At 47.8% G+C, this 124,040-nt stretch overlaps 1 protein-coding gene across 2 annotated transcripts; it reads left to right on the forward strand.

The window, feature by feature from the left end:
- Window positions 1-62,682: 62,682 nt before the first annotated feature.
- On the forward strand, window positions 62,683-119,538 carry DYNC2I2 (dynein 2 intermediate chain 2). 2 transcript variants are annotated; one of them, XM_063936453.1, is made up of 9 exons: window positions 62,683-62,779; window positions 70,945-71,202; window positions 80,369-80,478; window positions 87,012-87,169; window positions 88,756-88,865; window positions 89,176-89,343; window positions 91,389-91,621; window positions 116,661-116,818; window positions 119,190-119,538. In XM_063936453.1, the coding sequence occupies exons 1-9, from the start codon at window positions 62,714-62,716 to the stop codon at window positions 119,426-119,428; spliced, it is 1,500 nt and encodes a 499-aa protein (XP_063792523.1). In that variant the 5' UTR covers window positions 62,683-62,713; the 3' UTR covers window positions 119,429-119,538. The 2 variants fall into 2 exon arrangements, with proteins under 2 accessions (XP_063792523.1, XP_063792522.1); XM_063936452.1 differs by lacking the exon at window positions 62,683-62,779 and adding an exon at window positions 63,184-63,404.
- The last annotated feature ends 4,502 nt before the right edge of the window (window positions 119,539-124,040 follow it).

The following is a 124,040-nucleotide window of genomic DNA, read 5'->3' on the forward strand; positions in this document are numbered from 1 at the left end:
GCTGGGCCTGATCTATATTTGTAAGTAAAGCAAAAAGCACACAACTGGGCAAAACCATGTTGCACTGTAGGTGGGGCAGATGTAACATGTGCAGAGAGATTAGTGGGTAGGGTGTGTTCTAAATTGCAGTGTAAAAATAAAGCTACCATTTGCGGGCTGCATACAAAAGCAGCTAGTATTTACCACGTACAGAAACAATATACATGTATTTGCTCCCCTTGCGCTGCAACATGGTTTATTCCAAACACAAAGTTAATTGCATATTTTGCTTTACTTACAAACATGAATCAGGCCCTTTATTCTGCTGGAAAAATCCATGGTTTAATTATTTTAATTTCTTATATATATATATATATATATATATATATATATATATATATATGAAATATATATATACAGCATCCGGTAAGTAACCAAAATCCTATTTTATATATATATATATATATATATATATATATATATATATATATTTATGTTAAACGAATACCAAACTAATACCAGTCTTATTTGTGATTTTAATTTTGTGGAGCCGTACCTAAAAATTGCACAGAAATTCTGATTAAGGGCCTAATTCAGGTTAGATCGCAGTAAGCGATCCAGCCGCAATTTTTGAGAAAAAGATGCGGGTGGAGGGGGCGCATAAAATGCAATCTCTGCCTGTCGATCAGACATAGGCGGTCGCGGGGCCGGCATTGCTCCGTTTATAGGGAGGAGACTGAGCGTTGCTGGGGCGGTGCGGCATGAACGGGGGCGGAGGTGGGCAAGCGGGGGCGTGATAACAGCGGCTGCGTGACGTCACACGCAGCCGCCGCAATCATGGCGGCGGGACTCCTGCGTGCGCAGCTTCCATGAAGCGTTTGCAATTTCTGCTTGTTGAACTGGGGGAGGTGGCGGTCAGCATGCTGGGCGGCCTTGGCCTGCGATGGGCGGCCCCCAGCATGTGATCCAAAGGATAGTAAATTCTGCTAATTAGCCAAATTTGCTATCCTTACTGAATTACTCTTTGAGGAAGCACCCAGGTTAGAGGGAAAATTTGCTGATCATTCTACAAATTCCTACAACTATTGGTGATCTGGTCCATAAGCTGGGAACCAAGGACGGCCAAACGTGACTCCTTACATCAGAAACCGCCGGCTGGGTCTTCTGCAACGAGGACGTGGCCAACCAGCTGACGGGGAGAGTCAGATCTGCACAGCTGTCCTCATACAAGCGGCTCCAGCTTCCCGTGCGCTGTTGAGCGGACATAGACGGGTGAGAGACAGCACCACACACCGCTGAGCGCAGCGCAAGATCCCGCAAAACAGCCAGTTGGGCTGCAATGGTAAGCTACCATACACGGCACATAAGCAGCAATCACATTACGGGACAAGTGCTCTCAGGATCGTTTGCACATAACGTGGGACACCATACATAGTGCCACTGCTTATGTATACAAGAGACTGCACCTTAAAACTGAAAAGCATATGAGTGTGCAAAAGTTTTCATACCATTTTAAGAAACATATATATCATGGAACAATAAGCTGTGTGCATACAGCATATGAGTGGTAACCACAATTTGGGACAGCATCTTTAAACACAGTTGTTTCTACCAGTAGCGGATCTTGCCATGGGCAAGCAGGACTCTTGCCCGGGGCGCCGCCATCCGGAGGGCGCCGCACCAGGACAAGATCCGCTGCTGCTGTGCCTACCGCTGCCCGCTGCCCCCCGCTGTGAAGGGAATCTAGACGCGTACGCATCTAGTTTCCCTTCGTGGAGAGGTCCTTTACTGTGCGGTGCGCGATGACGTCATCATGCACCGCACATTTCCGTCTGTACAGGGGGCGTAAATGACCACGCCCCCTATACGAAGCCACGCCCCCTATTGCTGCCCGGGGCGCACAGAGCTCCAGAACCGGCCCTGCTTTCTACAATATATGGATAACATTTTAAAGATAAATTGCACTTTTTTATGAAAGATGTATACTTAGATTGGATACTATCTAGAGTGTTCATAAGTATTCATACTACATGTGGTAATATATATCAGGTGTTTTTCATTGTTATAGCAATTAGGAAAAGTATTTGATGACTTGTACACATGAATTCTATATAGTAAAAGCAGAACGTTACCCAATCTTTTTATATATATTTTTTTTATTGAATAAATAAATCAGGTGGTTATATATTATACAGGAGTTTTCATTCATATATGCACCATTTAGTATTTTAGCGCAAAACAGTCATTTTTTGGTTCTTTGCCTTATGAATTAGGCCCTAAGTTGGCTAAATACTATGGAGTACATTTACTAAAGCTTCTAAAAATGACCAGTGGTGTATCTGCCCATTGCAACCATTCCAGCTATCATTTTTCTATTACATTCTAGAAAATTATAGCATCTACCCCAAAGTATACTACCCCTAACTATTTGGTCGAAACCATTTGTTAAGTTATTCAAACAATGAACAACAGCGTTTTAATACAAATGTTTCAGGCCATAGATAAATTGTGTGCGATTCTTGTGTCCGTATTATTGTATAGTATATGTTTGCAAGCGGTTTCGTGCATGCAGCTATTGTACTAAAGTTATGCAGGAGTCTTGCAGAATCTATTCACATGTAACAAGTAGGTGCGACTTGTAACTAAAATACTGCACAGACAATAGACTATTATATTGCTTTTCAGATCCAGTGTTGACAAAATGGAGTTTCCTGGGCAAGTTGTTGTAATTATACACTAGAGAAGATTACACTGTGTGTAAGAACTGGCTACAGATTAACATGTTGGTTTTATTGCAGCGTGAAGCATATATCTATCATGCAGCGTCTATACGCATGGTTTGCAATCTCCATCTGGCACAACTGCTGAAGGGATGAGGCTTAGTAGTGAGAACAGCAATCCGCATGGATGGCCTACATTAAAATGGCTGCATCCACTGTCTCCTAATCCCATTATCAACATCAAACTGTTGTCTTGTTTTAAAAAATAAACATTTCGCTTTGACCTATGCTTCGGAGCCACAAAGATCGATGTAGAGGGAAAAAGGAATGTCTTGGGTGATGAAGACGCAGCGCTGGAAGTACAGGGTCGGTTCCTTATTGCTGAGGATTTTTGCATAATGTATATGACAGTGCTAAAGACGCTTGTAGGCTCTGAAAAGGCTTTGCACTTCAAAAGTTTACTCCCACCCCCCATTTTATGTCATTCAGCCAATGCTGCAGTGTATCTATTGTTAGTAGACTTAGAAAATGGGCCCCTTGTTGCAGGGACAGCAGGGGGCTGTGGAATACTGTGTGGTTTGTTGTACAGTCCTCAAACCAAACATCGGTGTTCATCATTTCATGGCTGCACTTAAATTGTCCATATTACTTTATACTTGCTGAGCCGATGTTAGATGTAGTATTAATGTAAAAATTAGTGTAAAGGACACGGTTGTATTGTCAAAATACATTTGTTTATATATATATATATATATATATATATATATATATATATATATACACACACACACACACACACACACACACACACACACACACACACACACACACATATATATGCATTTTTATGTGATTATTATAAATATAAATACATTGCTCAAAAAAAATATAGGGAACACTAAAATAACACATCCTAGATCTGAATGAATGAAATATTCTTATTAAATACTTTGTTCTTTACATAGTTGAATGTGCCGACAACAAAATCACACAAAAATTATCAATGGAAATCTAATTTATTAACCCATGGAGGTCTGGATTTGGAGTCACACTCAAAATTAAAGTGGAAAAACACACTACAGGCTGATCCAACTTTGATGTAATGTCCTTAAAACAAGTCAAAATGAGGCCCAATAGTGTGTGTGGCCTCCACATGCCTGTATGACCTCCATACAACGCCTGGGCATGCTCCTGGACAGTCTGTGGTGCAACATGGTGTTGGTGGATGGAGCGAGACATGATGTCCCAGATGTGCTCAATTGGATTCAGGTCTGGGGAACAGGCGGGCCAGTCCCTAGCATCAATGCCTTCGTCTGACACACTCCAGCCACATGAGGTCTAGCATTGTCTTGCATTAGGAGGAACCCAGGGCCAACCGCACCAGCATATGGTCTCACAAGGGGTCTGAGGATCTCATCTCGGTACCTAATGGCAGTCAGGCTACCTCTGGCGAGCACATGGAGGGCTGTGCGGCCCCCCAAAGAAATGCTACCCCACACCATTACTGATCCACTGCCAAACCGGTCATGCTGGAGGATGTTGCAGGCAGCAGAACGTTCTCCTTGGCGTCTCCAGACTCTGTCACATGTGCTCAGTGAGAACCTGCTTTCATCTGTGAAGAGCACAGGGCGCCAGTGGCGAATTTGCCAATCTTGGTGTTCTCTGGCAAATGCAAAACGTCCTGCACGGTGTTGGGCTGTAAGCACAACTCCCACCTGTGGACGTCGGGCCCTCATACCACCCTCATGGAGTCTGTTTCTGATCGTTTGAGTAGACACATGCACATCTGTGGCTTGCTGGAGGTCATTTTGCAGGGCTCTGGCAGTGCTCCTCCTGTTCCTCCTTGCACCAAGGCGGATGTGGCGGTCCTGCTGCTGGGTTGTTGCCCTCCTACGGCCTCCTCCACGTCTCCTGATGTACTGGCCTGTCTCCTGGTAGCGCCTCCATGCTCTGGACACTACGCTGACAGACACAGCAAACCTTCTTGCCACAGCTCGCATTGATGTGCCATCCTGGATGAGCTGCACTACCTGAGCCACTTGTGTGGGTTGTAGACTCCGTCTCATGCTACCACTAGAGTGAAATCACCGCCAGCTTTCAAAAGTGACCAAAACATCAGCCAGAAAGCATAGGAGCTGAGAAGTGGTCTGTGGTCACCACCTGCAGAACAACTCCTTTATTGGGGGTGTCTTGCTAATTGCCTATAATTTCCACCTGTTGTCTATTCCATTTGCACAACAGCATGTGAAATTGATTGTCAATCAGTGTTGCTTCCTAAGTGGACAGTTTGATTTCACAGAAGTGTGATTGACTTGGAGTTACATTGTGTTGTTTAAGTGTTCCCTTTATTTTTTTGAGCAGTGTATATGTAGTAATAATAATAATGTTTATATAGTGCTTTCCTCCAGCAGGACTCAAAGGGGGTCATTCCGACCCGATCGCATGCTGCGCTTCTACACAGCCGTGCGATCGGGTCGGAACTGCGCATGCACGGCGGTTGAATTGCGCAGGCACGTTTTTGCACTGACGCCTCCAACTAAGAAAGCGGTCGCAGCGGCGACCACAAGAAGATTGACAGGAGGAAGGTTGATCCAGGCATCAACTCACCGTTTTTCGGGGTGTGGAGATCCAAACGCAGGCGGGTTGAAACATTTGGAGGGAGGATGTCTGACGTCAATTCTGGGACCTGCAATGCTGAAGTGATCGCACATGGTAAGTAAGTCTTACCCTAGTGTAGTTCTGCACAAAACTTTTTTTGCATAACCGGGCTGCACAAGCGATTGCAGCCTTGCTATGCAAAAATACACTCCCCCATAGGCGGTGTCTAGTTGATCGCACGGGCTGCAAAAAGTGGCAGCATGCGATCAACTCGGAATGAGGGCCAAAGACACTTTACAAGCATCAAAAACATAGCAGAAAGGTTTTAGTATTGCAGCGCAAATAAAACAAACTGAAGAACAGGGAATATAACTGGCACAATGAGTTTAGTGCTGGGTTATTTCTGCCATTTTGATTAGTAAGGCTCCCATGCCACATAAACCACCCATGAAAGGTATCAGGCAAGGCAGCCATTTTGGCTGCACGACATAGGTAACCCTGGGTGGAATAGCTAGGCAAAGTCTAGAAGATACCGCATAAAATGGGGAAGTTGCAGTGTACTCATGCGAGAGGCAGAGCCCTTACATAACAATCAGTTCCAAGTATTTTTCATCCCACCAGGCGAGGCAGCCATCTTAGGTGCACCAGAATGGTTACAATATTTAATGTAAGCCATACAAGGAAATAAGACATATACGGGTGACTTAAACGTGTTTAATATGCTATACACTGCATGACTAGATCCACGTGTTGTTCACCCCGCCCAAGGAAGAACCATCCGAGGCAGCCATCTGACAGGATGTGCAATTAGCACAGACGTATAACATCCTTTCTTAAATTAGAACTATACAGTACTTTACAGTGTTAAATATTTGCATCTTATTCCGCAAATATTTCAAATCACCAGCATGCTGCGATCCCACCATTCCCAATTAGCGCAGTTAATCCCCATTAAATGCGCTAATTCATTTAATACATGTGTCTTGATTGTTATATCTGCCATGCCAATACCTTTGGGGTTTCGTGAGCGCAGTGCCTTGTTTTGATATACAGTATATTGTATTTCCTTCTTTATTGAAAGTTCCAGTGAGCATCCACAGGGGCACATAGGGGGTCATTCCGAGTTGTTCGCTCGGTATTTTTTTCTCGCAACGGAGCGATTAGTCGCTAATGCGCATGCGCAATGCCCGCAGTGCGACTGCGCCAAGTAAATTTACTATGCAGTTAGGTATTTTACTCACGGCATTACGAGGTTTTTTCTTCGTTCTGGTGATCGTAATGTGATTGACAGGAAGTGGGTGTTTCTGGGCGGAAACTGGCCGTTTTATGGGTGTGTGCGAAAAAACGCTACCGTTTCTGGGGAAAACGCGGGAGTGGCTGGAGAAACGGAGGAGTGTCTGGGCGAACGCTGGGTGTGTTTGTGACGTCAAACCAGGAACGACAAGCACTGAACTGATCGCAGATGCCGAGTAAGTCTGGAGCTACTCAGAAACTGCTAAGAAGTGTCTATTCGCAAATTTGCTAATCTTTCGTTCGCAATTTTGATAAGCTAAGATTCACTCCCAGTAGGCGGCGGCTTAGCGTGTGCAAAGCTGCTAAAAGCAGCTAGCGAGCGAACAACTCGGAATGAGGGCCATAGCCTGCTGCTGCGCTGCAGCTGTTATTATTTCAGTACCATCAATACTTTACTTGTCCACCATATTACCACCTCAATTATGTTTTTGTTTTTTTTACTAATATAATGAAACTTTATAACACCAAGCATGTGTTATGTCATCTTATTTCAAAAGACAATATGATGACCTCTGGGCCACAGGAATATTGTTATTGTCTTTCATTTTTAGGGTGCCACATAGGTTCTGCAGCGCCGTGTAATGACTATTGTGATGAGAATCGGTCCATGACGGGGTTCCTGGCTGTGTTAATGTCATCAAATAGAACAGTTTTTTCCTATATGATCTGCTGTATATTTGAATTAAAAAAATATATTGTGGCCATTGAGAGTGACGCAAAGCATATTTTTGTGGCCAGCTATCAGTGCCGGACTGGCTATTTGGCACTTCTGCCAAATGCCAGAAGGGCCAATGGCAAGTTGGGCTGGTCCGAACACACAGAGAGCCGGGATGCCACAAGTCCACGCCCCCTGACTCGCGACACACCCCTGTGAGCAGTGTTCACACCTGCCCAACGTGCTTGTTGCCTAGAAACATGAGGGCATGCCACAAGTCCACACCCCCTGACTCGCGACACGCCCCCTTGAGCAGTGTCCGCGCCTGCCCAACGTGCTTGTTGCCTAGAAACATGAGGGCATGCCACAAGTCCACGCCCCCTGACTCGCGACATGCCCCGTAAGCAGTGTTCGCACCTGCCCAACGTGCTTGTTGCCTAGAAACAGGAGAGCGTGCCCCCCCACCCCCGTGAGCAATGTCTGCGCCCCCTGTGACGTACATGCGCCCCCACACAGAATGCCGGGGCTGAAAAGTAGCCCCAGTCTGTCCCTTCCTGTTCTTTGGCAGCCTGGAAAATATGTTCTTTGTTAGATGCTGCAGACTTTGGTTCAGGGCCATTTGTTTATGGGATATTTCGGACCCTGTTCATGTGCTTAAAAATAAAGGGGCTCATACATCAGGGGAGTGTCAGGCTAATTCGCTGTTCTATCGATGCCTGCTTTGGGGTGTCAGGGAAATAAATCAATCATCAATTTGCCGATTCTGGCCAAAAAATGGGTTGGGAAAGGTGAGTAAGGGACAAATTCCCGGAATTATTTTGCGATCATCAATGTCCGACAATCAGCTCGCCGTTCGTTGTATCAGTATAGCTTTGGAGAATTGCCCGCCTGATGTATGGCCCGCAGAAGACATCTCTGGCTATATCTTTTGATATAACCTCAATAGGAAGTCCTCTAGACTGTAAGGGTACGACATAGAGACCTATTTTCAGTGTATTTGTTTATTTCGGTCTTTTAGCTCATATATCCTACACATCATTGTATTGTCAGTTTAGAAGAGGGAAACATATTGGTGCACTTAAGAGTATGTATTATCCCTAGTGTATTAATCCAAGGGAGCAGAGGTGGTGATGGTGCAGAGGTACAAATGATCCAGGCCCAGGCTTCGGTAGAGGACCGAGAGGCGTTACCCCCATGATACCACAACCAGGCCATCCATTGTGCCATCTGCAAAAAATATGACAACATGAGGCCACATTCCCTCCTGCAGGCAAGCCTCCTCATCACCCGCACCCGCTTGATGTGTTGCAGTCTGTTTTAGTCTTCATAGGGTTGCCACAGACATTTTAAGGTATCGATGAGATTGCTGTCCTCATGTGGTCGTAATTAAAAACTGGGAGTCCTGCATAGACTAATTAAGACCCCATGGCACTCTGGGCAATATACTGGTTTTGGCCTCCTTGCCACCCTCATCTGTCAAGGAAGACAAAAGCCCACAAGGCCCTATTAAGGAGACTAGGTTACCTAATGGATGATCCGGTTATGGAGTTTTGAAAGACACCTGATTGCACGTTTTGTCTCCATGTCTCACTGAACAGAATGGTTCTAGGATGGTAACCTGATAAGGTAAAGACTTGTAAATATCAGTGCTCCTCAACATATTTCAATCTTACTAACGACCTAATGATATGTTGTATGGTTAGGTCGCTAGCGATTTATTGCTGCTACTATACACACTAGAACAATCTTCGTGCCAATCCATTCTAGGGATTTGGTCCAACATATCGCTTGGTCGTCCAGACAGGCGTACACACTGTACGATAGGTACCAGGTTTCTTACGAGGATGCTTGGCTTGATGTACAGCACATCAAACCAAGCATCTGTCGCATGCGACCGCGGGAGCGCGCAATCCTGGGTACACACTCAGCGATGTAAGCGATATGTCGCACCAAAACAGCATTTTGCTGCGACATTGCTCCAGTGTGTACCCAGCTATAGATGCAGTTTACTAGGGAAACTTGATATTTTTTTCCTTAAAATCATAATTTGCATTATTTCAGATTTTTTTCAAACAAATGTCTTAATTATAGCCAGCATTGATGATTGCGTTTAGCCAGTGGTGCAAGTAGAATTTTTTTCTTAGTGGTACTGATAGTGAAACAGGGGGTGGTCACGTATCATGAGGGAGCATGGTCATACGTAACTAGGGGAGTGGCTGCATGACAATAGCCGCATGGCCACATTATGCCACACAGCGTAATGCCCCTTACACATGCCAAACACTGTAATGCCCATTACACATTATGCCACACACGCTAATGCCCATTACACATTATGTCAGACACCGTAACGCCCATTGCACATTATGCCACACACCATGATGCCCATTACACATTATGCCACACACTGTAATGCCTTACATATTATACCACACACCGTAATGCCTATGACATATTATGCCACACACAGTTATGCCACTGACACCATTTTAAGTCCCACACACAAAAATGCCCCTTATAAATTATGTCCCAGTGGTGGTACCGAGTACCACCACCATATTTTCTTAATGGAACGCCGTACCACCCTACATTCAGCACTGCGTGTAGCTCCAAAATAGTTTCCAAGTCCAATGAAAATCCAATTGGACGGGATTTTGCAATTGCAGTTTGTGATGATAACACCAGTCTTTCTCAGACAAGTTTCTCCAAACCAGTTCAACGTTAAAGCAAAAAGATCTGTACAACTGTGCTGAATGCAAAATAGTCATTGTATTTTTAATGCTTTATATTGCAGTATTCAAACTGACCACAGGTGTGAACAACTCAATGTCTAAACTATATGTGGGTACTAATAAACCAAATGTGTGTTTCTTGTAGCTTCTCAACCCTCTTACATAAAATGTAGTGACTGATGTGGACGTTACACCCACTGCGCACCCACTGTGGTCTGACCAATGGGCCTGTTTCAGGTTCCGACAGTACCGAACATCACTGCACATGTGAAGTACGGGTCTGCGACGTTGGACGCAGATTGGCAGCAAACCGTGCCACCGCTGTGGGGGAGTGACGAGTCCAGGGTCTCCGTTGGAAGACTGAGATTTCCTGTCCTCTTTGTTGTATCTGCGGCAGACAGCTTGCACATGCATGAGCAGTGAATGCGAGTCCCACAGCGGGTGTCAATGCACAAAACAGCGGCTGGGTCAGATATATCTATGGACAGATCGGGCAGTGTGCTGTGCACTTGCGATCTGTCGGGGAATGACGGCATGAACTGGGTGGGCGTGTACACATGCCTGCCCAGTTCAGCTGTCAATCACCGCTGGCTGCCGCGGCTTGTATACGGGCGGGAGGCTGGTCGCCCGTACACACACAGTGATGCGCCAATATATCAGTAGATATACTGGCCGTCGCCTGTGATGCAGGGCCGACGCGATACCTCTGTGAACGATGGAGTTCACAGACATATCTCCCGTACACACTGGCCGACGGACCCGCGATATATCGGCCGTTCAATAGAACGGCCGATATATCGGCCAGTGTGTACGGGCCTTAAGTCAGTTTACTGCATGAAGCACATTACTGCCACTCTCCAAGACACTCCAGATCTTTCTGATAAAATCTGCTCTCTGCGGATTGATAATTTTGAGTCTGAACCACCTTGACAAATCGTTTCAGACTAGCTTAAAATAAGATTTTACTCACCGGTAAATCTATTTCTCGTAGTCCGTAGTGGATGCTGGGAACTCCGTAAGGACCATGGGGAATAGCGGCTCCGCAGGAGACTGGGCACAACTAAAAGAAAGCTTTTAGACTACCTGGTGTGCACTGGCTCCTCCCACTATGACCCTCCTCCAAGCCTCAGTTAGGATACTGTGCCCGGAAGAGCTGACACAATAAGGAAGGATTTTGAATCCCGGGTAAGACTCATACCAGCCACACCAATCACACCGTATAACTTGTGATACTATACCCAGTTAACAGTATGAAATATAACTGAGCCTCTCAACAGATAGCTCAACAATAACCCTAAGTTAGGCAATAACTACATACAAGTATTGCAGACAATCCGCACTTGGGATGGGCGCCCAGCATCCACTACGGACTACGAGAAATAGATTTACCGGTGAGTAAAATCTTATTTTCTCTGACGTCCTAGTGGATGCTGGGAACTCCGTAAGGACCATGGGGATTATACCAAAGCTCCCAAACAGGCGGGAGAGTACGGATGACTCTGCAGCACCGAATGAGAGAACTCAAGGTCCTCCTCAGCCAGGGTATCAAATTTGTAGAATTTTGCAAACGTGTTTGCCCCTGACCAAGTTGCAGCTCGGCAAAGTTATAAAGCCGAGACCCCTCGGGCAGCCGCCCAAGATGAGCCCACTTTCCTCGTGAAATGGGCTTTTACTGATTTAGGATGCGGCAATCCAGCCGCAGAATGCTCCAGCTGATTTTTGCTACAAATTCAGCGAGCAATAGTCTGCTTAGAAGCAGGAGCACCTATTTTGTTGGGTGCCTACAGGATAAAAAGCGAGTCAGTTTTCCTGACTCCAGCCATCCTGGAAATATACATTTTTAAGGCCCTGACTACGTCCAGTAACGTGGAATCTTCCAAGTCCCTAGTAGCCGCAGGCACTACAATAGGTTGGTTTAAGTGAAAAGCTGATACCACCTTAGGGAGAAACTGGGGATGAGTCCTCAATTCTGCCCTATCCATATGGAAAATCAGATAAGGGCTTTTACATGACAAAGCCGCCAATTCTGACACACGCCTGGCCGAAGCCAAGGCCAATAACATGACCACTTTCCACGTGAGATATTTCAAATCCACAGTTTTAAGTGGCTCAAACCAATGTGATTTTAGGAAACTCAACACCACGTTGAGATCCCAAGGTGCCACAGGAGGCACAAAAGGGGGCTGAATATGTAGCACTCCCTTTACAAATGTCTGAACTCCAGGCAGTGAAGCCAGTTCTTTCTGGAAGAAAATCGACAGAGCCGAAATCTGGACCTTAATGGAACCCAAGTTTAGGCCCATAGTCACTCCTGACTGTAGGAAGTGCAGAAAACGACCCAGCTGAAATTCCTCTGTTGGGGCCTTCCTGGCCTCACACCACGCAACATATTTTCGCCAAATACGGTGATAATGGTTTGCGGTTACTTATTTCCTGGCTTTTATCAGCGTAGCAATGAATTCCTCCGGAATGCCTTTTTCCTTTAGGATCCGGAATTCAACCGTCATGCCGTCAAACGCAGCCGCGGTAAGTCTTGGAACAGACAGGGCCCCTGCTGTAGCAGATCCTGTCTGAGCGGTAGAGGCCATGGGTCCTCTGATATCATTTCTTGAAGTTCTGGGTACCAAGCTCTTCTTGGCCCATCCGGAACCACGAGTATCGTTCTTACTCCTCGTTTTCTTATTATTCTCAGTACCTTTGATATGAGAGGCAGAGGAGGGAATACATAAACCGACTGGTACACCCACGGTGTCACTAGAGCGTCCACAGCTATTGCCTGAGGGTCCCTTGACCTGGCGCAATATCTAGTTTTTTGTTTAGGCGGGACGCCATCATGTCCACCTGTGGCCTTTCCCAACGGTTTACCAACAGTTGGCAGACTTCTGGATGAAGTCCCCACTCTCCCGGGTGTAGGTCGTGTCTGCTGAGGAAGTCTGCTTCCCAGTTGTCCACTCCCGGAATGAACACTGCTGACAGTGCTAAGACGTGATTTTCCGCCCATCGGAGAATCCTTGTGGCTTCTGCCATCGCCATCCTGCTTCTTGTGCCGCCCTGTCGGTTTACATGGGCGACTGCCGTGATGTTGTCTGATTGGATCAGTACCGGCTGGTTTTGAAGCAGAGGCCTTGCCAGACTTAGGGCATTGTAATTGGCCCTCAGTTCCAGAATATTTATGTGTAGGGATGACTCCTAACTTGACCAAAGTCCTTGGAAATTTCTTCCCTGTGCGACTGCCCCCCAGCCTCGAAGGCTGGCATCCGTGGTTACCAGGACCCAGTCCTGTATGCCTAATCTGCGGCCCTCTTGAAGATGAGCACTCTGCAGCCACCACAGTAGAGATACCCTGATCCTTGGAGACAGGGTTATCAGCCTATGCATCTGAAGATGCGATCCCGACCACTTGTCCAAGAGGTCCCACTGAAAGGTTCTTGCATGGAACCTGCCGAATGGAATTTTGCTTCGTAAGAAGCTACCATTTTTCCCAGGACTCGTGTGCAGTGATGCACCGATACCTGTTTTGGTTTCAGGAGGTCTCTGACTAGAGATGACAGCTCCTTGGCTTTCTCCTGCGGGAGAAACACTTTTTTCTGTTCTGTGTCCAGAACCATCCCCAGGAACAGTAGGCGTGTGGTAGGAACCAGCTGTGACTTTGGAATGTATAGAATCCATCCGTGCTGTTGTAGCACTTCCCGAGATAGTGCTACTCCGACCAACAACTGCTCCTTGGACCTTGCCTTTATAAGGAGATCATCCAAGTACGGGATAATTAAAACTCCCTTTTTTCGAAGGAGTATCATCATTTCTGCCATTACCTTGGTAAAGACCCTCGGTGCCGTGGACAGTCCAAACGGCAGTGTTTGGAATTGGTAATGGCAATCCTGTACCACAAATCTGAGGTACTCCTGGTGAGGATGGTAAATGGGGACATGTAGGTAAGCATCCTTGATGTCCAGGGATACCATGTAATCCCCCTCCTCCAGGCTTGCAATAACCGCCCTGAGCGATTCCATCTTGAACTTGAATTTTTTTATGTATGTGTTTAAGGATTTCAAACTTAAAATGGGTCTCACCGAACCGTCCGGTTTCGGTACCACAAACAGTGTGGAATAGTAACCCCGTCCTTGTTGAAGTAGGGGCACCTTGACTATCACCTGCTGGGAATACAGCTTGTGAATTGCCTCTAGCACAGCCTCCCTGCCTGAGGGAGTTGTCGGCAAGGCAGATTTGAGGAAACGGCGGGGGGGAGACGCCTCGAATTCCAGCTTGTACCCCTGAGATACTACTTGAAGGATCCAGGGATCCACTTGTGAGCGATCCCACTGATCGCTGAAATTTTTGAGGCGGCCCCCCACCGTACCTGGCTACGCCTGTGGAGCCCCCGCGTCATGCGGTGGACTCAGAGGAAGCGGGGGAAGAATTTTGATTCTGGGAACTGGCTGACTGGTGCAGCTTTTTCCCTCTTCCCTCGTCTCTGTGCAGAAAGGAAGCGCCTTTGACCCGCTTGCTTTTCTGAAGCCGAAAGGACTGTACCTGATAATACAGTGCTTTCTTAGGCTGTGAGGAAACCTGAGGTAAAAAATTTTCTTCAGCTGTTGCTGTGGATACGAGGTCCCAGAGACCATCCCCAAACAATTCCTCACCCTTATAAGGCTCTATGTGCCTTTTAAAGTCAGCATCACCTGTCCAGTGTCGGGTCTCTAATACCCTCCTGACAGAATGGACATTGCATTAATTCTGGATGCCAGCCGGCAAAATATCCCTCTGTGCATCCCTCATATATAAGACGACGTCTTATCTTCGCAAAATAGTATCCCTGTTTGACAGGGTTACAGACCACGCTGCAGCAGCACTATCTGCAGGTCTCAGTCTAGTACCTGAGTGTGTAAATACAGACTTCAGGATAGCCTCCTGCTTTTTATCAGCAGGTACCTTCAAAGTGGCCGTATCCTAAGACGGCAGTGCCACCTTTTTTGACAAACGTGTGAGCGCCTTATCCACCCTAGGTGATATCTCCCAGCGTAACTTATCCTCTGGCGGGAAAGGGTACGCCATCAGTAACTTTTTCACACTTCATTCACTAATTTGATGGGGGAACAAAACACTGCCTGCTTTTTCTCCCCAAACATAAAACCCTTTTTTAGTGGTACTTGGGTTAATGTCAGAAATGTGTAACACATTTTTTATTGCCGGGATCATGTAACGGATGTTCCTAGTGGATTGTGTATATGTCTCAACCTCGTCGACACTGGAGTCAGACTCCGTGTCGACATCTGTGTCTGCCATCTGAGGGAGCGGGCGTTTTTGAGCCCCTGATGGCCTTTGAGACGCCTGGGCAGGCGCGGGCTGAGAAGCCGGCTGTCCCATAGCTGTTACGTCATCCAGCCTTTTATGTAAGGAGTTGACACTGTCGGTTTATACCTTCCACCTATCCATCCACTCTGGTGTCGGCCCCACAGGGGACGACATCACATTTATCGGCATCTGCTCTGCCATCACATAAGCCTCCTCATCAAACGTGTCGACACAGCCGTACCGACACACCGCACACACACAGGGAATGCTCTGACTGAGGACAGGACCCCACACAGCCCTTTGGGGAGACAGAGAGAGAGTATGCCAGCACACACCAGAGCGCTATATAATTTAGGGATTAACACTATATTGAGTGAATTTTTCCCAATAGCTGCTTGTATATACAATATTGCGCCTAAATTTAGTGCCCCCCCTCTCTTTTTAACCCTTTGAGCCTGCAAACTACAGGGGAGATCCTGGGGAGCTGTCTTCCAGCTATACTGTGAAGAGAAAATGGCGCCAGTGTGCTGAGAGATAGCTCCGCCCCTTTTTCGTGGACTTTTCTCCCGCTTTTTTATGGATTCTGGCAGGGGTATTTATCACATATATAGCCTCTGGGGCTATATATTGTGATATATTTGCCAGCCAAGGTGTTTTTATTGCTGCTCAGGGCGCCCCCCCCCCAGCGCCCTGCACCCTCAGTGACCGGAGTGTGAAGTGTGCATGAGGAGCAATGGCGCACAGCTGCAGTGCTGTGCGCTACCTTGGTGAAGACTGATGTCTTCTGCCGCCGATTTTCCGGACCTCTTCTTGCTTCTGGCTCTGTAAGGGGGACGGCGGCGCGGCTCTGGGAACGAACACCAAGGCCAGTTCCATGCGGTCGATCCCTCTGGAGCTAATGGTGTCCAGTAGCCTAAGAAGCCCAAGCTAGCTGCAAGCAGGTAGGTTCGCTTCTTCTCCCCTTAGTCCCTCGATGCAGTGAGCCTGTTGCCAGCAGGTCTCACTGTAAAATAAAAAACCTAAAATAAACTTTCTTTCTAGCAGCTCAGGAGAGCCCCTAGTGTGCATCCAGCTCGGCCGGGCACAGAAATCTAACTGAGGCTTGGAGGAGGGTCATAGTGGGAGGAGCCAGTGCACACCAGGTAGTCTAAAAGCTTTCTTTTAGTTGTGCCCAGTCTCCTGCGGAGCCGCTATTCCCCATGGTCCTTACGGAGTTCCCAGCATCCACTAGGACGTCAGAGAAATCTACATTCCTATATTAAGGTGTATCGGCACCCTTCACCTCCCTCTTCTCCCCCCGCCCTCATCTTTTCTTTCCTACTTTTCCCTTACACAACAGAGCACCTCCTCCCCTCACGTTTCTCCATTTGTATTATTTCATGTTCTACGCACCTGTATATTCTTCCTTCTCCGTGAACACGCTGTATCAAATGTCTTAATGTACAATGTTTCCTGATTACTGTGGACTTATGCCTGCTTCTAATTTGACTCTGTACTATATAACTGTGTTACTTTCCTCTCTTCTATGTATCCACGTTTAAAATCTTTTATAAAAAAAATATTATTTAAAAAAAAAATAGTGGCATGCTGGTATTTTAGATTTGGTAGACATTTAAATAGGAGTATCTTGATGTCTACATGACAGCTTTACTATAATGGGGATACCTAAAAGATAAGTGTAACTAAAGTACTTACATACCACATCGCGGTCACGGTTTCCTGTCTATAACACTACTTCCTCTTTTGTTCAGCTTTGTATCTCCTCCTGTTGCGTGACACAGAATTGTAAATGGTCCTGTTTCTTACATGATATCATGGAATAGAAAACAGTATGTGTATAATATAATAATATAGTAAATATGACAAGATGTGTTGTTTTTTTTAGAATGTGATAACTTGTATGTTAGGTGTAGCCAAGGATTTTTTGCTTTTTCCATTGTAGAGGTCCATATTGGATAGTAGGTCGGATTGGGGCATGAAAGCCCCAGAGAATGCAGTGGTAGAGGTCCAAGCTTAAGGGGTGCGGACAGCCACCAGAAGGGGCATGGCTAGTCTTTTTTTTAGCAAAAAACATACATAAACATTACACACATAAGTACGGTGTCGCAGCACAGCTAAAACACAATACAGATGCATACCTCCCAACTGTCCCAATTTTCGTGGGACAGTCCCATTTTTTTGGGACTGTCCTGTTGTCCCACCCGCGGGCCGCAGTGTCTCGTGGTGGTGGTGGTTGGGGGGGGCGGAGTTGGGAGGCTCCTGCGCTAAGCAGAGCAGCGGTGAATAGACGAATATTCAGTGGAGACAGGAGGAGGGAGGGCATACCAGTAGCTCACGGAGCGCTGGGCATGCCCCCTCACTGACAAAAATAGGGGCGTGGCTCGCGATCACGGGTCCTCCCGCGAAGCCACACATGTGTCCCTCTTTCAGTAAGAAGAAGTTGGGAGGTATACAGATGCAGACGGTATAGTCATACTTGCCTACCTGACCCTCTCCATGAGGGAGAAAATGCTCTGTTCCTGGACTTTTCTGGTAATGTATGATTGCCATCACCTGTGGTGAGATAGTTAATTGATAAGAAAGGTGTTTCACCACAGGTGATGGCAATCATACATTACCAGGAAAGTCCAGGAGCAGAGCATTTTCTCCCTCATGGAGAGGGACAGGTAGGCAAGTATGGGTATAGTACATTTCAAGAACTACAGCATAAGGCCAGCCTACACTATAAATCATGTCGTGCACTATGCATTTAAACATTAAACATATACAACAGGTAATAAGGCTATGGGTGAGGAGGGTAAGAGGGAGGGGGAATCACATGCCCGAAGCTTTATTGAAAGACAGACACATATAAGGGGAGGGTCAATAAATAAAAAGACATTAATAAAACAGACATTGTGAATGGGGGAAAGGGGCCACGGTCCCGAGTCTTATTAAGCCATAGGTCTGCAAACTCGGTCCTCATTACCCACGCAGTGCATGATTTGCAGGTCTCCTCACAGAATCACAAGTGAAATAATTAACTCCACCTGTGGACCTTTTAAAATGTGTCTGTGAGTAATTAATACACCTGTGCACCTGCTGGGTTACCTGCAAAACATGCACTGTGTGGGGTAATGAGGACCGAGTTTGCAGACCTAGGTATTAAGCAGTTCAAACAAGGGGAGAGGGGCAAAAGAAGGGGGGTTTAGTCCTCTTCTTCCTCAGGGCTGTCCATGATGGAATAGTTTCTTAGCAGGCTGGACATCCTCTCCCTTCTCAATATGAGGTGATTCCTGGCAAGCCACAAAGCGTCCTTAACACAGTTTATAAGGCGCCAGGCCTCCTGGATTGCCCCATAAGTATGGGTGCAAGGAAATAGTCCAGTACCGAATGGTACTTAAGACATTTCCTTGGCACACAGTCTCTGAGTTCGTTTTCCAGGGCATCTAACAGTCTCTGTGCATATGTACAGACCCAAAATAGGTACATAGATGTTTCCTCATGAATGAGGCACCAGGGGCAATGTCTGTACCTGCACAAATTTCGGGAGTACATGAATGACCGGTGGGGCAAGCCCCCTTGGTCTTTGTGTCTGTTTGTAAGCCATTTGGAGGCCACATACTCCCATACACACTTGCCATGGCCAGTCACCGCAGATGAACTTGGTCAAACATTAGAGGGCATGCAAAGAATGAGTTCCCTTTATAAAGGAGGGGGCAGAGGTGTGTCAGGACCACCCACTTTGAGTTATAGGAGATATAATCTTGGTGTAGTTTCCATAGAAATAAACCATGCACACAAGTTCATCCATGGTCCTGCTCCACCAAGTTACTGACCCCTAAAGGAGGGTGTGGGGCCGTCAGGCAGATGTGCCGACTGGGTATTTCCCCTGTAGTCCTGTGGGTCAGTCCAACCCTGTGTGCCAAGCAATTCTGGGTCTGTGTATGTATGCTGATGGTTTGTTACGGGGCCAGCAACTACTAGTTCTACACTCCTGCTGCTTCCCACCCACCTCCGCATAACTGCCAATTGCGCCATTGTACAGCGAGGGGTGGAGCCATGATGATGCATATTGCATACGTACGTCCCCTGCACTTGCCTCTTGGACCTACTTGTTGACTCTTTGAGGTCCCATAAGTAGGCGAAAAGTAAGTTACGCATGTCAGTAAGGGGCTATAGGCCCTCTTTCCGAGTTAATCGCTCGCTAGCTGTTTTTAGCAGCTGTGCAAACGCATAGTCGCCGCCCATGGAGGAGTGTATTTTCGCTTTGCAAGTGTGCGAATGCATGTGCAGCTGAGCTCTGCTTCTGCTGACAGGACACCATTAGCTCCTGAAGGGTACTGAAGACTAGCTGCTGCTATGCGCTCACTCCCACAGCACGTCGTAACCACCCTAACAGAGCCAGAAGTCAGAAGACACGTGAGTAGTATTACCGGAGAAATGCCAGAGGGACCTCCGGTCATCGTGATGGCTCAAGGTACCGCGCAGCGAGCGGGAACGCTGCGCAAACATGCTATCCATAACACAGTGCTCAGCTGGGTGCAGGGCGCGGGGGGGGGGGGGGGGCGCCCTGGGCAGCATGAAACCTACTCTCACTGGCAAAAGGTGGCATATGATGCTGTGGCACAGTCCTACACCCCCGCCAGTATAAATATCTAGTTCAATAGCTGAGGAAAAAATGTGCCATTGCAGGGGGCGGGGCTTCTTCCTCAGGCAGCCAGCACACTGCTCAGCGCCATTTTCTTCCACCATAAAGCAGGGGAAGAAACGCTGATCCTACTCTCCACTTGTGATTTTAGTATCAAGGTGCAAAAAGGGGGGGGGGGGGGGGGAGTGTATATTGTGGTACTATAACCTATTATTGGCAATATATATAGCGCGGAAAGTCTCTGTGTACAAAGTACGCGACACAGGGATTTTTGTCTGTGTGCAAAGTACACAACACAGGGATTTTTTATTTAGGCACTGAGTTGTAGACTGGCAATTCCTTTCTGTGTCCCTCTGACAGATTTTACTGTGGGTCTGTCCCCTATAAGCCCCGGAGTGTCTGTGGTGTGATTGTGCACGTGTGTGACATGTCTGAGGCAGGGAGCTCTTCCCCTGTGGGAGCCATTTTAGGGACACAGAGTTGTAATGTGGTGGCGCTGCCGTCACACCAAGAGCCTGACTGGGTGAAAGAATTACGTGATACTGTGAATCATATCAGTAAGAGATTGGATAAGTCTGACTCTCATGCAGAAACCTGGAGAAAATCCATGGAAGATGTGATTTTTAATAGTTCTGCCTTTTCATCCATAGGGGACCCCTCTGGGTCACATAAAAGGTCATTTGCACAAGTAGTACAAACTGATACCGACACGGACTCTGATTCCTGTGTCGACACTAGTGATTCCAGAGGAATAGATCCAAAGTTAGCGAATACATGATTGTTGCTATAAAGGAGGTGTTAGAAGTTACGGAGCCCCCTCCTTTACCACAGGAGAAGGCTTGCTTTAATAAAGAAATGAATGTAACTATCCCTCCATCTCATGAGCTGAACAGTCTCTTTGAGGGAGTCTGGTTTAACACGAAAAGAAATTTCAGATTCCCAAAAGAATTCAGGCAGCTTACCCTTTCCCTGCAGTGGACAGGAAAGGGTGGGAGCCACCCCCCATTTTAGACAGTGCCCTGTCACGGTTAACTAAAAAGGTGATTTTCCCTGCGACTGGGACGGCTTCACTTAAGGAGCCGGCAGAACGCAAGTTAGAGAATACGTTGTAATCTATTTATGTGGCCAATAGGACACTACTCAGGCCTACCATTGCCTGTGCGTGGGTGAGTAGTGCTATTGAAAAGTGGTCAGAAAACTTGTCATCAGACGTTGACACAATAGATAGAGACGAGATACTCCTAACGTTAGGTCATATCAAAGACGCGGCTGCGTACATGCTAGAAGCCATGAATGGATTCGCCAATGGAATGCTGACGCAGATTCCAAAAGGAATATGGAGGCTCTCCCGTATGAAGGTGAGGCCTTGTTTAGAGATGGGCTGGATACGTTAGTTTCTGCGGCTACCGCAGGTAAGTCGACATTCTTGCCTAATGCTCCTGCGCCGGCGAAAAAGACATCACTCTCAGATGCAGTCCTTTCGACCCAATAATTACAAAGGGTAAAGGTTCTCCTTTCTTTGTGGGTAAAGGAAGGGGAAAAGGGAAAAAAGTCCACAGCGTCTCCAGGACCACAGGAGCAGAAATCAACCTATGCCTCTACCAAATCTTCAGCGTGACGCTGGGGCTCTCTTGCGGGAGTCCGCTCAGGTGGGGGCTAGTCTAAAACTCTTCAGTCAGTTCTGGGTTCAATCTGGCCTGGACCCGTGGGTCTTACAAAGTGTCCCACGGGTACAAACTGGAGTTTCAAGACATTCCCCCATGACGATTTTTCAAATCAACCTTTCCAGCTTCTGTCCCAGACAGGGAAGTGGTAGCAGCAACAATACAAAAATTGTGTCAGGATCAAGTCATTGTCCTGGTTCCCTTGTTACAACAAGGAGAAGGGTTTTACTCAAACCTATTCCCAGTTCCGAAGCGGGATGGCTCGGTCAGACAGATTCTAAACCTGAAAGCTCAGAATCTCTACCTGTAAAGGTTCAAGTTCAAGATGGAATCTCTGAGTGCAGTTATTTCCAGTCTGGAGGAAGGGGACTTCATGGTGTTGGTGGACTTAAGAGATGCCTACTTACATGTTCCCATTTATCCTCCACATCAAGCTTATCTGAGATTCGCAATACAGGGTTGTCATTACCAATTTCAGACGTTGCCGTTTGGACTGTCCACGGCATCGAGGGTGTTCACCAAGGTGATGGCGGAGATGATGGTCCCCCTTCGACAGCAAGGAGTCAATATAATTCCTTACCTGGACGATCTCCTGATAAAAGCGAGGTCCAGGGAAAGGTTGGTGCAGGACATTGAACTCTCCCTGACAGTACTTCAACATCACGGTTGGATCATACATTTTCCAAAGTCACAGTTGGAACCGACGACAAGATTGTCCTTTCTGGGGATCATACTGGACACAGAAGTACAGAGGGTATTTCTTCCAGCAGAAAAGGCTCTGGAAATCCAGAGAATGGTCAAACGAATTCTGAAACCAACAAGAGTGTCGATTCATCAATGCACTCGGTTGTTGGGAAACATGGTAGCGGCCTACGAGGCCATACAGTTTGGCCGATTCCTTGCCAGAGTATTAACGTGGGACCTGTTGGACAAGTGGTCCGGATCCCATCTCCACATGCGTCAGAGGATAATCCTGTAATTAAAAGCTAGAATTTCACTCCTGTGGTGGCTACACAGTTCTCACCTACTAGAGGGACGCAGGTTAAGGATTCAGGACTGGGTCCTAGTAACAACAGATGCAAGTCTCCGAGGCTGGGGAGCAGTCACACATGGCAAAAGCTTCCAAGCAAGATGGTCAAGTCAAGAAAACTTGTCTTCATATAAACGTTCTGGAGTTGAGAGCCATTTACAACGGCCTTCTACAAGCGGGGCATCTTCTTCAAGATCAACCCGTACAGATCCAGTCGGACAATGTAACAGCAATTGCGTACATAAACCGTCAGGGCAGAACGAAAAGCAGTGCGGTGATGGCAGAGGTGACAAAGATTCTCCTCTGGGCAGAAAGACATGCAAGAGCTCTGTCGGCAATTTTCATTCCGGGAGTGGACAACTGGGAAGTAGACTTCCTCAGCAGACATGATCTCCGTCCAGGAGAATGGGGCCTCCACAAAGAAGTCTTCGCAGAGGTGACATGTCTTTGGGGGGGTTCCTCAAGTAGACATGATGGCATCTCGTCTTAACAAGAAGCTTCAGAGATATTGTTCCAGGTCGAGAGACCCTCAAGCAATAGCAGTGGAAGCACTAGTGACCCAGTGGGTGTTTCGGTCCGTATATGTCTTCCCTCCACTTCCACTCATACCGAAAGTTCTCAAAATCAAGACTTACAGTGGTTATGTTTGACGGCATGGCAGTTAAGCGCCGGATCCTAGCCCAAAAGGGTATTCCTAAAGAAGTCATTCCCACTCTTATTCGGGCCAGGAAAGGAGTAACGTATAGACATTACCACCATATTTAGAGAAAATATGTGTCTTGGTGTGCAACCAAGAGGGCTCCAACGGAAGGTTGTCAGTTAGGATGTTTTCTCCATTTTCTGCAGGCGGGTGTGGATGCGGGCCTACGATTGGGTTCAATCAAGATCCAGTTTTTGGCCTTGTCCGTTTTCTTTCAGAAACAATTGGCCTCCCTTCCAGAAGTTCAGACGTTCGTGAAAGGGGTTCTGCTCATCCAACCTCCATTTGTGCCTCCTGTGGCACCATGGGATCTTAACGTGGAGTTGCAGTTCCTTCAATCGGATTAGTTTGAACCTCTCCAGGAGATAGAGTTGAAGTTCTCACTTGGAAAGTGGTCATGCTGTTGGCCGTGGCATCCGCAAGAAGGGTGTCTGAGTTAGGGGCCTTGTCTCACAAGAGCCCTTACTTGATCTTCCATGGAGATAGGGCTGAGTTCAGAACTCGTCAGAATTTTCTTCCAAAGGTGGTTTCTTCTGTCCGTATAAACCAACCTATTGTGGTGCCAGTGGCTACTGACACCTTCGCTGGTTCGAAGTCTCTGGAGGTGGTCAGAGCTTTGAGTATTTATATCGCAAGAACAGCTCGGATACGGAAAACAGAGGCTCTGTTTGTCCTGTATGTTCCCAACAAGTTTGGGTGTCCTGCTTCTAAGCAGATTATTGCGTGCTGGATCAGAGGTACGATTCAGCACGCACATTCCACGGCAGGATTGCCGGTACCGAATTCGGTGAATGCCCATTCTACTAGAAAGGTGGGCTCATCCTGGGCGGCTGCCCGGCAGATCTCGGTATTACAACTTTGCCGAGAAGCTACTTGGTCAGGGACAAACACGTTTGATAAGTTTTACAAGTTTGACACCTTGGCCGATGAGGACCTAAAATTTGGTCAATCGGTACTACAGGGACATCTGCAATCTCCCGCCCGTACTGGAGTTTTGGTATAACCCCATGGTACTGAAGTGGACCCCAGCATCCTCTAGGACGTATGAGAAAACAGGATTTTAATACCTACCGGTAAATCCTTTTCTCCTCGTCCGTAGAGGATGCTGGGCACCCAGCCCAGTGCGTACTTTACCTGCAGTTGTTAATTTGTTGAAAAAAGGTTTTCAGCACGTTTGCTGTAATGTTCATGCCTGTTGGCATGTGTTTTGTTGAATGCCATGTTGTGCGGCATGGCTGAAGTGTGAGCTGGTATTAATCTCACCATTAACTTAAAAGTAAATCCTTTTTCTCGAAATGGCCGTCTCCCTGGGCACAGTTCCTATACTGAGGTCTGGAGGAGGGGCATAGAGGGAGGTGCCAGTTCACACTCTGAAAAAGTCTTAAAGTGCCCATGGCTCCTGTGGAACCGTCTATACCCCCCATAGTACTGAAGTGGACCCCAGCATCCTCTACGGACCAGGAGAAAATAAGAATTTACTCACCGGTAATTCTATTTCTCGTAGTCCGTAGTGGATGCTGGGTACTCCGTAAGGACCATGGGGAATAGACGGGCTCCGCAGGAGACTGGGCACTCTAAAAGAAAGATTAGGTACTATCTGGTGTGCACTGGCTCCTCCCTCTATGCCCCTCCTCCAGACCTCAGTTAGGGAAACTGTGCCCGGAAGAGCTGACACTACAAGGAAAGGATTTGGAATCCAGGGTAAGACTCATACCAGCCACACCAATCACACCGTACAACTCGTGATAACTATACCCAGTTAACAGTATGAATAACAACTGAGCCTCACTGAACAGATGGCTCATAACAATAACCCTTTAGTTAAGCAATAACTATATACAAGTATTGCAGAAAATCCGCACTTGGGACGGGCTCCCAGCATCTACTACGGACTACGAGAAATAGAATTACCGGTGAGTAAATTCTTATTTTCTCTGACGTCCTAGTGGATGCTGGGTACTCCGTAAGGACCATGGGGATTATACCAAAGCTCCCAAACGGGCGGGAGAGTGCGGATGACTCTGCAGCACCGCATGAGCAAACTCAAGGTCCTCCTCAGCCAGGGTATCAAACTTGTAGAATTTTGCAAACGTGTTTGACCCCGACCAGGTAGCAGCTCGGCAAAGTTGTAATGCCGAGACCCCTTGGGCAGCCGCCCAAGAAGAGCCCCCTTCCTCGTGGAATGGGCTTTTACTGATTTAGGATGCGGCAGTCCAGCCGCAGAATGTGCAAGTTGAATCGTGCTATTTCAGATCCAGCGAGCAATAGACTGCTTAGAAGCAGGAGCACCCAGCTTGTTGGGTGCATGCAGGATAAACAGCGAGTCAGTATTTCTGACTCTAGCCGTCCTGTAAACATAGATTTTCAGGGCCCGGACTGCATCCAGCAACTTGGAGGCCTCCAAGTCCCGAGTAGCCGCAGGCACCACAATAGGTTGGTTCAAATGAAACGCTGATACCACCTTAGGGAGAAATTGGGGACGAATCCTCAATTCTGCCCTGTCCCTATGGAAGATCAGATAAGGGCTTTCACATGACAAAGCCGCCAATTCTGACACACGCCTAGCCGAAGCCAAGGCCAAATATATATGACCACTGTCCACGTGAGATACTTCAACTCCACGTTCTGAAGTGGCTCAAAACAATGTGATTTTATGAAATCCAACACTACGTTGAGATCCCAAGGTGCCACTGGAGGCACAAAAGGGGGCTGAATATGCAGCACTCCCTTAACAACGTCTGAACTTCAGGCAGCGTCTTTCCTAGCGTTTAACAGCGTAGGAATCACTTCATCTGGAACGCCCTTTTCCGTTAGGATCCGGCGTTCAACCGCCAAGCCTTCAAACGCAGCCGCGGTAAGTCTTGGAACAGACAGGGCCCCTGCAGTAACAGGTCCTGTCTGAGAGACAGAGGCCATGGGTCCTCCGAGATCATTTCTTGTAGTTCTGGGTACCAAGTTCTTCTTGGCCAATCCGGAACTACGAGTATAGTTCTTACTCCTCTCTTACTTACTATCCTCAGTACCTTGGGTATGAGAGGAAGAGGAGGGAACACATAAACCGACTGGTACACCCACGGTGTCACTAGTGCGTCCACAGCTATCGCCTGAGGGTCTCTTGACCTGGCGCAATACTTTTTTAGCTTTTTGTTGAGGCGGGACGCCATCATGTCCACCTGTGGCCGCTCCCAACGGTTCACAATCTGCGTGAAGACTTCTGGATGAAGTCCCCACTCTCCCGGGTGGAGGCCTCCTAGTTTTCCACACCCGGAATGAACACTGCTGACAGTGTTAGCACGTGATACTCCGCCCATCGGAGAATCCTTGTGGCTTCTGCCAACGCCATCCTGCTTCTTGTGCCGCCTTGTCGGTTTACATGGGCGACAGCCGTGATGTTGTCTGACTGAATCAGCACCGGCTGGTTTTGAAGCAGGGGTTCTGCTTGCCTTAGGGCATTGTAAATGGCCCTTAGGTCCAGAATATTTATGTGTAGGGAAGTCTCCTGACTCGACCATTGTCCTTGGAAGTTTCTTCCCTGAGTGACTGCTCACCAACCTCGGAGGCTTGCATCCTTGGTCACCAGGACCCAGTCCTGAATGCCGAATCTGCGGCCCTCGAGAAGATGAGCACTCTGCAGCCACCACAGCAGAGACACCCTGGCCCTCGGGGACAGGGTGATCAGCCGATGCATCTGAAGATGCGATCCTCATTTGACTAACAGGTCCCACTGAAAGTTCCTTGCATGGAACCTGCCGAAGGGAATTGCTTCGTAAGAAGCTACCATCTTTTCCAGGACTCGCGTGCAATGATGCACCGACACCTGTTTTGGTTTCAGGAGGTCTCTGACCAGAGATGACAACTCCTTGGCCTTCTCCTCCGGGAGAAACACCTTCTTCTGTTCTGTGTCCAGAAACATGCCCAATATCAGCAGACGCGTCGTAGGAACCAGCTGCGACTTTGGGATATTCAGAATCCAGCCGTGCTGTTGTAGCGCTTCCTGAGATAGTGCTACTCCGATCAACGACTGCTCCTTGGACTTCGCTTTTATAAGGAGATCGTCCAAGTACGGGATAATTATAACTCCCTTCTTTCGAAGGAGTATCATCATTTTGGCCATTACCTTGGAACACACCCTCGGTGCCGTGGACAGACCAAACGGCAACGTCTGGAATTGGTAATGGCAGTTCTGTACCACAACCCTGAGGTACTCCTGGTGAGGTGGGTAAATGGGGACATGTAGGTAAGCATCCATGATGTCCAGTGACACCATAATATCCCCCTCTTCCAGGCTTGCAATAACCGCCCTGAGCGATTCTATTTTGAACTTGAACTTCCTTATATAAGTGTTCAAGGATTTCAAATTTAGAATGGGTCTCACCGAACCGTCTGGTTTCGGTATCACAAACATTGTGGAATAGTAACCTCGTCCCTGTTGAAGGAGAGGAACTTTGATTATCACCTGCTGGAGGTACAGCTTGTGAATTGCCGCCAGTACTACCTCCCTTTCCTTGGGAGTAGCAGGCAAGGCTGATTTGAGGTAACGGCGAGGGGGAGACGTCTCGAACTCCAGCTTGTATCCCTGAGATACCTGTAGAACCCAGAGATCCACCTGTGAGCGAACCCACTGGTCGCTGAAGTTCCGGAGACGGGCCCCCACCGCACCTGGCTCCACCTGTGAAGACCCAGCGTCACGCGGTGGACTTAGTGGAAGCAGGGGAGGATATTAGTTCCTGGGAACTGGCTGTCTGGTGCAGCTTTTTCCCTCTACCCCTGCCTCTGGGCAGAAAGGACGCGCCTCTGACCCGCTTGCCTTTCTGAGGCCGAAAGGACTGTACTTGATAATACGGTGCTTTCTTAGGCTGTGAGGGGACCTGAGGTAAAAAAGTCGACTTCCCAGCTGTTGCTGTGGACACGAGGTCCGAGAGACCGTCCCCAAACAATTCCTCACCCTTATAAGGCAAAACTTCCATGTGCCTTTTAGAATCAGCATCACCTGTCCACTGCCGAGTCCATAATACTCTCCTGGCAGAAATGGACATTGCATTAATTCTAGATGCCAGCCGGCAAATGTCCCTCTGTGCATCTCTCATATATAAGACTACGTCTTTAATATGCTCTATAGTTAGCAAAATAGTATCCCTGTCAAGGGTATCAATGTTATCTGACAGGGAATCAGACCACGCTGCTGCAGCACTACACATCCATGCTGAAGCAATAGCAGGTCTCAGTATAGTACCTGAGTGTGTATACACAGACTTCAGGATAGCCTCCTGCTTTCTATCTGCAGGCTCCTTTAAGGCGGCCGTATCCTGAGACGGCAGTGCCACCTTTTTTGATAAGCATGTGAGCGCTTTGTCCACCTTAGGGGATGTCTCCCAGCGTAACCTATCCGTTGGCGGGAAAGGGTACGCCATTAGTAACCGCTTAGATTACTAGTTTCTAATCTGGGGAACCCCACGCTTCTTCACACAATTCGTTTAACTCATCAGATGGGGGAAAAGTCACTGGCTGCTTTTTCTCCCCAAACATAATACCCTTTTTTGTGGTAACCGGGTTAATGTCAGAAATGTGCAACACATTTTTCATTGCCGTAATCATACATCGGATGGCCCTAGTGGATTGTATATTTGTCTCATCCTCGTCGACACTGGAGTCAGACTGCGTGTCGACATCTGTGTCAGCCATCTGAGGTAGCGGGCATTTTTGAGCCCCTGACAGCCTCTGAGATGCCTGGGCAGGCGCGGGCTGAGATGCCGGCTGTCCCAAAGCTGCATCATCGAACCTTTTATGTAAGGAGTTGACACTGTCGGTTAATACCTTCCACATATCCATCTACTCAGGTGTCGGCCCCGCAGGGGGCGACATCACACTTATCGGCACCTGCTCCGCCTCCACGTAAGCGTCCTCATCAAACATGTCGACACAGCCGTACCGACACATTGCACACACACACAGGGAATGCTCTGACTGAGGACAGGACCCCACAAAGTCCTTTGGGGAGACAGAGAGAGAGTATGCCAGCACACACCACAGCGCTATATAATCAGGGATGTACACTAACACAAAGTGATTTTTCCCTATAGCTGCTTTACATATACAATTTGCGCCTAAATTTAGTGCCCCCCCCCTCTCTTTTTTACCCTTTGAGCCTGGAAACTGCAGGGGAGAGCCTGGGGAGCTGTCTTCCAGCGGAGCTGTGAAGAGGAAATGGCGCCAGTGTGCTGAGGGAGATAGCCCCGCCCCCTTCTCGGCGGACTTCTCCCGCTCTTATATTTATATTATGGCGGGGGATTTTGCACATATACAGTTTATTGGACTATATTATGTGCTTTTTGCCATAGAAGGTACTCTAATTGCAGCCCAGGGCGCCCCCCCCCCCCCCCCCAGCGCCCTGCACCCATCAGTGACCGGAGTGTGTGGTGTGCATAGGGAGCAATGGCGCACAGCTGCAGTGCTCTGCGCTACCTTAATGAAGACTGAAGTCTTCAGCCGCCGATTTTCAGGATGTTCTTCTTGCTTCTGGCTCTGCAAGGGGGACGGCGGCGCGGCTTCGGGACCGGACGATCGTGGACGGGCCCAGTGTTCGATCCCTCTGGAGCTAATGGTGTCCAGTAGCCTTAGAAGCCCAAGCTAGCTGCAAGCAGGTAGGTTCGCTTCTCTCCCCTCAGTCCCTCGTAGCAGTGAGTCTGTTGCCAGCAGATCTCACTGAAAATAAAAAACCTAACAAATACTTTCTTTACTAGAAGCTCAGGAGAGCCCCTAGTGTGCAACCAGCTCGGGCCGGGCACAGATTCTAACTGAGGTCTGGAGGAGGGGCATAGAGGGAGGAGTCAGTGCACACCAGATAGTACCTAATCTTTCTTTTAGAGTGCCCAGTCTCCTGCGGAGCCCGTCTAGTCCCCATGGTCCTTACGGAGTACCCAGCATCCACTAGGACGTCAGAGAAAAGGATTTACCGGTAGGTATTAAAATCCTGTTTTTGTGCAGTTTCAGAGTAGGTCTGAACTTACTCAGCCCTTGCGATCACTTCAGTCTTTTTGGTGCCGGAATTGACGTCACACACCCGCCCTCCAAACGCCCGGACACGCCTGCGTTTTCCCTACCACTCCCAGAAAACGGTCAGTTGACACCCATAAACGCCCTCTTTCTGTCAATCTTCTTGCGATCGGCTGTGCGAATGGATTCTTCATTAAATCCGGTGCTGAGCAATGATCCGCATTGTACCTGTACGATGCGCGTGCGCATTGCGGTGCATACACATGCGCAGTAGAGACCTGATCGCAACGCAGCGAAAATCGGCAGCGTGCGATCAATTCGGAATGACCCCCATTGAGTCTTTACATCAGGTGTAGCAATTTTACATTTTTGGTTTAAATGTACAGATGAAAGTTCTTCGCTATGATGTGATATATGCACCTATATGATTTTCCCTCTGAAATCAGTGGTAAGATGCAATTACTGCCACTTCCAAGGTGGTGTCGTACTAATATGACAGATAAAGTGAAACATCAAAATCCTGGAAGCCTATTGGAATATCTTCTCCTACAAAATCCTTACTGTGGCTCTACCGCAACACAACTATAACAGGATTTTGATACCTACCGGTTAATCCTTTTCTCCTAGTCCGTAGAGGATGCTGGGGTCCACTTCATGACCATGGGGTATAGACGGTTCCGCAGGAGCCATGGGCACTCTTAAGACTTTTCAATGGGTGTGAACTAGCTCCTCCCTCTATGCCCCTCCTCCAGACCTCAGTTATAGGAACTGTGCCCAGGCAGATGGACATTTCGAGGAAAGGATTTACTTTAATACTAGTGGTGAGATTCATACCCGCTCACACCTCAGCCATGCCGCACAACATGGCATTCAACATAACACACGCCAACAGGCATGAACGAATTGCAGCAACATGCTGAACTAAGATAACACAACATGTGTAACTAACAAATAAACTGCAGGTAAAGTACACACTGGGACGGGCGCCCAGCATCCTCTACGGACTAGGAGAAAAGGATTTACCGGTAGGTATCAAAATCCTGTTTTCTCATACGTCCTAGAGGATGCTAGGGTCCACTTCATGACCATGGGGTTTATACCAAAGCTCCAGTACGGGCCGGAGAGTGCGGATGACCCTGCAGCACCGATTGACCGAACTTGAAGTCTTCATCGGCCAAGGTGTCAAACTTGCAGAATTTTGCAAATGTGTTTGACCCCGACCAAGTAGCTGCTCGGCAAAGTTGCAATGCCGAGACCTCCCCGGGCAGCCGCCCAGGATGAGCACACCTTCCTAGTGGAATGGGCCTTCACCGACGTCGGTAACGGCAATCCAGCCGTAGTATGAGCGTGCTGAATCATACTTCTGATCCAACGCGCAATAGTCTGCTTGGAAGCAGGACACCCAATCTTGTTGTGAGCCTACAGGACAAACAACGACTCTGTTTTCCGTATACGAGCTGTTCTAGTGACATCAATTTTCAAAGCCCTAACCACGTCTAGAGACTTTGACTCGGTGAACGTGTCAGTAACTACTGCCACCACAATAGGCTGGTTTATGTGGAAAGAAGAAACCACATTTGGAAGAAAATGTTGACGAGTTCGAAACTCTGCCCTATCTTCATGGAAGATTAGGTAAGGGCTCTTGTGAGACAAGGCCCCCAACTCAGACACCCGCCGTGCGGATGCCAATGCCAAAAGCACCACCACTTTCCAAGTGAGAAACTTCAACTCTATCTCTTGTAGAGGCTCAAATCAGTCCGATTGGAGGAACTGCAACAACACCTTAAGGTCCCATGGTGCCACCGGAGGCACAAATGGAGGCTGGATGTGCAGAATCCCTTTCACGAAGGTCTGAACCTCTGGAAGAGAGGCCAATTGTTTCTGGGAGAACACCGACAAGGCCGAAATCTGGACCTTGATTGATCCCAATCTGAGGCCCGCCTCCACACCAGCCTGTAGAAAATGGAGAAAACGTCCCAAGTGAAACTCTTCCGTAGGAGCCTTCTTGGATTCACACCAAGATACATACTTTCTCCAAATACGGTGGTAATGTTTCGACGTTACTCCCTTCCTGGCCTGAATGAGAGTGGGGATGACTTCCTTGGGAATACCCTTTCGGGCTAGGATCCGGCGCTCAACAGCCATGCCGTCAAACGTAGCCGCGGTAAGTCTTGATACACGCACGGCCCCTGCTGTAGCAGGTCCTCGCGAAGAGGAAGAGGCCGAGGATTTTCTAGGAGCAACTCCTGAAGATCTGGGTACCAAGCCCTCCTTGGCCAGTCTGGGGCAATGAAGATTGCTCGAACTCTTGTTCTTCTTATGATCCTGAGCACTTTTGGGATCAGCGGAAGTGGAGGGAAGACATACACTGACTGGAAAACCCACTGGGCCACTAGCGCATCCACCGCTATCGCTTGAGGGTCTCTCGACCTGGAACAGTATCTTTGAAGCTTCTTGTTGAGACGAGATGCCATCATGTCTACTTGAGGAACTCCCTAAAGACTTGTCACCTCTTTGAAGACTTCTTGGTGGAGGCCCCACTCTCCTGGATGGAGGTCGTGTCTGCTGAGGAAGTCTGCTTCCCAGTTGTCTACTCCCGGAATGAATATTGCCGACAGAGCTTTTAGATGTCTTTCTGCCCAGAGGAGGATCTTTGTCACCTCTGCCATTGCCGCTGTGCTTTTCGTTCCGCCCTGCATGTTTATGTACGCGACTGCTGTTACATTGTCCGACTGGATCTGCACGGGATGATCTTGAAGAAGATGTACCGCTTGTTGAAGGCCGTTGTAAATAGCTCTCAGTTCCAGCACGTTTATGTGAAGGCAGGCTTCCTGACTTGACCATCATCCTTGGAAGCTTTCTCCTTGAGTGACAGCTCCCCAGCCTCGGAGACTTGCATCCGTGGTTACCAGGAGCCAGTCTTGGATCCCGAACCTGCATCCCTCTAGTAGGTGAGAGTTGTGTAGCCACCACAGAAGCGAAATCCTGGTTTTTGTCGACAGGATTATCTTTCGGTGCATGTGTAGGTGGGAACCCGACCACTTGTCCAAAAGCTCCCACTGGAATACTCTGGCATGGAAGCTGCCAAACTGTATGGCCTCGTAGGCCGCCACCATCTTCCCCAACAACCGAATGCACTGATGGATCGACACCCTGGATGGTTTCAATATCTGTTTTACCAGTTTCTGGATTTCCAGAGCCTTTTCCACCGGAAGAAATACTCTCTGAACTTCTGTGTCCAGGATCATCCCGAGAAAAGACAACCTTGTCGTCGGTTTCAACTGTGACTTCGGATAATTTATGATCCAACCGTGTTGTTGGAGTATCGACAGGGAGAGTGTGATGTTTTGTAACAACTGCTCCCTGGATCTTGCCTTTATCAGGAGATCGTCCAGATAAGGAATTATATTGACTCCTTTTTGATGCAGGAGAACCATCATCTCCACCATCACCTTGGTGAATACCCTCGGCGCCGTGGAGAGACCGAAAGGTAACGTCTGGGATTGGTAGTGGCAATCCTGAACCGCGAATCTCAGATAGGCCTGGTGAGGAGGGTAAATGGGAACATGCAGGTAAGCATCCTTTATGTCTACAGACACCATGTAGTTCCCCTCCTCCAGACTGGAAATCACTGCTCTCAGTGATTCCATTTTGAACTTGAAACGTTTCAAGTAGAAATTCTGATTTTTCAGGTTTAGGATCGATCTGACCGAGCCGTCCGGCTTCGGAACTACAAAAAAGCTTGAATAAAACCCCTCCCCTTGTTGTGACAAAGGTACCAGGACTATGACCTGATCCTGATATAATTTTTGTATTGCCGCTGTTACTGCTTCTCTGTCTGGAGGAGAAGCTGGCAAGGTCGATTTGAAAAATCGGCATGGGGGAACGTCTTGAAACTCCAGCTTGTATCCCTGGGATACGATTTGCAACACCCAGGGATCCAGGCCAGACAGAATCCAACCTTGGCTGAACAGCTTGAGACGTGCCCCCACCCGAGCGGCCTCCCGCAAGGGAGCCCCAGCGTCATGCTGAAGATTTGGCAGAAGTAGGGGTAGACTTCTGCTCCTGGGAACTTGAAGCCGCTGTGGACTTCTTTCCCTTTCCCCTTCCCCTACCAGCAAAGAAGGGGGAACCTCTCGCTTTTTTTGTATTTATTGGGCCGTAAGGACTGCATGTGCGGGTGATATGTCTTTTTTGCCGGTGCAGGCGCAGAGGGCAAAAAATGTTGTTTTACCTGCGGTAGCCGCTGAGACTAACGCATCCAGTCCATTGCCAAATAAGGCCTCACCTTTATATGGGAGAGCCTCCATGTTTCTTTTGGAATATGCGTCCGTGTTCCGCTGGTGAATCCACAACGCCAGCCGAGCCGATACTGCCATGGTAGCAGCTTGTGAACTCAAGAATCTTTCATTGCTTCTAGCATGTATGCGGCAGCGTCTTTGATATTCCCTAACTTAAGGAGTATCTCATCTTTATCAATCGTGTCAATTTTTGATGACACACTTTCCAACCATTTTTCAATAGCGCGACTCACCCACGCCTGAGCAGCGTACCATTGGCAACATAAATGGATTTTAATGTAGTCTCCATTTTGCGGTCTGCTGGCTCCTTTAGCAAAGCCGTGCCAGGTGCAGGGAGAATTACCTTCTTTGTCAACCTGGACAGTGCACTGTCTAACACGGGGTGACTCCCATGTTTTCCTGGCCTCTGCTGGGGAAGGATAAGCTATTTGAATCCTCTTGGGAATACAAAATTTCTTATCAAGATTCACCCACATCCCTTCAAAGAGAGTGTTTAGCTCGTGGGAAGGAGGGAAAGTGACTTTGGATTTCTTTTCTTTATAGAAATAAGCCTTCTCCTGAGGTACAGGAGTGGCCTCCGTGACTTCCAAAACATCCCTTATAGCTATAATCATATATTGTATATTTTTTGCCAATTTATGATCTATTTCTCTGGAGTCACTATCGTCGACACAAGAATCAGTGTCTGTGTCGATATCAGTATTCACAATATTCGCAAATGGTCTCTTATGTGACCCAGAGGGGTCGCCTGCAGATGGAAGAACAGAGCCCTGAAAAATCACATCTTCCACAGATTTTCTCCAGCACTCAGCATGAGATTCAGACTTATTTAATCTCCTATTGATATGATGCATACTATCACGTATTTCTTTCACCCGTGCAGGCTCTTGGTATGTCGGCAGCGCCACCACATTACCACTCTGTGTCCCTAAAATGGCTTCCGCCGGGGAGGAACTCCCTGCCTCAGACATGTCACACACACGTGTACAACACCCACACAGACACACTGGAACTTATAGGGGACAGACCCACAGTAAAATCTGTCAGAGGGACACAGTTTAGGAGCAGCCAGTTCACAACCCCAGCGCCAGTATCTAATGCCTGTGAACACAGAATGCCCACAGACAAGGAGCACTTTTTACACAGTAATTCACACTTGTAATGCACCAAAAACGCATGTGCCCCCCCCTTATTTTTTTACCCTGATACTTGTAGTCAGAACTGGAGGAAAGGACCAGCGTTGTCTCTGCTGCCTGAGGAGAGAGAGGAAATGGCGCTGAGCAGTGTGCTGGCTGCCTGAGGAAGAAGCTCCGCCCCCGCAATAGCGCGTTTTTCACTCAGTAATCTTTTATAATATTTATACTGGCGGGGGTAGGGCTGTGCCAGAGGCATCTTATGCCCCCTTTTTGTCCGTTTATAGAGGTGTTTTTGCTGCCCAGGCCCCCCCCCTGCAGTGCCTGTGTGTGTGGGCAGCAATGGCGCGCTGCGCTCCCGCCAGCCGCGCTGTACCTCAGCCATCACTTTTCTTGATAGAAGATCTGTCTTCTTCTACTGACCTGTCTTCTGACTTCTGGCCCTGCGAGGGGGGTGACGGCGTGCTGTGGGAGTGAGCATCTAGACACGGCTAGCGTTCAGTACCCTTCAGGAGCTAATGGTGTCCTGTCAGCCAGAAGCAGAAACTCTTCAGGAAGTTGGTTCCTACTTCTGCCCCCTCAGTCCCACGAAGCAGGGAGTCTGTTGCCAGCAGTTCTCCCTGAAATAAAAAACCTAACATAAGTCTTTTCAGAGAAACTCAGTAGAGCTCCTCAGAGTGCATCCAGTCTGCCTGGGCACATTTCTAAAACTGAGGTCTGGAGGAGGGGCATAGAGGGAGGAGCCAGTTCACACCCATTGAAAAGTCTTAAGAGTGCCCATGGCTCCTGCGGAACCGTCTATACCCCATGGTCATGAAGTGGACCCCAGCATCCTCTAGGACGTATGATAAAATCTAATACCCTGTCCATCCACATCTGGCCAACTCTACCCACCATAATCAGAAAGCCCAGTCAGTGATGTCCTACAGCACGTGGGTGGGTTATATTGTTTCTGTGCAGGGTAAATACTGGCTGCTTTATTGATACACTGCAATTTAGATTTCCGTTTGAACACACCGCACCCAAATCTAACTCTCTCTGCACATGTTACACCTGCGCTACCTGCAGTGCACATGGTTTTGCCCATTAGAGAAAGATTTTGCTTTTGCGATCAACTCTGAATTAGGGCCAAAGTCACAAAAGGCTGGCCAAAAAGGGGTGTGTCTTACAGAAAATGGGGCATGGCTTTGCGGGAGTGCTGAAATCGCGAGCCACGTCCCTGTTTTCCATCACTATGGGGGCATGGCCATTACTCTGAGATGCTGGCATAACCCCCAGTCCCTCTGTCTCCTGTGAATAGACGATGTGTGCATGCGCACAGCGTCTATTCACTGCTGTTCTGCTAGGCAGAGCAGTGACGGCCAGGAGACTCCCAACTGCCCCCCACCGTGGGACACTGAGGCCCCCAAGTGGGACAGCGGGACAGTCCCAAAAGACGGGACAGTTGGGAGGTATGCATTCTTTCTGCCTATACTGTATGTATAATGATGAAATTTCTATAGATTGTAAGCTTGCGAGCAGGGCCTTCCTACCTCTATATCTGTTTGTTTTTACCCAGTTTTGTTCTATTACCGTTGTTCTAATTGTAAAGCGCAACGGAATATGCTGCGATATATAAGAAACTGTTAATAAATAAAATAAATAAATAAATTCACCGCAGCCCACCTAGTGGCAACCTGCATCTCCCCTCCAAGAGGTGGTGGTGGTTGGGTTTGCTGGTTAGGGAGCGCTAGGCTAAAGCTTCGCCAAGAGTGCAGAGAGACCTTGAACCGGCCCTGTGTATAATGGTTAATGTAAATCATGCCTATTATATGATAATCCTCTACAATGCAGGTAACAGGAGCTCAGTATCCTTCTTGTATACCTTTACAGTAACAATGAGGTACTGCCCCATACACAACATGCAATGGGTTTATGTCATTGACTCCTCTTTTCCTTGCACTGCAGGAGTTTAAACATCTATGACAAAAAAAAACCTCATACAAAGAGGACATGAAAAGGAGGACAAATAGCTATTAACATACCAATCAGAATACGCCCACTCACAAGGACGCATACTAGCTGCAATGCCGTACATCCATATGAATACACAACAAAAGATAAGTGCCCTTTGTGCATTGATATTACACAACAAGTGTGATTGGTGGCCCAATATATATTCATCAGAACTGAAAATCATGGTAAATCAGCGATGGATGCTGGGACAGTGTACCAGCATTTCTACAGCTGTGACAAAGACTAAGCATTTCTATCTGTAAGCAATAAAAAAAGGTGTTAAACAATTGTTGCATCTGCCCCCATTTGACACAATGGGGCCGATTCTGAGCTTGGATGGAGCAAAGCAAAAAAAAAAAAAAAAAAGCAAATAACTCCACCTGAACCAAACCATGCTGCAAATATGTGTTATGGATCAAAGGGTCGGCAGGCAGAAGTTTGACAATGTCTACCTCAATACTAAACAGACATGGCCAAAATGGTTGACACAGAAATGTTTGAAACATGAAAAGATCAACGTTTTTTTATGTTTTTTTGGTGTCAAAATTTCCCTTCCAGCACGTGGACCCCCCGACGTGGTATGTATAAATGATATAGAATCAACTCCGCGGTCCTGCAATGGGGCAGCAGCAAGAATCTATTGCCGGTAACGTGTGAGATACAGATTGGGAGGGGAGGGTTTAACTGACCTGTTGGTTTTGTACTGATAATTAACCCATGCACACCCACATGTTGTTATTCATATCCAGGTGGCTTATGGGCCCTACACACTGGGACATAATACTGCAAGATATGAACGATCTCGTTCATTAATGAACGAGATACCGTTCATATCTTTCAGTGTGGAGGCACCAGCGATGAACGATGCGCGGCCCCGCGCTCGTTCATCGCTGGTGCCCCGTCGCTTGTGCATGCAGGCCAATATGGACGATCTCTATGTACATTGGAATTCCGACTGGGTCAGGATACTGACACCGGAACTCCGACAGCTGAGATCTCGACCGTTGCAAGTATAGTCGCCGATCTCTCATTACTGCAAGGTGTGTGGTAAGTTTAGCCAATACCGGTGGGAAGGGGGTTAGGGTTAGACTGTTGCCAGGGGGGGGGGGGGGGGGGGATTGGGGGTTAGGCACCACCGGGGGAGATTAGGTTTAGGCACTAAGGAGGGAGGGTTGGGTTTAGGCACCACTGATGGGAGATTAGGGTTAGACACAAAGGGGGAGGTTAGGATTAAACACTAAGGGGGAGATTAGGGCTAGACACTAAGGGGGAGGTTAGGATTAAGCACTAAGGGGGAGGTTAGGGTTAGGCACTAAGGGGGGAGGTTAGGGTTAGGCTGCGGGAAGGGAGGGTTAGGGAGTAGGGGACAGGGAATACATACCTCGGGATGCAGGTGTCGGTATTTTGACAGCTGGCATCCCGTCCGGCGGTCATTCATACTGAACACTACCTGACACCCACATAAAACATCATGTGCAAGTTTTTGGTGCAGATTTACATTTGCACAGGCTAAACGGCCCCATTAAGAAGAACACTGTAATCCCATATCCGCATGTTGCAATCACATTCTATCTGCCACTGGCTGGCTCTTTTATACTGGCATTAGCAGTAGCACATCTAGAAATATTAACTACTACGCAATTAATTAAGCGCAGTGGTGCAAGTAAGCGGGTACGCTCGGGTACGGAGTACCCTTAAGAAATTCCTCCTCTGGCGGCTGTGGCTGGCGTGAAGAGAGGTGCCTGGGTGTACTTTCCCGCAGCCTCCCTTGCTGGGAGCAGCAGCGCAGCTGTTTCCATTCGCTAGCTCGTGTGGCGCACCTGCACTGAGCGGCTTTTAAGTTACTGGGCATGTCTCTGGCGTCATTGTGTGGGGTCATTAATTTGTAATATAATGTGGACACTAATATATAAAGTATGTATATAATTATGAGGGCAATACTATATATTTCTATTATACCAGGGGGCACTACTACAGTATATATTCCTGTTATAATGTAGGCATTACTATATATTGTTATTAAATTGGGGTATTACTATATATTTCTATTATACTGGGGGGCAGTACTATATATTTCTAGCCCTGCCTCTAGATTGCAAAGCTAAGGGGCTGTGTCATGTTGCCACACCGCTAGTGTCATGTAGCCACTCCCACTAGTGGCATGTGACCACGCCCCCTGCCAACGCACGACCACGCCCGTTTTTCTGTACTCAGTACCACTAAGAAAATATTTCTACTTGCACCACTGATTAAGAGCTGCCACGTTAGCTGATATTTGTGTACCGTATATTGTGCCTTCTATATTTATACCTACTCAATTTATCATCCTCTCGTTATATTTCTCAATATAAAACAGTATTTCCAACAGTTCAAGCATTTCACCCATCAATCATGTAAAATATGTAATGTTCTTTGTGACTTTTTCTAAGGTATATGTACAACATAAATCTAAACTAATAATTTGCATATTTTCTGTTTTGTTTTATTATTATTTATTGACAAGTCTTCTTGAAGGGCTTTTTAGTGTTTAACAACTAAAAAATAAGTACATATAGCATAAAGCAATTGACTGAAGAAATTTCTCATACGTCCTAGAGGATGCTGGGGACATTTCAAGAACCATGGGGTATAGACGGGATCCGCGGGAGACATGGGCACTTTAAGGACTTTTAAGGGGTATGAACTGGCTCCTCCCTCTATGCCCCTCCTCCAGACTCCAGTTTAGAATCTGTGCCCAGGCAGACTGGATGCACACTGAGGAGCTCTCCTGAGTTTCTCGGAAAATACTTTATGTTAGTTTTTTTATTTTCAGGGAGATTGCTGGCAACAATCTCCCTGCATCGTGGGATTTAGGGGAGAGAAGTCAGCCCTACTTCTAGTGAGTTTAAAGGCTCTGCTTCTTGGCTACAGGACACCATTAGCTACTGAGGGTTTGGACCACTAGGTACGCCTAGGGGTTCACTCCCAGAGCCCGCCGTCACCCCTCTTGCAGAGCCAGAAGTCAGAAGACAGGTGAGTAGAAGAAGATAGAAGACTTCAGTGATTGCTTCTGAGGTACCGCACAGCGATCGCGCTGCGCGCTGCGCGCCATGCTCCCACACACACAGCGGCACTGCAGGGTGCAGGGTGCGGGGGGGGGGGGGGGGGGGGCGCCCTAGGCAGCATTAAATCCTCTTTTCTGGCTGGCAATGTGCCAGCAATTTTAGTTGAAAAAAAAAAAGCGGGCTGAAGCGCGCCATGTAGGGGGCGTGGCTTAGCCCTCACAGCTCTCCTCAGCGCCATTTTCTCTCCGGAGCTGCAGAGATGCTGGTCCTTCCTCACCACTGCTATGGACAAGTAACAGGGTGCAAAATGGGGGGGGGGGGGGGGGGAGCACATTTTGTGCTAAATTGAGTGTTTATAAAGCGCTGCAGGGTCTGAGGCATTATATATTAGGGCTTCAGAACTGGGACAGGCGCTGGGTTGTGAGCTGGCAATCTCCCTCTGTGTTTCTCTGACAGGCTTTACTGTGGGTCTGTCCCCCTTTTGGCCCAGTGTGTCTGTGGGTGTCGGTATAGGTGTGTCGGCATGTCTGAAGCGGAGTGCTCTTCCCAGGAGGAGACTGTGTTAGGGGCAGAAACGGCTGTGGGAGTGACCCTGTCGGCAACGCCGACCCCTGACTGGGTAAATGTGTTGAATGCTAATGTGGCTCTTATTAATAAGAGATTAGATAAATCTGAGTCTCAGAACCAGGTATGGAAAAAGTCTGTGGAGGATGTGTTGTCACAGGTCCAGACCCCCTCGGGGGCACAAAAATCTTTGTTTGCTCAATTAGCGGACACAGATACCGACACGGACACTGACTCCAGTGTCGACTATAGTGATACCAGATTAGACCCAAAATTGGCAAAGAGCATTCAGTACATGATTGTCGGCAGTCTTCATTCCAGGAGTGGACAACTGGGAAGCAGACTTCCTCAGCAGACACAATCTCCATCCAGGAGAGTGGAGTCTTCATCAAGAGGTCTTCACAGAAGTGACAAGTCTTTGGGGAATTCCTCAAATAGACATGATGGCGTCTCGCATCAACAAGAAACTTCAGAGATATTGTTCCAGGTCGAGGGACCCTCAAGCAATAGCGGTGCACGCGCTGGTAACACCATGGGTGTTTCAGTCGGTGTACGTGTTTCCTCCGCTTCCACTCATTCCAAAGGTGCTAAAGATCATAAGAAGAACAAAGGTTCAAGTGATCCTCATTGCTCCGGACTGGCCAAGGAGGACTTGGTATCCAGATCTTCAGGAATTGCTCATAAGAGATCCCTGGCCTCTTCCTCTTCGAGAGGATCTGTTACAACAGGGGCCGTGCGTTTACCACGACTTACCGCGGCTACGTTTGACGGCTTGGTGGTTGAACGCCGGATCCTAGCCTGAAAGGGTATTCCCAATGAAGTTATTCCCACACTTCTTCAGGCTAGGAAAGGAGTGACGTCTAAACATTATCACCGTATTTGAAGGAAATATGTGTCTTGGTGTGAATCCAAGAAGGCTCCTACGGAAGAATTTTAGCTAGGGCGTTTTCTCCATTTCCTGCAAGCAGGTGTGGATGCGGGCCTAAAGTTAGGCTCGATTAAAGTACAAATTTCGGCCTTATCGGTTTTCTTTCAAAAACAATTGGCCTCCCTTCCAGAAGTCCAGACTTTCGTGAAAGGAGTTTTGCACATACAAATTCCATTTGTGCCCCCAGTGGCACCATGGGATCTTAATGTGGTGTTGTATTTTCTTCAATCACACTGGTTTGAACCTTTACAGAAGGTTGAGTTGAAATTTCTCACGTGGAAAGTGGTCATGCTGTTAGCCTTGGCATCCGCAAGGCGGGAGTCTGAATTAGCGGCTTTGTCACACAAGAGTCCTTATTTAATCTTCCATGAAGATAGAGCGGAGTTGAGGACTCGCCAGCAATTTCTGCCGAAGGTGGTTTCATCGTTCCACATGAACCAGCCTATTGTGGTACCAGTGGCTACTGACGCCTTAGCGGAGTCAAAATCCCTTGATGTTGTCAGGGCCTTGAAGATTTATGTCCCCAGAATGGCTCAACTTAGGAAAACAGAGGCTCTGTTTATCCTGTATGCTGCCAACAAGATTGGAACGCCTGCTTCCAAGCAGACTATTGCACGCTGGATCTGTAATACGATTCAGCATGCTCATTCTACGGCTGGATTGCCGTTACCGAAATCGGTAAAGGCCCACTCTACCAGGAAAGTGGGCTCTTCCTGGGCGGCTGCCTGTGGAGTCTCGGCATTACAACTCTGCCGAGCAGCTCCTTGGTCGGGTTCAAACACTTTTGAGAAATTTTACAAGTTTGATACCCTGGCTGATGAGGACCTCATGTTTGGTCATTCGGTGCTGCAGAGTCATCTGCACCCTCCCGCCCGTTCTAGAGCTTTGGTATAAACCCCATGGTTCTTGAAGTGTCCCCAGCATCCTCTAGGACGTATGAGAAAATAGGATTTTAATACCTACTTGTAAATTCTTTTCTCTTAGTCCGTAGAGGATGCTGGGCGCCCGTCCCAGTGCGGACTCTATCTGCAGTTATTCGTTATGTTTACACACTGGTTGTGTTATGTTGTAGTCAGCCTGTTGCTGACGTTGTTCATGCCGTTGACTGGAGTTTTGTTAAATGCCATGTTGTACGGCGTGTTTGAGGTGTAAGCTGGTATGTGTCCCACCTTAGTTATCTATAAATCCTTTCCTCGAAATATCCGTCTCCCTGGGCACAGTTCCTATAACTGGAGTCTGGAGGAGAGGCATAGAGGGAGGAGCCAGTTCACACCCCTTAAAAGTCTTAAAGTGCCCATGTCTCCTGCGGATCCCGTCTATACCCCATGGTTCTTGAAGTGTCCCCAGCATCCTCTACGGACTAAGAGAAAAGGATTTACCGGTAGGTATTAAAATCCTATTTTCTCTTGCAAGATGCTGTGTGATCATGTTGTGTTCTTCATGGGGGAGGGGGGGGGGTATTTAATTGGGAGCGAGGTTTAGCGAGGTTAAAAAGCTTGCGGACCTCATGTCCAATTTTGGATTACAGCGGGTATGGCTACCCACGGTATCCAATAAAAAATAGAGAGAGAAAATTTGATACTTACCTGTCCAATCGTCTCCCCTCCATCTTTACATTGGGGAGGTAGCTGCTGGGAGGGGAGGTGGCTGATGGGAGGTGAAGTTCTCCCAGCTGCTGCCTCTGGTGGATCACACACACACTTAAGGCCCATACACACTGGGCGATTTTGAGCTGAGAGCAGGTCACTTTTGGTGTGTTGAGCTGCTTTCAGCACAAAGCCGCCCAGTGTGTATGCCCAAACGATGAGCGGTGAGCGCTGATGCGCGCTCCTGCTTCATCGCTGGCGGCCGCCGCTTATCTACTGGTATTACCAGTAGATGAACGGCGGGGTGAGCGGCTTTCCATAGAGTCCTACTATGAAAAGCTGCTCACCCCCGCTGACATCGCTGGGCAGCGGGGAAAAGCGCTCAGTGTGTATGCACTGAACGCTTTTCAGCCCAGCGATGTCAGCGATCATCGCTGTTCATAGACGCCGGGCAAAAACGCCCAGAGTGTATGGACCTTTACTCTTACACAACACTCACATACTTACCGCTACTGCATGAGTCTGGATCCCGTTGCTGGTGGAGAAGACTCCGCTTTGCAAGGTGAGTAATGACTGACTACTTAAGCTAATTGGAAACTTTCAAAGGCTTAATTAGTCCTCAAGGAGGGGGTGCCGCCAGGGTGCCAGAGCAAGTTCCGGTGATTTTTCCTAAAAGTAACAATTTTAGGAAAAATGAGACGCGCTCTGGATTTGCAATAAAAAATAAATCACAGAGTCTCATTTTCTCTGGAAAAACCCAGTGCCACTTTAAACCCCCCCCCATATCTGAGAAGTAGGAGCTGCCATGATGTCTGGCACTGCAGACAGTTGAATAGTGCACTAGATTAATGCCTTTTGTTTATAAAAATGTTTGTGGACACAATCGGAGGACGGACTAGGGGACTGTGTAAATGTGCATTAAAGTGAACTGTAAATTGAAAATAAAGGATCTTTTTTTTTTATTTAATCTGTTTTTATTGAAGCTGTAGATATATCGATAGTACAACATTTTCAGACAATAATATCCAGAAATAAAAACAACATAAAACATCTCTAGTCGTACACTCTTATTAACTTTGTTTTAAGCATGTAAGGCAACATAGAAAAGGTTGTCTGTTCAACATTCAAAGATATATCTTGAATATAGACATTATAAAGAATTAGCTAAGAAAAATGTAGAAAAATAATAGAGAATAGAAAAGGAAAAAGTGTGAGAAATAGAAAGAGAAAAAGAGTCCTAAAGGAGTAAGATGGGATGGGTTACGTATCTGGAGGTGTACAAGGGGTCGAGGAATTGTCAGGATGAATACTGGGAAGACAACTAGGTCACTACACAGGACCGATATATCGGTGACTCCATAAAGTCATACCAGGGGAACCAAATAGCGGTAAAGTCGGTGGTTCTTCCCATCGAGAAGGAGACAAGGGTCTTCCATGTCTAAGAAGTAGGTGATTTTATTAAACCATTGTTTGATCGAGGGCGGGGAGGTGGACCTCCAAAGAGCCGGTATCACGGCCCTTGCAGCATTGCTGAGGTGCCTCAAAAGTGAACCTTTATAAGAATGCACACTTGCTGAGGTAAGATTAAAAAGCCAAAACTCCGGCCCTCTGGGTACCGCATCCGCCACTATCAACTCAGAGCATCTAAAAACGTCATTCCAGAAAGGGGTTATTAGAGGGCAATCCCACCAAATGTGTAAAAAGCTCCCTGAGGCCCCTTTGCATCTCCAACAGAGATTCGAAAGGGTAGGAAACATTTTATTAAGGACACGAGGAGTCCTGTACCATCTATATATGAGCTTATATAGTGTTTCCTTCGTTGACAGACATAGAGAGCTTGCCTGGGCATTACGAAATATAGTGTCCCAATTGGCCTGTATAGCTAACCCAGGTATATCTTTCTCCCAGGAAGTCATGAAGGCAGGGGGCTGAGAAAATAGATCCTCCACAATAAGTGTGTAAATTTGGGAGATGGTATGTGTAGGAGAACGAGTGGAAACGCATAATTTTTCGAAATTAGTGAGATCTCTAGTGATGTCGGAGAGATTCTTAGAGTAAGTTAGGAAATGATGGACCTGAATGAACTTCCAATAATCAATGCTTGAGATATTCCAATGAGATTGAATATCTGAAAATGACCGCACCCCACCTGAACTCACCAGCTGACCGACCCTAAAAAGCCCAGTTTCGGCCCATGGAGCAAAAGCCAAACCATGGAGTCCTGGAACAAATTCGGGGTTGTAAAGAAAAGAGGTTAGGGGCGACCACTTAGAGCAGATATGGCTCCTCGACCTGAGCTTGTTCCATAATTTAAGCGTGGGGGAGACCGTGGGGTGGGTGACTTTCGGGAGGGTGGGTAACCATGGAGCGATTTCTATATGATGTGGGAGACAGCCCTCCTCCAAAAGCACCCACTGTTTACAGTCTTTGGCCCTTGTCCATTCTAAAACTCTATTTAACTGTACAGCATGGTAGTAGCTGGGAATATGTGGGAGCTGTTGTCCCCCTTGGTGTTTTCTCCGGAATAGGATGTCATGTTTAAATCTAGGTGTTTTACCGCCCCAGACGAACGTTCGAATGAGATTCTGAACGTCTCTGAACCATAGAGGAGGGATGTGTATGGGGAGGGTCTGGAGAAAAAATAAGATCCTGGGGAGAGCGTTCATTTTGACTATATTAATCCTGCCAAACCAGGATATATGCAATTTCTTCCACCTCTGGAAGTCTATACGAAGCTTTTTCAGTAAGGGGCTAAAATTTAAGGAAAATATTTTAGATAAATCGTTAGATAGCATAACCCCTAAATATTTAACTTTATGGTCATGCCAGGTAAAAGGGAAGGAACCCTTCAGACCCTCTATTACATCAGGGGAAGTAGTTAGATTCATTGCGATAGATTTGGAATAGTTTATCTTAAAATTAGAAAGGGCTCCAAACTTATCAAATTCTTGCATCAGATTCGGGAGAGAAGTAACCGGGTTTGAAATCAGAGCCAACAAATCATCGGCATAAAGAGCCAATTTGTATTCGCTTCCTCTCATTAACAAACCGGAGATATTTTGGTTAGCCCTAATGCTTCTCGCCAGAGCTTCCATGCATAATACAAAAAGTAGAGGGGATAATGGGCATCCCTGTCGTGTGCCATTGGAAATGGTAAAGGGGTCTGATAAGGAACCATTAATCTTAATTTTAGCGGACGGGGTAGAGTAGAGAGATAAAATTCTATGGAGACAGGCGTTGCCCAGCCCCAGGTGTCTTAGAATGCCGGACAGGAAGTCCCAGTCCACCCTATCAAACGCCTTTTCAGCATCAGTTGACAATATAATCGAGGGGTGTGTGGCCTGGTTGGCATAGTAAATCATATTAAGCACCTTGGAGGTATTATCCCTGGCTTCCCGACCCAGGACAAAACCCGCCTGGTCTCCATGAATCAAATCTGGCAACAGCAATTTAAGGCGGTTTGCAATCAGTGTTGCAAAGAGTTTTATATCTATATTTAACAACGAGATCGTCCGATAACTGGAACAGAGGCTGGGGTCTTTACCCTCCTTAGGTAAGACTGTAACATGTGCCTCTAGGGATTGAGAAGAGAACTGTGATTTTTCGGAAATTGTGTTAAATGCTCTTGTAAGAAGAGGGGTTAATTTCTCCTTAAAGGCTTTATAGTAGGCAATGGTATACCCGTCGGGGCCCGGACTTTTGCCATTGGGGGAGGATTCAATAACTTTCAAAACCTCCTCCGGGGAGAAGGGGGCATCCAAACCCTCTGCGTCTTCTCTGGACAAACTAGGGAAACCTATGAGTTTTAAGTAGTCTGCTATGGCCGTTTGGTGTGTTATCCTATCCGCCCTCCCCGATGGCCCAGAAAGGTTGTACAAGGCTGAATAATAGGCCCGAAAGGCTCCAGCTATGTGAGGTGTCTCGTGGTGGGGTTTCCCCCGACCATCTTTGATGCAATGGATAAAAGTAATAGCTCGTTGTTCACGAAGAGCCCTGGCTAATAATTTCCCCGGTTTATTGCCCCATTGATAGTACCTGCTCCGACACTTCCGATAGGAGAACTTGACTCTATCAGAGAGCAGTCTATTCAGGTCCGCCCTAGCCGCCTCGAGATCTGTATAATGTTGTGGAGTGTGGAATTTCTTATGTAGAAGTTCTAAGGTTTTTATCTTAAGTAACAAGTCATCCCTAAGCTGTTCCCTCTGTTTTTTGCGAAGAGAGCCTATCTGAATGCAGACCCCCCTTAAGACACATTTGTGTGCCTCCCATACCGAAAGTTTAGATATATCATCTAAGTCATTGGTGTTAATATAGGAGTCAATGGCAGATTCTATTTGAGAGCGACACACCACATCTTGTAAAAGTGTGTCGTTGAAGCGCCACGACCATTGGCGCTTTGGGCTTGAGGGGAGGCGTATCGTGAGATTAACAGGGGCATGATCGGACCATACAATTTGTCCTATGGAAGTGTCAGACATTAAGTGCAGGTGTCGGTGGCTTAAAAACAAGTAATCAATTCTAGAATATGTCTGATGGGGATGAGAAAAGAAAGAATAGTCTACCTCCGAGGGGTGTGTCAGTCTCCACGTGTCGATCAGCTGGTGGTCGAGCAGAGCGCGCCTCACCCTCCTATACTCCTTCTCTGGCTTAAGAGAAACCTTTTTAGAGGTGTCATGGAGAGGGTCAAGGGTCCAGTTCAGGTCGCCTCCCATCACCACCACTCCTTCCAAAAGAGGCTCGGCGAGTTCCAAGACCGAGGTCAGGAAGGAAGGCTGCTTCGTATTGGGAGCATAGACAGTCAAAAAGGAAAAACGTTGATTATGGATATCACATTTAATCAGCAACCCCCTGCCTTCAACTACTCTGTGAGATGTGACATTTTGGACAGGTAGGTGACGGGCAAATAGGATGGCCACACCCAATGTCTTACCAGAAGGGTTATTGGTCATAAAGACATGAGGGTAATAATGACACTTAAGTGACAGTACATGGCCAATCTTGAAATGAGTTTCCTGAATAAAGGCCACGTCTACTTTCTCATCCCTGAGCCATTTGAGAAGTTTAGACCTTTTCTCGGGGATATTTAAGCCCTTCACATTAAGGGAAGTAATATGCAGATCACCCTGACCCATTATAGCTTAAGCCCAGCAGATTTATATTAGACATCCCAACCGTAATAGAAGAAAGAGAAGAAGATAGGACAGCAGAGGAAAGAAAGAAAGTCAAAATGTGACCAAGATAAAGAAGAAAGGGGAGCGTAGTGTGGGTATCCACACCACAAATTGCCATAATAACAAACATAGCTAACCGCAGTATTAGAAAAAGGGCCGCTGCAATAGGGACAGGAGCGGAATCCTGCCAGCTCCCAACCCGAAGAGACAGGGGATGCAGCATAATGGGGGTCCTACGGGGGGCTACGGACAGCGACCCCCCGCGGTTCGAAAGGCTATTCTATGTAGAGAGAATTACCAAGGAATGAGGAAAGTATTAACATCTTTAGCAAAAGTATGGCCTAGATATAATTGAAACACATCCTAATGAAAACTTTTTGCTTATTTTAGAAAAAACCATTACAGAACCGATTGTAAATATCAATGACGTATTGCACCACAGAGGAGTAAAAGAAACCAATTATGCAACTGCGATAACAAAAACAATTACATCACCATAGAGCAAGGTGTCTAAGTCATGGAGGCTCAGCAGATTGTGTGCTGGTAGGGCAGGTTCCCCGCGGCCGCGGGGATCGTACTTGTTGCCACACGTCATCCGGAGGGGTCACGGCTGGTATTTCAGGTTGGTAGTGAAAAGAGTCCCAGTCAGGTAACAATACCGGCTGCAGACCTAAAGTCGTAAGAAAGGCCGGTAACTCTGAAGGTCTGGATAGGATAACTGCTCTGCCATTGAGGGAAACCTGGAGGGAAAAAGGGAAGCCCCATCTATATTTCAGCTCCTGTTTCCGTAGGGAATCGGTGAGAGGCCGTAGGGCACGGCGTTGTTGCAGTGTTGACCATGCGAGATCTGGAAATAGCTGAATCTTTTCCCCTTGGAAGTCGATGTCATTCAGCTGACGGGCCCTTCTCATTATCTCCTCCTTTTGGGCATAATAGTGGAGCCTGCAAATCACATCCCGCGGCTTGTCTGACGATATACCACGAGGGCGGAGAGCTCGGTGTGCTCTATCAAACGTGATTGCCTCTTTCGGGTCTAGTTTAATAAGCTCTCCAAATATTGTAGTAAGGGCCGTCGTTAGGTCAGCCTGTTGGACACTTTCGGGGAGACCTCTGACCCTAATATTATTCCGCCTCCCGCGGTTATCCATATCCTCAATACGTGCCCTGAGAAAGGCAATATCACCCCTCTGATGAGTAAGCACCTCTTGAATTTTAGTTAGAGTGTCTACGCTAGACGTCTCATGGCGTTCCAATATATCAACACGAGCCGCTACTTGAGATATATCCTGTTGGAGTGCAGCCACCTCCTGTTTAATAGTAGAGCGCAAGCGAGTCTCTAATGCAGAGAAATCTTGTTTGGTGGGAAGCGTTTTGACGTGAGATAGAATTTCACTAATTTCTGCAGACGAAGAGGAGGCCAACGGGGAATATGTGTCCTTGGAGACCGACATGCCGCTTTTCGGAGTTTGAGGAGTCGGGGAATCCGGTGCCGCTGAGATGAAAGTAGGGCCTGAGGTCGGCGTAGTTAAGAACTGACGCAGGTCCGACGAATGACGTGTCGCGGGTTTTGTAGTCTCGTCCGGCTTGGTTTTGGCCTTTTTCTTCCTCGTGCCTCTCACCATGAGATCGGTCTGTAAGGAAAGTGTTGCGGTATTACACTTTCACATAGCCCCAGCAATATAAGAATGCGCGGGTCGTCGCCATGCCGTAGCCCCCCACGTGGCTTTAAGGCGACATCAGGCAAGCAGACACATCTTCCAGAGAATAGCTAGGGGTCTTCCCATAGTAACATGTGAATCCGTGGTCAGAGTTAGAGATCCACCAAGATGGCCGCCGGGCTCCACGCGGCTCCGTCCGGTCACCGCGGGTCCCGACACCTCCGGGGAGAAGAAGCAAGCAGGGGGCGGCAGGGGATGTCGTCCCGTCGCGTCAGCTGCAGCACAGGCACCAGGAGGCGGCCGTGGGACCAGCGGCTCAGTTCCGAAGCCCCGAGCACCTCCGTCAGCCTAGGTAAATTGAGGCCCCGGCTTTGGGGATTCCTGTAGGCCACAATCCGCAGGAGCTTTAGGTGCCGCTCCCCGATTCCGCAGCACCACCAGGGACACCCCAGAGGAACAGAGGGAGACAAGGGAGCCAACAGGAACAAAAAGAGTGTTGAGAGGGGATAAATAAGGGATTTAGGAATCCCAGCTACAGGAGCTCACTCAGAGTATGTCAGTAACCAGGCCACGCCGTCACCAGCTTTATTAATCTGCTGGAAAACCTTTTTAGTGGGGGCCGCTCTCATCCGCCGGCTCCCACTACTGAACGGCACTTGCAGGGCCGGGTATTGCGGGCCGGGGAGCAGTGCACCAAGGGCGTCAGCCAGCCACCGCCGCGCACCAGCGAGCCTCACCTCCCGCCGCCGGGTCTCCCGTCCACCACGCGATCCCCCGTCAGGCTGCAGAGGGCAGGTGAGACGCCGGGTGCTCCGACCTGCAAAGCCGCCGCTCTGTCTCTACGCGGCAGGAAGCACCGCTCCGGGAGCCGTCTCAGGGGGTGACGGAGGGTGGCGGGAGTTAGCCCGGTCCGGGGAGACGAGCAGTTGTGGCAGCCGCAGAGAGCCAAGGCGGAAGGTAGAGAGGACTGCGCCCGCCGCGGTAAGTGTAAGAGGGGTCGGGCCGGGTCTCGGAAGGGATCAGGAGGGCCGGCGGTATCCCGCGGTCCGTCAGCTGGGCAGACTTGAAACTCCAGGTCCCGGTCCGTGCAGGGGGAGCAGGCCGCAACCCGCAGAGAGGCCTAGAGCCTCTCCCGGCTCCGCGAGCACTGTCCCCTGATAGGTAAGGCAAAGGGGGAATAAAACTCAGGGATCTGGAGCGTGCCTGGGGGAAGTATGAGTGATTATATCCACTAGTGAGTAGGAGCCCAAGGAGAACACGTCCGCTCTGAATGGCTTCTAGGCCACGCCCCGAAAATAAAGGATCTTAGTGTAAAGGGGTATGGGTCATAGGGTCAACAGTCATTAGGTCGACCACTATTGGTCGATAGTGACAAGATCGACAGCTGAAATAGGTTGACACCGTAATTCGGTCGACATGGAAAAAGGTCGACATGAGGTTTTTTTTACTTTTTTTGGTGTCGTTTTCATCATAAAGTGACGAGGAACCCCAATTAGTGCACTGTGTCCTCTAGCATGGCTCCCTTTGCACACCATGCTTCGGGCAACGTTACTATTCCCAATCGTAGTCCACATAGATCATAAAGGGTTCCGGTATGAATGGTCGACCATGTTATGGTCGACGGTCATTAGGGTCGGCACATGAAATATCGACACATGAAAAGGACGACATGAGGGTTTTGAAAACTTTTTTTGGGTGTCGTTTTCTGCGTAAAGTGACGGGGAACCTCAATTAGTGCACCGCGTCCCCTCGCATGGTTCGCTTCGCTCGCCATGCTTCGGGCAAGGTGCCTCGCTCCACTACCACTGCGCTCGGTACAGGTTACCGTTCCCAATCGTAGTCCACGTGGATCGGAAAATATGGAAAAGTTCCACATAAGAATAAAAAATAAAAAAATCATGTCGACCTTTTCACGTGTCGACCGTTCACGTGGCTACCATTTTCATGTGTCGACCATGTGTCCATGTCGACCAATAGTGGTCGACCATAACATGGTCGACCACTCAAACGGATACCTCATAAAGTATGAAAAAGTTAAAAAAAAAAGAAAAGAATTAGAAAAATGCATGTCGACCTAGTACCAAGTCGACCTAGTGACCATGTCGACCAATAGTGATCGACCTAATGACCGTATCCCATGTAAATTGTCTTCCAATGATAGGAAATGCATTGTGTGAAGAGAGGATATGTGAGCCGTTCAAATCTTGTAGTTTCTAATATATATTTTTATTATGTTTTACTGACTTATATTATATGTTTCTATGGGAATTGTTTACAAAGTAGAACTGTCTATATGTGATATTATAACTATGCTTATGCAGACGTTTATACTGTACAGAAAAATTATATATATATATATATATATATATAAATGTTTTTCTCTTTCATTTTCTAGTAAAGTGTTTTATTATTTAGCCAGTTCTCTGAGTTTTTAAATTACGCCACTTGCTGAATGTTTTTGTATAGTTATTTGTCCCACATTAGAATTTGATTGATTTAATGCTGTTCCATGGTTCTCATACAGTTAAAGGAATGGTTACAAGTAAGAAATCCCAGTTCAATACCATTAAGATGATGCTCTTAACATCCAGGACACATCAGCTGTAGAAGACACTTGGCGGTTTATTTACTAAGAGTTGGGTTCTAAAACCTGGTTTTTGTGATCGTGTCATGCTGAAATGTAAAAGGACAATGCTCTTACTAGCCCTGTTTTGCTAGTATAATCATTTGCCTTTTAAATTTCAGGCTTAAACACAAAAGGAAACACCGGGTTTTAGAACATGGGGTTAATTTTTTGTAAATTAACCCTACAATGTTCTTTCAAAGCCCACTGATAAGATTTTCAACCCAACACTCTATTATAGGACATTAGATTATATGTATTTTCTGTATGTACCAGTAGATGGCAGCATCACTGCATCTTATTTCACTATAACAATTCAATGCTATTGCTATCTCCTCTCACGGTCTTAAGGGCCCCATACACTTATCTGACCGCATGTCGGAGGCGATCGCAGGCGATCACCCCGGCAGCCTCCCGGGGGGCAGGATCGCCCAAGATATATCGGATGCTGTCCTTTTGCATCCGATGTATCTTGGGCGGTCCCAGCCATGTCCCCAGGTCAGACCTGATTAAATGTGCAGCACATTCAATCTGGAGGATCCGATCCGATGCTCATGGGAACGCGCATCGGATCGGAAACACCTAAAAAATGCCCGATTTCATCCGCTATAACGGGCCGAATGCCCGAAATCGGATGAAATCAGGCATTATCGCTCTAGTGTATGGGGCCCTTAAGAGGTACACAAGGATACTGTACATACATTTCATGAGTCACAGCAAAATATTGTCTTCGCAATGCTTCCATGGTCTGTGAAAAGCAATGAGTAATATACCAAAAAAGCACCACAATATACAATTCCTGATAGGCAACATGGAAGGGCAGTGTCGGACTGGGGCGTGAAGGGCCCACCGGGGGAATGCAGTTATGGGGGCCCATGCTTAGGGGTGTGGCCAGCCTACAAAGGGGGTGTGGCCAGCCTCCACAGTGGCTTGAAATACACAATAGTTTAGTGCAGTGTAATCAACATATCTACCACGTATAATACAAGTGTTCAGTCTGGAACCTGACCCCTAGAGGAAGGAGTGGGCACTCAGGCAGTGGGGCCTACCGGTGGTTTCCCTGGTACCCCTGTGGGCCAGTCCGACCCTGTGGAAGGGCATAGTCCTGGATATTTGTTAAAACTATAAATCATACCGCACACAGGTTTTCATTTATTTTCTGTTATAGCTGTTGTAGAACTAGACATCCTTTCATGGTTGATTCTATATCGGTGTGGGAGAAGGGACCTTCTGACGTACCTAGGGGAGGAGACGCGTCACCAGGGGCAGGAGCTACGGCCAAACAGGGTACCCGAAAAGTACCCTCGCGGGCTCACTTCGCTCGCCACGCTTCGGGTTCGGTGGCTCGCTCCGCTCACCACCTGATTACTAAAGGTAACAGTTGGTGGCGTGGATAGTAGAGGAACTATCCCGCTGTCCTAGCACCTCCCCTTGTTCCGTGGCTCCTCCCCCTGATGGAAAAGGTCCCTTAGCCCACTTGGATCTAGCATCAACCATCCTTTCATGGCCAAGGAGGGCTGGACTGCCCATCAACCAGAAGGGCCAATAGCCTGATGAGGCGGTCTTGCCATACAGAGAAACCGGGGTCCGGGGCTGATCGAGCACTCTGCTTGGCTGCCAGGATCACATACACAGGGGCTGGCCAAGCAGCTCCTCCCGGCAGTGATGTGCTTGGCCACTTACCATAGTCACGGGTGCATGCCGCTAGGCCAGGCCCCCGTGACTCACAGCATGCCCCCCATGAGCCATGACCACACCCTCTTTTCACAGTACAATGCCAGGGCTGTTAACCAGCCCCAGTCCCTGTGCCCAAGGTTGACGTAGCATACTGGGACTTGCAGTTTCAGAGCAGCACAAGCAAATGTTTCTGTTGCTATAGTGATGTTGGCCATTAAATACAAATAATACAATAAGTAATACAATCACAGAACTATGGCATCACCCTAGTTCAGTGTTTCCATGTGCCTCTGTTCCGCAAATCTCTCAACAGTCCTGGGTTTAAGGATATCCATATTTGAGCACAGATTGTTTAATTTGTACTTCAAAACATACACACCTATATTTGAAGTTTTCCAGAGAGGAGGGCCATGCTAGGCCTTTCGCGCCATCAAGCCCCATCCCCACATGGTAAAATGCCATGATTCGCTCATGTTTGTTTAGGGGGCAGGGCTAAAATGAAATGATTAGCATTGAATCACATCATCAGGCCCCACCCCCTCTTCAGGATCGCAGATTCACTGTATCTGCCCACTTCATTAGGGGATGTGCGGGATGAGTGAGGGGTGCCCACTCTTCCAGGGGTGCAGGGGACTTCCTGAAAAATAGGGCATCTCGCACAGGATCCGGAAAAATAGGCAAGTATACCGCACTCATACTTGCCTTCTCTCCTGGAATGGCCAGTGGGCTTCCACCTGCAGCTGCCCACATACCGAGCTACAGTGGCCTGTCCGGGCAGTCGATGAGACAATTTGCACTGAATAGCGTCACTGTGACCCCATGCCCGCTTCACAAAGCTAGTAATTTCAGCATTGTGTAGCGGGATGGGGGGCTGGGCCATGATTACACAATCATGTCATCACGCCCACCAGCCTGCAACATGTCCACTCTCGCCCTGCAGAGCGGACATGACAACCAGGAAGTCGCTTACCTCCCAACATGACCCTCTCCAGGAGGGACACAATGCTCTGCTTCTGGACTTTTCTCTTAATTTGTGATTGCCGTCACCTGTTTTGAACAGGGTAATGGACAAGAAATGTGTTTCAGCACAGGTGTTGGCAATCTTAAATTAAGAGAGAAGTCCAGGAGCAGAGCATTGTGTCCCTCCTGGAGAGGGTCATGTTGGGAGGTATGAAGTCGTCAAATATGACCTCATTAAGTTTGATGTAACTATCTGTGCTCAAGCATGCATATTATCCTTACACATACTTGCCTACCTGACCCACTCCATGAGGGAGAAAATGCTCTGTTCCTGGACTCTCCTGGTAATGTATAATTGCCATCACCTGTGGTGAAACACCTTTCTTATCAATTAACTAGCTCACCACAGGTGATGGCAATCATACATTACCAGGAAAGTCCAGGAACAGAGCATTTTCTCCCTCATGGAGAGGGTCAGGTAGGCAAGTATGTACCTTACAACTTTGACTGTTAGGGTGCATGAAGACCGTGGTTTGGAAAACAGTAACTGCCTCACCGCTCTAGCTTCTCTCTACTTCTGTGTTACACATACTTGCCTACCCTCCCGGAATGGCCGGGAGGCTCCCGAAAAACGGGTGACCCTCCCGGCCCCCCGGAAGAGCAGGCAAGTCTCCCGATATCCGCGGGTCACCCCCTGCCCGCCGCCCACTTAACGAGTAAAGTGGGCGGTCTGGGCAGGCGATAACGCGATTCTTGTTGAATCGCGTCATCGTAACCACGCCCCCTGCTGTATAATGCCGGTAATCGCGGCATTACACAGCAGGGGCGTGGCTTAAATGATGCGGTACAGAAGCCACGCCCCGTTTCCGCCTCTGGCCCGCCCCCTGTCACGTCACCTCACTGCCCGCCCCCCCTGCTGAGCCGACGGGCTGCTCTCTCCCGGAGAGAGCAGCCCAGAAGTCGGCAACTATGGTGTTACACCATACTTGCCTACCTGACCCTCTCCATGAGGGAGAAAATGCTCTGTTCCTGGATTTTCCTGGTAATGTATGATTGCCATCACCTGTGGTGAGCTAGTTAATTGATAAGAAAATAAGAATTTACTTACCGATAATTCTATTTCTCGGAGTCCGTAGTGGATGCTGGGGTTCCTGAAAGGACCATGGGGAATAGCGGCTCCGCAGGAGACAGGGCACAAAAAAGTAAAGCTTTACTAGGTCAGGTGGTGTGCACTGGCTCCTCCCCCTATGACCCTCCTCCAGACTCCAGTTAGGTACTGTGCCCGGACGAGCATACACAATAAGGGAGGCATTTTGAATCCCGGGTAAGACTCATACCAGCCACACCAATCACACCGTACAACTTGTGATCTAAACCCAGTTAACAGTATGACAACAGAAAGGGCCTCTTAAAGATGGCTCCTTAACAATAACCCGAATTAGTTAACAATAACTATGTACAAGTATTGCAGATAATCCGCACTTGGGATGGGCGCCCAGCATCCACTACGGACTCCGAGAAATAGAATTATCGGTAAGTAAATTCTTATTTTCTCTATCGTCCTAAGTGGATGCTGGGGTTCCTGAAAGGACCATGGGGATTATACCAAAGCTCCCAAACGGGCGGGAGAGTGCGGATGACTCTGCAGCACCGAATGAGAGAACTCCAGGTCCTCCTTTGCCAGGGTATCAAATTTGTAAAATTTTACAAACGTGTTCTCCCCCGACCACGTAGCTGCTCGGCAGAGTTGTAATGCCGAGACCCCTCGGGCAGCCGCCCAAGATGAGCCCACCTTCCTTGTGGAGTGGGCTTTTACAGTTTTAGGCTGTGGCAGGCCTGCCACAGAATGTGCAAGTTGAATTGTGTTACAAATCCAACGAGCAATCGACTGCTTAGAAGCAGGTGCGCCCAACTTGTTGGGTGCATACAATATAAACAGCGAGTCAGATTTTCTGACTCCAGCCGTCCTTGCAATGTATATTTTTAAGGCTCTGACAACGTCCAACAACTTGGAGTCCTCCAAGTCGCTAGTGGCCGCAGGCACCACAATAGGTTGGTTCAGATGAAATGCTGATACCACTTTAGGGAGAAAATGCGGACGAGTCCGCAGTTCTGCCCTATCCGAATGGAAGATTAGATAAGGACTTTTATAAGATAAAGCCGCCAATTCAGATACTCTCCTGGCAGAGGCCAGGGCTAGTAACATAGTCACTTTCAATGTGAGATATTTCAAATCCACCTTTTTCAATGGTTCAAACCAATGGGATTTGAGGAAATCTAAAACTACATTTAGATCCCACGGTGCCACCGGAGGCACCACAGGAGGCTGTATATGCAGTACTCCCTTGACAAAAGTCTGGACCTCAGGGACAGAGGCCAATTCTTTTTGGAAGAATATTGACAGGGCCGAAATTTGAACCTTAATGGATCCCAATTTGAGACCCATAGATAATCCTGATTGCAGGAAATGTAGGAAACGACCCAGTTGGAATTCCTCCGTCGGAACCCTCCGATCCTCGCACCACGCTACATATTTTCGCCAAATGCGGTGATAATGTTTCACGGTGACTTCCTTCCGTGCCTTAATCAAGGTAGGAATGACTTCTTCTGGAATGCCTTTCCCTTTTAGGATCTGGCGTTCAACCGCCATGCCGTCAAACGCAGCCGCGGTAAGTCTTGAAAAAGACAGGGACCCTGCTGTAGCAGGTCCCTTCTCAGAGGTAGAGGCCACGGTTCGTCCGTGAGCATCTCTTGAAGTTCCGGATACCAAGTCCTTCTCGGCCAATCCGGAACCACTAGTATTGTTCTTACTCTTCTTTGCCGTATGATCTTCAATACCTTTGGTATGAGCGGCAGAGGAGGAAACACATACACTGACTGGTACACCCAAGGAGTTACCAGTGCGTCCACAGCTATTGCCTGTGGATCTCTTGACCTGGCGCAATATTTGTCCAGTTTCTTGTTGAGGCGAGACGCCATCATGTCTACAATTGGTCTTTCCCAACGGTCTATTAACATGTTGAAGACTTCTGGATGTAGACCCCACTCTCCCGGATGAAGATCGTGTCTGCTGAGGAAGTCTGCTTCCCAGTTGTCCACGCCCGGGATGAACACTGCTGACAGTGCTATCACGTGATTCTCCGCCCAGCGAAGAATCTTGGCAGCTTCTGCCATTGCACTCCTGCTTCTTGTGCCGCCCTGCCTGTTTACATGGGCGACCGCCGTGATGTTGTCCGACTGAATCAACACCGGCTTTCCTTGCAGGAGAAGTTCCGCCTGGCTTAGAGCATTGTAGATTGCTCTTAGTTCCAGAATGTTTATGTGAAGAGACTTTTCCAGACTCGTCCATACTCCCTGGAAGTTTCTTCCTTGTGTGACTGCTCCCCAGCCTCTCAGGCTGGCGTCCGTGGTCACCAGGATCCAATCCTGAATGCCGAATCTGCGGCCTTCTAATAGGTGAGCCTTCTGCAACCACCACAGAAGTGACACCCTTGTCTTTGGTGACAGGGTTATTCGCAGGTGCATCTGCAGATGCGACCCTGACCATTTGTCCAACAGATCCCTTTGGAATATTCTTGCATGGAATCTGCCGAATGGAATTGCTTCGTAAGAAGCCACCATTTTTCCCAGGACTCTTGTGCATTGATGTACTGACACTTTTCCTGGTTTTAGGAGGTTCCTGACCAGATCGGATAACTCCTTGGCTTTTTCCTCTGGAAGGAAAACCTTTTTCTGAACCGTGTCCAGAATCATTCCTAGGAACAGCAGACGAGTTGTCGGGATTAAATGGGATTTTGGAATATTCAGAATCCACCCGTGTTGTCTTAGCACCTCTTGAGATAGTGCTAAAGCTGTCTCCAGCTGTTCTCTGGACCTTGCCCTTATTAGGAGATCGTCCAAGTATGGGATAACTAATACGCCTTTTCTTCGAAGAAGAATCATCATCTCGGCCATTACCTTGGTAAAGACCCGAGGCGCCGTGGACAATCCGAACGGCAGCGTCTGAAACTGATAGTGACAGTTTTGAACAATGAACCTGAGGTACCCCTGGTGTGCGGGGTAAATCGGAACGTGTAGATACGCATCCTTGATGTCCAAGGATACCATAAAGTCCCCTTCTTCCAGGTTCGCTATCACTGCTCTGAGTGACTCCATCTTGAACTTGAACTTTTTTATGTAGAGGTTCAAGGACTTCAGATTTAGAATAGGCCTTACCGAGCCATCCGGCTTCGGTACCACAAATAGAGTGGAATAATACCCCTTTCCTTGTTGTAATAGGGGTACTTTGACTATCACCTGCTGAGCGTACAGCTTGTGAATGGCTTCCAACACCCTCTCCCTTTCGGAAGAGACGGTTGGTAAGGCAGACTTCAGGAAACGATGAGGAGGATCCGTCTCTAATTCCAACCTGTACCCCTGAGATATTATCTGCAGGATCCAGGGGTCTACCTGCGAGTGAGCCCACTGCGCGCTGTAATTTTTGAGACGGCCCCCCACTGTCCCCGAGTCCGCTTGAGAGGCCCCAGCGTCATGCTGAGGTTTTTGCAGGAGCCGGGGAGGGCTTCTGTTCCTGGGAAGGAGCTGCCTGTTGGTGTCTCTTCCCTCTTCCTCTGCCTCGTGGCAGGTACGACAAGCCCTTTGCTCTCTTATTTTTGTAGGAGCGAAAAGGCTGCGGTTGAAAGGTCGGTGCCTTTCTCTGTTGGGGAGTGACTTGAGGTAAAAAAGTGGATTTCCCGGCAGTAGCCGTGGCCACCAAGTCTGATAGACCAACTCCAAATAACTCCTCCCCTTTATACGGCAAAACCTCCATGTGACGTTTTGAATCCGCATCGCCTGTCCACTGTCGTGTCCATAAGGCTCTTCTGGCTGAAATGGACATAGCACTCATCCGAGATGCCAGTGTGCAAATATCCCTCTGTGCATCACGCATATAGATAAATGCATCCTTTATTTGTTCTAACGACAGTAAAACATTGTCCCTATCTAGGGTATCAATATTTTCAATCAGGGATTCTGACCAAACTACTCCAGCACTGCACATCCAGGCAGTTGCTATAGCTGGTCGTAGTATAACACCTGCATGTGTGTATATATTCTTTTGAATAACTTCCATCTTTCTATCTGATGGATCCTTAAGTGCGGCCGTCTCAGGAGAGGGTAACGCCACTTGTTTTGATAAGCGTGTGAGCGCCTTGTCCACCTTAGGGGGTGTTTCCCAGCGCGCCCTAACCTCTGGCGGGAAAGGGTATAATGCCAATAACTTTTTTGAAATTATCAACTTTTTATCAGGAGCAACCCACGCTTCATCACACACGTCATTTAATTCTTCTGATTCAGGAAAAACTGTTTGTAGTTTTTTCACACCATACATAATACCCTGTTTTACGGTATCTGTAGTATCAGCTAAATGTAACGTCTCCTTCATTGCCAAAATCATATAACGTGTGGCCCTACTGGAAAATACGTTTGAATTTCTACCGTCGTCACTGGAATCAGTGCCCGTGTCTGGGTCTGTGTCGACCGACTGAGGCAAAGGGCGTTTTACAGCCCCTGACGGTGTTTGAGGCGCCTGTACAGGCATTAATTGATTGTCCGGCCGCCTCATGTCCTCAACTGACTGTTTAAGGGAAGATAAACCATCACGTAATTCCACAAATAAAGGCATCCATTCTGGTGTCGACCCCCTGGGGGGTGACATCTGCATATTTGGCAATTGCTCCGCCTCCACACCAATATCGTCCTCATACATGTCGACACCACGTACCGACACACACCGCAAACTCACAGGGAATGCTCTAATGAAGACAGGACCCACTAGCCCTTTTGGGGAGACAGAGGGAGAGTCTGCCAGCACACACCACAAAGCGCTATATATACAAGGGATATCCTTATATTAAGTGCTCCCTTATAGCTGCTTTAATATATATATATATAGCCATTAATGTGCCCCCCCTCTCTGTTTTACCCTGTTTCTGTAGTGCAGTGCAGGGGAGAGACCTGGGAGCCGTTCTGACCAGCGGAGCTGTGACAGAAAATGGCGCCGTGTGCTGAGGAGATAGGCCCCGCCCCTTTTTCGGCGGGTTCTTCTCCCGCTATTTTTCCAGTCAGGCAGGGGTTAAATATCTCCATATAGCCCCTATGGGCTATATGTGAGGTATTTTTAGCCTTGTATAAGGTTTATATTTGCCTCTCAGAGCGCCCCCCCCCAGCGCTCTGCACCCTCAGTGACTGCCCAGTGAAGTGTGCTGAGAGGAAAATGGCGCACAGCTGCAGTGCTGTGCGCTACCTTATGAAGACTGAGGAGTCTTCAGCCGCCGGTTTCCGGACCTCTTCACGCTTCAGCATCTGCAAGGGGGTCGGCGGCGCGGCTCCGGGACCGGACTCCACGGCTGGGCCTGTGTTCGATCCCTCTGGAGCTAATGGTGTCCAGTAGCCAAGCAGCAAATCCACTCTGCATGCAGGTGAGTTTACTACTTTCCCCCTAAGTCCCACGTTGCAGTGATCCTGTTGCCAGCAGGACTCACTGTAAAGAAAAAAAACCTAAACTAAACTTTCTCTAAGCAGCTCTTTAGGAGAGCCACCTAGATTGCACCCTTCTCGTTCGGGCACAAAATCTAACTGGAGTCTGGAGGAGGGTCATAGGGGGAGGAGCCAGTGCACACCACCTGACCTAGTAAAGCTTTACTTTTTTGTGCCCTGTCTCCTGCGGAGCCGCTATTCCCCATGGTCCTTTCAGGAACCCCAGCATCCACTTAGGACGATAGAGAAAGGTGTTTCACCACAGGTGATGGCAATTATACATTACCAGGAAAGTCCAGGAACAGAGCATTTTCTCCCTCATGGAGAAGGTCAGGTAGGCAAATGTGTTACACCATGCATGATAATGTATGTTATGTAATACTTCAGTGACTACGTTACACGGCGCCATGTTTGACGCTGGAAGCCTAAGCTATCGGACAGGACCGTGTTTCTTACCTAACAACCTGATTCATATTATTTTCCTGTTGCCCACTTATCACTGTGCTCCGCTAAATATATGTATAAACACTTAGAGTGTGTCAATCATACAACAGCAGCTTAAGCCTCTGACGACAGCCCACTACAAAGATGGCGCCAGATGCGTCGGTAGAGGTGACATTCCGCGTCCAGAGTATAGCGGTAATGAAAAAGCGGTTTTGTGGTATCACCAGGCTTCCCCGCTTCTCAGCGTCCTGATGAGGCCAAATTTGAGGCATTTTGAACTAGCCATCGTAGCTTCTATAGGCGTCACGTGACCTTTAATGTTTCGTCACTTGCCGCGACACCTGGTGCAGCTTCTGGTTGCCGAGGTAACCCCGGCCGGGAGCAGGATCTCAGGGTAGCTCTCGTGCTGCTGCTGCTGCTTGCTGTCCTGGACCATGCATTTTGCGGATGAGGTCGCTGAGGGGGTGACTGTGGAGTCTGTGTGGAGGAAATCCCATGGGTCCCGCTGTGAATCAGTGAGTTATCTCTCCTGTGCTACAAAGGCATCACTGTCATAGTACTAAGACGATACTGTATATAGGGGCATGGAGACAGATTGGGTATTTGTCACTCAGAGGAGACAGCCTGTGCCCTTGTAGAAAGATACTGTTGTCTTCCTCACGAGGCTGAAGTTAGCTTCTTATTCGGCCAGCTTCTTATTCACGTGTCTTCCTCTTAGTACTGCAAAGTCCTCATTCAACATGAGCCAGGTGCTGTATCTATCTATCTATCTATCTATCTATCTATCTATCTATCTATCTATCTATATCTATCTTATCCTATATAATAAAAGACTAATGCTGCTCATAACCTCTATGGGGTGAATTCAAGTGTTACTCCGTTTGGGAACGCACAGCCAGCGCTGACATTACTGTTATGTTGTTCGTCTGGAAACAGTAGCGGATCTTGCTACGGGCACACAGGATTTGTGACCGGGGCGCCGCTACTGGTCCTCGGTAGATGCCGTGCAAGCGCACCGCACAGCATTGTGGGAGCGGCACATAGACACTAGGGGTCATGATTGACCTCTAGGGGTAAATTTACTAAGATGGGAGTTCTATTTAAGATGGGATGTTGCCCATAGCAACCAATCAGATTACAGGTAATATCTTCTAGAAGGTGCTAGGTAAATGAGAAGAAGAATCTGATTGGTTGCTATGGGCAACATCCCATCTTAAATAGAACTCCCATCTTAGTAAATTTACCCCCTAGTGTCTATGCGGTGCTATGGGAGAGACGTCATGACGTCTCTCCCATAGATCAGAGAAGCGGAGTCGGCGGCTGGAGACGGAGGGCAGCAGCGATCGGGAAGCAGGAGCGGGGATGGTGAGTATTAATTCATTTATTTCTCTAACGTCCTAAGTGGATGCTGGGGACTCCGTCAGGACCATGGGGTTTAGCGGCTCCGCAGGAGACAGGGCACAATAATAAAAGCTTTAGGATCAGGTGGTGTGCACTGGCTCCTCCCCCTATGACCCTCCTCCAAGCCTCAGTTAGATTTTTGTGCCCGGCCGAGAAGGGTGCAATCTAGGTGGCTCTCCTGAGCTGCTTAGAATAAAAGTTTGTTAGGTTTTTTATTTTCAGTGAGTCCTGCTGGCAACAGGCTCACTGCTACGAGGGACTTAGGGGAGAGAAGTAAACTCACCTGCGTGCAGGACGGATTTGCTTCTTAGGCTACTGGACACCATTAGCTCCAGAGGGAGTCGGAACACAGGTCTCACCCTGGGGTTCGTCCCGGAGCCGTGCCGCCGACCCCCCTTGCAGATGCCGAAGTTGAAGAGGTCCAGAGGTCCAGAAACAGGCGGCAGAAGACTTTCAGTCTTCATAAGGTAGCGCACAGCACTGCAGCTGTGCGCCATTGTTGTCAGCACACTTCATACCAGCGGTCACTGAGGGTGCAGGGCGCTGGGGGGGGGCGCCCTGGGCAGCAATGTATTATACCTTTTTTTATGGCTAAAATACATCACATATAGCCCTTGAGGCTATATGGATGTATTTAACCCCTGCCAGATCTCACAAACTCCGGGAGAAGAGCCCGCCGTTTTAGGGGGCGGGGCCTATTCTCCTCAGCACACGGCGCCATTTTCCTGCTCAGCTCTGCTGTGAGGAAGGCTCCCAGGCTCTCTCCTGCACTGCACTACAGAAACAGGGTTAAAACAGAGAGGGGGGGCACTTATTTGGCGATATGATTACATATGTGAAAATGCTATAAGGGAAAACACTTGTATAAGGGGTTGTCCCTGTATAATCATAGCGTTTTTGGTGTGTGCTGGCAAACTCTCCCTCTGTCTCCCCAAAGGGCTAGTGGGGTCCTGTCCTCTATCAGAGCATTCCCTGTGTGTGTGCTGTGTGTCGGTACGTGTGTGTCGACATGTAGGAGGACGATGTTGGTGAGGAGGCGGAGCAAATTGCCTGTATTGGTGATGTCACTCTCTAGGGAGTCGACACCGGAATGGATGGCTTATTTAGGAATTACGTGATAATGTCAACACGATGCAAGGTCGGTTGACGACATGAGACGGCCGGCAAACAAATTAGTACCTGTCCAGGCGTCTCAGACACCGTCAGGGGCTTGTAAAAACGCCCATTTACCTCAGTTGGTCGACACAGACACGGACACTGACTTCAGTGTCGACGGTGAAGAAACAAACGTATTTTCCTTTAGGGCCACACGTTACATGTTAAGGGCAATGAAGGAGGTGTTACATATTTCTGATACTACAAGTACCACAAATAAGGGTATTATGTAGGGTGGGAATAATCTACTTGTAGTTTTTCCTGAATCAGATAAATTAAAGTGTGTGATGATACGTGGGTTTCCTCCGATAGAAAATTATTGGAGGTATACCCTTTCCCGCCAGAAGTGAGGGCGAGTTGGGAAACACACCTTAGGGTGGATAAGGCGCTCACACGCTTATAAAAACAAGTGGCGTTACCGTCTCCAGATACGGCCGCCCTCAAAGAGCCAGCTGATAGGAAGCTGAAAAATATCCTAAAAAGTATATACACACATACTGGTGTTATACTACGACCAGCAATCGCCTCAGCCTGGATGTGCAGCGCTGGGGGGGCTTGGTCGGATTTCCTGACTGAAAATATTGATACCCTTGACAGGAACAATATTTTATTGACTATAGAGCATTTTAAGGATGCATTTCTATATATGCGAGATGCGCAGAGGGATATTTGCATTCTGGCATCAAGAGTAGATGTGATGTCCATATCTGCCAGACGATGTTTATAGACACGACAGTGGTCAGGTGATGCAGATTCCAGACGGCACATGAAAGTATTGCCGTATAAAGGGGCGGTCCATCGGACCTGGTGGCCATGGCAACAGCTGGAAAATCCACTTTTGTTACCCCAAGTCACATCTCAGCAGAAAAGGACACAGTCTTTTCAGTCTCAGTCCTTTCGTACCCATAAAGGCAGGCGGGCAAAAGGCCAGTCATATCTGCCCAGGGTTAGAGGAAAGGGAAGAAGACTGCAGCAGGCAGCCCATTCCCAGGAACAGAAGTCCTCCACAGCTTCTGCCAAGTCCGCAGCATGACGCTGGGGCCATACAAGCAGACTCAGGTGCGGTGGGGGGTCATCTCAAGAGTTTCAGCACGCAGTGGGCTCACTCGCAAGTGGACTCCTGGATCCTACACGTAGTATCCCAGGTGTACATTGGAAATTCGAGACGTCTTCCCCTCACAAGTTCCTGAAGTCTGCTTTACCAACGTCTCCCTCCGACAGGGAGGCAGTATTGGAAAAAAAAAAAAAAAAAAAAAAAAATTCACAGGCTGTATTCCCAGCAGGTGATAATCAAAGTACCCCTCCTACAACAAGGGAAGGGGTATTATTCCACACTATATTGTGGTACTGAAGCCAAACGGCTCGGTGAGATCTAAAAGATTTGAACAATTACATACAAGGGTTCAAATCAAGATGGAGTCACTCAGAGCAGTGATAGCGAACCAGGACGATATGGTGTCACTGGATATCAGGGACGCTTACCTACATGTCCAAATTTTGCCGTTCTCACCAAGGCTATCTCAGGTTCGTGGTACAGAACTGTCACTATCAGTTCAGACGCTGCCGTTTGGATTGTCCACGGCACCCCGGGTCTTTACCATGGTAATGGCCGAAATGATGATTCTTCCTAAAAGAAATATGGACGCTTTCCTGATAAGGGCAAGGTCCAGAGAACAGTTGGCGGTCGGAGTAGCACTATCTCAAGTAGTTCTACGACAGCACGAGTGGATTCTAAATATTCCAAAATCGCAGCTTTTTCCGACGACACGTCTAATGTTCCTAGGAATGATTCTGGACACAGTCCAGAAAAGGATGTTTTCTCCCGGAGAAGAAGACCAGGGAGTTATCCGAGCTAGTCAGGAACCTCCTAAAACCAGGAAAAGTATCAGTGCATCATTGCACAAAGGTCCTGTGAAAAATGGTGGTTTCTTACAAAGCGATCCCATTCGGTAGATTTCACGCAAGAACCTTTCAGTGGAATCTGCTGGGAAAATGGTCCGGATCGCATCTTCAGATGCATCAGCGGATAACCCTGTCTCCAAGGACAAGGGTGTTTTCTTCTGCGGTGGCTGCAGAGTGCTCATCTATGAAAGGGCCGCAGATTCGACATTCAGGACTGGGTCCTGGTGACCACGGATGCCAGCCTGAGTGGCTGGGGAGCAGTCACACAAGGAAAAAATTTCCAGGGAGTGTGATCAAGTCTGGAGACTTCTCTCCACATAAATATACTGGAGCTAAGGGCAATTTACAAGGCTCTAAGCTTAGCAAGACCTCTGCTTCAAGGTCAGCCGGTATTGATCCAGTGGGACAACATCACGGCAGTCGCCCACGTAAACAGACAGGGCGGCACATGAAGCAGGAGGGAAATGGCAGAAACTGCAAGGATTCTTCGCTGGGCGAAAAATCATGTGATAACACTCTCAGCAGTGTTAATTCCGGGAGTGGAAAACTGGGAAGCAAACTTCCTCAGCAGGCATAACCTCCACCCGGGAGAGTGGGGACTTCAGCGGGAAGTCTTCCACATGATTGTAAACCGTTGGGAAAAACCAAAGGTGGACATGATGGCGTCCCGCCTGAACAAAAAACTAGACAAATATTGCGCCAGGTCAAGGGACCCTCAGGCAATAGCGGTGGACGCTCTGGTAACACTGTGGGTGTACCAGTCAGGGTATGTGTTCCCCCCTATGCATCTCATACCAAAAGTACTGAGAATCATAAGAAGGAGATGAGTAAGAACGATACTCGTGGTTCCGGATGGGTCAAGAAGGACTTGGTACCCGGAACTTCAAGAGATGCTCACGGAAGAACCGTGGCCTCTACCTTTAAGAAAGGACCTGCTCCAGCAGGGGCCTTGTCTGTTCCAAGACTTACCGCGGCTGCGTTTGACGGCATGGCAGTTGAACGCCGGATCCTGAAAGGGCATTCCAGATGAAGTTATCCCTACCCTGGTCGAAGCCAGGAAGGATGTAACCGCAAAACATTTTCACCGCATTTGGCGAAAATATGTTGCGTGGTGTGAGGCCAAGAAGGTCCCTACAGAGGAATTCCAACTGGGTCGTTTCCTACATTTCCTGAAAACAGGACTGTCTATGGGCCTAAAATTAGGGTCCATTAAGGTTCAAATTTCGACCCTGTCAAATTTCTTCCAGAAAGAACTGGCTTCAGTGCCTGAAGTTCAGACGTTGTAAAAGGGGTACTGCATATACAGCCTCCTTTTGTGCCCCCAGTGGCACCTTGGGATCTCAATGTTGTTTTGAGTTTCCTAAAGTCACATTGGTTTGATCCACTCACCACTGTGGAATTAAAATATTTCACATGGAAGGTGAAGATTCTATTAGCCCTGGCTTCAGCCAGGCGTGTGTCAGAATGGGCGGCTTTATCATATAAAAGCCCTTACTTAATTTTTCATTCTGACAGGGCAGAATTGAGGACTCGTCCTCAATTTCTCCTTAAGGTGTTTTCTGTTTTTCACATGAACCAACCTATTGTGGTACCTGCGGCTACTAGGGACTTGGAGGACTCCAAGTTACTTGACGTTGTCAGGGCCCTGAAAATATATTCCAGGACGACTGGAGTCAGAAAATCTGACTCGCTGTTTAGCCTGTATGCACCCAACAAGATGGGTGTTCCTGCTTCTAAGCAGACGATTGCTCGCTGGATTTGTAGTACAATTCAGCTTGCACATTCTGTGGCAGGCTTGCCACAGCTAAAATCAGTAAAAGCCCATTCCACAAGGAAGTGGGCTCATCTTGGGCGGCTGCCCGAGGGGTCTCGGCTTTACAACTTTGCCGAGCTGCTACTTGGTCAGGGGCACACCCTGACTGAGGAGGACCTGGAGTTCTCTCATTCGGTGCTGCAGAGTCATCCGCACTCTCCCGCCCGTTTGGGAGCTTTGGTATAATCCCCATGGTCCTGACGGAGTCCCCAGCATCCACTTAGGACGTTAGAGAAAATAAGAATTTACTTACCGATAATTCTATTTCTCGTAGTCCGTAGTGGATGCTGGGCGCCCATCCCAAGTGCGGATTGTCTGCAATACTTGTACATAGTTATTGTTACAAAAATCGGGTTATTCTTGTTGTGAGCCATCTTTTCAGAGGCTCCTTCGTTGTTATCATACTGTTAACTGGGTTCAGATCACAGGTTGTACGGTGTGATTGGTGTGGCTGGTATGAGTCTTACCCGGGATTCAATATCCTTCCTTATTATGCACGCTCGTCCGGGCACAGTATCCTAACTGAGGCTTGGAGGAGGGTCATAGGGGGAGGAGCCAGTGCACACCACCTGATCCTAAAGCTTTTATTATTGTGCCCTGTCTCCTGCGGAGCCGCTAAACCCCATGGTCCTGACGGAGTCCCCAGCATCCACTACGGACTACGAGAAATAGAATTATCGGTAAGTAAATTCTTATTTTATTTTTTATTTTTGTAAGAGCCACAACTCTACTGGGGGCACAACTCTGCAACTCTACAGGGGGCATAACTGACCACACCCCTTTAATGAAGCCACAACCCTATTTTTGCCCTGTCTGGAAACTAGTTGCAAATTATTTAGAATTTGCCACCATATTGAGCAGTGCGGTACAGTATAATGCGACATTATATAAAGTCAATAAAAAAATCTTTTTGTTTTTCAAGAGTATTTAATTTCTGAAACAAAAGCTAAAATACTGCAACACCTTAAAAACAAATGGAAAAATTCAATTGCACTCACATTTTTAGAGTAGAATGATGAATCATTGAGCTTAAAAGTCAAGGGTTTGTAGATGTCAACCTAAATATCCTCCATCAGTTTTTTAGCCTTTTTACTGAAATATTAGACACTGATAAAGTTTAGCTATGTAAAGAAAGTGTTTACCAGCTTTGACCCAGAAAGCCCATGTGCTCCCTTCCTGGACACTTATTGGGATCGGTATAAAATAAGTGGCTCGTCTGGATGCCGGCTGTCACATGGGTGTGGTATGTTAGGTAGATTAGACTTAGGTCGACCACTATTGGTTGACATGGTTTCTAGGTCTACAGGTACTAGGTCAACATGAGTTTTTTTTTTTTTTACTTTTTTTGGTGTCGTTTTCTCTGTACAGTGACCGGGAAACCCAATTAGTGCACCGTGTCCCCTCGCATGGCGAGTGACTTCTGGCAAGGTACCTCGCTCCGCTACCACTGCGTGCGGCACGGGTTACCGTTCCTAATTGTAGTCCACGTGGATCGTAAAGTATGAAAAAGTTGAAAAAATGAAGAACAAAAAGTGAAACTCATGTCGACCTTTTGTCATATCGACCTAGAGTCCCTGTCGACATAGAAACCATGTTGATCTAAAGACTGGATCCCCAGTCATGTGACCCGGCATCACTACATTGAAGATGCTACACGCATCCCCTCTTAGCAGCCTGCCACTCCTGAAGCATTACCTTCTCCACGTCTGTGCCTGTAACACTATCATGTATAAATGCTCACCATTATGTCTAGTAGGGTTGATTCCTGTGGGTGTTTTGTACAGAGAGGCTGCCAGACACACACCATAGCCACCAAGGAGCTTTCTGTGCAAGTGTGTGCAGTCAGTGAAGCTGGCACTCAGACTGCTTGGAATCAAGACCAGAGAGCTCTGGATGTGGACCTTGGGCCACTACTGGATTATCCAGGTGTGGGAGCATTTCTGAAGCGTGTGGAGGAAGATATGATCAGAGAGCTCAAGAAGAACTGGAAAAGTCATGCATTCGATGGTTTTGAGGTGACTTGGGAAGAGCAGAATCCACAGGTAATTTCTTGAGAATATCCAAAATGTTTGCAGCTAATTGGGGAAAATACTAGAAGCAATTAGGAAAGATTTCCCGTCTGCATATGTATACATTTGTTCATAGTGTACATATACTATACACACACAAGTATGGTATATACGTGCATATTGTACAATACATTATAGTATGCTGGTAGATTGTTTTGTTAATTTAAAATGAATGAAATCCTGAACTTTGTATTTTAGAGTAATGATAATAGTTATAATAATGTATAGATCCTTAATAGCTCCCTAGCAGTGATTTAAATACTTTGTTGTGTAGTATTCTGTTTGCTTTTAGGAAGACATTCCGTAACACAGTGTAGGTAATAATAATAATATCAGTTATTTATATAGCGCACACATATTCTGCAGCGCTTTACAGAGACTATTTGAACATTCATTTCAGTCACTGCCCCAGTGGGGCTTACAATCCATATTCCCTATCACATGTACACATTCACGATAGGGTTAATTTTTTTTGTTGGGAGCCAATTAACCTACCAGTATTTCTCTGACGTCCTAGTGGATGCTGGGTACTCCGTAAGGACCATGGGGAATAGACGGGCTCCGCAGGAGACTGGGCACTCTTTAAAGAAAGATTAGGTACTACATCTGGTGTGCACTGGCTCCTCCCTCTATGCCCCTCCTCCAGACCTCCAGTTAGAATCTGTGCCCGGCCAGAGCTGGATGCACTTAGTGGGCTCTCCTGAGTTCACTAAAAAGAAAGTATTTGTTAGGTTTTTTATTTTCAGTGAGATCTGCTGGCAACAGACTCACTGCTACGTGGGACTTAGGGGAGAGAAGCAAACCTACCTGCTTGCAGCTAGCTTGTGCTTCTAAGGCTACTGGACACCATTAGCTCCAGAGGGATCGAACACAGGGCCCGACCTCGATCGTCCGTTCCCGGAGCCGCGCCGCCGTTCCCCTTGCAGAGCCAGAAGACGGAAGATTCCGGAGAAAATCGGCGGCTGAAGACTCCGGTCTTCAATAAGGTAGCGCACAGCACTGCAGCTGTGCACCATTGCTCCCACAGCACACCACACGCTCCGGTCAATGGTGGGTGCAGGGCGCTGGGGGGGGGCGCCCTGGGCTGCAATTAGTATACCTTAAGTGGCAAAATGCACATAATACAGTTCTAAACTGTATATGTGCCTAATCCCCCGCCATAATTATTATTAAAAAAGCGGGAGAAGCCCGCCGCTGAAGGGGCGGGGCTATCTTCCTCAGCACAGCCAGCGCCATTTTCTCTTCACAGCTGCGCGGGAAGGACGCTCCCCAGGCTCTCCCCTGCAGTATACACTACGAAAGGGTAAAAAAGAGAGGGGGGGCACATAAATTTAGGCGCAAAATTGTGATATAAGCAGCTATTGGGGGAAAATTCACTTTGTGTATAGTGTAAATCCCTCTGTTATATAGCGCTCTGGTGTGTGCTGGCATACTCTCTCTCTGTCTCCCCAAAGGACTTTGTGGGGTCCTGTCCTCAGTCAGAGCATTCCCTGTGTGTGTGTGCGGTGTGTCGGTACGGCTGTGTCGACATGTTTGATGAGGACGCTTACGTGGAGGCGGAGCAGGTGCCGATAAGTGTGATGTCGCCCCCTGCGGGGCCGACACCAGAGTGGATGGATATGTGGAAGGTATTAACCGACAGTGTCAACTCCTTGCATAAAAGGTTCGATGACGCAGCTTTGGGACAGCCGTCATCTCAGCCCGCGCCTGCCCAGGCATCTCAGAGGCCATCAGGGGCTCAAAAACGCCCGCTACCTCAGATGGCAGACACAGATGTCGACACGGAGTCTGACTCCAGTGTCGACGAGGATGAGACAAATGTACAATCCACAAGGGCCATCCGATGCATGATTACGGCAATGAAAAATGTGTTGCACATTTCTGACATTAACCCGGTTACCACAAAAAAGGGTATTATGTTTGGGGAGAAAAAGCAGCCAGTGACTTTCCCCCCATCTGATGAGTTAAATGAATTGTGTGGGATTCCCCAGATAAGAAACTAGTGATTTCTAAGCGGTTACTAATGGCGTACCCTTTCCCGCCAACTGATAGGTTACGTTGGGAGACATCCCCTAGGGTGGACAAGGCGCTCACACGCTTATCAAAAAAGGTGGCACTGCCGTCTCAGGATACGGCCGCCTTAAAGGAGCCTGCAGATAGAAAGCAGGAGGCTATCCTGAAGTCTGTGTATACACACTCGGGTACTATACTGAGACCTGCTATTGCTTCAGCATGGATGTGTAGTGCTGCAGCAGCATGGTCTGATTCCCTGTCTGATAACATTGATTCCCTTGACAGGGACACTATTTTGCTAACCATAGAGCATATTAAAGACGTAGTCTTATATATGAGGGATGCACAGAGGGACATTTGCCGGCTGGCATCTAGAATTAATGCAATGTCCATTTCTGCCAGGAGAGTATTATGGACTCGGCAGTGGACAGGTGATGCTGATTCTAAAAGGCACATGGAGGTTTTGCCTTATAAGGGTGAGGAATTTTTTGGGGACGGTCTCTCGGACCTCGTATCCACAGCAACAGCTGGGAAGTCGACTTTTTTTACCTCAGGTTCCCTCACAGCCTAAGAAAGCACCGTATTATCAAGTACAGTCCTTTCGGCCTCAGAAAGGCAAGCGGGTCAGAGGCGCGTCCTTTCTGCCCAGAGGCAGGGGTAGAGGGAAAAAGCTGCACCAGACAGCCAGGTCCCAGGAACAAAAATCCTCCCCTGCTTCCACTAAGTCCACCGCATGACGCTGGGGCTCCACAGGTGGAGCCAGGTGCGGTGGGGGCCCGTCTCCGGAACTTCAGCGACCAGTGGGTTCGCTCACAGGTGGATCTCTGGGTTCTACAAGTGGTATCTCAGGGATACAAGCTGGAGTTCGAGACGTCTCCCCATCGCCGTTACCTCAAATCAGCCTTGCCAGCTACTCCCAAGGACTGGGAGGTAGTACTGGCGGCAATTCACAAGCTGTACCTTCAGCAGGTGATAATCAAAGTTCCCCTCCTTCAACGGGGACGGGGTTACTATTCCACAATGTTTGTGGTACCGAAACCAGACGGTTCGGTGAGACCCATTCTAAATTTGAAATCCTTGAACACTTATATAAGGAAGTTCAAGTTCAAAATGGAATCGCTCAGGGCGGTTATTGCAAGCCTGGAAGAGGGGGATTATATGGTATCACTGGACATCAAGGATGCTTACCTACATGTCCCCATTTACCCACCTCACCAGGAGTACCTCGGATTTGTGGTACAGGACTGCCATTACCAATTCCAGACGTTGCCGTTTGGTCTGTCCACGGCACCGAGGGTATTTACCAAGGTAATGGCCGAAATGATACTCCTTCGAAAGAAGGGAGTTATAATTATCCCGTACTTGGACGATCTCCTTATAAAGGCGAGGTACATGGAGCAGTTGTTGGTCGGAGTAGCACTATCTCAGGAAGTGCTACAACAGCACGGCTGGATTCTGAATATCCCAAAGTCGCAGCTGGTTCCTACGACGCGTCTACTGTTCTTGGGTATGATTCTGGACACAGATCAGAAGAAGGTGTTTCTCCCGGAGGAGAAGGCCAAGGAGTTGTCATCTCTGGTCAGAGACCTCCTAAAACCAAAACAGTTGTCGGTGCATCACTGCACGCGAGTCCTGGGAAAGATGGTAGCTTCTTACGAAGCAATTCCCTTCGGCAGGTTCCATGCGAGGATCTTTCAGTGGGATCTGTTAGACAAGTGGTCCGGATCGCATTTTCAAATGCATCGGCTGATCACCCTGTCCCCGAGGGCCAGGGTGTCTCTGCTGTGGTGGCTGCAGAGTGCTCATCTTCTCGAGGGCCGCAGATTCGGCATACAGGACTGGGTCCTGGTGACCACGGATGCAAGCCTCTGAGGTTGGGGGGCAGTCACTCAGGGAAGAAACTTCCAAGGACAATGGTCGAGTCAGGAGACTTCCCTACACATAAATATTCTGGAACTAAGGGCCATTTACAATGCCCTAAGTCAAGCAAAACCCCTGCTTCAAAACCAGCTGGTGCTGATTCAGTCAGACAACATCACGGCGGTCGCCCATGTAAACCGGCAGGGCGGCACAAGAAGCAGGATGGCGATGGCAGTGTACATTCCGGGAGTGGATAACTGGGAAGCAGACTTCCTCAGCAGGCACGACCTCCACCCGGGAGATTGGGGACTTCATCCAGAAGTCTTCCAGCTGATTGTAAATCGTTGGGAAAGGCCACGGGTGGACATGATGGCGTCCCGCCTCAACAAAAAGCTAAAAAGATATTACGTCAGGTCAAGGGACCCTCAGGCGATAGCTGTGGACGCTCTAGTGACACCGTGGGTGTACCAGTCGGTTTATGTGTTCCCTCCTCTTCCTCTCATACCAAAGGTACTGAGGATAATAAGAAAGAGAGGAGTAAGAACTATACTCATCGTTCCGGATTGGCCAAGAAGAACTTGGTACCCGGAACTACAAGAAATGATCTCAGAGGACCCTTGGCCTCTGCCGCTCCGACAGGACCTGCTGCAGCAGGGGCCCTGTCTGTTCCAAGACTTACCGCGGCTGCGTTTGACGGCATGGCGGTTGAACGCCGGATCCTGATGGAAAAGGGCATTCCGGTTGAAGTCATTCCTACGCTGATAAAAGCTAGGAAGGATGTGACAGCAAAACATTATCACTGCATATGGCGAAAATATGTTGCTTGGTGTGAGGCTATGAAGGCCCCAACAGAGGAATTTCAGCTGGGTCGATTTCTGCACTTCCTACAGTCAGGAGTGACTATGGGCCTAAAATTGGGATCCATAAAAGTCCAGATTTCGGCCCTGCCTATTTTCTTTCAAAAAGAACTGGCTTCACTTCCTGAAGTTCAGACGTTTGTCAAGGGAGTGCTGCATATTCAGCCCCCTTTTGTGCCTCCAGTGGCACCTTGGGATCTCAATGTTGTGTTGGATTTCCTAAAATCACATTGGTTTGAGCCACTTCAGACCGTGGAGCTAAAATATCTCACGTGGAAAGTGGTCATGCTATTGGCCTTAGCTTCGGCTAGGCGTGTGTCAGAATTGGCGGCTTTGTCATGTAAAAGCCCCTATCTGATCTTCCATATGGACAGGGCAGAATTGAGGACTCGTCCCCAATTTCTCCCTAAGGTGGTATCGGCGTTTCATTTGAACCAACCTATTGTGGTGCCTGCGGCTACTCGGGACTTGGAGGATTCCAAGTTGCTGGACGTAGTCCGGGCCCTGAAAATCTATGTTTCCAGGACGGCTAGAGTCAGAAAAACTGACTCGCTGTTTATCCTGCATGCACCCAACAAGCTGGGTGCTCCTGCTTCTAAGCAGACTGTTGCTCGCTGGATCTGTAGCACAATTCAGCAGGCTCATTCTGCGGCTGGACTGCCGCATCCTAAATCAGTAAAAGCCCATTCCACGAGGAAGGTGGGCTCTTCTTGGGCGGCTGACCAAGGGGTCTCGGTTTTACAACTTTGCCGAGCTGCTACCTGGTCGGGATCAAACACGTTTGCAAAATTCTACAAGTTTGATACCCTGGCTGAGGAGGACCTTGAGTTTGCTCATTCGGTGCTGCAGAGTCATCCGCACTCTCCAGCCCGTTTGGGAGCTTTGGTATAATCCCCATGGTCCTTACGGAGTACCCAGCATCCACTAGGACGTCCGAGAAAATAAGAATTTACTCACCGGTAATTCTATTTCTCGTAGTCCGTAGTGGATGCTGGAAACCCGTCCCAAGTGCGGACTTCTGCAATACTTGTATATAGTTATTGCTTAACTATAGGGTTATTGTTCTGAGCCATCTGTTGAATGAGGCTCAGCTGTTATTCATACTGTTAACTGGGTATAGTTATCACAAGTTGTACGGTGTGATTGGTGTGGCTGGTATGAGTCTTACCCTGGATTCCAAATCCTTTCCTAGTAATGTCAGCTCTTCCGGGCAGTTTCCCTAACTGAGGTCTGGAGGAGGGGCATCGAGGGAGGAGCCAGTGCACACCAGATGTAGTACCTAATCTTTCTTTAAAGAGTGCCCAGTCTCCTGCGGAGCCCGTCTATTCCCTATGGTCCTTACGGAGTACCCAGCATCCACTACGGACTACGAGAAATAGAATTACCGGTGAGTAAATTCTTATTATTTTTTGGATTGTGGGAGGAAACTCACACAAGTATGGGGAGAATATACAAACTCCACACAGTTAGGACCATGAATTGAACCCATGACCTCAGTGCTGTGAGGCAGTAATGCTAACCATTACACCATCACACCATTACATGCCCTTAATACAGATCTTTATCAGTGCTGCCTGTACAGGTTTTTCAGGAACTTGTTTTGCATATTTTATTCTGTAGCTCAGGGGTGGGGAACCTTTTTTCTACCGAGGGCCATGTGGATATTTATAAAATCCTTCGGGGGCCATACAAAAATTCTCAACTTAAAAAATTACCCTGCCCCCCAGTAGATCTGCCCCCCAGTAGGTCTGCCCCTTATAGGCACTGTGTGGCCAGTTAAAATGGGACGTGATACACATATGCCCCCAATAGTGCAGTGCCAGATCCACAATTGCCCCCACAGTGCCAGGTATACAAATGCCCCTCACAGTGCCAGGTATACAGATGCCCCCACAGTGCCAGGTATACAAATGCCCCCCACAGTGCCAGGTATACAAATGCCCCTCACAGTGCCAGGTATGCAGATGCCCCTCACAGTGCCAGGTATACAAATGCCCCTCACAGTGCCAGGTATGCAGATGTACCCAGAGTGCCAGGTATACAGATGCCCCCCAGAGTGCCAGGTATACAGATGCCCCCCAGAGTGCCAGGTATACAGATGCCCCCCAGAGTGCCAGGTATACAGATGCCCCCCACAGTGCCAGGTATACAGATGCCCCCCACAGTGCCAGGTATACAGATGCCCCCCACAGTGCCAGGTATACAGATGCCCCCCACAGTGCCAGGTATACAGATGTCCCCACAGTGCCAGGTATACAGATGCCCCCCGTGCTGCTTACCGCTGCTTCTTTCGGCGGGACACGGAGGAGAGCGCGGCTATGTTGGGCGGCGGCGTGTAGGACTTGAAACCAGCCGCCGGTTCGAGAGCCAATCAGAGCTCGCGGACCGGCAGCCGCGGCTCCTGATTGGCTGCCGGTCCGCGAGCTCTGATTGGCTCACGAACCGGCGGCTGGTTTCAAGTTCTACACGCCGGCGCTCCCACCCGACAGCCGCGCTCTCCTCCTGAGTCCCTGTCCAGACAGCTGAGACACGCTGCCGCCGGACTGAGCGGCGGCGTGTCTCACAGAGAAGCATGTGGGCCGGAGCAAACGGCTTTGCGGGCCTTATACGGCCCGCGGGCCGGAGGTTCCCCACCCCTGCTGTATCTACATCTTTAAAGATTTGGAGGAGAGGATAATTTCACTCCTTTACACCCCTAGTCTACAAATATAGGGCACAATTCAATTCTGATAGAGTTGAATAGTACGGGGAATTAGCTCCCGGTGCTATTCAATACAGTGCCCTGTGACACCCGACGGCAGGACTCCTTCTTGCACCCCTGGAGGGGTGCCATTACAAATCCGACAAAAGTGCCATTGCGATGCTGATTTCTGCCCTTAGCTCGTCGGAAACAGTGCTGCGCCGGGTACTTAAGTCGGAGAATGTCTGTTCTCCCGACAAAAAACCCTGTTTAGTCCGGGAGAACAGGACCACTGCGCTGTATTGGATAGCCCCAGGCACTAATTCCTGGCGCTATTCAACTCTCTCAGAATTGAATCGTGCCCACTGTTTGCAAATCCATCTGTCTATTTTATAGTAATAGTTTTTATTCAAACAACAATTGTCAGATGCCTTGATTGTTGTGTCTGAGACGTTTGGGGACAAAGCTAATGACCGTGCCAGCGGGCCATACTACAAACGTCCCCAGTATTGGTTGTTTGTTTTGGGGATCATCCTGTGTTAATAATTACATCCAATTATGTTATTCTCTTCTTAGAGTGGCATAAAATATCCATTTAGAGTTTTAACATGTAGAACACTAGCAATTCAGTTAGAAATTCCTTTCACAGGCAAGACCATGTTTGTGGGTACGATATGACGATCACCTCTTTATCATTTTGCAAGTTATAATCATGAAAGTAAAAAGCAAGGAAATTGCATAAAAGAAAAGAAGAGAAACTTGACACACGACTAGAGAGTAATTCTTATTATTGCTGATTTCCAAGGTGCCACAGTGCTCTGCAGCAGCCGATCATAGGGAAACAGCATACAAAAAACATACAAAGTAGACAAAATAAATGTAGATGTGAAAACAAAGGGTGGGATGGACTTTGCTTATGGGGTACACACTACATGACATATCGGACGATATATCATTCCGACACAGATCGGAACAGTGTTTACCCACGCTTGTGCGCTACCGGCAGTCGTTAGCGTCGTCCCCCCATCTGATGTACTGCAAATTAGGAGGGCTGACTCCACAGACAACAGCATGCAGGTAAATGTGGGGTCTATGGATATATTGCGCAGTATGTATGGCCGGCGTGATATATTTGTATTTCGATTGTACCGTCGCTGGGTACACACATTGGGGTAGATGTATTAACCTGGAGAAGGCATAAGGAAGGGATAAACCAGTGATACGTGCAAGGTGACAAAGGCACCAGCCAATCAGATCCTAACTGTTAATTTACATATTGGAGCTGATTGGCTGGTGCCTTTATCACCTTGCACATATCACTGGTTTATCACTTCCTTATCCCTTCTCTAGGTTAATACATCTGCCCCATTGTGTAATGTGTATCCAACCTCACACTCTAATGGGGAAAGAGCCGAGACCAGAGGAGTGGGAGATGAAATGTAGCAATTCTGAAATGCTGGCGCAGAGCCTCGAACTAATCCAGGAAGGATATTTATTTTATAAAGATGGGTCTGTTAGGTCACTGTAGCCTATGACCTGTCAACCTGTAATTGGTGCCAGTTGCTTTATTGGAAATTATGACTGTTCCAGTTTAGAGAGCAATTCATTTATTGTATGAAATAATGGTAAATATTATTTTAGAGGACAAGTATGGTAAAGGTTGTTTTGTGTGTATACCATATTGTTGTATAATGCTATGTACTCTTCCTGTTCTCGTCTTATTATTTAGGTATCCTGCTTGCACAGTCTACAGTATCCTGAAGCTTTAGCTAAACAGCTTGAAGTCACCAGTGTCACTTGGAACTCTACTGGGTCTGTTATTGCTTGTTCCTATGGCAGGTGAGATGGGGATATGAGTTTACCGGTCTTCTCCACTCAGTATCCTTGAGAATGCAGCCTCTCCCATCACTAGGAACTAGTCGCCTCGCTGAGGCACGTAATGAGAGATTGCATTCCCATGAATATTGGCACCGTCCCGTGGCTGGGTGTGGATCATTAGATCTACAGTGTCTAGGTCGACAATGTTTAGGTCGATCACTGTAGGTCGACAGTCACTAGGTTGACAGGGTTGGAAGGTCGACAGGGTTTCTAGGTCGACATGTGCTAGGTCGACGTGCTAGGTCGACAGGTCAAAAGGTTGACATGACGTTTTTTTATTTTTTTATTGGGTGTCGGTTTCTTCGTAGAGTGACCGGAAAATAAGAATTTACTTACCGATAATTCTATTTCTCGTAGTCCGTAGTGGATGCTGGGGACTCCGTAAGGACCATGGGGGATAGCGGCTCCGCAGGAGACAGGGCACAAAAATAAAAGCTTTAGGATCAGGTGGTGTGCACTGGCTCCTCCCCCTATGACCCTCCTCCAAGCCGCAGTTAGGATACTGTGCCCGGACGAGCCTACACAATAAGGAAGGATTTTGAATCCCGGGTAAGACTCATACCAGCCACACCAATCACACTGTACAACCTGTGATCTGAACCCAGTTAACAGCATGATAACAGCGGAGCCTCTGAAAAGATGGCTCACAACAATAATAACCCGATTTTTGTAACAATAACTATGTACAAGTATTGCAGACAATCCGCACTTGGGATGGGCGCCCAGCATCCACTACGGACTACGAGAAATAGAATTATCGGTAAGTAAATTCTTATTTTCTCTGACGTCCTAAGTGGATGCTGGGGACTCCGTAAGGACCATGGGGATTATACCAAAGCTCCCAAACGGGCGGGAGAGTGCGGATGACTCTGCAGCACCGAATGAGAGAACTCCAGGTCCTCCTCAGCCAGGGTATCAAATTTGTAGAATTTTGCAAACGTGTTTGCCCCTGACCAAGTAGCAGCTCGGCAAAGTTGTAAAGCCGAGACCCCTCGGGCAGCCGCCCAAGATGAGCCCACCTTCCTTGTGGAATGGGCATTTACATATTTTGGCTGTGGCAGGCCTGCCACAGAATGTGCAAGCTGAATTGTACTACACATCCAACTAGCAATCGTCTGCTTAGAAGCAAGAGCACCCAGTTTGTTGGGTGCATACAGGATAACAGCAAGTCAGTTTTCCTGACTCCAGCCGTCCTGGAAACATATATTTTCAGGGCCCTGACAACATCTAGCAACTTGGAGTCCTCCAAGTCCCTAGTAGCCGCAGGTACCACAATAAGCTGGTTCAGGTGAAACGCTGACACCACCTTAGGGAGAAACTGGGGACGAGTCCGCAGCTCTGCCCTGTCCGAATGGACAATCAGATATGGGCTTTTGTGAGACAAAGCCGCCAATTCTGACACTCGCCTGGCCGAGGCCAGGGCCAACAGCATGGTCACTTTCCATGTGAGATATTTCAAATCCACAGATTTGAGCGGTTTAAACCAATGTGATTTGAGGAATCCCAGAACTACGTTGAGATCCCACAGTGCCACTGGAGGCACAAAAGGGGGTTGTATATGCAATACTCCCTTGACAAACTTCTGGACTTCAGGAACTGAAGCCAATTCTTTCTGGAAGAAAATCGACAGGGCCGAAATTTGAACCTTAATGGACCCCAATTTGAGGCCCATAGACACTCCTGTTTGCAGGAAATGCAGGAATCGACCGAGTTGAAATTCCTCCGTGGGGGCCTTCCTGGCCTCACACCATGCAACATATTTTCGCCAAATGTGGTGATAATGTTGTGCGGTCACCTCCTTCCTGGCTCTGACCAGGGTAGGGATGACCTCTTCCGGAATGCCTTTTTCCCTTAGGATCCGGCGTTCAACCGCCATGCCGTCAAACGCAGCCGCGGTAAGACTTGGAACAGACATGATCCTTGCTGAAGCAAGTCCCTTCTTAGTATCTCTTGAAGTTCCGGGTACCAAGTCCTTCTTGGCCAATCCGGAGCCACGAGTATAGTTCTTACTCCTCTCCGTCTTATAATTCTCAGTACCTTGGGTATGAGAGGCAGAGGAGGGAACACATACACCGACTGGTACACCCACGGTGTTACCAGAGCGTCCCTGCTATTGCCTGAGGGTCTCTTGACCTGGCGCAATACCTGTCCAGTTTTTTGTTCAGACGGGACGCCATCATGTCCACCTTTGGTCTTTCCCAACGGTTCACAATCATGTGGAAGACTTCCAGATGAAGTCCCCACTCTCCCGGGTGGAGGTCGTGCCTGCTGAGGAAGTCTGCTTCCCAGTTGTCCACTCCCGGAATGAACACCGCTGACAGTGTTATCACATGATTTTTCGCCCCCGAAAAAAAATCCTTGCTGCCATTGCCCTCCTGCTTCTTGTGCCGCCCTGTCTGTTTACGTGGGCGACTGCCGTGATGTTGTCCGACTGGATCAGCACCGGTTGACTTTGAAGCAGAGGTCTTCCTAGGCTCAGAGCATTGTAAATTGCCCTTAGCTCCAGTATATTTATGTGGAGAGAAGTCTCCAGGCTTGACCACACTCCTTGGAAATTTCTTCCCTGTGTGACTGCTCCCCAGCCTCTCAGGCTGGCATCCGTGGTCACCAGGACCCAGTCCTGAATGCCGAATCTGCTGCCCTCTAGTAGATGAGCACTCTGCAGCCACCACAGAAGAGACACCCTTGTCCTTGGAGACAGGATTATCCGCTGATGCATCTGAAGATGCGATCCGGACCATTCGTCCAGCAGATCCCACTGAAAAATTATTGCGTGAAATCTGCCGAATGGAATCGCTTCGTAAGAAGCCACCATTTTTCCCAGGACTCTTGTGCATTGATGCACTGACACTTGGCCTGGTTCTAGGAGGTTCCTAACTAGCTCGGATAACTCCCTGGCTTTCTCCTCCGGGAGAAACACCTTTTTCTGGACTGTGTCCAGAATCATCCCTAGGAACAGCAGACATGTCGTCGGAATCAGCTGCGATTTTGGAATATTTAGAATCCACCCGTGCTGTCGTAGAACTACTTGAGATAGTGCTACTCCGACCTCCAACTGTTCTCTGGACCTTGCCCTTATCAGGAGATCGTCCAAGTAAGGGATAATTAAGACGCCTTTTCTTTGAAGAAGAATCATCATTTCGGCCATTACCTTGGTAAAGACCCGGGGTGCCGTGGACAATCCAAACGGCAGCGTCTGAAACTGATAGTGACAGTTCTGTACCACGAACCTGAGGTACCCTTGGTGAGAAGGGCAAATTGGGACATGGAGGTAAGCATCCTTGATGTCCACGGACACCATATAGTCCCCTTCTTCCTGGTTCGCTATCACTGCTCTGAGTGACTCCATCTTGATTTGAACCTTTGTATGTAAGTGTTCAAAGATTTCAGATTTAGAATAGGTCTCACCGAGCCGTCTGGCTTCAGTACCACAAATAGTGTGGAATAATACCCCTTTCCTTGTTGTAGGAGGGGTACTTTGATTATCACCTGCTGGGAATACAGCTTGTGAATTGTTTCCAATACTGCCTCCCTGTCGGAAGGAGACGTTGGTAAAGCAGACTTCAGGAACCTGCGAGGGGGAGACGTCTCGAATTCCAATCTGTACCCCTGGGATACTACTTGTAGGATCCAGGGGTCCACTTGCGAGTGAGCCCACTGCGCGCTGAAACTCTTGAGACGACCCCCCACCGCACCTGAGTCCGCTTGTACGGCCCCAGCGTCATGCTGAGGACTTGGCAGAAGCGGTGGAGGGCTTCTGTTCCTGGGAAGGAGCTGCCTGCTGCAGTCTTCTTCCCTTTCCTCTACCCCTGGGCAGATATGACTGGCCTTTTGCCCGCTTGCCCTTATGGGGACGAAAGGACTGAGGCTGAAAAGACGGTGTCTTTTTCTGCTGAGATGTGACTTGGGGTAAAAAAGGTGGATTTTCCAGCTGTTGCCGTGGCCACCAGGTCCGATGGACCGACCCCAAATAACTCCTCCCCTTTATGCGGCAATACTTCCATGTGCCGTTTGGAATCTGCATCACCTGACCACTGTCGTGTCCATAAACATCTTCTGGCAGACATGGACATCGCACTTACTCTTGATGCCAGAGTGCAAATATCCCTCTGTGCATCTCGCATATATAGAAATGCATCTTTTAAATGCTCTATAGTCAATAAAATACTGTCCCTGTCAAGGGTATCAATATTTTCAGTCAGGGAATCCGACCAAGCCACCCCAGCGCTGCACATCCAGGCTGAGGCGATCGCTGGTCGCAGTATAACACCAGTATGTGTGTATATACTTTTTAGGATATTTTCCAGCCTCCTATCAGCTGGCTCCTTGAGGGCGGCCGTATCTGGAGACGGTAACGCCACTTGTTTTGATAAGCGTGTGAGCGCCTTATCCACCCTAGGGGGTGTTTCCCAACGCGCCCTAACTGCTGGCGGGAAAGGGTATAACGCCAATAATTTTCTATCGGGGGAAACCCACGCATCATCACACACTTCATTTAATTTATCTGATTCAGGAAAAACTACAGGTAGTTTTTTCACACCCCACATAATACCCTTTTTTGTGGTACTTGTAGTATCAGAAATATGTAACACCTCCTTCATTGCCCTTAACATGTAACGTGTGGCCCTAATGGAAAATACGTTTGTTTCTTCACCGTCGACACTGGAGTCAGTGTCCGTGTCTGTGTCTGTGTCGACCGACTGAGGTAATGGGCGTTTTAAAGCCCCTGACGGTGTTTGAGACGCCTGGACAGGTACTAATTGGTTTGCCGGCCGTCTCATGTCGTCAACCGACCTTGCAGCGTGTTGACATTATCACGTAATTCCCTAAATAAGCCATCCATTCCGGTGTCGACTCCCTAGAGAGTGACATCACCATTACAGGCAATTGCTCCGCCTCCTCACCAACATCGTCCTCATACATGTCGACACACACGTACCGACACACAGCACACACACAGGGAATGCTCTGATAGAGGACAGGACCCCACTAGCCCTTTGGGGAGACAGAGGGAGAGTTTGCCAGCACACACCAAAACGCTATAATTATACAGGGACAACCTTATATAAGTGTTTTCCCTTATAGCATCTTAATATATTATAATATCGCCACACAAAATGCCCCCCCTCTCTGTTTTACCCTGTTTCTGTAGTGCAGTGCAGGGGAGAGCCTGGGAGCCTTCCTAGCAGCGGAGCTGTGTAGGAAAATGGCGCTGTGTGCTGAGGAGAATAGGCCCCGCCCCCTTTTCGGCGGGCTTCTTCTCCCGTTTTTCTGACAACCTGGCAGGGGTTAAATACATCCATATAGCCCCAGAGGCTATATGTGATGTATTTTTAGCCAGCATAGGTACTTTCATTGCTGCCCAGGGCGCCCCCCCCAGCGCCCTGCACCCTCAGTGACCGTTGGTGTGAAGTGTGCTGAGAGCAATGGCGCACAGCTGCCGTGCTGTGCGCTACCTTAAGAAGACTGGGAAGTCTTCAGCCGCCGATTTCTGGACCTCTTCTCTCTTCAGCATCTGCAAGGGGGTCGGCGGCGCGGCTCCGGTGACCCATCCAGGCTGTACCTGTGATCGTCCCTCTGGAGCTAGTGTCCAGTAGCCTAAGAAGCCAATCCATCCTGCACGCAGGTGAGTTCACTTCTTCTCCCCTAAGTCCCTCGTTGCAGTGAGCCTGTTGCCAGCAGGACTCACTGAAAATAAAAAACCTAACAAAACTTTTACTCTAAGCAGCTCTTGAGGAGAGCCACCTAGATTGCACCCTTCTCGGCCGGGCACAAAAACCTAACTGAGGCTTGGAGGAGGGTCATAGGGGGAGGAGCCAGTGCACACCACCTGATCCTAAAGCTTTTATTTTTGTGCCCTGTCTCCTGCGGAGCCGCTATCCCCCATGGTCCTTACGGAGTCCCCAGCATCCACTTAGGACGTCAGAGAAACCCCAATTAGTGCACCGTGTCCCCTCGCATGGCTCTCTTCGCTCGCCATGCTTCGGGCAAGGTACCTCGCTTTGCTCGGCACAGATTACCGTTCCAATCGTAGTCCATGTGGATCGTTAAGTATGAAAAAGTTTTTTTTTTTAAATGTGAAAAACTCATGTCGACCTTTTGACATGTCAACCTAGAAACCCTGTCGACCTTCCAACCCTGTCGACCTAGTGACTGTCGACCTATAGTGGTCGACCTAAACAGTGTCGACCTAGACCAGGCATGTCCAAACTGCTGCCCTCCAGCTGTTGTGAAACTACATATCCCAGCATGCCCTGACACATTTTTGCTGTCAGAGAATGCTGAAGCTGTGTCAGGGCATGCTGGGATGTGTAGTTTCTCAACAGCTGGAGGGCCGCAGTTTGGACATGTCTGACCTAGACAGTGTCGATCTTCAGACCGGATCCCCCCATGGCTGCCTCATGGTGTGTAAACAGCGTGTACACAATGCTTTCAAACTAATCCACCAGATGAAACGCTTTTTTTTCTTTTTTCTGATTGGTCATCACATGCAGGTTAGGAGATGGAGACTGGAGTACAGAGAAGTCCTACGTCTGTACATGGAATCTTGACCGACGGTTCTTCAACCCAGATCACCCTGATACTGTTGTAGATGTGCCTAGTTCAGTTATGTGTTTGGCATTTCATCCCTCACAGCCATCCCTTATAGCCGGTAAGTCTAGCCTCAGAGAAATTCTTATTTACAAAAATGACTTCCTGTATCACAAGAATAGTCCTTTACCATGCATAGGCATTACATTCAGTATGTCTATGTGACAATACAAAGATGCATCATCCATATACTATATTTGAATAGTCCCCGTCATCTATTATTTCAGAAGGAAGTAATGTATGAATGTCTGATAGAGATCCGACGACAGGAAGTTATAGGGAAAGATTCCCAGTTTTATTAAAAAATATTCTTGGTACAGAGATTCCAGGGGTTTACATTTTATCTCAAGATGGCTAATTAGTCATCAGGCTTTTCAGCTGGAATTCTTTACATTTTATTATTATTATTATTATTATTATTATTATTATTATTATTATCTGGAGAGAACAAGGGGGCAGATGTGTTAAGCCGGGAGAAGTGATAAAGCAGTGCTAAGTGCAAGGTGATAATGCACCAGCCAATCAGCTCCTAACTGTCATTATTCAAATCCGTAATGATTGGCTGGTGCGTTATCACCTTGCGCTTATCACTTCTTTATCCCTTCCCCAGGTTAATACATACTGCCCCTATGATTGGCTAACCTACACATACATAAAAGACACCTGTGAGACAAGACTGAGCGGTCTATTTACTAAGCCTTGGATGGAGATAAATCCGAAGGAGATAAAGTTCCAGACAATCAGCTCACAACTGTCATGTCACAGGCTGGGTTTGGAAAATGACAGTTAGGAGCCGATTGGCTGGTACCTTATCTCCGTCGGATTTATCTCCATCCAAGGCTTAGTAAATAGACCCCTAAGGGTGGAATTCAAATGTTTGAAAAGTCGGTTGGGTGTCTGTCTATTAGATAGGAAAAAACAGACACCCAACTGACTTTTCAAACATTTGAATCTCCCCCTAAGAGTTACTCTTTATAACCTGCCATTTTATGTGCTAGTGCAGTGGCTCTCAAATTATGTTCCCAAAATTAGAAATGATGAGCCTGAATTGCAGGATCTCAGAAGGCTTTGATGACCTTCACAGATCTTGCAAGTAAGCCAAGGAGGAGGTGTTCGGCTGTCTGGAGATAGTTCCTTTCCCCAGGGCACAGCACAAAACATGGCCAACACCCCTTCCAAGGATCCCCTGGAGCCAGAATGTCTAGTGATGGGACTTCCTTTCCTGGCAGCCCACACCTGACCCACAGAGGGATGACCGCTGCGTGGGCCAGCCTGCTAGTGCTAGCAGTGTTGGATACTGCTGGTCACTGTCTGCGATAGAAGGCTTGGAGGCATTTCTCCTCCATTGCCACCAGTGAAAGTGTTATTGAATGAAATGAAATTAAAATAATAACGTTACCAGGGGCAGTTGTATTAAAATAGACCCTACTAGTGGGTACTCAGAAAAAATGGAGTTCCCTATGGGAGGAGGGCAGGAGTAGATCTTAAATTGCTATACTCTTGACTGGACCATTTATAGCCCGGCATCCGTGTCTCAACCCTCCCCCCACTTTCCATAGGATGTATGAGGAATGGGTTTTACACTAGCCACCAATCATTAACGCGGATTCATTTTCCCGTGCAATGAACACATGTCCTTCTATTCAGGTGGCCTTTTCAATGGTGAAGTGCTAGTGTGGGACACTAGTCGGACAGATGACCCCTTAATCGGCAGGACAGGGCTCTCAATAGACAGTCACATGGATGCAGTTTACCAGGTAATAATGACATGTCCCACAGTAAACTCGTGTTACTATAATGCCTGACTGTGTTTATGTGTGTTATCTTGGGGGGAAAACTTTTGGGATCTGGTACACAGGAGAAATGTGCTGTAGCCTATAACAACCAATCAGAATCTATCATCATTAATAGTATGAAAGTCATTGTCTTTGCGGTTGCTCTGGGTAACGGCATCTTCTTTTCTGGTGCACCAGTTTTCATATATGCTCAGTATTGTGTACTATACTGTGCAGGACCAAGACGTCAAGGACATTTAATTATCACTTACCAGTGTTTGTTCCCTGGCAGGTCAGTTGGCTGCAGGATCTACCGCAGGCTCACAGGCTGCAGGTTCTGAGCATTTCCTCAGATGGGAGGATCCTTGTGTGGCAGATGGAGAAGGAGGGACAGCTCGTGCTGCTTGATGGCTTCGCCCTGATCGCGCAACAAATACCCAGCAACACAAAGATAAACAAGGTCACTCCAATATAGTAACTCCTGAAAGTGTACATTTCACATACAGTATACAGAAGAGCAGTGGAGGTAGCCCTTTTGTACGCTGACTCTACATTTAAGAATGTAACATATCCATTCACTACAAGTAGTGACATTACTTTGTAACAACTTTTAAATGCATTGGGTGATATTTAATGTTTTGAGCCCCCGAACTCCCGTTTTGTTTTTTGTTTGTGCTGATCGCGCCCATAAAGGTAGTGTAAACCCGACCAAAGTGCTGGGCTCGTTCATGAAAAGTGCCGTTTGGGCGCCCAAACAAGTCACTTTATGCGCATTTCAGTTTGCTACCCTCGGGAGCTACGAGCTGAAATGCAGGCGCTGGAAGCCATCGCGCCCGAACGGAGCAGCAATTGAATTGCTTCATTGGGCGCCATCTAGTGGCTGCCAGCACGCGTCACGATGAATCTCGCCCATTGTGTAGTATTTGTAAATGACCTGAAGCATTTTTCATATGATTGCTGCAAGTCTATAATCTACACTTGAAGGATGAAAGCAAGCGCTGTTTCCCCTTCTGTCATCAGTGGGGAACTGTGTTATCAAGCTGACAATGTGCAGTGCCAGCACTCTCCTGGGTTTTGTACCAGAGGAGAAGCTAGCTGCGGTGCAGCACTGTAATAATGAAAGACTCTTGCTGGAAATTGTGAAAGGTTCTACACTGTTCCATTAACTCACGTCTTTAGAACACTGACCTAAGTGGACATGACACAGAAAAGAAGCTTCAGTTGTAAAGCAAAATCTGGCAGTTAACATGCTGTGACATCAGTAGCCTTGCCTCTGTGTAGACAGTCATGATTTGTAATTGGAACCTCAAAATATTAATGTTACTTTGTAAGCCAATCTGAGTCATACAGACTGCACTTAGGGGGGTCATTCCGAGTTGATCGCTCGCTGCCAGTTTATACAGCGATCAGGTAAAAAAACTGCAAAACTGCGTATGCGCCGCAATGCGCACGCGCGTCGTACAGGTACAAAGAGCATCGTTGCTGGGTAATGGTTCTAGCGAAGAATCCATTCGCACAGCCGATCGCAAGGAGATTGACAGGAAGAGGGCGTTTATGGGTGTCAACTGACCGTTTTCTGGGAGTGTTTGGGAAAACGCAGGCGTTTGCAGGGCGGGTGTCTAACGTCAATTCCTGGACCTCCGTTGCTGGATTCATCGCACAGGATAAGTAACTACAGGGCTGGTCTTGTTTTGCACAAAAAATGTTTGTACCGCTCTGCTGCACAGGCGTTCACACACTTGCAAAGCGAAAATACACTCCCCCGTGGGCGGCGACAACGCGTTTGCACGGCTGCTAAAAGTAGCTAGCGAGCGATCAACTTGGAATGACCCCCTTAGCCCAGCAGCAAGATAGAGGAGCACTTACCATCCAGAAGTAGCTGCTTAGGAGGGAGGTGAAGGACAGGACAGCCTGAGTGTTGCCAATGTAGCACGTTAACATTTATTCTTAAAGGTATATAATTAAACTCTCTGCATTTGGTTCCCGCTAAAATATCTGTTTCATTGCATTGTTTATAAACGGGGGCATAACTATTAGTTGCCGGGCTATGTGGCAATACATACTGTATAGAGCTTACTGCTCCTTGTCTGGCACATTTGCAGTGGAGCCATATTTGGGCAGGGGTGCGGGGACTCAGCGAATGGATACTCACTACTCGGCGGCTACAGCTATGATTATAACCCGGTGTACAAGTATTTTTAACTTGTTCTACTCAGGTTCTCACAGTAAGTTGTGATATATTTATTGCTACATTTGTTTGTAAAACTCTGGTATTCTAATTTGTCATTTTTATGACTATTCTCTGATACATTTTTGTAACCTGTGCGGCATGTGGCACTGGCTTAGCTGATTGAGCCAGCTGTTGGTTTTTTGGCTTACACCATCTGCCTCACTTTATCACCATATCAAGAAATACATATATTGTTTAGGTTAAAACTGATTGTGCTGTTCTTTAGTCTGGATATACCCGTGGTGCCAGGTTTGACCATCCTTCCTTCCTTGCAGCACGGCCGAGGTGACACTGCAGTGGGGGTGACGTGTCTTTCCTACTCACACTTTGATCCCAGTCTGTTCATTGTCGGGGTAGAAGGAGGCTACTTGCTGAAGTGTTCCTCTGCAGCCCAGACCGCTGCTCTCACCAACGTGGCTTCCTCCGTTCCACTTAAAGCCCCAGCCCAGTTCACCTTCTCCCCACAAGGAGGTCCTGTCCATTGTGTGGACTGCTCACCTTTCCACAGGTATGTAACAAAGACGCATTACTTAGCAAAATTATAATGATATGATGGGACTTGTACAGGAGCTGTCCACTGTAACGGGGTAAAAGAGGAATCTGACATGGCCAGACATACCTCTCCACCCCCTTGTTATCCGTTCTCCTAACCTTGCTGCTAATAGAGGTGGGATCATGCCTGGGTTTTCCCATTCATCACCTTCAGTTATATTACAAGTAGTGGTGGCCCCAGAGGCGGGGCTTATTTTGAACTGTCTGGCAGCACTCATTGGGAGCCGCCACTGATTTACATCAATCTTTCTTTTCGGCTCTTGTGCTCATGTCACGTTGTTCTAGAACAGTGATGGCTAACCTTGACACTCCAGCTGTTGTTGAACTACACATCCCAGCATGCCCTGCATCCGTTTTAGCATGGCCAAATAACAAAACTGTAGCAGGGCATGCTGGGATGTGTAGTTCAACAACAGCTGGAGTGTCAAGGTTACACTGCTCTAGAATGTTACCTAGTGATTGTAACGTAAAGGTTATTATTTTGTACAGCAATTGGAAAGGAGCCACTACAGAGCAGTCTGCAGATGCCAGTACAGTATTAGGCTTTTTAGTCCCTGAAATACTCTTTTATATTGTAGAAGATCAGAATCTGATGGAGATACATGGTAATTACATGTACCAGATAGAATTTGCATCGTGTGACACTAAAGCACTTACTCCAGCAAGGCCCTTCATGTATACTGTTTTTTTCCCAGTATTGATTCATTTTCAACACATTATCACATGGCTCTGAAAATCCTTGTTACTGCTGGGAAAGTAGACCCTAGACCACCCTATTTACATGGCAGCAGGGGCATCTTTTATACACACATTAGCTTGGGTCAAGAAGGCATTGGCAAGATGGTCAGAGGCAGTAGCAGATACTTGGCATAGCCAGGTAAAATTTGCAAACCTGGGGGAGCCTATACGTGAGGCCTTCTATCTTGGGGAGAAGGCTCAGGCCTGGATTTTGGCCTCCGCGGTCTCGGCACTCCACACTCTAATGCAGTATGGTATCCAGCTTTTCAGCAGTGCAGTTTGCACAGTCTCACTAGAGAGCGCTCCAGGTTGAAGTTACTTTCATTGTCTGAGGTGTGTACTGCATTTGATCCACTGGGTACCTTACATCTCTAATAACTCATTATACATTAATCCGGGTCTTACCTTTAAAATAGAGCCCATTCTAATATGTAGTCAGCAGTGTAGGAACCTGTGCTAAATACAACCCCTGAGGGTAGATGGGAGGGGTGCCAAGCCTCAGCATGGTGTCACCTTTTACGTTTAATAATAGGGTGTGCATTCCAGTCCCCCCTTTTACCTCTGGGTACGCCACAGTGTCCTTAACATTGGGGATGGACATTTGGTCACCCTTTTTCAGGGTCACCCATTTCCAGGGTCTTTGGTTTCCAGAAGAGCCGAGCTCCTGACAAATGTGCATAAAGAGTTATTCTTTATCCACAGCCAATACACACCCTTCTAGCAAGAAAATGCCATAAAGATCCAGTCAGATAACTCGGGGTTCTATGTACTAAACCTCGGAAATCAATAAAGTCGAGAGAGATAAAGTACCATCCAATCGGCTTCTGTCATTTGTCAAACACCGCCTGTAACATGGCAGTTACGAGCTGATTGGCTGGTACTTTACTAGTGTTCCCGGTGGGATGCTCACGGCATCTGTTCACCTGGTGGTGATCGACAACTGCAACTTTTCCCACCTGCGGGATACTGCGGCCTGCGGGTGGGGAGGACACAGGGCAGTCTGCTTTAGCAGGGTGCCGCTAAAAGGGCAGGGCACATTTTACCGTTTTTAAATTAGTCCGGTCGTGGTGCCTTGCTAAAACAGCCTAGCATGAACACTACTTTATCCCCGTCCACGTTATCTCTCCCAAAGGCTTAGTACATAGACCCCTGAATCAATTACCAAGAGCACTGTGATTACCATTAACAGAATCTTGCAGTGGGTGGAACAAGATGTGCCAGCCGTCATCACGGGGGTGGTATTCAGTTTGCCGGCTGTTGGGATCCCGGCGCTCTGTATACCGGAGCTCGAATCGCGACACCCGGCATACCGCCCCCCCCCCCCCCCCTGGAGGGGAGAATAAATAGCGTAGTGCGCCACCGTGCCTGCAGTGTGGCGAGCGTAGCGAGTCTGCAAGTAGCTCATTTGCGCTCGCCACGCTGTCGGCATGCCGGCGCCGGTGTGCTGGCCGCCGGGAAACCACACTACACTCCATCACAGTACCTGCCTGGTGCACTGAGTCTGTGACTGTCCTCCAGATCCTGATTGCTCACTCGGCCAGTAAATGACTGGCTGCCAATGTGCCTCAGCCTCCCTCTGCTCCTCATGGGAGCTGGCAGTGGCAGCTGCTACTGTGCTGGGGTGAGCTGGGGCTGGGCAGCTACATTATACCACAATAAGACAACAATAGACCTTAAAAATGGGTAATATCCTTGGACATTGTGAATCCATTCACAATGTCCAAGGATAAATAAGATTATTAGTAAAAGTATACATTTGCAGAAAATAAGCTCCGCATAGCGTGTCTGTGTATGAAAGGAGAAGTGTGACAAAGTGGCTGTCTCCCATGTCACATACATGATGCCTGCTTCATCAGAAGACAATGATTCTATTCTGCTGGTGAACTGTAGCGAAATTACCACTGACAAGACCTCTATTAATGAAATATTCACAAAATGTAGGATGAAAATTCCATATTTATAAGACTGATTATTTCAAATCATTTTATTCATACAGATACATACAATTAATAGTCAGCCAATGTAACTAATAAAATTACAATAAAAATAAACAATAAGTTAAAAGCTAAGTAATAGAGTGATAAACCAATTATTACATTGGATTTAAATGACACCTAAAAGCTTCATCATGACTTGCTGTATTACACAATCCATTATCTTTTTATTTTATTTTTTTATCTTTTTATTATTGTGCATAGAGTCGCATAGCAAATATAAACAGTGACAAATATAAATGGAACAAAAAAAGGAAAAAGTGGTATACAATGCAAATAGAAAAAATAAAGTAAGAGTGAGAAAAAGAAGGAAACAGCATAGCAAAACTGTACTGCACAAAAAAAGGAGAGGGGGAGGAGTGTGTGATGGGAGTGAATGATAACAAGTAAACAAGAAGCTCAACAAGGAAACATAAGGTGGACGGACTAATGGCCTGTTGGCCAATACAGGCAGTGAAGGACAATAATCGAAAACATGGAAAACCATTGTAATATTGTGGCAAGGGAGAGACTGGGAAGTTGGGTGGGGAAAGGTAGGTTTGGGAGGGTAAACGAGCCAGGATTGACAAAAAAGGGGGCATTGCAAAGTATGGGCATATAATCAAGTACCATACTGTCATACAAGACTAGGGGGAGTCATGTGATCCAATTCCAGAACAGAATGGTATATGAAAGAAATAGTTCCTCTATCATTGGGTCTGTATATACAGGGTATTTCCACTGAAAAAGGGCCACAAAGCAGGGCAGAGGTTAGTGAGTTTACAGAGTGCTGGATTTGTAGGTACTGATAGAAATAAGAGTGGGAAAGGCCGTGTCTTTCCTGGTTGTCTGCAAAGGACTGTGGGGCAAATTTACCTGTAACAAAAAAATGATTGATACCTGCAGCTATCCAGATAGATGACATAATGGATGACTGACCGGGATGAAATGAGGGTTTATTCCATAAAGGTGTCCGAGGGGAGGAGTACTCAAGTAGGACACATTTCTTAAGACTATGCCAATTGGAGAGCGTGAGCACCGCAATAAGGACCGAGGGCAGCCTTAGGTCTTTGCTCAGTACCCAAGGTAGTTGAGAGATCGACTCCACACCCACCATAGTACCCTCCAAATCCACCCAACGCTTAGTATGATGAGGAGGCTGTCAAGCGACCATCTGACTCAGACGGGAGGCAACATAATACCCAAGGAGCATATGCAGCCCAAGTCCACCTCTGTAAGACTGCTTAGCCAAAATATCCCAACGTACATGAGGCTTTTTGTCATCCCAAATATATTTCCAGTATGAGGATTGAAGGGAGCTGAGTACACGAGTAAGGTACTGCGATCAGGAGCATTTAAAAATTAGTACAGGTACTTAGGGAGGACAATCATCTTTATCACATGTATGCAACCTACCCAACATATAAAGTATCTATTCCGAGGCAGTAGATCTTATGCTATCAATTTAAACAAGGATAATTAGCATTATAAAGACGATCATAGGTTTCAGTTATGTGGACCACTAGGTATTTCATGTAGTCTTCATCTATGTGAAGTAAAAACTTAACAAGTAGTTTCTTCAAATGCTCCAGGTGGTGAAAAGTCAGGATCTCAGGCTAGTGATGGTTATTTTATTACCCGATAATTCTCCATATTGGGATAGTTCACTACAGAGACGGGAAGGGAAGTGAGTGGTTTAGTCAGGATAAGGAGGGCATCATCGGCAAATAGAGAAAGTGTATTTTGGGAATTTCCAACCGTGACGTTGGTGATGCGCTAATTTTCCTGGCAAGGGTTCAATGAAAAGTGCAAAAAAAAGGGGCAAGAGAGGGCAGACCTGTCTAGTCCCATTGGTAATGCCCAAATAATCTGAACGTAATTTCCCTATAAGAACAGCAGAAGAAGGATTATAGTAAAAGGCTTAATGGTCTGTAGAAATTTACCTCTGAAACCAAATGGAAGGAGTGTTTGAATCGTGAATGGACAAGAAACACTTTAAAAGGCCTTCTCCATGTCCAAGGCAAGCACCAATGAGGGAAGATTGTGTATTAATCTGATAAACTATTGTGCGTCTAACATTATCAAAAGCCTGCCTGGATCGGTCAAAGCCCACCGGATCAGGGTCTGTCAAGTTGGGTAATAGACCGTTAAGCTTATTCGTGAGAATTTTGGTAAACATTTTTAAATCTACAATAAGTAATGAGATAGGACGATAGTTAGAGAAGGAGAGGGGGTCCTTATCCGGCTTTTGGAGAACCGTAAATGTGAATCAGGGTGAAAAAATTAACATTTCGATTTTGACTAAACATTTAAGTTAAATGTGGAACTAAATACAGTTGAACAGTTTTATAGTATGATATAGAGAAGCCCTTGGGGCCCAGTGCTTTTGGGAGGCTTCTGTGTTTTGAGGGCAGCATAAATCTTCTCCTCTGTGATAGGAATTCAAGTTTAAAGGAGGTGGAAGGTTCAATGTAAGTTAGGTCACAAGATGAGATTCTGCACTTATAGGAAATGAGTTATGTCCCACCGGAGATTAGCTATGAAGATTGTATAATTGTCCGTCATAGTCATATAGACTGTCCGTTCGAAAGATGCAATTCATTTTAACTGGGTTATGCTAAAGGTTGCCCGTTCTATCCCGAAGCACCGAAATAGTCATAGCAGGAATTTCACTGTTATTTCAGATATGATAGCATTAAGGTCACTCCAAGCTAAAGTAAGTTATTTTGTAACATGATTATACAGGGAGTGTTGGGTGGTTCCCAAACGCTGGATCTTTACTTATGGGCTTCCCAAATCAGGGGAGCATAAGAGGAGCCCTCCATGTTGAGAGAGAAGATGGACGGTTTAGTTAAAAAGTGCGGGTGCTAAAACAGACAGGAGAATAAAACCTGAGAACAAGAGACACCCGGATGGTCTAACTAATTTTTATTTTAATGAAAGTAAAGAGATTTTTAACACCATTAGCTAAATCCATCAAAATTATTTCTCTGATTAATTACTTTGATAAAATGTTTATGCTATCCTTTTTCTGGCGTACCATGATTAGCCAATTCTTGATTTCTTTTGCGCTCATATTCTTCTGATGAAGTAGGCAGCAAATGTATTGCTTTATTGCCAGTATTATACAATTATAGTTTCTCTAGCATCCATAAGAGATATTGGGGAAAACTAGTACGATTGCGTATAGACGGGGTCCAAAGGAGCCAGTGCACTTTAAATTTCTTCATCTGGGTGTGCTGGCTCCTCCCCTCTATGCCCCCTCCCACAAGCAGTTTAGAAAAAAAAGTACCTTCAGGAGAGGATGCATATCTCTGCGGCTCCAGAGAGTTTTCTTCAATTTCTTTTAAATCTTTTATTATTTTCAGCATGCTGTCTGTGCAACAGCATACCCGCACCGTGGGAGTTAGGGGGGATGGGGGGGGGGCGTTCACTGGCCTTACAAGGTGCCACCATTCTGAGAGGTTGTTGCTCAGTGGGGCACTGCGCCTTGGCTGTTACAACCGCAGCACGCCGCACACCCTTAACGCTGCCTGAAGGTGACATCAGTGGTGAGTACACACCGGGGGCCCGCTAGGGGGGGTCCCCCGGTTCAAAGTGCGGCTGACCACGGGTGCGGCATACGGGGCCCTCCCGGGGGGGGGTCCCTCTAAGATCCCCCATGTAGAACTGGCACAACTGGACTTAACTAATACTTGTGTGATGTTTTAAGCATAAAAGGAGACTTTTGCCAGTATAATATATATAGTAGCTCCGGCGCTATTAGAGGGGGCGGAGCTACGTTAGAGCGGAATCTGAGGCATTTTGGCGCCTTCCACTGCTTACTGCAGTCATATACAGCACACACAGCGCTTCCTGACTCCTCAGCCACGGTGGATCTCTGGTGCACTTGTGTACACTATCTGGCTCCTATTTAGGACTGAATTTATTAGTGTTTACTGTGTTTTAAGAAGCTGACAGCCTCACAGGGTGTGCTGGGTCCTCTCACTCTGTGTCTCCTCTCACATACAGTGGGGCAGTCTGTGTGTATGTTATTGTGCTTACTGTGAAACATGGGTAAACACAAGCTTATATAGTGTATGTCACACTAGATTCTCTCCATTATCTACTGACTCTGTTTCCTGTGAACAATGTAGTCAATCTTCACAAATACGTGAAGGGGCTGGGGGAGAGGGTTCAGAGCCCCACTGGTTAGGGTCTCTTAAGACTATGATGTCTGATATGTCATCCCAGCTCACTGCTAATGTGCAGAAAACTCAGCTACTACAACAAGCTGTTGCAGATTTAGCTGCTAGGGCAGATGCACAGCACCCCCTCTCTCTTACAGGTCCTCAGAAACGTAGTTTACCTGCGCTACTACAGTATCTGATACAGATGATGATGTACAGGATGATAGGGATGACCTGAATCCCGTTGTTGGGGATCCCGATTCTGCTCAGTGTATTGAACCCCTCATTTCTCCTTCATCCACTAGGGGCCACTGGAGTGCAGATACAATGGGGATATAGTAGGCAGTAACTGGGAGCTGGCACTTTAAATTTATAACCATGTGACTAGCTCCTCCCCTACTATGCCCCCCCTCCAAGCCAGTCTTATTTTAGTGCCCGAGGGAGCTGGTCACTCTTGGGCTTTCTCTTGAAAATTTTTATTTATTTTTATTCATTTATTTTTATTCTTGCACACACAGACTGGCAGCTCTGCCACTGCCAGTCTGCACCGCGGGAGGCTGCCGGCGGGGTCCCATCGCAGCTGCGTGCGGCTCGGGATGGGCCCCGGCTGAAGGAGACACTGAGCTCTCCGGAGCTGGCCGGACACCGCTGCGCGCGGCGCGTGTCAGAGCCGCTCCGTCGGCAGAAGATTCCGGCAGCTTGGCAGCGGTAAGTATATGCGGCCGGACACCGCTGCGTGCGGCGCGTGTCGGGGCCACTCCACCAAGAACAGCAGCAGTGGTGAGTAAGCTGTACTTTATTTGTGGTGGCTATTATGTTTTCAGAGCAATGCACTTTTTTATTGTAGAACTGTACAACCCACTCCAGAAGGGCTCTCTGGGGCTGTAATGTACTGAGTGTTTCGTTGTATGGGGCATTGTCTGTAAATTGGTGCGGCTCTCCGGCGGCTGTGGCTCACCTCCCCGCTCCCCACGCACGGATCCCCGCTCAGCGCGACTCACAGAGCCGGCACAGGGATCCCGCTGGAGCGCAAAGCAATTTTTAAATTTGGCGCCTTTTACGACGGGGGCGGAGCAGGCTCAGCGCTCCCCGGCCGCGACTCGCGCTCTGTACAGCGCAGCACTCCCCGGCGGCGGCTCGCAGATACAGGGCTGTGCTAGCTCTGTATAGCGGGCTCAACGCTCCCCGCTCCTCGGCTGCGACTCGCATGACCAGTGGGGGGTACAGGGCACTTCCCGCTTCGGTGAAGGTAAATTTTAAATAAGGCGCCATAAGCGGGGGGTGGAGCTATCTCCCGCTCTGTACAGCGGGCTCAGCGCTCTCCGCTCCCCGGCCGCTGTTATAGTGTGGTGGCCATTTATCTGGGTTCAGATCCCACTTTATACTCAGTTTAACTAATGCGGAGCACAGGTTTTATGCTGTGCGGCAGCGCAGACAGGTGGTGCTGGTGAGCATGTAGTATACACTATGCAGTCAGATACAAGGAGGCAGTGTGGCTCAGCACACTAATCCAGTTATCCATTATATTGATTTTATCTCATAGCCCAGAGGAATTTCACTCTGGCGGCCATTTCCTCCCTGCAGGTGAAACCTCTGCCACATCCAGGTACAGACCTGGGTTCATATTTGTACTGTCTCCTGTAGCCTAGTGGGCTAATCTTGCATACTCAGAGACAAATAGATAAAGTCCCATGTATATTGGATGTTCAGTTATAAGAGTTAACATAGCTCCGCCTTGCCACATAACATTTCCCCCCGGCTTTTATCACTGGCTAACCGCCATTTTGGGAGACCATCGGAGCCTCCGAGACGGGTTTTCCTTCCCTTTATTATTCCTTTGTTTCACTTGTAATTTGGGGAATGTGTGTGGCATCAGACAAGTACACTAGTAGCGGGGACATCTGAACGCAGGGACCAGGGTTGGAATCCCAACAAAAACCTACTTTAAAGCTCCTATAGCCTAGTGGCTAAGACTCCTGTCCCGCAGTGCAGCAGTGGCGGTAATAGCCAAGTGGTTAGAGCCACTGCCTAGCAGTATCCAGCTCCGGGTTCAGGACCCACTTCCCACTACAGTCGATATTTACGGTTCAGGTCTCCGCTGCTTCAGAAGGTTTATTTGAAATGTATCTGTCACTGCACGTTATAGTGCAGACATTACATAGGGCTACGCATCTTTAACCCACCTTTTCTCCTTTCGTTCATATCACCTGGACAGTCAGAGAAATCCCTGTTAGGTGGGGATTGTGCGGGGCAGCCATCTGTTCAGCCCTCAACGCAGCTGCAGGACGCTCCTGTTTGCACAGCTCAGCTTACGCAGGTAAGGTCACTGTTAACCAGAGACCCTGTCTGTCATTTCCCCTCTCCAGGTTTCTAAAAGGAGGTTGCTAACCTCAGTGTTACACGACTCTGCGGATGAGAGGCCCCTCTTGGAGGAGGCGAGAGCTGTCCAGGATACTGATGATGTCTGTTTTCGGTGGAGTCTGAACCAGTATCCCAGGATATCGCGGCGCATTGTACAGCAGTTCATCTGATGCTGCAGGTAAGGGAGTCGGTCACTTCACGTACCTCGGAGTTCGGCGCCAATGAAGAAATGACAACGACTTGTCCAGTTTCGGATGAGCTGGATGTGCTCCGGTCGGCGGCCTGGAGACATCTGAATGCACAATTTCAGGTATCAAACCTGGTTTGTTTTCCTATCCTTTCCCCGCAGATAGCAGGAAATGATATCCGACCTCTCCAAGGGTATACCCCTCGATGTATCGCCGATCCAAGAAGCTGCCTTTTCCTGGGGCAACCTTGCTGAGGAGCCATCTAAGAGAAATAGGCGGCAGCAGGGGTTCTACCTTGTCCGGAGCAGGTAGGTTGTGGAACAATTGTCCTCTAGTTTACCGGTTGGTTTGCATCAGGATCACCTGATTCCTTGGGCAGATCAGAGTCATGTTTCTGCTTTATATTCTTTTGAAGTCTCCAAGGACGTCTGTATACTCGGAGCCTGCATTTCCGCTTGGGCTGTCTTAACCCAACGACCTTTGGGACTGCGACAGTGATGAGCGGATATTGAATCCTAAGAGCAGCAGGTTCATTATGGGCCTGGTCGGGAAGGATCTTCCTGCCTGGATATTTCAGGCCATTGGGGATAAGTCCACTTTTCTTTCCCCTACTACTGCTCCAGCTCCAAGACGGACCTGTACCGATCTTTCTGTGCCCTTTCCATTCGAGTCCATGACAGGGGCGGTATCTCCGTCACCAAGGGATATCAGAGTAAGAGGCCAAGGCAGAGGTTCAGCATCCTCAAACCAGTCTGATTGTAGGTCCTCCAACACACCCACCGCAGGTCAGACCTCCCTCCCACCTGGGAGATCCCAGGGTGGGTGCATGTCTGTGGTTTTTCTGGGAGGCCTGGGTATGCTTGGGTTAGGTTTTGCATCACGGGTACATACTCGATTTTGGAGTCCGACCGCCTCAGGGGTCCCTCACCACAGGTCTACCGGTTTACGTCGACAAGAGAGTCGTACTGCAGGCGGCGTTCCAGATGCTTCTGACCGCAGGAGTGCGGTTACCTGTTTCCGCACATCCTTGGAATCGGGGCAATCTTCTCAGGTCTTTGTTCTTTCCCCGTGCCGAAGCCAGATGGCTTGGCCAGGCCTATTCTGAACTTAGCGTCCTTTTCAGTCTGTGATTGCCAGTTTTAAGAAGAAAGGGGGTTTAGGCGTCCTTAGTCATCAGGGATGCTATTTACTGGTTTCCATTGGGCTTCCTCATCGGGCTTTTCTGATTCTTGGTACAGGATACTTAGTTCCACTGTCAGACCTTTCCACTCGGGCTCTCTTCCACTCCCACCGTGTTCATGAAAGGCTCAGGATAGCACTACTTCATAGGCAGGGAGTGACGTTTTTTTTTTTTTTTTTCCCCTAACTGGACAATCCACTGCTGGAAATCCACTCTGCAGATTAGGTTGCTTTTGAATATCCGGAGGATCCAGGATCTTCTGATTCGACACGGGTCCCATTTATGCTCTTCATACTGTTTTCTGTGTTTAGGGATGGTTCTCAGCTCGGTCCGTCAGAGGATTTTTCCTTCCTCCTGGACCATTTCCCCTCTCTCTTCAGCCAAGTGACGGTGCTGGGAGGGGTTACCTACTTTCTCCTCTGCACAGAGGACGACAATCTTCATTCCAGGTCAGGCATCCGGGTGAGTGGACATTCCCCGGAGTTTTGTCAGCTGGTCCGCTGTTGACGGAGAACTCGGGTCGACCTCATGGCATTCCGACTGACTCTTCAACCCTTTACTACTCTCGGACGTGAGCTCTGGCGGCAGTAGCCGAGGATGCTCTCGCGGCTCCTTGGAGCTTCTGGTTAGTCTATCTTTCCTCCTTTTCTGTTTCTTCCTCACTTTCTGCAACACATAAAGGGAGAATGCACGCTAGTCCTTCCGGTGACTCCAATTTGGCCGCGCCCGTCTTGAAGATCCACCCTACACCTGTTGTCAGTGGAAGAGACTTAGCTCCTACCATCTGCGGGAATGTCTACTTCAACAGGGTCCTTTTTCTTTGTTCAGTCTTACACAGGTTTCGTTTAACGGTGTGACTGTTCACGAGACCTTCTCAGAAGGAAGGAGTTCCCTAGTTCGGTTATACCTACTGAGCCCCGATTTCGAAAGTCTGTTTCCTCGTCTCACTGTTGCCACTTTTGGAAACTTTATGTGCCCTGGTGTGGGTAACGAGGGTTTTTTCCCTTCGGTTTTTCATTTTGCCGCCTTCTTTGGTTTTCTCCGGGTGGTTTTGCTCGGCTGCGCTTCGACTAGGTTGACCTGAATTTCAGGTCTCTGCTCTTTCGGTTTTCTTCCAAAGGAAATTAGCCTGGCTGCTGGAAGTTCAGGCTCTCTTGCAGGGAGTACTCTACCGGCAGCCCCTCTTTTTAGAATAAGGTTACGGCTGAGCTTCATACTCACCTGTCGTTCCTTCTATGGGTGATGTCCGCTTTTCATATAAATCTGACACTTGTGTTTTCGGCCCTCTTTGAATGTTGTCAGGGCTCGCCGACTCTCTCCACAGAGGTCTTCGGCTATTCGACAAATTGATTTCTTCTTTGTTCCGTACGATGCTCCCATCCTAAATGGCCGGGGGCAGAGCAGACGTTGGGCCGTTGGATACGTCTGTCCATTAGACAGTCTTATTTGGCAGTTGCTCGAGAGCCTCCATTTTCCATTTAGGCGCACTCCATGCGCTCTGGGGGACCTTCGGGGGCGGCCGTCCACGGGTTTCCAGGAATGCTTCATGTTGCTATGCCGCTTAGTCGGGACATCATACGTTTATCACGTTTTACCGATTTGACCTTTTTGCGGCCTCTGTGTCACAGGTTGGCCGAGCGGTTTTGCAGGACTCTCAACGCTTTCCCTCCCGTCTTGGGAGCTCTGGGACGTCCCCATTGTATCTGCACTCCAGTGGCCCCTAGTGGATGAAGAAGAAATCAGGATTTTGGTACTTACCGATAAATCCCTTTCTCCGATTCCACAGGGGCCACTGGACGCCCACCCAGCGCTGTTTCCTCCTTCTACAATTATCGGGTTGCATGTCACTGTGTGACTACGCGTTTTGCTCCTATTACCCTATCACTATGTTTCCAGGTTTTCTTGGTGTTATCTTGTTTTAGTTGGCTTAGCGAACCTCCTCTACTTTGACGTTGGTCTTTGCCAGCTCTCCTCGGGCACCGTTTTGACTAGACTGGCTTGGAGGGGGGACATAGTAGGGGAGGAGCTAGTCACATGGTTATAAATTTAAAGTGCCAGCTCCCAGTTACTGCCTACTATATCCCCATTGTATCTGTACTCCAGTGGCCCCTGTGGAATCGGAGAAAGGGATTTATCGGTAAGTACCAAAATCCTGATTTTGGCTATAAGGGACGTGTTAAAGCTCCCCCTAGAGGTCACAGCAGTTGTTTTTCCTTGTTCAGAACAAGCCTAATGTCACTTTCCCTGATTCTCCAGAGTTAGATAACTTATTCAAACAGGCCTGGAAACATCCAGACAGAAAATTCGAAGTGTCCAAAAAGTTTTTGCACACTTTCCCATTTGCACCTGAAGGTAGAAAATTTTGGGAGGAACCCCCTGGGGTGAATGTCTCAGTGTCTCGCCTGTCTAAAAAGGCAGTGCTACCCGCCCCGGGCTCCTTTACCATAAAGGATCCTGGGGATAGGAAGATTGAGACTACACTAAAATCTATATACACTGCAGCTGGTATAGCACAAAGACTAGTCATTGCGGGTTGCTGGATGACCCACGTTATTCATTCTTGGGCCATTCAAATACAAGGGGGCCTCTCGGGGAGATATGCCCTTAGTTACTATGGTAACCCTCCTGAAGCACATTCAGGACACTACCTGTGTCCTCTGTGATTCGCTCAAGGAGATGGGGAATATTAATGCTCGGACTTCTGCCATGGCAGTGTCGGCGCACAGGGCCTTGTGGTTGCGTCAGTGGATTGCGGACGCAGAATCCAAACGCAGTGTGGAATCCCTCCCCTTTTCTGGGAAATGGCTTTCTCCAGTCCTTTCAGTCTCACCGGTTTTGATCTAAGGACAGAGGTGCCTCCAATGCTGCTAGAGGCACCAGATGTAAGTCCAGAAAACCAGCAAGCACCAGTTCTCAGGAACAGTCCACCGGTTCTGCTTCCACTAAGGCCTCAGCATGACGGTACCCACCCACCCCGAGGGGATCTCAAGGTGGGAGCTCGACTGCGTCACTTCAGCCGCGTCTGGGAGACCTCCTGCCAGGATGCCTGGGTCAGAGATCTTGTTTCTCAGGGCTACAGGCTGGAGTTCGACAGTACTCCCCCTCAACGATTTTTCAAATCGGGCTTACCAGCTTTGCAGGATATGGAAGTTACGTTGCAACAGGCTATCCGAAAGTTTGTTCAGTCCCACGTCATTGTACCAGTACCACTACCGCAGTGCAGCAAGGGATTTTACTCAAACCTGTTTGTGGTACCCAGTCTGAATCTGAAATCCTTGAATCCTTATTTGAGGGTGTTCAAGTTCAAAATGGAATACCTGCGAGCAGTGATTGCGGGCCTGGAAGTACAGGAATTTATGGTTTCCTTGCATATCAAGGATGCCTATCTCCATATTCCGATTTGGCCGCTTCATCAGGCGTACCTACGGTTTGCCCTGCTGGATGATCACTTCCAATTTCAAGCACTGCCCTTCGGCTTGTCTACAGCCCCGAGGGTATTCACGAAGGTGATGGCAGAGATGATGTTCCAACTCCGGGTCCAGGAGGGTCTATGTGGTCCCTTATATTGACGATCTTTTGATAACAGCACGATCCAGGGAGCTTTTGTTGCTGCATATCGACCGCACCATCCATCTTCTGTCAGACCATGGGTGGATCCTCAACTTCCAGAAGTCCCACCTGGAGCCAACTCAGAGGCTCCTGTTCCTGGGGATGTTGCTGGATACTGTGGCCCAGAAGGTGTTTCTACCAGAGGACATGGCGAAAACACTTCAGGAGATGGTCCTCATGGTGCTCCGACCTACTCGAGTGTCCGTACATCTTTGCATAAGATTGTTAGGCAAGATGGCTGCCTCATACGAGGCGATCCAGTATGGGAGGTTCCATGCCAGAACCTTTCAGTTGGATCTTCTGAGCAAGTGGTCCGGCTCACATCTACAGATACACCGGATCATTCAGCTGTCGCCTCAGGCCAGGATTTCCCTCCTGTGGTGGCTACAGTGCTCCAATCTCCTGGAGGGCCGGAGTTTCGGGATTCAGGATTGGACCCTCCTCACGACTGATGCGAGTCTAAGGGAATGGGGAGCTGACACACAAGGGGCAGGTTCCAGGGCAGGTGGTCAGCCCACGAAAGCCTCCTTCCGATCAACATTCTGGAACTTCGGGCGATCTACAATGCTCTGCTTCAAGCCTCTCCTCTACTCCGGGATCATGCAATAAAGGTACAGTCTGACAACGCCACGGCGGTGGCGTATATTAGTCGACAAGGAGGGACAAAAAGCAGAGCCTGCACGTGAGAGGTGTCAAAGATACTCCTCTGGGCGGAAAGAAATACAAGAGCCATGTCAGCAATCTTCATGCCGGGTGTGGACAACTGGGAGGCGGACTTCCAGCAGATCATCAACCGGTGGGGTTGCCCACAAAAAGACATGATGGCTTCTCATCTCAACAAAAAACTTCCCTGGTATTGCTCACGGATCAGGAACCCTCAGGCGAGGGCAGTGGATGCACTGACGACGCCTTGGCCTTACCGGCTTGTCTACCTGTTTCCTCTGATTCCATTGCCCCCAAGGGTGCTCAAGCGAATCAGAAATCAAGGAGTACAGGCAATTCTGATTGCCCCATATTGGCCTCGACGGGCGTGGTATGCGGATCTTCTGGACATGTCCGTCGAAGACCCTTGACCTCTATTATTCAAAAAAGATTTTCTTCAACAAGGACCGTTCGTCTACCCGAACTTACGGCGACTTCGTTTGACGGCATGGAGGTTGAGCGGAACATCCTAGCTCACAAGGGCCTTTCGTAAAAGGTTATTGCTACCATGGTTCAGGTCAGGAAACCTGTGATGTAAAAACACTATCATCATATCTGGAGAAAATAGGTCTCTTGGTGCGAGGAACGCACATATCTGCCTGCTGAGTTTCACTTGGGACGTTTCTTACGTTTCCTGCAGGCTGGTGTGGATAAGGGATTACGTCTGTGTTCCCTTAAGGTCCAGATTTCAGCTCTCTCCATTTTCTTCCAAAAGAAATTGGTGGTGTTGCCAGAAGTTCAGACCTTCTTGCAAGGGGTACTCCGCATCCAACCACCTTTTGTGCCGCATACGGCACCCTGGGATTTGGATGTTGTGTTACAACATTGCTACAGTCCTCCTGGTTTGAACCTCTGATGACGGTAGAAGACAAGTACCTCACGTGGAAGACGGTGATGTTACTGGCCCTGGCCTCTGCTCGTCGTGTTTCAGAATTGTGGGCCTTATCGTGTAAAAGTCCATATTTGATCTTTTATGAGTACAGAGCGGAGCTCCGGACTAGACAGCAGTTCCCGCCGAAGGTTGTATCTGCTTTTCACCTGAAACAAACCTATTGTGGTTCCATCCAGTTCTAACTCTTCCGCTACTCCGGAGGCATTGGATGCTGTGCGTGCCTTGAAGATCTGTGTCAAGCGGACAGCTCGGATCAGAAAGACGGATTCCTTGTTTGTGCTCTATGATGCACAGAAAAAGGGTTGTCCTGCTTCAAAGCAGTCCATTGCTCATTGGATTCGGCTTATTATCTAACAGGCTTATGTGTCGGCAGCCTTACCTGTTCCTAAGTCTTTGAAGGCCCACTCTACAAGATCAGTGGGCTCTTCCTGGGCGGCTGCCCGTGGAGTTTCGGCCTTACAACTATGCCGAGCTGCTACCTGGTCGGGGAAGAACACCTTTGTGAAGTTCTACAAGTTTGATACCCTGGCCAAAGAGGATACCCAGTTTGGGCAGGCGGTGCTGCAGCAGTCTCCGCACGTTCCCGCCCGTTCTGGAAGCTTTGGGACGTCCCCATCGTACTAGTGTTCCCCAATATCCCTTATGGATGCTAGAGAAAATAGGATTTTAATACCTCTACCGGTAAATCCTTTTCTCGTAGACCATAAGGGATATTGGGCGCCCGCCTCAGTGCGTGGACTTTTCTGCAGGTTCTTGTTCTATAGTTACCTGTTCAGTGGTTGCTGTTTGTTGTTACCAGCTGTTGCTGGTTGTTGAATGTTAGTGGTGTGCTGGTGTGTAAATCTCACCACCTTTTCGGTTATGTTCCTTCTCTCATATATGTCCTTTCTCCAGTTTGAACACACCCCTCCTAAATCTAACTCTCTCTGCACATGTTATATCTGCCCCCGCTGCAGTGCACATGGGGGGTAATTCCAAGATGATCGCAGCAGGACATTTTTTAGCAGTTGGGCAAAACCATGTGCACTGCAGGGGGGGCAGATATAACATGTGCAGAGAGAGATAGATTTGGGTGTGGTGAGTTCAATCTGCAATCTAAATTGCAGTGTAAAAAGTAAAGCAGCCAGTATTTACCCTGCACAGAAACAAAATAACCCACCCAAATCTAACTCTCTCTGCAAATGTTATATCTGCCCCCCCCCTGCAGTGCACATGGTTTTGCCCAACTGCTAAAAAATTTCCTGCTGCGATCAACTTGGAATTACCCCCATGGTTTTACCAAACTGCTAACAAATTTGCTGCTGCGATCAACTCTGAATTAGACCCATTGTTGTTACATTCCTTCTCTCAAGTATGTCCTTTCTCCTTCGGGCACGTTTTTACCTATAACTGCCTGTGGGAGGAGGCATAGAGGGGAGGAGCCAGCACACCCAGTTGAAGAAATTTAAAGAGCACCGCTTCCTTTGGACCCTCTCTATACCCCATCGTACTAGATTACCCAATATCCCTTATGGACTACGAGAAAAGGATTTACCGGTAGGTATTAAAATCCTAATTTCTTAGCATTTTAGAGTCCTTAAAGATTTACACTTGTGACTCTCTCTTTTTCTATTTTTTTATGGAAAATATTATTTAGTTTGAACAAGCAGATTGTTCACTTTTTCTGCTTTGTGAAAGCTGGGAGACCCACAGATAGGAGACAGGGTTGTGACTAAATGTATGACCTTTTCAACTAAACAATGGGTTTCTCTGGCTGGGTCCACAGGATTATCCACAGGATAACATTGGGATATTGTCGAGCGACAGCGAAAATGGCACCAACACGGTCACAAGCTTTCTGGCCTCCCAGGATGCATTGGGGCCTCCACTATATAGTCCCGCCCACTGACTCAGTCAGATCAGTTTTTTGCTTGGTGCGGCAGGAAGCCGCATGGTCACAGGGCTGCTGTGAAAGCAGCCTTAAGTTTTCATCAATTTATTTTTATAGACTTACTGTTTTAGTTTTTGAGCGACTTCTCTTAGCAGCGTCTTAAACGCATATTAGAAAGGGTTGCTCCAACAACTCCCCACCGGGTCGCAACAACGCTTACCTCCGCGGTACAGTGCTGTCTCGACGGGCGTCTGTGTCGGATGTTCTAGCAGGTCCAGCAGACGTAACCAGGCTGTGGCCGGAGCATGGGGAGACGGTGAGTCTATGGACTTCCTCGTACTAGAGGGGTCAGGACACAGCTACACTGATTTGGTGGAGACTACAGTGTGTTGATGCGCCGAACATCCCGGTGTGACAGCGCTACGCTCTGGGGATCATAGGCGCCAGGACTAGGTGAGGCCGCGATCCTGGGAGTTTAAGTCAACAGGGGGTTTCAGACGCTCTCCTGGCCGTCCCTCCTCTGAGTTCATGGCCAGTTCCCGCGTGTCTCTCGTTTCATGAACTGAATGACCTCACTTCCGGCTCAGACGCTACCACGAGGGTACTCGGTCGCAGCTTAGACACTGCGGTTGTGTACACTGGATATAAACCCGCCCAGACCGAGTCGCAGGCCTTTAGCGTCTGCATGCACGTGGAGTCGCTCAGCGTCCGTGTCCGATATCAGTTACCAAGAGCGGCAGTGTACACCAGTAGCGTCTGAATCCACTCAGCGTCTTACGAGCGTCTTTGCTTGGATATGGAAGTGTGGTGAGTCTCCCTGTATCCCGCTCTCTGGAGGCAGGGTATATAGTACTAAAAAATCCTTTCTACTCCTTAGTATGCATTGTTAATTTTTAGTACCTATTGCATATGAGACCTGTATATTACTGTGTTTTCTGCATGTTATGTTGAAAAAAGAACCAGTAAAAACAGAAGTACAATTTTCCTACTTATGTTTAAGTTATTATGGAGGTTGTATTCTCATATGACAATGTCTAATGCTTTAACATGTGACTGACTGCTAGTATGCGTGCTGACTTTTCTGTGTAATGTCAGTCCTGTTCTGACCCTCAAATCAGGTGCACTGTGGTCAGATTGATTTCACCTCTATATACTGATTATAGAGTGTTTTTCAGTCACAAAATGGTGTAGTCAATATCAGATAAAATGTCTGTGAGCGGCAAAAGTGATGAGGAGAATTTGTCAAGCACTCCTACAGCCCTAACATGCTTATCTTGTAAGTCAGGGGTAATTGATATGAATCAATTGGTCACTTATGAGGGTTTGTGTGCAAACTGTTTCGCTTTTCAGCGAAGTAAAAAACAGGAGTTAGTTCAGCCTCCAGTAGAGCCACCATGGAATATGTTCGCAAAGACTCTGTCTTCAATAGCGGACAGGTTAGCTCCGGTAGCACCACCTCAAGGGTTAGGTTACACTATGAACCCATACATGCAGCTCCCTTCCTATGGTTTGGTTCCAGTAGCTTCTACAAGCAACCAAGGGGCAGGTAAGACTAAGACAGATACGTCTGTATGGCAGACTACACAAGATGATACATCGGATGATGATGCGGAAACAATAGAGTCAACTCCGTATGATGATCAGTCGCAGAGCTTTAGTTCAGATGATGTAGCTGAACTCATTAATGCAGTGAAGGCTGTGCTTTCTCTGGAAGAACCAGCCAAGACAGCGTTAAAAGCAAAAGCACCTGTATTCAAACTAACAAAGTCAGTGAAGGCTGAATTTCCAGCGTCAGATGAGTTGACGGAAATGATGGATGAGTCTTGGGCAGCGCCCAGTAAAAAGTATAAGATTCCTAAGAGATGGGATTCTTATTATCCATTTCCTGCTGGAGATTGTTCGAAGAGAGAAGTTCCTCCAAAAGTAGATGCACATGTTCTGCGACTCGTGCATAAATCTGCTTTACCACTGTCATCTACCTCTTTGAATGATGTCACAGACAGAAGGGTAGAGAGCCTATTGAAAAATATTTTTTCTCTTGTAGGTGCAGTGGTAAGACCTGCTATGGCTTCGGCCTGGGTAGCAAAGGCAATGGGCGAATGGATAGAGGAACTAGAGAATGACATCCCCTCTCCTACTAGGGAGCAAGAGAATCGTCTTTGCCGTTTAAGACAATCTGCCCAGTATTTAGAAGAAGCAGCTATTGATGTTGGCACTGTTGCTTCTAAAGCTTCAGCCCTGGCAGTAGTCGCTCGCAGAGCAGTTTGGCTACGGACCTGGAAGGCAGATGCGGAGTCCAAGAAAGAATTGGAAGCATTGCCTTTCGTGGGTAATATATTATTTGGAAAAACCTTATCGGATATCCTAGAGTCAGAGGCTGAATCGAAAAAGGTCAGATTTCCGGCTACCTATAACCCTAAGTCCAAGGGTTTAAAATTTCGCTCATTTCGCTGGCAAAGCAAAGCGAAAGCTAAAGAGGAGTCTAAACAACCCCAGTTTAAATCCAGGGGTAGGAAGCAGTGGACTAGCAAAAAGCCAGCTTCCAAACCTGAACAGAAACCCTCAGCCTGAAGAGACGGGCCTCTGCCTGGAGGATTCCAGGGTTGGGGGCCGACTCCTGCAATTTGCACACATATGGCAACAGTCAACAACAGATGCCTGGGTGCAGAAGGTAGTATCTCAGGGGTATGGGTTCCCATTCAGGAGGCAGCCTCCTCAAAGATTTTTTTGCACCAGCCCGTCTCGTATAGAGTCAAAGGCCAATGCCCTGCAAGAAGCAGTCCAAAAATTAATGCAGTCAGGGGTGATTGTCCCAGTACCTCCATCACAAAAGGGACAGGGGTATTACTCCAATCTGTTTCTAATCCAGAAACCAAATGGGTCATATCGACCAATTCTAAATCTGAAGATGTTGAACAACTACATATGGATCCCGAAGTTCCACATGGAGACGTTACGCTCCATAATGTTGGCTATGGAACCGGGGGACTATATGGTATCTCTGGATGTACGGGATGCTTACCTGCATGTACCTATAGCACTATCACATCAGTGTTACCTCAGGTTTGCCATCCTCAAGGAACACTTCCAGTTCCAAGCTCTGCCCTTCGGGCTAGCTACAGCACCCAGGGTGTTTACCAAGATCATGGTGGTTATGGCAGCTTGTCTGCGCAAGCAAGGGATAAGAATATTCCCATACCTAGACGACCTATTAATCTTAGCACAGTCGCAAGATTTACTGTTGAGCCATCTCCAACAGACGATAGTTTGTTTACAGAGACAAGGGTGGCTCATAAATTGGGAGAAGTCGTCCCTGAATCCGTCACAGCGGATGGTTAATTTGGGAGCCATATTGGATTCAGACCTACAGAGAGTTCTCTTATCAGAGAAAAAAATAGTCAAGGTGCAGGTCATGGCCCAGGAAGCGTTGTAAGCCCAGACAATGTCAGTCCATGCAGCAATGCGACTGTTGGGTCTGATGGTATCAACGTTCGACATGGTGGAATATGCGCAATTCCACTCCAGACCGTTGCAGCATCTCATTTTGACCAAATGGAACGGAAATCATCAAACGATTAAAAAAGCAGATGATAAAGATTCCAGTAAATGTAAAAAGGTCTCTAGCATGGTGGCTACAGACAGACCATTTAAACAAGGGGAGACCCTTTTGGATAAAAGAGTGGCAAGTCCTGACGACAGATGCCAGCCTGCAAGGCTGGGGGGCGGTACTCGGAAGCCTATGGTTCCAGGGAAAATGGACTGCAAGGGAAAGTCGCCTGCCGATAAATCTGTTAGAAACAAGAGCCATTTACTTGGCTCTGGTTCAGGCAAAGGACAATCTACAAGGAAGACCAGTCCAGATCCGCTCAGACAATGCGACGGCAGTAGCATACCTCAATCATCAAGGAGGAACTCACAGCAAGAGTCTGATGGAGGAAGTAACCCCCATTCTAAAATGGGCAGAACTCCATCTCCCAGCATTGTCAGCAGTATTTGTCCCGGGTGTACTAAACTGGGAAGCAGATTTTCTCAGTCGGCACACCATTCAGGAAACCGAATGGGCGCTACACCCAGAAGTGTTTCAGACACTGGTGAACAGATGGGGTCTACCAGAGATAGACCTTATGGCGTCTCGTCTAAACAACAAAGTTCCGAGGTACGGATCAAGAACAAGGGACCCAGGAGCGGTCCTGGTAGACGCACTGTCAGTAGAATGGAGGTTTTAGCTGGCATATCTGTTCCCTCCAATATCTCTGTTACCCAGAGTAGGGAGAGATAAAACAGGCAAAAGGAGCAATCATTCTAATAGCTCCAGCTTGGCCAAGAAGGCATTGGTACACAGATCTGTTGAGAATGTCCGTGGAAGCACCGATACTGCTTCCTCAATGTCCAGATCTGTTAATGCAGGGTCCTTGTTGTCACAGTCATCTGGATCGCCTGTCTTTGACGGCGTGGCTGTTGAAACCTCTATCTTAGAGGCTAAAGGTTTTTCAAAGCAAGTAATCCAAACCATGCTTAGAGCAAGAAAGCCTTCTTCGGCCCGTGTGTATCATAGAATATGGCAAGCCTATATTCATTGGTGTTCTGGAAAAAATTACAATCCGAGATCCTTTAAAGTAGCTAGAATTTTGGATTTCCTGCAGGCAGGATTGGATAAAGGGTTGAAGGTTGCTTCCTTGAGGGTGCAAGTCTCAGCATTGACTGTATGGTTTCAGCAGAAGATTGCTGACCTACAGGATGTACGTACGTTTTTCCAAGGAGTAGTACATATTCAACCTCCATTTGTTCCTCCTGCAGCTCCCTGGGATTTGAATTTAGTTCTTAAATTTCTCCAGGGATCTTTGTTTGAACCACTTGAGAGAGCAGATCTTAAGTGGTTAACCGTTAAAGTTCTTTTTTTTTTTCTGGCAATGGCGTCAGCCAGAAGAGTGTCAGATTTGGGAGCATTATCATGTAAGTCTCCTTTCATAAGTTTTTTTTCCAGACAGAGCAGTTCTCAGAAAGAGATCTAGCTATCTTCCAAAGGTGGTATCAAAATTTCACCTGAATGAAGAGATTGTAGTCCCCGCTTTTCAGGTATCGGGACTATCTGCGGGAGAAGCGTCGCTGGACGTGGTCCGGGCTTTAAAAATCTACATAGATCATACTAGTGCCATCAGGAAAACAGATTCCCTCTTCATCATCTACGGATTCCATAGAAGAGGATGGCCTGCTAGTAAACAGACGCTGGCGAGATGGCTCCGAATGGTAATATCTGAAGCTTATTCTCATGCAGATCTCCCTATTCCGGCTAATGTCTCTGCACACTCTACACGTAAGGTAGGTCCTTCTTGGGCAGCACAACAGGGTGCATCAGCAGAACAGATATGTAGGGCAGCCACATGGTCTTCCATAAACACATTCATCAGACATTATGCCTTGGATACTTTTGCCTCTCATGACGCAGACTTCGGGCGAAAGGTCCTCCTGTGCAATCAGGAGCGTCCCCACCACTAAAATGGCTTTGGGAATCCCAATGTTATCCTGTGGACCCAGCCAGAGAAATTAACGTTATGGTAAGAACTTACCGTTGATAACGTGATTTCTCTTATGTCCACAGGTATCCACAGGGATCCCACCCTGACGCATCTGATTTGAGGATCTAGACAATCACTAAACGTCTTCCTTCTTGTATGGAAGGGTGTGCATGTGTGTTCTTATCGCCTGTACAGGTCTCTACCTAATGTTCCTGCCTAAAATCGCTGTGGAAAGAACTGATCTGACTGAGTCAGTGGGCGGGACTATATAGTGGAGGCCCCAATGCATCCTGGGAGGCCAGAAAGCTCGTGACCGTGTTGGTGCCATTTTCGCTGTCATTCGACAATATCCCAATGTTATCCTGTGGATACCTGTGGACATAAGAGAAATCACGTTATCAACGGTAAGTTCTTACCATAACGTTCATATTGTACAGGTCTTATTGTGGCACACATCTCTTCCTGATTCATCTGCGCCAGGGTCGTTTCCTTCCATTTTGCTATATTGAGGGTAACTTGTTTCTCTTCTGCCCCCTTGTGGTTATACAAAGGACTTGTTTTACTAACTATTTTCACAATAGCGGTTTACTGCTTGGTGTAACACGGTGGCCTCCTCTGAGCTGTCTCAGGCTTCCACGTGGTCTTCGGTGTACACATTTCCTGAATCCTGCTGATTCAACATTTTTGCATCCACGCCAGTTTTGTATGTACAGTGCTGGATTCTTCATCTTCTCAGTGTAGGGATAGCTTTGAGGCATCTTATTTATTAAGTTATTTATATAGTGCACACAAATTTCACAGCGTTTTACGCATACACACTAGGGTTCATTTTTGTCAGTAGTAGTGGGAAGGACAGGAGAACATACAAGCTCCACACAATTAGGACAGGGGTGGTAATCGAACCCTGGACCTCAGTGTTGCCAAGCAGTAATGCTAACCATTACACCAACTGTGCTGCCTGTCTTCTGCATTCCATGTCTTCCCCATGCATTTAGAGAAAATGGGATTGTTATACTTAAATTAAATCCTTTTCGGAGTCTAATGGAAGACATGGCGTGCATACCCATTAAGCTGTTTTTCTTGTCTCTGTCCTTTACTGTTCATCTTGTTCCAGTTGTTGCTGGGGAACCTGATATAGATGTTACCCTCTGTATATCTGGGATGTGAATTGCAGGACACATTGGTGGTCATTCCGAGTTGTTCGCTCGCTAGCAGATTTTAGCAGCATTGCACACGCTAAGCCGCCGCCTACTGGGAGTGAATCTTAGCTTATCAAAATTGCGAACGAAAGATTTGCAATATTGCGAAAAGACTTCTCTGTGCAGTTTCTGAGTAGCTCGAGACTTACTCTGCCAGTGCGATCAGTTCAGTGCTTGTCGTTCCTGGTTTGACGTCACAAACACACCCAGCGTTCGCCCAGAAACACTCCCATAAAACGGCCAGTTTCCGCCCAGAAACACCCACTTCCTGTCAATCACACTCCGATCACCAGAACGAAGAAAAAACCTTGTAATGCCGTGAGTAAAATACCAAACTTCTTAGCAAATTTACTTGGCGCAGCCGCAGTGCGAACATTGCGCATGCGCAATTAGCGGAAAATCGCTGCGATGCGAAGAAAATTACTGAGCGAACAACTCGGAATGAGGGCCATTGATCAGTCTGTCACTAGCTGCGTTCCTCCGTCGCCACACGAGCCGTGCTGCATGGTTCTACATGGGGCAATAGTATAACTGGACCTGTAGTTTGTGCGAGTGCTCAGCCTTCCACTAAAAGAATGCTTTGGGTTTTTCATTGTAGGAATCTTTTCCTGAGTGCGGGAACAGATGGACATGCTCACCTGTACTCAATGCTGCAGGAGCGACCCCTCAGTTCCCTGCAACTGGCCCAGAAATACCTCTTTAGCATTCGGTGGTCTCCTGTGCGGCCATTGGTATTTGCAGCAGCTTCTGGTGAAGGTAAGTACGCTGATTTAAAAAGCACCATTAATACAATGACATAATCTGGAATATTTTCCACGTGCCATGTGAATTGTACAAGCTCAAATGGAGGATGTTGAAGAGATTAGAACCAAATTTTGGCTCACGATGGAATCTAGGTCAGAGAGTAAAAGTCCTCCCTAAAGGAGAGCGTCCCGATGGAATTTTGGCGTTTGCCAGGTTTCTAGCAATTTCTTCAACTAAAAACAACCTCGCACTGATTTTCTCCAGACTCTGCTACAGGGGAGCAATCTTGTGCTCTGTGCCCTGGGCCTTGGAAATACACAGGTTTAGCAGTAAGGAGAGCAAGAGACCTCTTTAGCACATGTGTACGCTTTGCAGTAGATTGGGCCACAGGGGGTAATTCAGATCTGATCGTAGCAGCGAATGTGTTAGCAATTGGGCAAAACCATGTGGACTGCAGGGGGTGGGGAGGGCAGATATAACGTGCAGAGAGCGTTAAATTTGGGTGGGTTATATTGTTTCTGTGCAGGGTAAATACGGGCTGCTTTATTTTTACACTGCAATTTATATTTCAGTTTGAACACACCCCACCCAAATCTAACTCTCTCTGCACGTTATATCTGCCCCCTCCCCCGCACTTGGTTTTGCCCAATTGCTAACAAATTTGCTGCTGTGATCAACTCTGAATTAGTCTCAGAGTCTTCACCGATGCTAGCTCCACCAACTCAGCTGCATCACCTACAGACAAACGCGTACAAAGGTCTTCGGCTTCACAAGCCGTACATCAGGCGTCTGGTTCAAGGGGTCTGTTTTGCAGTTTAGTCTGACATTTGATGGGTGAAATACATTACAGAATTTCCCCACAGGTTGTGCTCTGGAAGTGCCCCCCCCCCCCCCCCCCCCAGAAATAGCACCCGATCATTAGGAGAGTAATGATTTTGCCACGGTGCAGCATATAAACGTCAGTCTCTTAATGTAAGCTGAAGTCAGGTGGGGTATAGAGGAGCAGGAGTTATATCCAAATCATTAAAGTACCAGGCTCCATCTATACCTTAGTGTACTGTAACTCCTGTCTCCCAGTTGGATGAATGAGAAACATTCACAGAAAGCAGTTTGCTGGAAGGCTAACAACACAGAATACATACGTTTTACCAGCGTCCGGAATCCTGGCTGTCATGATCCTCACAGCAGAATCCTGGTCAGCAGGGGGCAAGTGCTAGAGAGCCCCTTGCGGGCTCATTGCGCTCTTCTCAGGTTATATTCCTCCCTCTATGGGTGTCAAGGACACCCATAGAGGGAGAGCGGCATTTAATCACCCGTCGAGATTCCGGCGTCGGCATCTTGACCGCCGGGATCCTGACAGGCAGTCTTGTGATTGCCTCCTTAACAAAACTGCCAGGCTAATGGAAAGTCAATCCTGTTAGGACTACCAGCCCAGCAGTGGCTCTGGTATTTATGAAGATCCCCTATGCCTTCTATATGTGTACCAGTGGGGGGTTTCCAGAGGAGGGACTCTAGTTTCTAATACTTAGTGTAGGTGGCCAAGATTAAGATCGTAAAATCTTCTAGAATCACTGACCAGAGAGAAAGCGGGAGAACTGGTGTAAGGGAGTAAATATATTTAACTACGGGGATACTTTCAAGAACTAAGCAGAGTTACCAATCTGTACTTGCCATAAGCTTACATCGTATCTTGCTGTGTACTTACACCTCAGCATAGGATACAGCCACTCGCTTTCACTACACAGGAAAAGGTTAATTGCTGTAGTACCAAAATCCAATACTGGTGAATGAACCCTAATGTGCAGCTCAGCAAGTTTAATGGAACTGGGTAGTAAATGTTGGAACGCTTGAGACTTCCGATCATGGATATGGTCATTGTTCTGTACTCTGCTTGGCGTGGTTGTATATTTCAGATTTAGTCACATGTATGGTCAAATAAGTGTGCTGGATTTTAGCGACCACTCTCAGGGCCTAATTCAGACCTGATCGTCTGCTACGATCAGTTACTCAGACATGTGGGGGGGGGACGCCCAGCACGGGGCTAGTCCGTCCCGCATGTCAAGCCCTACCCCCCGCACAAGTACAAAAGCATCACACAGCAACGATGCTTTTGTACTTGACTAGTAGCTCCCTACCAGCGCAGCCCCTGCGTGCTGGCAGGGAGCTACCTGTCGCTGTCCGAGTACGTCTGCTTTGGCCGGACTGCGCTGCTAAAACGCCGCCCCCTCCCGCCCAGCGAATGTCTCTGCCTGTCAATCAGGCAGAGGCGATCGCAGGGCTGAGATGGCCATCGGCTGTCTGGCATGCACAGTTCAGACCTGATCGGCTGCTGTGCTGAATTAGGCCCTCAGTATGTAACCATTTCCATGTTTTCTCACCTAAGGGGAACTGCTGCTCTTTGACTTTGGAAAAAACTCCCAGAAGCCATCATTAAGCATAACGCAGACTGCCAATGGTAAGCCCATTTACTGTCTGGAGTTTAACCGTGTACAGACCCAGCTCCTTGCAGCTGGAGACGCTACGGGAGTCGTTAAGATATGGCAGCTGAGTTCTGACTACACAGAGCAAGGAGCCAGAGAGATGGTGCAACTGGACGAACTGGCAAGCACGGTCACAGACTGATCACCAGAAAGAGATGCAAGAGGGGATAAACATGTATTATCCATTTACCATAGGTACCAATTGTAAATAGTGGAAAATAAAGTCTTTGATATAAAAAAAAATAATAATAATTTTTCCTGGCAATTTTCTTATTCTGTATCTCTCTATAATTCAGATTGTATCCAGCACTATACAAATTAGGTAGTTTGACAATATTGTGCCGTGAGGAAATTTGAACACGTAACCTTACAAAATCTCACTGCAGACATAATACAGCTGGGGAAGTTTGGTTTCCAGATCTTAATTTCACATTTGCCCTGGTACAACGTTAAAAGGTCTTAAGGTGCATACACATGGTGAGATTGTGACTATGGGATTTCCCTTGAACTGCCCCGAGCCCAGAACCACCAGTTTTGAATATATTTACTTGTGATTTTGACAGGGGGGAGTCTCTGTGTAAATAGTGGCTTTAATGACGTAGATCAGTATCGCAAGCTAATATCTGTCACTACTGGAAACACGTGTGATATGTACTAGAGTGCACACAATATAGTCAAAATTGCCATGCCTGCACTGTCTATTTTTTCTTAAGATTCCAACCCACACATCGTTATCGCAAGCTGTATACACTGTGGGCCTAATTCAGACCTGATTGTAGCAGCAAATGTTCTAGCAGATGGGCAAAACCATGTGCACTGCTGGTGGGAGGGGGGGGGGGCGGGCGGCAGAGTCAAAATCGTAAGCACACATCGTACCGTGTGTATGCACCTTTAGATGATTAATATGGGGTCAGGGAACAACATGTTTAGGATGACCACGCACATGTCTATAGGGCTGGGTAATTTCATCAGCCACACCAAATTGTCCAGAAAGGATTGGACAAGCTGGCGAATGGTCAGTCGGCATAACAGCAAGTGCGTGTGATCATCTTCTGGCTAGTATGAACATGGATGCTCAATGCCGGAGCAGTGCTTACCAGTGCTGTCCTGCCCCCTGAACACATGACGTTACATTTGGGAAGGGGGTGGGGGTCACGGACAGGAGGTGGTTTTAGAGCTGTCCAGATGCCTCTATACACCACAGGGTGTATGCTTTGGGAGCTCAGACCAACACAACTGGCCATAGGGTGATGTGCCAGTCAGCCTGCTAGCCAGATGCAGGGGACCGTGGTACGACTGAACAGCAGTGAGTCAGATATGGCCATTCTTTGGCTCCCAGCTACAGTACATCTGTAGCCTCAGTGTATGGCTTAATGTAGCTTCTATTTCTTTTTTTATCCACTAGAGGTGACTGGAGTACTCTTGGGATATGGATGGGGCTTTAGCAGGATAGGCACATTTAAATATTTAAATGAACTCTCCACCCCCTCCATACTCCCAAGGTACCTCAGTGTTTTTTTCTGTGCTCTATCAGGATAGAGCACACGTGGAGATTCTCCACGTTATTTCTATTTTTACTTTTATTTTTTCTCTTTCCTTTTCACACACAATTCCTTCCCAGCTTATAAAAAAGCCTGGGTCCGGGATTGTTGGTGCTGCTGCATGCAGCTATTGGCTTGTTGGCGCTCAGAGAGGAGCACCGCCATTGACCATACGCACCTGGGCTGATTGCAGCCTGAGACAAGGAGCTGGACAGAGCTTGCTACAGAAGCCCCGTCATAGCCTCCACTGGAATAAGGTAACAGGCAGCTCACACTGCCGCCACTCCTTTAATGTGACTTGCTGGGGGATCGGGGCAGTCATCATGCTGCCGCCCTGCTGTGTGCATTTTCATGTGTGTCCCCCTGCCCTTGGCGCCCGTAACCGCTTCCCAGATCCTGCCTCCCGCTGCTTGCTTCTCAGCCCAGCCGCGGACAGCCACGCTGCCGCTGCTGGGCGTCTGCCTCCGTTCCCCAGTTCCCTCTGCTCTCCGGCTCCTGCTAGGTGATCACGGCGGGAGAAGGGGGGAGCTCTGCCGCGGATAGTGTCCACAACCGGCTCAGTCATTAAACAGACCGTGGACAGCTCTCACTGCTGCCGCGGTCTGCCAGCACTACAAGCAGCGATGCTACACAGGGGGAGATTGCGGGGGGGGGGGGGGGGGGGGGCGCATTATACCTCGCAGCGCCACGGCTCTGGGAGTAGTATTGTCCCTCATATCTGGCTCTTAAGCCTGTAATACATAAGAGGGATGTCTATTTTTAAAATAGATTATACATAATTATGATGACTGTTAGTATAACCTGACAATGTGGTTTTCTTATACATGTATAACATGGAAGCACATGGCTGGGGGCCATTTTAACCTTACTTCCTGCTTCTTCCAGGAAGTTTGCTGCCCTACAACACTCAGCCACCAGATGGAGCAGGGGTGTTAGTAGGAATTTTTGGACACATCAGGTTTCATATAGTGTGGCCACGTGCACTGCACTACGGCCGTATACACTTTAGTAACATTTTTACTGAGTCGTGGGACTTGTCTGTCTTTGTCTATTTGTTGTCTGTGTACATAATGAGTAAGGCACCGGCAAAATAAAAAAAAAAAGCAGCTTAACGGCAATGTCTGTGCGAGTGTGTAACCTGATGGATCTACCACATGCACAGTATGTTTTGTAAATACAGCTACAAATACAATTTCTTCTCCTGATCCTCAATGGGCAATGCTGGCAGATGTAATGTCTGGGTTACAATCGGAATTGGCCTCTGCTCGAAAGGAGCATGAGTCGGCTAGATCTGAGGCTCAGGTAAAACCGCCAGAGATACTGGAAGGGTCTCGGGACATGTCTAGAACCTTGCAAAGGGCCAAGTCTAGTTCAGGTCACAAAGATAGTTATCATTTGTCTTATAATTTACCAGTTTCTGCTATGTTGCATTCTGACGACTCAATGCCAGACCTCACATCTCAAGATGAACACGAGGAAGGTGAATTGGACCAGCAGTCAGATAGTGAGGATATTGACAGCGCGGGCATTGATAATCTCATCAGGGCGGTATGTCAGTCTCTGAATTTTACAGAGACTGAAGAACCTCTTTCAAATGAGGAGGTGTTATTTGCTAAACAACAGATCTCCGGTTTGTTTTCCTTTTTCACAATCTCTTAATAAGCAGTTAACAGAGGCATGGAAGAATCCAGATAAACGGTTTTCTATACCTCACCGGTTTCTGTCTAGTTACCCGTTTCCAGAGTCTGTGACATCTAAATTGGAGAATCCTCCGATGGTGGATATGTTGGTGTCAAAACATTCTAAAAAGTTAACCATTCCAGTACTAACTGCTACTACGCTTAAAGACCCGTCAGAGCGTAAACTAGAAGCTATGCTAAAGTCAATGTATACAGCAGCAGGGGTGCTGCTTAGACCTGCTTTGGTTGAATTTGGGTAAATAAGGCTGTAATTACATGGATAACACAGCTCAGGTTGGCCCTACAAGACGACTACCTTATATTTCTCACTGATCACATCTGTGAATCTGCTGAGTATCTATGTACAGCTTCTATGGGCGTCTGCCAGGTCAGTTCTCACCTTTCAGCGTCACTAGTTACGGCACGACAGACACTCTGCCTGTGTTCTTGGCAGGCGGAGAAGAAGTCCAAACGAGGAATAGAAGCGTTGTCTTACGCTGGAGAGATGTTGTTTGGTCCTGAATTGGACAAATGGATTTCTCAGGCCACTGGGGGAAAGTCGGTTTTCCTACCATTGCCTACACAGGCTCCTAAACGAAAATATTCAGGTCCAGCTTTCAAATCCTTCAGACCTCAGTCCTTTCGAGGCCGTGCTAGAGGAACAACCACTCACAGTAGACGTGGTAGAGGACGTGGTTTTCAACAAACCACCACCCGTCGTCAGGACGCTAAGACCAGACAAGCCAGTGGCATGACGGGCTCCCAGCCCATCTCGGATCTTCAGTTGTGGGGGGCACGCCTTCAGATGTTTCATTTCAAGTGGTTTCAGACGTCCACAGATGGGTGGATCCGCAATTTAGTGTTAAAAGGTTACAAAATGGAGTTAGATTGTCTCCCACCAAAGCGCTTTTTCAAGACAGAACTGCCTGTGTCAAAAGACAAGGCTGTTCTGCAGATCGCGATTCAGTCTCTGCTAGATTCAGCAGTTTTGATTCCAGTCTCAGTTCACCAACAAGGTCAAGGTTATTTATTCCAGTCTTTTTGTAGTACAGAAGCCGGATGGCTCGGTTAGACAGATATTGAACCTAAAGGGGCTCAATCAGTACATCACTCACTGCAGATTCAAGATGGAATCCCTGCGGTCAGTAATTGCAGGTTTAGAGCCACAGGAATTCATGATTGCGCTGATCTCAAGGATGCGTACTTGCACATTCCAATTTGGCCGCCTCATCAGATGTACTTACGGTTTGCAGTACAGCAAAACCATTATCAATTTCAGGCTCTACAGTTTGGCCTCTCGTCAGTGCCTCGGGTATTCCCCAAAGTGATGTCTGATGATATCACTCCCAGGGATCTGAGATGAGCTAATAGTTCCGTACTTAGACGATCTGCTTATCAAAGCTCCGTCAACAGATACTCCTCCAACATGCCTTACTGACGTACAATGTGCTAGTTCAGCACGGTTGGATTATCAACTTCAAGAAATCATTCTTTGATTCAATGATTCCGTCTCAACGACTTCAATTCCTAGGAA

This window comes from Pseudophryne corroboree, chromosome 8 (assembly GCF_028390025.1).
Source record: "Pseudophryne corroboree isolate aPseCor3 chromosome 8, aPseCor3.hap2, whole genome shotgun sequence".
Lineage (NCBI taxonomy): Eukaryota > Metazoa > Chordata > Amphibia > Anura > Myobatrachidae > Pseudophryne > Pseudophryne corroboree.

What these genes read in the sequence shown, in the direction of transcription:
- DYNC2I2 (XM_063936452.1), top strand. Translation starts at nt 63,324, where the DNA reads ATGCATTTTGCGGATGAGGTCGCTGAGGGGGTGACTGTGGAGTCTGTG. An exon ending in ATGGGTCCCGCTGTGAATCA is followed by an intron (nt 63,405 to 70,944) that starts GTGAGTTATCTC and finishes TGTTTTGTACAG; the next exon opens with AGAGGCTGCCAGACACACAC. An exon ending in GGGAAGAGCAGAATCCACAG is followed by an intron (nt 71,203 to 80,368) that starts GTAATTTCTTGA and finishes CTTATTATTTAG; the next exon opens with GTATCCTGCTTGCACAGTCT.